The 144,179-nt window shown below is 46.3% G+C and overlaps 3 protein-coding genes across 3 annotated transcripts; 2 read left to right on the top strand and 1 right to left on the bottom strand.

The window, feature by feature from the left end:
- Nucleotides 1-21,141: 21,141 nt before the first annotated feature.
- On the top strand, nt 21,142-95,834 carry TTC24 (tetratricopeptide repeat domain 24). The gene is made up of 11 exons (XM_069727916.1): nt 21,142-21,873; nt 25,737-25,952; nt 26,196-26,324; nt 27,708-27,829; nt 58,256-58,375; nt 59,176-59,282; nt 59,733-59,848; nt 62,190-62,316; nt 62,642-62,712; nt 62,835-62,883; nt 95,591-95,834. The coding sequence occupies exons 1-11, from the start codon at nt 21,216-21,218 to the stop codon at nt 95,604-95,606; spliced, it is 1,731 nt and encodes a 576-aa protein (XP_069584017.1). The 5' UTR covers nt 21,142-21,215; the 3' UTR covers nt 95,607-95,834.
- A 7,681-nt stretch (nt 95,835-103,515) lies between these two features.
- NAXE (NAD(P)HX epimerase) lies at nt 103,516-109,581 on the top strand. Its single transcript, XM_069727940.1, has 6 exons — nt 103,516-103,728; nt 104,557-104,665; nt 105,655-105,765; nt 107,208-107,321; nt 107,497-107,644; nt 109,232-109,581. The coding sequence occupies exons 1-6, from the start codon at nt 103,568-103,570 to the stop codon at nt 109,432-109,434; spliced, it is 846 nt and encodes a 281-aa protein (XP_069584041.1). The 5' UTR covers nt 103,516-103,567; the 3' UTR covers nt 109,435-109,581.
- LOC138638544 (G patch domain-containing protein 4) lies at nt 109,582-125,432 on the bottom strand. The gene is made up of 8 exons (XM_069727927.1): nt 125,334-125,432; nt 113,365-113,467; nt 113,133-113,206; nt 112,809-112,901; nt 112,586-112,693; nt 112,121-112,230; nt 110,929-110,979; nt 109,582-110,753 (listed from the first exon to the last, which is right to left on the bottom strand). Exons 2-8 carry the CDS (start codon nt 113,441-113,443, stop codon nt 110,048-110,050), a joined length of 1,221 nt encoding a protein of 406 aa, XP_069584028.1. The 5' UTR covers nt 113,444-113,467; nt 125,334-125,432; the 3' UTR covers nt 109,582-110,047.
- Nucleotides 125,433-144,179: the final 18,747 nt, after the last annotated feature.

Genomic DNA, 144,179 nt, shown 5'->3' on the forward strand with positions numbered 1-144,179 from the left:
TCTTCTAGCTTAGGGAGACTTCGCTTCTCCCAGAAGGCACCTGGAATATGCAAATTAGCCTCCTGAAGCTTGAATCCCTGGTTTGGTGATGCTTTCGAAGCAGCTGGTCCCGGCTGTACCCAACGATCTTCTAGCTTAGGGAGACTTCGCTTCTCCCAGAAGGCACCTGGAATATGCAAATTAGCCTCCTGAAGCTTGAATCCCTGGTTTGGTGATGCTTTCGAAGCAGCTGGTCCCGGCTGTACCCAACGATCTTCTAGCTTAGGGAGACTTCGCTTCTCCCAGAAGGCACCTGGAATATGCAAATTAGCCTCCTGAAGCTTGAATCCCTGGTTTGGTGATGCTTTCGAAGCAGCTGGTCCCGGCTGTACCCAACGATCTTCTAGCTTAGGGAGACTTCGCTTCTCCCAGAAGGCACCTGGAATATGCAAATTAGCCTCCTGAAGCTTGAATCCCTGGTTTGGTGATGCTTTCGAAGCAGCTGGTCCCGGCTGTACCCAACGATCTTCTAGCTTAGGGAGACTTCGCTTCTCCCAGAAGGCACCTGGAATATGCAAATTAGCCTCCTGAAGCTTGAATCCCTGGTTTGGTGATGCTTTCGAAGCAGCTGGTCCCGGCTGTACCCAACGATCTTCTAGCTTAGGGAGACTTCGCTTCTCCCAGAAGGCACCTGGAATATGCAAATTAGCCTCCTGAAGCTTGAATCCCTGGTTTGGTGATGCTTTCGAAGCAGCTGGTCCCGGCTGTACCCAACGATCTTCTAGCTTAGGGAGACTTCGCTTCTCCCAGAAGGCACCTGGAATATGCAAATTAGCCTCCTGAAGCTTGAATCCCTGGTTTGGTGATGCTTTCGAAGCAGCTGGTCCCGGCTGTACCCAACGATCTTCTAGCTTAGGGAGACTTCGCTTCTCCCAGAAGGCACCTGGAATATGCAAATTAGCCTCCTGAAGCTTGAATCCCTGGTTTGGTGATGCTTTCGAAGCAGCTGGTCCCGGCTGTACCCAACGATCTTCTAGCTTAGGGAGACTTCGCTTCTCCCAGAAGGCACCTGGAATATGCAAATTAGCCTCCTGAAGCTTGAATCCCTGGTTTGGTGATGCTTTCGAAGCAGCTGGTCCCGGCTGTACCCAACGATCTTCTAGCTTAGGGAGACTTCGCTTCTCCCAGAAGGCACCTGGAATATGCAAATTAGCCTCCTGAAGCTTGAATCCCTGGTTTGGTGATGCTTTCGAAGCAGCTGGTCCCGGCTGTACCCAACGATCTTCTAGCTTAGGGAGACTTCGCTTCTCCCAGAAGGCACCTGGAATATGCAAATTAGCCTCCTGAAGCTTGAATCCCTGGTTTGGTGATGCTTTCGAAGCAGCTGGTCCCGGCTGTACCCAACGATCTTCTAGCTTAGGGAGACTTCGCTTCTCCCAGAAGGCACCTGGAATATGCAAATTAGCCTCCTGAAGCTTGAATCCCTGGTTTGGTGATGCTTTCGAAGCAGCTGGTCCCGGCTGTACCCAACGATCTTCTAGCTTAGGGAGACTTCGCTTCTCCCAGAAGGCACCTGGAATATGCAAATTAGCCTCCTGAAGCTTGAATCCCTGGTTTGGTGATGCTTTCGAAGCAGCTGGTCCCGGCTGTACCCAACGATCTTCTAGCTTAGGGAGACTTCGCTTCTCCCAGAAGGCACCTGGAATATGCAAATTAGCCTCCTGAAGCTTGAATCCCTGGTTTGGTGATGCTTTCGAAGCAGCTGGTCCCGGCTGTACCCAACGATCTTCTAGCTTAGGGAGACTTCGCTTCTCCCAGAAGGCACCTGGAATATGCAAATTAGCCTCCTGAAGCTTGAATCCCTGGTTTGGTGATGCTTTCGAAGCAGCTGGTCCCGGCTGTACCCAACGATCTTCTAGCTTAGGGAGACTTCGCTTCTCCCAGAAGGCACCTGGAATATGCAAATTAGCCTCCTGAAGCTTGAATCCCTGGTTTGGTGATGCTTTCGAAGCAGCTGGTCCCGGCTGTACCCAACGATCTTCTAGCTTAGGGAGACTTCGCTTCTCCCAGAAGGCACCTGGAATATGCAAATTAGCCTCCTGAAGCTTGAATCCCTGGTTTGGTGATGCTTTCGAAGCAGCTGGTCCCGGCTGTACCCAACGATCTTCTAGCTTAGGGAGACTTCGCTTCTCCCAGAAGGCACCTGGAATATGCAAATTAGCCTCCTGAAGCTTGAATCCCTGGTTTGGTGATGCTTTCGAAGCAGCTGGTCCCGGCTGTACCCAACGATCTTCTAGCTTAGGGAGACTTCGCTTCTCCCAGAAGGCACCTGGAATATGCAAATTAGCCTCCTGAAGCTTGAATCCCTGGTTTGGTGATGCTTTCGAAGCAGCTGGTCCCGGCTGTACCCAACGATCTTCTAGCTTAGGGAGACTTCGCTTCTCCCAGAAGGCACCTGGAATATGCAAATTAGCCTCCTGAAGCTTGAATCCCTGGTTTGGTGATGCTTTCGAAGCAGCTGGTCCCGGCTGTACCCAACGATCTTCTAGCTTAGGGAGACTTCGCTTCTCCCAGAAGGCACCTGGAATATGCAAATTAGCCTCCTGAAGCTTGAATCCCTGGTTTGGTGATGCTTTCGAAGCAGCTGGTCCCGGCTGTACCCAACGATCTTCTAGCTTAGGGAGACTTCGCTTCTCCCAGAAGGCACCTGGAATATGCAAATTAGCCTCCTGAAGCTTGAATCCCTGGTTTGGTGATGCTTTCGAAGCAGCTGGTCCCGGCTGTACCCAACGATCTTCTAGCTTAGGGAGACTTCGCTTCTCCCAGAAGGCACCTGGAATATGCAAATTAGCCTCCTGAAGCTTGAATCCCTGGTTTGGTGATGCTTTCGAAGCAGCTGGTCCCGGCTGTACCCAACGATCTTCTAGCTTAGGGAGACTTCGCTTCTCCCAGAAGGCACCTGGAATATGCAAATTAGCCTCCTGAAGCTTGAATCCCTGGTTTGGTGATGCTTTCGAAGCAGCTGGTCCCGGCTGTACCCAACGATCTTCTAGCTTAGGGAGACTTCGCTTCTCCCAGAAGGCACCTGGAATATGCAAATTAGCCTCCTGAAGCTTGAATCCCTGGTTTGGTGATGCTTTCGAAGCAGCTGGTCCCGGCTGTACCCAACGATCTTCTAGCTTAGGGAGACTTCGCTTCTCCCAGAAGGCACCTGGAATATGCAAATTAGCCTCCTGAAGCTTGAATCCCTGGTTTGGTGATGCTTTCGAAGCAGCTGGTCCCGGCTGTACCCAACGATCTTCTAGCTTAGGGAGACTTCGCTTCTCCCAGAAGGCACCTGGAATATGCAAATTAGCCTCCTGAAGCTTGAATCCCTGGTTTGGTGATGCTTTCGAAGCAGCTGGTCCCGGCTGTACCCAACGATCTTCTAGCTTAGGGAGACTTCGCTTCTCCCAGAAGGCACCTGGAATATGCAAATTAGCCTCCTGAAGCTTGAATCCCTGGTTTGGTGATGCTTTCGAAGCAGCTGGTCCCGGCTGTACCCAACGATCTTCTAGCTTAGGGAGACTTCGCTTCTCCCAGAAGGCACCTGGAATATGCAAATTAGCCTCCTGAAGCTTGAATCCCTGGTTTGGTGATGCTTTCGAAGCAGCTGGTCCCGGCTGTACCCAACGATCTTCTAGCTTAGGGAGACTTCGCTTCTCCCAGAAGGCACCTGGAATATGCAAATTAGCCTCCTGAAGCTTGAATCCCTGGTTTGGTGATGCTTTCGAAGCAGCTGGTCCCGGCTGTACCCAACGATCTTCTAGCTTAGGGAGACTTCGCTTCTCCCAGAAGGCACCTGGAATATGCAAATTAGCCTCCTGAAGCTTGAATCCCTGGTTTGGTGATGCTTTCGAAGCAGCTGGTCCCGGCTGTACCCAACGATCTTCTAGCTTAGGGAGACTTCGCTTCTCCCAGAAGGCACCTGGAATATGCAAATTAGCCTCCTGAAGCTTGAATCCCTGGTTTGGTGATGCTTTCGAAGCAGCTGGTCCCGGCTGTACCCAACGATCTTCTAGCTTAGGGAGACTTCGCTTCTCCCAGAAGGCACCTGGAATATGCAAATTAGCCTCCTGAAGCTTGAATCCCTGGTTTGGTGATGCTTTCGAAGCAGCTGGTCCCGGCTGTACCCAACGATCTTCTAGCTTAGGGAGACTTCGCTTCTCCCAGAAGGCACCTGGAATATGCAAATTAGCCTCCTGAAGCTTGAATCCCTGGTTTGGTGATGCTTTCGAAGCAGCTGGTCCCGGCTGTACCCAACGATCTTCTAGCTTAGGGAGACTTCGCTTCTCCCAGAAGGCACCTGGAATATGCAAATTAGCCTCCTGAAGCTTGAATCCCTGGTTTGGTGATGCTTTCGAAGCAGCTGGTCCCGGCTGTACCCAACGATCTTCTAGCTTAGGGAGACTTCGCTTCTCCCAGAAGGCACCTGGAATATGCAAATTAGCCTCCTGAAGCTTGAATCCCTGGTTTGGTGATGCTTTCGAAGCAGCTGGTCCCGGCTGTACCCAACGATCTTCTAGCTTAGGGAGACTTCGCTTCTCCCAGAAGGCACCTGGAATATGCAAATTAGCCTCCTGAAGCTTGAATCCCTGGTTTGGTGATGCTTTCGAAGCAGCTGGTCCCGGCTGTACCCAACGATCTTCTAGCTTAGGGAGACTTCGCTTCTCCCAGAAGGCACCTGGAATATGCAAATTAGCCTCCTGAAGCTTGAATCCCTGGTTTGGTGATGCTTTCGAAGCAGCTGGTCCCGGCTGTACCCAACGATCTTCTAGCTTAGGGAGACTTCGCTTCTCCCAGAAGGCACCTGGAATATGCAAATTAGCCTCCTGAAGCTTGAATCCCTGGTTTGGTGATGCTTTCGAAGCAGCTGGTCCCGGCTGTACCCAACGATCTTCTAGCTTAGGGAGACTTCGCTTCTCCCAGAAGGCACCTGGAATATGCAAATTAGCCTCCTGAAGCTTGAATCCCTGGTTTGGTGATGCTTTCGAAGCAGCTGGTCCCGGCTGTACCCAACGATCTTCTAGCTTAGGGAGACTTCGCTTCTCCCAGAAGGCACCTGGAATATGCAAATTAGCCTCCTGAAGCTTGAATCCCTGGTTTGGTGATGCTTTCGAAGCAGCTGGTCCCGGCTGTACCCAACGATCTTCTAGCTTAGGGAGACTTCGCTTCTCCCAGAAGGCACCTGGAATATGCAAATTAGCCTCCTGAAGCTTGAATCCCTGGTTTGGTGATGCTTTCGAAGCAGCTGGTCCCGGCTGTACCCAACGATCTTCTAGCTTAGGGAGACTTCGCTTCTCCCAGAAGGCACCTGGAATATGCAAATTAGCCTCCTGAAGCTTGAATCCCTGGTTTGGTGATGCTTTCGAAGCAGCTGGTCCCGGCTGTACCCAACGATCTTCTAGCTTAGGGAGACTTCGCTTCTCCCAGAAGGCACCTGGAATATGCAAATTAGCCTCCTGAAGCTTGAATCCCTGGTTTGGTGATGCTTTCGAAGCAGCTGGTCCCGGCTGTACCCAACGATCTTCTAGCTTAGGGAGACTTCGCTTCTCCCAGAAGGCACCTGGAATATGCAAATTAGCCTCCTGAAGCTTGAATCCCTGGTTTGGTGATGCTTTCGAAGCAGCTGGTCCCGGCTGTACCCAACGATCTTCTAGCTTAGGGAGACTTCGCTTCTCCCAGAAGGCACCTGGAATATGCAAATTAGCCTCCTGAAGCTTGAATCCCTGGTTTGGTGATGCTTTCGAAGCAGCTGGTCCCGGCTGTACCCAACGATCTTCTAGCTTAGGGAGACTTCGCTTCTCCCAGAAGGCACCTGGAATATGCAAATTAGCCTCCTGAAGCTTGAATCCCTGGTTTGGTGATGCTTTCGAAGCAGCTGGTCCCGGCTGTACCCAACGATCTTCTAGCTTAGGGAGACTTCGCTTCTCCCAGAAGGCACCTGGAATATGCAAATTAGCCTCCTGAAGCTTGAATCCCTGGTTTGGTGATGCTTTCGAAGCAGCTGGTCCCGGCTGTACCCAACGATCTTCTAGCTTAGGGAGACTTCGCTTCTCCCAGAAGGCACCTGGAATATGCAAATTAGCCTCCTGAAGCTTGAATCCCTGGTTTGGTGATGCTTTCGAAGCAGCTGGTCCCGGCTCGTACCCAACGATCTTCTAGCTTAGGGAGACTTCGCTTCTCCCAGAAGGCACCTGGAATATGCAAATTAGCCTCCTGAAGCTTGAATCCCTGGTTTGGTGATGCTTTCGAAGCAGCTGGTCCCGGCTGTACCCAACGATCTTCTAGCTTAGGGAGACTTCGCTTCTCCCAGAAGGCACCTGGAATATGCAAATTAGCCTCCTGAAGCTTGAATCCCTGGTTTGGTGATGCTTTCGAAGCAGCTGGTCCCGGCTGTACCCAACGATCTTCTAGCTTAGGGAGACTTCGCTTCTCCCAGAAGGCACCTGGAATATGCAAATTAGCCTCCTGAAGCTTTGAAGGCACCTGGAATATGCAAATTAGCCTCCTGAAGCTTGAATCCCTGGTTTGGTGATGCTTTCGAAGCAGCTGGTCCCGGCTGTACCCAACGATCTTCTAGCTTAGGGAGACTTCGCTTCTCCCAGAAGGCACCTGGAATATGCAAATTAGCCTCCTGAAGCTTGAATCCCTGGTTTGGTGATGCTTTCGAAGCAGCTGGTCCCGGCTGTACCCAACGATCTTCTAGCTTAGGGAGACTTCGCTTCTCCCTGAAGGCACCTGGAATATGCAAATTAGCCTCCTGAAGCTTGAATCCCTGGTTTGGTGATGCTATCGAAGCAGCTGGTCCCGGCTGTACCCAACGATCTTCTAGCTTAGGGAGACTTCGCTTCTCCCAGAAGGCACCTGGAATATGCAAATTAGCCTCCTGAAGCTTGAATCCCTGGTTTGGTGATGCTTTCGAAGCAGCTGGTCCCGGCTGTACCCAACGATCTTCTAGCTTAGGGAGACTTCGCTTCTCCCAGAAGGCACCTGGAATATGCAAATTAGCCTCCTGAAGCTTGAATCCCTGGTTTGGTGATGCTTTCGAAGCAGCTGGTCCCGGCTGTACCCAACGATCTTCTAGCTTAGGGAGACTTCGCTTCTCCCAGAAGGCACCTGGAATATGCAAATTAGCCTCCTGAAGCTTGAATCCCTGGTTCACAGACGTGTGACTGTGCAAAATGTTGTGGCTGTAGCTGCGACGGTGCAGATGCCAATCTCGGACATACACACATACACGCACACATTCAACTTTATATATTAGATAAATAGATGTAAAACAGTTGTAAATAGTATAGTAGTTGAAGTGCCCTAAGTGATTTTTTGGACATTTGGTGATTTATCACTGCCTCCTAATACAGATCCTCTCTTCCTTTGGGTCAATGACCTTGCCCTATCTTGGATCTCCTCATACCTTACCTACCGCACATTTAGGCTATGTGCACATGTCAGGATTTCTGGCAGAAATTTTCCTGACAAAAACCTGACATTTCTGCCAGAAATCCGCATGCGTTTTTTCGCGTTTTTGATGTTTTTTTTCGCGTTTTTGATGCGTTTTTTCTTGCGTTTTTTCCAAATGCATAGAATAGCGTGGAAAACGCGAAAAAAATGCGAAATTAATGAACATGCTGCTTTTTTTTACCACAATGCGTTTTTTTCGTGGAAAAAAACACATCATGTGCACAAAAATTGCAGAATGCATTCTAAATGATAGGATGCATATATCTGCAGTTTCTAATGCGGTTTTATCGCAAAAAAAGAAAAATGCAAAAAAAACTGAACGTGTGCGCATACCCTGAGGCTGCCGTCACACTAGCAGTATTTGGTCAGAATTTTACATCAGTATTTGTAGCCAAAACCAGGAGTGGAACAATTAGAGGAAAAGTATAATAGAAACATATGCACCACTTCTGCATTTATCACCCACTCCTGGTTTTGGCTACAAATACTGATGTAAAATACTGACCAAATACTGATAGTGTGACGGCAGCCTTAGAGTTTCCTACTCCCATACTACCTCTTCATCTTGCCCCCTCTCTGTTGGAGTCCCTCAAGGGACTGATGCAGTGCAGGTGCCCCCGAGGGAACGGTGCTTGCGCCCTTTCTTTTCACTCTGCATACTTCAGACTTTCAGTATAAATTTGATCTTTGCCACCTTCAAAAATTTTCGGATGACTCCGTGGTTGTGGGATGCATCAGGGGAGATCAGGGGGAAGAGGACTACAGAAGGGTGGTGTCGAATTTCGTGGATTGGTGCAATGGTAACTATCTACAACTAAATGTTAAGAAAACTAAGGAGTTGGTGGCCAACTATAGCAGGATAAAGATGGAATGCTTACCGATCACTATTGCTGGTCAGGAGGTAGAGCAGGTGGAAAGTTATAAATATTTGGGGGTCCATTTGGATAGCAAACTGGACTGGAGATGCCACTCAGAGTTTGTCTACAAGAAGGGGATGAGCAGACTGTATTTCCTAAGGAAACTGAGGTCTTTTAATGTGTGTAGCAAAATGTTAGAAATGTTCTACCAGTCTGTGGTGGCAAGTGCCATCTTTTTTGCAATCACGTGCTGGGGTAGTAGTGTGCGGGCCTCTGATGCTAATAAGCTGAATAAGATTATTAAGAAGGCAAGTTCTGCTGTCGGCTGCAATCTGGACTCTTTTGGGGAGGTAGTGGAGAAAAGAACTCTGAAAAAGTGTATGGCAATTATGAACAATAATGCACATCCATTATATGAGCTATTCATGAGACAGAAGAGCACCTTCAGTAACCGGCTAATACTTCTGAGGTGTAAGAAGGAAAAATATAGGAAATCGTTTGTGCCAACTGCCATGGGAATGTACAATAATAACATTAGGGTTAAACCACCAAGGTGAATGTCTACTTATTTCTCTACATTTCAGTTCACTCGTGTATGTCCTATTCTAATGTATCTAATATATAATTGCCTAGAATACTACTTCCTGCAATTTGTGCCAACTTTCGTGGCTTTGTCCGGAGCTAATGTCCGGAGCTAATGTCCGGAGCTAATGTCCGGAGATTAATTGCCTAGAATACTACTTCCTGCAATTTCTGCCAACTTCCGTGGCTTTGTCCGGAGCTAATGTCCGGAGCTAATGTGCGGAGATAATGTCCGGAGCTAATGTCCGGAGCTAATGTCCGGAGATAAGTGACGTCAACAGTGTCCAGTGTCTGATTGGTTGCCGCCTGCTGCGAGCGACCAATCAGAAACGTGCCGTACTGTGACACACTCCGCCCGCCATTTTGGTGTGATTTTTGAATTTTTACCTCACAGCAAGTTTCTACTGCGTGGAGGCGGGCCCAGTGACGTTGCTCTTCAAGCTCCTGCCGAATTTCAAAAAAATTATAATACCATTTACCAAAACTATATATATTTAGTTGTGAAGTGGTTCAGTGACATTTTCACACCAATTTTGAACTTTTGTTTGGTGTTTTCTCCATATACTGCCTATTATTTTTGTTCTTTCTTACTATTATTTATTAATTGTATTATTCTTACATTTGAATAAATAAAGTATATATGGATTCTAGACTCCCGATTCTTTAGAATCGGGCTGCCATCTAGTAATGTATAATGTTCTTCTGTCAACTCTACTGTCATGTCAACTATGTAATTCTTTTTATGATTTTATGATTTAAGTTGTGCTGCTGTGATACCATAATTTCCCACGGGATCAATAAAGTGTATCGTATCGTATCGTAAGGATCTGTCCTTGGGCCCTTACTCTTCTCAATCTATACACTCGACCTGGGACAACTCATAAGGTCCTATGGCTTCCAGTACCATCTATTTGCTGATGACACTCAGATTTACCTCTCTGGCCCAGATGTCACCTCTCTGCTCTCCAGAATCCCAGAGTGTCTATCAGCCATATCCTCCTTCTCCTCTCGCTTCCTCAAACTCAGTGTGGACAAATCTGAACTAATTATCTTTCCTCCATCTCGCATATCTTCCCTACCTGATCTATCTATCAAAATAAATGAAATCACACTTTCCCCTGTCCCCAAAATCCGCTGCCTTGGAGTAACCCTTGACTCTGCCCTGTCCTTCAAACCTGTCACCTCCAGCTCAAAAATATTTTCAGAATCTGTCCTTTCCTCAACCCTCAAAAACAAAATGCTCGTGCATGCCCTAATCATCCCCCGCCTCGACTACTGCAACATCCTCCTCTGCGGCCTACCTTCTAACACTCTCGCACCCCTCCAGTCCATCCTTAACTCTGCTGCCCGACTAATTAATCTCTCTCCTCGCTACACTCCTGCTTCCCCTCTTTGCAAATCCCTTCACTGGCTCCCAATTTCCCAGCGTATCCAGTTTACATTACTAACACTGACCTACAAAGCCATCCATAACCTTTCTCCTCCGTATATTTCCACACTAATCTCTCAATATCTTCCCTCACGTAATCTCCGGTCCTCCCAAGACCTCCTCCTCTTCTCCACGCTTATTCGCTCCTCACTCAATTGCCTCCAAGACTTCTCCCGAATATCACCCATCCTCTGGAATTCTGTGCCCAAACACATCCGGTTATCCACCACATTTGGATCCTTCAAAAGAAACCTGAAAACCTATCTCTTCAAAGAAGCTTACAGCCTGTAATGACCACACGGCCACCTCAACACCATCAGAGCTACTGCAACCCCCAACCTACTGTCTCCTTCCCCACCATCCTGTAGAAAGTAAGCCCACAAGGGCAGGGTCCTCTCCCCTCTGTATCAGTCCGTCATTGTTAGTTTTGTTTACTGTAAGTGATATCTGTATTTTGTTGTAACCCCTTCTCATGTACAGCACCATGGAATCAATGGTGCTATATAGATAAATAATAATAATGTACACTCACTAACTGCGTTACCTAGTCACGTACGCCCACTAGCTGCATTACCTAGTCATGTACGCTTACTAGCTGCGTTATCTAGTCATGTACGCTTACTAGCTGCATTACTTAGTCATGTACGCTTACTAGCTGCATTACCTTGTCATGTACGCCCACTAGCTGCATTCCCTAGACATGTATGCCCACTAGCTGCATTACCTAGTCATGTACTCTCACTAGCTGCATTACCTAGTCATGTACTCTCACTAGCTGTATTACCTAGTCATGTACTGTCACTAGCTGCATTACCTAGTCATGTACGCTTACTAGCTGCATTACCTTGTCATGTACGCCCACTAGCTGCATTGCCTAGTCATGTATGCCCACTAGCTGCATTACCTAGTCATGTACTCTCACTAGCTGCATTACCTAGTCATGTACTCTCACTAGCTGCATTACCTAGTCATGTACTCTCACTAGCTGCATTACCTAGTCATGTATGCTCACTAGCTGCATTATCTAGTCATGTACGCTCACTAGCTGCATTACCTAGTCATGTACTCTCACTAGCTGCATTACCTAGTCATGTACTCTCACTAGCTGCATTACCTAGTCATGTACTGTCACTAGCTGCATTACCTAGTCATGTATGCTCACTAGCTGCATTATCTAGTCATGTACGCTCACTAGCTGCATTACCTAGTCATGTACACTCACTAGCTGCATTACCTAGTCATGTACGCTCACTAGCTGCATTATCTAGTCATGTACGCTCAGTAGCTGCATTACCTAGTCATGTACGCTTACTAGCTGCATTACCTAGTCATGTACGCCCACTAGCTGCATTACCTAGTCATGTACGCTTACTAGCTGCGTTATCTAGTCATGTGCGCTTACTAGCTGCATTACCTAGTCATGTACACTTACTAGCTGCATTACCTAGTCATGTACGCTTACTAGCTGCATTACCTAGTCATGTACTGTCACTAGCTGCATTACCTAGTCATGTACGCTCACTAGCTGTATTACCTAGTCATGTACGCCCACTAGCTGTATTACCTAGTCATGTACACTCACTAGCTGCATTCCTAGTCATGTACGCTCACTATCTGCATTACCTACTCATGTACGCCCACTAGCTGTATTACCTAGTCATGTACACTCACTAGCTGCATTACCTAGTCATGTACGCCCACTAGCTGCATTACCTAGTCATGTATGCTTACTAGCTGTATTACCTAGTCATGTACGCTTACTAGCTGTATTACCTAGTCATGTACGCTTACTAGCTGTATTACCTAGTCATGTACGCTCACTAGCTGCATTACCTAGTCATGTACGCTTACTAGCTGCATTACCTAGTCATGTACGCTCACTTTCATCCCCTGCATTCCTTAGTCATGTACGCTCACTAGCTGCATTACCTAGTCATTATTACCTAGTCATGTACGCTTACTAGCTGCGTTACCTAGTCGTCTACGCTTAGTAGCTGCATTATCTAGTCATGTACGCTCAGTAGCTGCGTTATCTAGTCATGTACGCTTACTAGCTGCATTACCTAGTCATGTACGCTTACTAGCTGCATTACCTAGTCATGTGCGCTTACTAGTTGCATTACCTAGTCATGTACGCTTACTATCTGCATTACCTAGTCATGTACGCCCACTAGCTGCATTACCTTGTCATGTACGCCCACTAGCTGCATTACCTAGTCATGTACGCTTACTAGCTGCGTTATCTAGTCATGTGCGCTTACTAGCTGCATTACCTAGTCATGTACGCTTACTAGCTGCATTACCTTGTCATGTACGCTTACTAGCTGCATTACCTTGTCATGTACGCCCACTAGCTGCATTCCCTAGACATGTATGCCCACTAGCTGCATTACCTAGTCATGTACTCTCACTAGCTGCATTACCTAGTCATGTACTCTCACTAGCTGTATTACCTAGTCATGTACTGTCACTAGCTGCATTACCTAGTCATGTACGCTTACTAGCTGCATTACCTTGTCATGTACGCCCACTAGCTGCATTCCCTAGTCATGTATGCCCACTAGCTGCATTACCTAGTCATGTACTCTCACTAGCTGCATTACCTAGTCATGTACTCTCACTAGCTGCATTACCTAGTCATGTACTGTCACTAGCTGCATTACCTAGTCATGTATGCTCACTAGCTGCATTACCTAGTCATGTACGCTCACTAGCTGCATTACCTAGTCATGTACACTCACTAGCTGCATTACCTAGTCATGTACGCTCACTAGCTGCATTATCTAGTCATGTACGCTCAGTAGCTGCATTACCTAGTCATGTACGCTTACTAGCTGCATTACCTAGTCATGTACGCCCACTAGCTGCATTACCTAGTCATGTACGCTTACTAGCTGCGTTATCTAGTCATGTGCGCTTACTAGCTGCATTACCTAGTCATGTACACTTACTAGCTGCATTACCTAGTCATGTACGCTTACTAGCTGCATTACCTAGTCATGTACTGTCACTAGCTGCATTACCTAGTCATGTACGCCCACTAGCTGTATTACCTAGTCATGTACGCCCACTAGCTGTATTACCTAGTCATGTACACTCACTAGCTGCATTCCTAGTCATGTACGCTCACTATCTGCATTACCTAGTCATGTACGCCCACTAGCTGTATTACCTAGTCATGTACACTCACTAGCTGCATTACCTAGTCATGTACGCCCACTAGCTGCATTACCTAGTCATGTACGCTTACTAGCTGTATTACCTAGTCATGTACGCTTACTAGCTGTATTACCTAGTGATGTACGCTCACTAGCTGCATTACCTAGTCATGTACGCTTACTAGCTGCATTACCTAGTCATGTACGCTCACTTTCATCCCCTGCATTCCTTAGTCATGTACGCTCACTAGCTGCATTACCTAGTCATTATTACCTAGTCATGTACGCTTACTAGCTGCGTTACCTAGTCGTCTACGCTTAGTAGCTGCATTATCTAGTTATGTACGCTCAGTAGCTGCGTTATCTAGTCATGTACGCTTACTAGCTGCATTACCTAGTCATGTACGCTTATTAGCTGCATTACCTAGTCATGTGCGCTTACTAGCTGCATTACCTAGTCATGTACGCTTACTATCTGCATTACCTAGTCATGTACGCCCACTAGCTGCATTACCTAGTCATGTACGCCCACTAGCTGCATTACCGAGTCATGGACGCTTACTAGCTACGTTATCTAGTCATGTGCGCTTACTAGCTGCATTACCTAGTCATGTACACTTACTAGCTGCATTACCTAGTCATGTACGCTTACTAGCTGCATTACCTAGTCATGTACGCTCACTATCTGCATTACCTAGTCATGTACGCCCACTAGCTGTATTACCTAGTCATGTACACTCACTAGCTGTATTACCTAGTCATGTACGCCCACTAGCTGCATTACCTAGTCATGTACGCTTACTAGCTGTATTACCTAGTCATGTACGCTTACTAGCTGTATTACCTAGTCATGTACGCTCACTAGCTGCATTACCTAGTCATGTACGCTTACTAGCTGCATTACCTATTGATGTACGCTCACTACTTTCATCCCCTGCATTCCTTAGTCATGTACGCTCACTAGCTGCATTACCTAGTCATTATTACCTAGTCATGTACGCTTACTAGCTGCGTTACCTAGTCGTCTACGCTCACTAGCTGCATTATCTAGTCATGTACGCTCAGTAGCTGCGTTATCTAGTCATGTACGCTTACTAGCTGCATTACCTAGTCATGTACACTTACTAGCTGCATTACCTAGTCATGTGCGCTTACTAGCTGCATTACCTAGTCATGTACGCTTACTATCTGCATTACCTAGTCATGTACGCCCACTAGCTGCATTACCTTGTCATGTACGCCCACTAGCTGCATTACCTAGTCATGTACGCTTACTAGCTGCGTTATCTAGTCATGTGCGCTTACTAGCTGCATTACCTAGTCATGTACACTTACTAGCTGCATTACCTAGTCATGTACGCTTACTAGCTGCATTACCTAGTCATGTACGCTCACTATCTGCATTACCTAGTCATGTACGCCCACTAGCTGTATTACCTAGTCATGTACACTCACTAGCTGCATTACCTAGTCATGTACGCCCACTAGCTGTATTACCTAGTTATGTACGCTTACTAGCTGTATTACCTAGTCATGTACGCTCACTAGCTGCATTACCTAGTCATGTACGCTTACTAGCTGCATTACCTAGTCATGTACGCTCACTACTTTCATCCCCTGCATTCCTTAGTCATGTACGCTCACTAGCTGCATTACCTAGTCATTATTACCTAGTCATGTACGCTTACTAGCTGCGTTACCTAGTCGTCTACGCTCACTAGCTGCATTATCTAGTCATGTACGCTCAGTAGCTGCGTTATCTAGTCATGTACGCTTACTAGCTGCATTACCTAGTCATGTACGCTTACTAGCTGCATTACCTAGTCATGTGCGCTTACTAGCTGCATTACCTAGTCATATACGCTTACTATCTGCATTACCTAGTCATGTACGCCCACTAGCTGCATTACCTTGTCATGTACGCCCACTAGCTGCATTACCTAGTCATGTACGCTTACTAGCTGCGTTATCTAGTCATGTACGCTCACTAGCTGCATTACCTAGTCATGTACACTTACTAGCTGCATTACCTAGTCATGTACGCTTACTAGCTGCATTACCTAGTCATGTACGCCCACTAGCTGCATTACCTAGTCATGTACGCTCACTATCTGCATTACCTAGTCATGTACGCCCACTAGCTGTATTACCTAGTCATGTACGCTCACTATCTGCATTACCTAGTCATGTACGCTCACTATCTGCATTACCTAGTCATGTACGCTCACTAGCTGTATTACCTAGTCATGTACACTCACTAGCTGCATTACCTAGTCATGTACGCCCACTAGCTGCATTACCTAGTCATGTACGCTTACTAGCTGTATTACCTAGTCATGTACGCTTACTAGCTGTATTACCTAGTCATGTACGCTCACTACTTTCATCCCCTGCATTCCTTAGTCATGTACGCTCACTAGCTGCATTACCTAGTCATTATTACCTAGTCATGTACGCTTACTAGCTGCGTTACCTAGTCGTCTACGCTCACTAGCTGCATTATCTAGTTGTGTGCGCTCACTAGCTGTGTTATCTAGGCATGTACGCTCACTAGTTGCATCCCCTGCATTACCTAGCCATGTATGATCACTAGCTGTATTACCTAGTCATATACACTCAGTAGCTGCATTACCTAGTCATGTACTGTCACTAGCTGCATTACCTAGTCATGTACGCTCACTAGCTGCATTAGGCTGGTTTCACACTTGCGTTGGGCAGAGCTGCGGAGGGCTGTGTAGTTCCTCCTTTAAGCCCCGCCCACTGCCGCACCTCTTCCATTCAGCTCTGCCTACGTCGGCATGCGTCCTGCGTACCTGTCTTTAACATCGGGTACACAGGCCATGCGAATGTATGCGGATGCCTCCACATGCATCATTTTGACGCTGTGCTGAACTGCGTCGAACGCAACATGTTGCATTTTGTTGAGGTCGGCGCAGGATCAAAAAGACGCATGCGTAGGCATCCGCATACATTCGCATGGCCTGTGTACCCAATGTTAAAGACAGGTACGTAGGACGCATGCCGACGTAGGCGCAGCTGAAGAAAGAGGTGCGGCAGTGGGCGGGGCTTAACGGAGGACCTACGCAGCCCTCTGCAGCTCTGCCCAAAGCAAGTGGGAAACTAGCCTTACCTAGTCATGTATGCTCACTAGTTGCATTACCTAGTCATGTACGCTCACTAGCTGCATTACCTAGTCATGTATGCTCACTAGCTGCATTACCTAGTCATGTATGCTCACTAGCTGCATTACCTAGTCATGTATGCTCACTAGTTGCATTACCTAGTCATGTATGCTCACTAGCTGCATTATTCATCCTGAGCCACCTGTTTCATGAATAAAATACAAGCAGTGGTAACTGAAACGGATGCAACAAATGCATATACAGGTCCTTCTCAAAAAATTAGCATATAGTGTTAAATTTCATTATTTACCATAATGTAATGATTACAATTAAACTTTCATATATTATAGATTCATTATCCACCAACTGAAATTTGTCAGGTCTTTTATTGTTTTAATACTGATGATTTTGGCATACAACTCCTGATAACCCAAAAAACCTGTCTCAATAAATTAGCATATTTCACCCATCCAATCAAATAAAAGTGTTTTTTAATAACAAACAAAAAAACCAACAAATAATAATGTTCAGTTATGCACTCAATACTTGGTCGGGAATCCTTTGGCAGAAATGACTGCTTCAATGCGGCGTGGCATGGAGGCAATCAGCCTGTGACACTGCTGAGATGTTATGGAGGCCCAGGATGCTTCAATAGCGGCCTTAAGCTCATCCAGAGTGTTGGGTCTTGCGTCTCTCAACTTTCTCTTCACAATATCCCACAGATTCTCTATGGGGTTCAGGTCAGGAGAGTTGGCAGGCCAATTGAGCACAGTAATACCATGGTCAGTAAACCATTTACCAGTGGTTTTGGCACTGTGAGCAGGTGCCAGGTCGTGCTGAAAAATGAAATCTTCATCTCCATAAAGCATTTCAGCCGATGGAAGCATGAAGTGCTCCAAAATCTCCTGATAGCTAGCTGCATTGACCCTGCCCTTGATGAAACACAGTGGACCAACACCAGCAGCTGACATGGCACCCCACACCATCACTGACTGTGGGTACTTGACACTGGACTTCAGGCATTTTGGCATTTCCTTCTCCCCAGTCTTCCTCCAGACTCTGGCACCTTGATTTCCGAATGACATGCAAAATTTGCTTTCATCAGAAAAAAGTACTTGGGACCACTTAGCAACAGTCCAGTGCTGCTTCTCTGTAGCCCAGGTCAGGCGCCTCTGCCGCTGTTTATGGTTCAAAAGTGGCTTTACCTGGGGAATGCGGCACCTGTAGCCCATTTCCTGCACACGCCTGTGCACGGTGGCTCTGGATGTTTCCACACCAGACTCCGTCCACTGCTTCCTCAGGTTCCCCAAGGTCTGGAATCGGTCCTTCTCCACAATCTTCCTCAGGGTCCGGTCTCCTCTTCTCGTTGTACAGCGTTTTCTGCCACATTGTTTCCTTCCAACAGACTTACCATTGAGGTGCCTTGATACAGCACTCTGGGAACAGCCTATTTGTTGAGAAATTTCTTTCTGGGTCTTACCCTCTTGCTTGAGGGTGTCAATGATGGCCTTCTTGACATCTGTCAGGTCGCTAGTCTTACCCATGATGGGGGTTTTGAGTAATGAACCAGGCAGGGAGTTTATAAAAGCCTCAGGTATCTTTTGCATGTGTTTAGAGTTAATTAGTTGATTCAGAAGATTAGGGTAATAGGTCGTTTAGAGAACCTTTTCTTGATATGCTAATTTATTGAGACAGGTTTTTTGGGTTATCAGGAGTTGTATGCCAAAATCATCAGTATTAAAACAATAAAAGACCTGACAAATTTCAGTTGGTGGATAATGAATCTATAATATATGAAAGTTTAATTGTAATCATTACATTATGGTAAATAATGAAATTTAACACTATATGCTAATTTTTTGAGAAGGACCTGTATATAGCTGTTGGATCTGAACATTGGCTTATAAGCTGTGCACGATCTGTGGAAAGCTGGCACTAGTCATTTTTATGTTATTTTAGGGGGCTTCTCGAGGGGTCTTACATTCAGTAAAGGAGGCATTCCCCCCTTCCCGTGCAGTGCTGGTCACCGTGATGTGGCGGTGATGTGTCACTTATTTTAACCCTGAGGTTCCTGAAGAATGCCAGAAGTGCAGTGTGGACTGACACACACCAATGCAGGTAGTAAAACCAAAGCAGGGGAATAACAGATGCATCTGACACTTTGGGGAAAGGACAAGGTGGATGACAGTCCCTATGGCGGCAATTATTCAACTGTTTTACATCTATCTTTATTTTATTTTTTCATTATTTTTGTTGTTTATTTATGTTTATTTTTATTAATTTATTTTAATTTATTATAGTGACATATTTAACTTCTATTTTTGTTGTTTATTTTCTATTTTTTCATTTAATTATTTGTAGTTTTTTTTTTCATTTCTTTTGATTTATTATATTTACATATTTATTTTATTTATTTTTTAAACAATTTATTGATTATATTTTTCTTATTTTAGAAATTGCAAGAAAGGAAAGAGTTAAAGGGGTATTCCCCAGGCTGGTGAATGACTGGCATGAGGAGGAGGAGGAGGAGAGAGGCACTGCCATTGTTGATCCCGGTTACCATGGGAGGCACAGACAAAGCAAGATGATCTCCTCCAGGAAACTGAATAGGGCTCAGCCATAGAAGCCACCAGTCTGCGAGGCGGGGACCACGGCTACTCTTCCTGCCAGGACACTGGTATGTGGTGCCCAGACTCCTGATAATGCTCATCGTGCCGGGGGATCACTGCTATATGGGTGCATCCAAGTTGGAACTCCACAATTGGGGTCTCCATTTCTTCCTTCTATGACATGTTGCCCACTGTCACCCAGTGGCATTTCTTGGCACCAGCTTGGACAAAATATGGGCACTGTTTTGGGTGTGATTATAATTGGGCACTGTATGTCAGTATTATTCTTTTGGAACTATGACAGTTTTATTCTGTGAGTGCTATTATAATTGGGCTTTACATGGCAGTATTATTGTTTTGGAGCTGTCACAGTTGGGCACTAAATGGCGGTAGTATTTTTAGGTGCTATTCTAATTGGGATCTGTATGGCGGTATTATTCTTTTGGAGCTATCACAAATGAGGACTTTACAGCAGTAGTATTTTAGGTGCTATTATAATTGGATGCTGTATGTCAGTATTGTTCTGTTGGTGCTGTTTTAATTGGGCATTGTATGGTACTATAATTTTTTGGGTGCTATTGTAAATAAGCACTGTATAGCAGTATTATTCTTTCAATGCTGTTTTAATTGGGCACTACATGGCACCTATTCTGTGGGTGCTGTTATAATTAGGTATTACATGTCAGTATTATGGTTTTGGAGCTTTCACAATTAGACACTGATTAGCGGTAGCATTTTTTTAGGTGCTATTATAATGAGACACTGCATGGCAGTATTAGCCTTTTAGTGCTTTTTTATTGGGCACTATATGGCAGTTTTATTCTTTCGGTGCTATTATAATTGTGAACTATGGCCCTATTATTCCTTTGGAGCGATCACAATTGGGCACTGTATGGCGGTAGTATTTTTAAGTGCTGTTATAATTTGGCACAGTATTATTCTTTTGGTGCTATTTTAATTGGGCGCTGTATAGTGATATTATGCTGTTTTAATTGGGCACTGTGTATATATGGTTCTGTGGCTTGCTTGGTTTTCTTATTTAGGTGCTTTTATATTTGTACTCTGATTGGGGTGTAATGACAGTCTGTTAATTGGCCCTGCATTCTAATATTAAGGCATTAATATTTGGTCACTATTATGTCTACAATGGCACTATATCCTAGGATTTTATGTGATCTTTGTTGTATTTTTATTTGGAACTATATGGTGGTATTCTTCAACAGGGTCAATTATTAGTACATTTTTTATGTTGGCATCATATAGCAATGTTATGGGGGTTTTATACTCAGCACTATATGGTGGTGATATTTATTCAATATGTTTTGGACACTGTATAGCACTATTACTTGGACACTTATGTTGGAACAATATTCAAATGTTATGGGGCTATATATTTAACACTATATGGTGGTAATATTTAGCAAATGCATTTTGGGCTTTGTATAGCACTATTATTTGAACAATTTTATGTTGGTACCAAATAATAATGTTATTAGGCTTTTTATTCAGCACTATATTTATTAAATTTATTTTGTGAACTTTACAGAACCTTTATTTGGACATTTTTATGTTGGTAAGATATACTAATATAATGGAAGTTTTATATTGAGCACTAGATGGCGGTAATATTTATTAAATGTATTTTGGGCACTGTATAGCACTATTATTTGGCCACTTTTACTTTGGTGCCATATGGTAATGTTATTGTATTTAGGCATTGTATTTGGCACTATATGGTGATAATATTTATTATATTGTATTTTGGACACTGTATAGTACTATTATTTGGCCACTTTTATGGTGATATCATATACTAATGTTATGGGGGCTATCTGTTTCAGATATTAGACATGGCTTCTGAGGACTTGCAGAGCGAGCCACCAAACCCTGAAGACTCTGGGCCACCAAACCCTGAAGACTCTGGACCGCCATCGCAGCCTCGGCCCACCAAGAAGAAGAAGAAGGTAAATAAGGAGATGAAACCATCTGGAGAGGAAGGTGGGAGGAAAGATGAGGGCTCCTGCAATTCTCAGGCTGAGATTGAAGGTTTGACCAAGACTGGACACAAGGCTTTGATGGCCGGGGACCTCCCGGTGGCCATGTCCCATTTCAAGAAGGCTTTCCTACTGTCTATCAGCACCAAACAGAAGGCCGTGCAGCGGGCCTGTGCCTTTAACCTAGGGGCCGTGTATGTAGAGACTGGTAAACCAGAGAAGGGACTGGAGTTTCTCCTAAAGTCCCAACCAAGGGACGGAGAAGAAGAACCCAATGGAGATCTTTACTTCAACCTTGGCTTGGCCTACGAATCCTTACAAGACTTCCCCAGGGCACTTGAACATTTTAGGAAAGCGGTACTCCTCTACAAGCCCTCACAGCTTGGCCACGAGGCGGATGCCCACATGAAGATGGGCTACTGCTACCTGAGCATGAAAGAAAAGGCCCGGGCTGCTCAGTGCTTCCAAGAAGCAGCAGACTTCTACATGGAAGCCCAGAAGCTGGATATGACCGCTGTAGCACTCAACGAGGCCGCCAACTACATGCTGCAGAGTCACTGCTACGACTCGGGACACGTCCTACAGATCCTTAATGAGGCCAGAATGGTGTGCGAGCAGCTAACGAGGAAAGACCTGCTAGGTAGGATAAGTATATGTGGTAGAGAATACAGTGTCATGGTGTCCAGCTGGTATAACATAAGCATCTTCTATGTAGTCATATGGACCATGCTGGTATAACCGGAGTGTTTTTCTATATAATTATATATGCACAGTTGGTATAACCTGGGCATCTTCTGTATATAATTAAATATGTACAACTGGTATAACCTGGGCATCTCCTGTATATAATTATATATGTACAGCTGATATAACCTGGGCATCTCCTGTATACAATTATATACACTACCATTTAAAAGTTTAGGGTCACCCAGAAAATTTTGTGTTTTCAATGAAAACTCATACTTTTATTAATCAAATGAATTGAAAATCTAGTCCAGACATTAACAAGGTTCGAAAAAAACATTTTTATTTGAAATAATAATTTTCTCCTTGAAACTTTGCGTTCGTCAAAGAATGCTCCCATTGCAGCAATTCCAGCATTGCAGACCTTTGGATTCTAACAGTAATTTGTTGAGGTAATCTGGAGAAATTTCACCCCATGCTTCCAGAAGCCCCTCCCACAAGTTGGTTTGGCTTAATGGGCACTTTTTGAGTACCATACGGTCAAGCTGCTCCCACAACAGCTCAATGGGGTTGAGATCTGGTGACTGCGCTGGCCACTCCATTACAGATAGAATACCAGCTGCCTGCTTCTTCCCTAAATAGTTCTTGCATAATTTGGAGGTGTGCTTTGGGTCATTTTCTTGTTGTAGGATGAAATTGGCTCCTATCAAGCGCTGTCCACAGGGTATGGCATGGCGTTGCAAAATGGAGTGATAGCCTTCCTTATTCAATATCCCTTTTACCTTGTACAAATCTCCCACTTTACAGCACCAAAGCAACCCCAGACCATCATAATACCTCCACCATGCTTGACAGATGGCATCAGGCACTCTTCCAGCATCTTTTCAGTTGTTCTGCGTCTCACAAATGTGCTTCTGTGTGATCCAAACACCTCAAACTTGGATTTGTCTGTCCAATGTCTGTGTTCTTTTGCCCATATTAATCTTTTCATTTTATTAGCCAGTCTCAGATATGGCTTTTTCTTTACCACTGTGCCCTGAAGGCCAGCATCCCGGAGTCACCTCTTCACTGTAGACGTTGACACTGGCGTTTTGCGTGTACTATTTAATGAAGCTGTCAGTTGAGGACCTGTGAGGCGTCGATTTCTCAAACTACAGACTCTAATGTACTCGTTTTGTTGCTCAGTTGTGCAGCGGGGCCTCTCACTTCTATTTCTACTCTGGTTAGAGCTTGTTTGTGCTCTGCTCTGAAGGGAGTAGTACACATCGTTGTAGGAAATCTTCAGTTTCTTGGCAATTTCTCACATGGAATAGCCTTCATTTCTAAGAGCAAGAATAGACTGTCGAGTTTCACATGAAAGTTCTTTTTTCTGGCCTTTTTGAGAGTTTAATGGAACCATCAAATGTGATTCAGATTCTCAACTAGCTCAAAGGAAGGTCAGGTTTATAGGTTCTCTAATCAGCCAAACTGTTTTCAGCTGTGCTAACATACTTGCACAAGGGTATTCTAACTATCCATTAGCCTTCTTACACAGTTAGCAAACACAAAGTACAATAAGAACACTGGAGTGATGGTTGTTGGAAATGGGCCTCTATACACCCATGAAGATATTGCATTACAAACCAGACGTTTGCAGCTAGAATAGTCATTTACCACATTAACAATGTATAGAGTGTATTTCTGAATGATTTAATGTTAGCTTCATTGGGAAAAACTGTGCTTTTCTTTCAAAAATATGGAAATTTCTAAGGGACCCTAAACTTTTGAACGGTAGTGTATGTGCAGCTGGTATAACCTCGTCTTCTCCTGTATATAATTATATTATATATGTACAGCTGTTATAGCTTGGGTATCTCCTGTATAAGTATATATATATGTACAGCTGGTATAACCTGGGTACCTTCTGTATATAATTATATATGTACAGTTGGAGCAGGGCCGGCTCCAGGTTTTTGAGGGCCCCGGGCGAAAGAGTCTCAGTGGGCCCCCCCTTTAACACATACCCCGATTCATGATCGCATATAAACACAGCCATGTAGTATATAACACTGCCCACGTAGTATATAGCAGCCCATGTAGTATATAGCAGCCCACGTAGCATATAGCAGCCCACGTAGTATATAGCAGCGCAGCCCACATAGTATATAGCAGCGCCACTCACTCATGCACTGGTAGGACTAGGAGCTCCTCCTGAATCTGCCTCATAACTTCAGCAGCATGGCAGCCAGCCAGGGGCGGAGAGCAGAGCAGAGAACGTGCTCTCTCCCCCCACAAACAATGTCACGCTGGCTGCCTTCTCTTAACCCCTATGTGTGCCTGCCTGGCTGCACTCACTGAGTGATAAGATGCTTGTGTCAGAGCTGGCACATAGGGGTTAAGAGAATGCAGCCAGCAGTGACTTTGTAGGCGGAGAGATCATGTTATCTCCTGCTCTGCTCTCCCAGCTGTATCTATGACAGCATGAGTGGGCCCCCCTCTCTCCCCAGGGCCCCGGCATTTGCCCGCTGTGCCGGGTGCTGACGCCGGCCCTGAGTTGGAGTAACCTGGGCATCTCCTGTATATAATTATATATGCACAGCTGGTATAACCTGGGCATTTTTGTATATAATTATACAGCTCTAGCAAAAATTAATAGACCACTGCAAAATGTTCAGTTTGTCTGATATTTCTCTATATAGGTATATTTTTGAGTAAAATGTTAATTATTCTTTTATTCTATAAACTTTTGACAACATGTCTCCGAATTTCCAAGCAATTTTTTTTCTAAAAAGGAGAAATGATCAAAGTTAAAAAAAACATGGCTTTCAGACCTCAAATAATGCAAAGAAAACAAGTTCATAATCATTTAGAAACAACAATACTAATATTTTAACTCAGGAAGATTTCAGAAATCAATATTTTGTGGAATAACCATGATTTTTAATCACAGCGTTCATGCGTCTTGGCATGCTTTCCACCAGTCTTTCACACTGCTTCTGGTGCAAAAATGTAAGCAGTTCTTCTTTGTTTGATGGCTTGTGACTATCCATCATCCTCTTGATTACATTCCAGAGGTTTTCAATGGGGTTCAGGTCTGGAGATTGGGCTGCACATGACATGGATTTGATGTGGTGGTCTCTTAATTTTTGCCAGAGCTGTATTTGCACAGCTAGTATAACCTGGTAATTTCCTGTATTTAATTATATATGTACAGCTGGTATAACCTGGTAATTTCCTGTATTTAATTATATATGTACAGCTGGTATAACCTGGGTATTTCCTGTATATAATTATATATGTACAGCTGGTATAACCTGGGCATCTTCTGTATATAATTATATATGTACAGCTGGTATAACCTGGGCATCTTCTGTATATAATTATATATGTACAGCTGGTATAACCTGGTAATTTCCTGTATATAATTATATATGTACAGCTGGTATAACCTGGACATCTCCTGTATATAATTATATATGTACAGCTGGTATAACCTGGGAATCTCCTGTATATAATTATATATGTACAGCTGGTATAACCTGGACATCTCCTGCATATAATTATATATGTACAGCTGGTATAACCTGGGCATCTTCTGCATATAATTATATATGTACAGCTGGTATAACCTGGGCATCTTCTGTATATAATTATATATGTACAGCTGGTATAACCTGGTAATTTCCTGTATATAATTATATATGTACAGCTGGTATAACCTGGACATCTCCTGTATATAATTATATATGTACAGCTGGTGTAACCTGGGCATCTCCTGTAAATAGCTATGTATCGTACACATTGTACATCCTGATCCCGTCCCCTCTTGTTACCCCACAGCGAAGCTTTACAATGATATCGGCCTGAGTTATGCCCAGCTGAAGGTTTTCGCCCTGGCGGTAGACTGTTTCCAGATGGCACTGCCGCTGTGCCAGGAAGATGCTGCAGAGAGACACAAGGAGGCGGTGGTCCTACAGAACCTGGGGGCTGCGTACAACACGCTGGAGCAGTATGGCGAGGGGCTGGAGCACCACAAGAAAGCGTCAGCGTTACACAGTATGGCTGATTCTTCGTGTGTGGGGCAGTCACGTATTGGGTGGGACGGTGTGAATATTACACATTATATGGGACTTATACTCAGGGATGTAATGATGTGACCTGACCACCAGAGGGCACAGTATGACCTGTGTATGAAGGATATGGCAGCTTCTGGTCACAGTGACACTCTGCAGGGTATATAGTGTATATACTATATGTTACCTGGTGACAGTGGGTGAGCGCTCCTCTTGTGTGTTGCAGGCTTGCTTGGTAACCGCCGGGCACAGGGCCAGTGTTTTGGAAACTTGGCCTATGCTCAGAGTCAGCTTGGTGACCACGAGGCGGCCGGAGAGTATTATCTGCACTCACTGCAGGCATTCAGAGATTCAGGTATGAAGCATGTCTGCTAAACACTGCCTACCCAAGCGGGCGGGAGAGCAGTCATAATGAACATGCCCCCATGACAGCTACATACACTGCGCCCCCATGACAGCTACATACACAGCGCCCCCATAACAGTGATATAAACAGTGCCCCCACATCATAGTGAGAAACACAGTGCCCCCACATAACGGCGAGATCCACAGTGCCCCCCCATAACAACATAACAGCGAGAACCACAATGCCCCCAAATAACAGTGAGATCCACAGTGCCTCCACATAACGGCGAGAACCACAGTGACCCCACATAATGGCGAGAATCACAGTGCCTCCACATAACGGCGAGAACCACAGTGCCTCCACATAACGGCGAGAACCACAGTGACCCCACATAATGGCGAGAATCACAGTGCCTCCACATAACGGCGAGATCCACAGTGCCCCCACATAACAGTCAGAACCACAGTGCCCCCACATAACGGCGAGAATCACAGTGCCCCCACATAACAGTCAGAACCACAGTGCCCCCACATAACGGCGAGAACCACAGTGACCCCACATAACAGTCAGAACCACAGTGCCCCCACATAACGGCGAGATCCACAGTGCCCCCACATAACAGTCAGAACCACAGTGCCCCCACATAACGGCGAGAATCACAGTGCCCCCACATAACGGCGAGAACCACAGTGACCCCACATAACAGCGAGATCCACAGTGCCCCCACATAACAGTCAGAACCACAGTGCCCCCACATAACAGTCAGAACCACAGTGCCCGCATAACATTCAGAACCACAGTGCCCCCACATAACAGTGATATACACAGTGCCCCCACATAACAGCGAGAACCACAATGCCCCCACATAACGGCGAGAACCACAATGCCCCCCACATAACAGTGAGAACCACATTGCCCCCAAATAACAGTGAGATCAACAGTGCCCCCATGTAACAATGAGAACCACAGTGCCCCACATAACAGTGAGAACCACAGTGCCCCACATAACGGTAAGAACCACAGTGCCCCACATAACGGTGAGAACCACAGTGCCCCACATAACGGTGAGAACCACAGTGCCCCACATAACGGTGAGAACCACAGTGCCCCACATAACGGTGAGAACCACAGTGCCCCCACATAACGGTGAGAACCACAGTGCCCCCACATAACGGTGACAGGAGCCCTCCTCATGTAATGCTGACAACCAAAGTGCCGCCACCCAGTGCCCTAATATCAGTGCCATCCAGTACTGAACGCTGCCATTGTCCAGTCCCTAAATTCCACACACCAGTGTTACATGACACACATGAGCCCCATCCTGGGCCGGAAACTGTAGACATTTCCATGGAATATTCCGCTGACATCTGCCATGTCCTTCTTGTCCGCTAGATGATGTCCATGGCCAGTGGCAGGCATGTGAAGGACTTGGAGCTGCCAGATTCCGTCTGGGGGATGCGGAGAAGGCCGTTCTGTATTACAAGCAGGCGCTGGCCTTACTCTCCAAAGCCAAGGTCAGATCTCCCGTTACCCCGAGCTGAAGATCAGCAACTGCGAATCCTAAATGGAGGAAATGACTGTGATTGTATGTCCAAACTGTGCACATAGCCCTCTAAGACAATAGCTTGGAAGGGCAATTCCACATTAAGATAAAGGGATTTTCCTTTTAAGTATGATAGTTGGGGGTCCGACTTCTGTGACCCCCACCAATCCCAAATTCCTTGGCCCAATGAAGCGGTCTTGCCCTGCATTCACTTCTAACAAATAACTACAGGTCCTTCTCAAAAAATTAGCATATAGTGTTAAATTTCATTATTTACCATAATGTAATGATTACAATTAAACTTTCATATATTATAGATTCATTATCCACCAACTGAAATTTGTCAGGTCTTTTATTGTTTTAATACTGATGATTTTGGCATACAACTCCTGATAACCCAAAAAACCTGTCTCAATAAATTAGCATATCAAGAAAAGGTTCTCTAAACGACCTATTACCCTAATCTTCTGAATCAACTAATTAACTCTAAACACATGCAAAAGATACCTGAGGCTTTTATAAACTCCCTGCCTGGTTCATTACTCAAAACCCCCATCATGGGTAAGACTAGCGACCTGACAGATGTCAAGAAGGCCATCATTGACACCCTCAAGCAAGAGGGTAAAGGCCCCTTCACATTGAGCGACGCTGCAGCGATACCGACAACGATCCGGATCGCTGCAGCGTCGCTGTTTGGTCGCTGGAGAGCTGTCACACAGACCGCTCTCCAGCGACCAACGATGCCGGTAACCAGGGTAAACATCGGGTAACTAAGCGCAGGGCCGCGCTTAGTAACCCGATGTTTACCCTGGTTACCATGCTAAAAGTAAAAAAAAACAAACACTAGATACTTACCTACAGCCGTCTGTCCTCCAGCGCTGCGCTCTGCTTCTCTGCACTCCTCCTGTACTGTCTGGGAGCCGGAAAGCAGAGCGGTGACGTCACCGCTCTGCTTTCCGGCTCACAGCCAGTACAGGAGGAGTGCAGAGCGCAGCGCTGGAGGACAGACAGCGGTAGGTAAGTATCTAGTGTTTGGGTTTTTTTACTTTTAGCATGGTAACCAGGGTAAACATCGGGTTACTAAGCGCGGCCCTGCGCTTAGTTACCCGATGTTTACCCTGGTTACCAGTGAAGACATCGCTGGATCGGTGTCACACACGCCGATCCAGCGATGTCTTCAGGGAGTCCAGCGACGAAATAAAGTTCTGGACTTTATTCAGCGACCAACGATCTCCCAGCAGGGGCCTGATCGTTGGTCGCTGTCACACATAACGATTTCATTAACGATATCGTTGCTACGTCACAAATAGCAACGATATCGTTAACAATATCGTTATGTGTGAAGGTACCTTAAGACCCAGAAAGAAATTTCTCAACAAATAGGCTGTTCCCAGAGTGCTGTATCAAGGCACCTCAATGGTAAGTCTGTTGGAAGGAAACAATGTGGCAGAAAACGCTGTACAACGAGAAGAGGAGACCGGACCCTGTCGAAGATTGTGGAGAAGGACCGATTCCAGACCTTGGGGAACCTGAGGAAGCAGTGGACTGAGTCTGGTGTGGAAACATCCAGAGCCACCGTGCACAGGCGTGTGCAGGAAATGGGCTACAGGTGCCGCATTCCCCAGGTAAAGCCACTTTTGAGCTACAGAGAAGCAGCACTGGACTGTTGCTAAGTGGTCCCAAGTACTTTTTTCTGATGAAAGCAAATTTTGCATGTCATTCGGAAATCAAGGTGCCAGAGTCTGGAGGAAGACTGGGGAGAAGGAAATGCCAAAATGCCTGAAGTCCAGTGTCAAGTACCCACAGTCAGTGATGGTGTGGGGTGCCATGTCAGCTGCTGGTGTTGGTCCACTGTGTTTCATCAAGGGCAGGGTCAATGCAGCTAGCTATCAGGAGATTTTGGAGCACTTCATGCTTCCATCGGCTGAAATGCTTTATGGAGATGAAGATTTCATTTTTCAGCACGACCTGGCACCTGCTCACAGTGCCAAAACCACTGGTAAATGGTTTACTGACCATGGTATTACTGTGCTCAATTGGCCTGCCAACTCTCCTGACCTGAACCCCATAGAGAATCTGTGGGATATTGTGAAGAGAAAGTTGAGAGACGCAAGACCCAACACTCTGGATGAGCTTAAGGCCGCTATTGAAGCATCCTGGGCCTCCATAACATCTCAGCAGTGTCACAGGCTGATTGCCTCCATGCCACGCCGCATTGAAGCAGTCATTTCTGCCAAAGGATTCCCGACCAAGTATTGAGTGCATAACTGAACATTATTATTTGTTGTTTTTTTTGTTTGTTATTAAAAAACACTTTTATTTGATTGGATGGGTGAAATATGCTAATTTATTGAGACAGGTTTTTTGGGTTATCAGGAGTTGTATGCCAAAATCATCAGTATTAAAACAATAAAAGACCTGACAAATTTCAGTTGGTGGATAATGAATCTATAATATATGAAAGTTTAATTGTAATCATTACATTATGGTAAATAATGAAATTTAACACTATATGCTAATTTTTTGAGAAGGACCTGTATGTCTGCCCATCCCATAGAAGGGAAGTGGTGGTCACATGTGCGCTCTGCTGCTCCTTTCACACCGGGCATCCCAGGATCTATAGGGGTCTTTGCTGCCAGACATCCCCATCTACTATATAATTGTCTAAGGGTCACTTCCGTCTTTCTGTCTGTCCTTCTGTCTTTCTTTCTGTCACGGATATTCATTGGTCGCGGCCTCTGTCTGTCATGGAAATCCAAGTCCATCAGCGACAGGCACAGTCTGGCGGCAACATGGCAGCTCCTTCCTCCCCGCAGTCAGTGCCCGCTCCGTACTCCCCTCCAGTCAGCGCTCACATAGGGTTAATGGCAGCGTTGACCGTGGTGTAACGCACTCAGTTAATGCTGCTATTAACCCTGTGTGACCAACTTTTTTACTATTCATGCTGCCTATGCAGCATCAATAGTAAAAAGATCTAATGTTAAAAATAATTAAAAAAATAAAAAATCGTTATATACTCACCGTCCGTCGGCCCCCCGGATCAGGAACCGGCCTTTCCCGCTCCTCGCGACGCCCCGGTGACCGCTCCATTCATTGCGGTCTCGCAAGATGATGACGCAGTGAGTATATCACTATTTTTTATTTTAATTCTTTTTTTTTTAACAGGGATATGGTGCCCACATTGCTATTTACTGCGTGGGCTGTGCAATATATTACGTGGGCTGGACAATATGGACAATATACTACATGGGCTGGGCAATATACTACACTACGTGGGCTGGGCTATATACTGCGTGGGCTGGGCTATATACTGCGTGGGCTGTGCAGTATACGCTATGCAATATACTACGCGGGCTGTGCAATATACTACGCGGGCTGTGAAATATACTACGCGGGCTGTGTAATATAGTACGCGGGCTGTGCAATGTACTACGCGGGCTTGCAATTTACTGCGCGGGCTGTGCAATATACTACGCGGGTTGTGCAATATACTGCGTGGGCTGTGCTATATACTGCGTGGGCTGTGCTATATACTACGTGTCCTGTGTTATACACTACGTGGCCTGTGTTATATACTGCGTGCGTAGTACTGCGCGGACTGTGCAATATACTACACAGGCTGTGCAATATACTACGCGGACTGTGCAATATACTCCGTGGGCTGTGCTATATATTCCGTGGGCTGTGCTATATACTCCGTGGGCTGTGCTATATACTCCGTGGGCTGTGCTATATACTCCGTGGGCTGTGCTATATACTTCGTGGACTGTGCTATATACTTCGTGGGATGTGCTATTTACTCCATGGGCTGTGCTATATACTCTGTGGGCTGTGCTATATACTACGTGGCTGTGTTATATGCTGCGTGGCTGTGCTATATACTACGTGGCTGTGCTATATACTGTGTGGCTGTGCTATATACTACGTGGCCGGCCGCGAACAATCAGCGACAGGCGCAGTCCAGCCGGCCGAATCCTGTGTATCCAATGTATTATTATAAAATCTTCATAAATAAACTACATACATATTCTAGAATACCCTATGCGTTAGAATCGGGCTACATCTAGTGATCATATATTTATCTCCTATCCTCACCGGAGTTGTCAAAGGAGTATAAAGATTGTCATGTTGGTCCTTGCCCCTTACAGACCCTTTGAGTCTCTAATTATAAAGGTGTTTCCACCAATTCTTAAAGTATAGAATATCTTGTCACTGTCATATAAGGGGGACTGGAAAAGAAAATAGGGATTTTTGTGTTACTCACCAGAAAATCCTTTACGCTCATTGGGTTCACAGGACTGTGGGTGTATGCTACTGCCGCCAGGAGGCTGACACTAAGTAAACCTAAAAAAAAGTTTAGCTCCTCCTCCGACGTATACACCCTGACACTGGCCGAAGGCGAACACAGTTTGGTGTAAAAAGCAGTAGGAGAAGAACAAGAAAAAAAACAATAAATCAGCATTAATACAGAAACAACATGTCTAGAAACAAACACGTCGACAAATAGCTTCAAATAATAAAAAATGAAACAAAAAAGGAGCCTTCTGGCTAACAGGGAGAGAGCTGTGTTCCCCAGTGAGCGTCTCGGAGAAAAGGATTTTACGGTGAGTAACACAAAAATCCCTATTTCTCCTTCGCCTCATTGGGGGACACAGGAATGTGGGACGTCCTAAAGCAGTCCCTGGGTGGGAAATTTACTCACCGGAATAACATCCAGGCATCTGCCGCCTATAGGTGCACTACCTCTGCCTGAAGAACACTTCTACCCAGACTTGCATCTGCAGAAGCCTGAGTATGGATATTATAGTGTTTGGCAAAGGTATGCAAACTAGACCAGGTTGCTGCCTTGCAAACCTGTTCTGCCGAAGCCTGGTGCCGAAGCGCACAGGAAGCCCCCACTGCCCGAGTGGAGTGTGCTCTGATCCCGGCCGGAACGACCATGCCCTTGACGCGGTAAGCTTCCTGAATAGCCGATCGTATCCACCTGGCTATGGTCAATCTTGATGCAGCGAATCCCTTCCTGCGACCCTCAGGCAGGACGAACAGTGCATCCGTCTGCCGAAAAGGTGCCGTCCGTGAAATGCACCTTCTGAGCGCTCTCACTAGGTCTAGCGTATCGAGAGCTTTTTCCACACGGTGCGTTGGCTCCGGGCAAAAGGAAGGTAAAACAATGTCCTCATTAATGTGAAACGAGGAAACCACCTTTGGCAAAAAAGAGGGTGCTGGCCTGAGCACCACCTTATTCTGGTGGAACCATAAATACGGAGCCCGACAGGATAGAGCCGCCAGTTCCGAGATCCGATAAACATAATGCACCAGCCCATTTCCTTTAAACTGAGGATGGGCAACACTCCAAACTTAATATCAACATACTGACTGTAGAGTTATTAAACTATACGTTAGTCATGAAGTGTTTGTTAAATCGAAAAAAACTTTATTTACATATAAACAATCCACACAATTAAAATACCGTATATACTCGAGTATAAGCCGAGATTTTCAGCCCAAATTTTAGGGCTGAAAGTGCCCCCCTCGGCTTATACTCGAGTCACGGTAGCGGTGGGGTCGGCAGGTGAGGGGCTGAGGGCGCTGAGGTATACTTACCTAGTCCCAGCGATCCTCGCGCTGTCCCTGCCGTCCCACGGGCTTCCGCGCTGCAGCTTCTTCCTCTCTTCAGCGGTCACGTGGGACCGCTCATTACAGAAATGAATAAGCGGCTCCACCTCCCATAGGGGCGGAGCCGCTTATTCATTTCTCTAATCAGCGGTGCCGGTGACCGCTGATAGAGAAAGAAGCTGCAGCGCCGAAGACAGGAGGGGACAGCGCGAGGATCACCAGGACTAGGTGAGTATGTTATATTCACCTGTCCTCGTTCCAGCCGCCGGGCGCCGATCCATCTTCCCGGCCGGCGCCTCCATCTTCCCGGCGTCTGCGCTCTCTGACTGATCAGGCAGAGGGCGCGATGACGCATATAGTGTGCGCGGCGCCCTCTGCCTGATCAGTCAGAGCAGAGACGCCGGGAAGATGGAGGCGCCGGAACGAGACGCTGGGAGCTGCAATCAAGGGAGGTGAGTATGTGTTTTTTTTTTTATTGCAGCAGTAGCAGCGGCAGCACAGATTAATGTGGAGCATCTATGGGGCACAGTGAACGGTGCAGAGCACCGTATATGGGCACAGCTAGGGGGCACAATGAACGGTGCAGAGCACCGTATAAGGCACAGCTAGGGGGCACAATGAACGGTGCAGAGCACCGTATAAGGCACAGCTAGGGGGCACAATGAACGGTGCAGAGCACCGTATTAGGCACAGCTAGGGGGCACAGTGAACGGTGCAGAGCACCGTATAAGGCACAGCTAGGGGGCACAGTGAACGGTGCAGAGCACCGTATAAGGCACAGCTAGGGGGCACAGTGAACGGTGCAGAGCACCGTATATGGCACAGCTAGGGGGCACAATGAACGGTGCAGAGCACCGTATATGGCACAGCTATGGGGCACAGTGAACGGTGCAGAGCACCGTATAAGGCACAGCTAGGGGGCACAGTGAACGGTGCAGAGCACCGTATAAGGCACAGCTAGGGGGCACAGTGAACGGTGCAGAGCACCGTATAAGGCACAGCTAGGGGGCACAGTGAACGGTGCAGAGCACCGTATAAGGCACAGCTAGGGGGCACAGTGAACGGTGCAGAGCACCGTATAAGGCACAGCTAGGGGGCACAGTGAACGGTGCAGAGCACCGTATAAGGCACAGCTAGGGGGCACAATGAACGGTGCAGAGCACCGTATAAGGCACAGCTAGGGGGCACAATGAACGGTGCAGAGCACCGTATATGGGCACAGCTAGGGGGCACAATGAACGGTGCAGAGCACCGTATAAGGCACAGCTAGGGGGCACAATGAACGGTGCAGAGCACCGTATAAGGCACAGCTAGGGGGCACAGTGAACGGTGCAGAGCACCGTATATGGCACAGCTAGGGGGCACAATGAACGGTGCAGAGCACCGTATATGGCACAGCTATGGGGCACAGTGAACGGTGCAGAGCACTGTATATGGCACAGCTAGGGGGCACAGTGAACGGTGCAGAGCACTATATGGGGCACAGCTATGGGGAAATATGAATGGTGTAGAGCACTATATGGCACAGCTATGGGGAAATAATGATCTATTTTTATTTTTGAAATTCACCGGTAAATGCTGCATTTCCACCCTAGGCTTATACTCGAGTCAATAAGTTTTCCCAGTTTTTTGTGGCAAAATTAGGGGGGGTCGGCTTATACTCGGGTCGGCTTATACTCGAGTATATACGGTAAGTACCTCAAAACCAGAACAAAATATCGTAATAGAGGTCAGCAAAGAAGAACAACAGGTAACCAGGTAAGGTCAACCACTTTTTCTACTGAACACATGCTTGTGAATGTTCATGAAAAATTCCTTTAATCATAAGCAGTCTTTTCTTCTTTCTTTTTTGCAGTATATACCCCAAAATATCTAAAGTGACAGTGCAAAATAACTTAACAGGCCAAAACGGTGCAAATATATAGTATTTTTAAATAATCATTTTTTTTTATAATAGTACAAATATTTATTCCCAAAGAGAAGAAATGCCTTTCTACACTTATATAGGGCAATTGCCCACAACTAAGTATTCCAACAGAGGCCACCAGACATTATACACCTCTTCGCCCCATATATGCCCTGTGAACAGTATGCCGAAAGATTTTACCAACCTAATAGGTGTCATTGACACAGACAAAAAATCTCCAAAGCACAGGGTAAGGATACCACTACCAAATTGTAGCTCATGGGGCCATGAACTATTGCACCTCCCGTTAGCCTAATAAACATCACGTATAAGATACTGCATACAAACTGCTCGGTACATATTACCTGGATACACCTGCCGTTTACCTGCCAGTTCCGAGATCCGCCTAATGGAAGTTATGGCCACCAAGAACACGACTTTCCAGGAAAGGTAAGTTAAAGAGACATCCTGAAGAGGTTCGAGAGGAATTTCCTGCAAGGCACTCAAAACCAGGTTAAGGTCCCAAGCATCCAGGGGGGCCTTGTAAGGCGGTACCATGTGAGTGACTCCCTGTAAGAAAGTCTTCACCTGTAGATTGGTAGCGATCTTGCGCTGAAAAAGAATTGACAAGGCTGATATTTGTCTTCTGAGGGTACTTGGTCGGCCGGCTTGGAGAAAAGCTAGAATGTTAGGGATGGGGAAACGTAGCAGGGGAAGCTCACGCTTTCTGCACCATGAAAGGAAAACCTTCCAGGTGTGATGATAAATACATGCTGCGACGGATTTCCGGGCGCTGATCATGGCAGCTGCTACCTTTTGGGAAAACCCGGCCTGCGTCAGAATCCAAGATTCAATGGCCAGGCCGTCAAACACAGGGCCCCTAAGTTCTGGTGGAAGATCGAGCCCTGAGACAGTAGATCCAGGTGCTCTGGAAGCCACCAAGGAACCTCGGCGAGCAGCTGTACTAGGTCTGCGTACCATGACCGACGAGGCCAATCTGGGGCCACCAGGCTTGCTGGGACTCCCTCTGTCTTGACCTTCCTGACTACCTTTGGGAGCAGTGCCAGAGACGAAACTGGTTCCAAGGTAGAACTAACACGTCTACGGCGATCGCCTGTGGATCTCGATACCAGGCAACAAACCTGGGTACTTTGGCATTCATCCCGGAAGCCATCAGGTCCACGTCCGGGGTTCCCCAGCGCTGGCATATTTGCTGAAAAACTTCGGGAAGGAGAGACCACTCCCCGTATACAAGGCCCTGACGACTGAGAAAATCCGCAGCCCAGTTTTCCTCGCCCGGGATGTGGACTGCCGAAATCACAGAGTGATTCTTCTCGGCCCAGTAGAGGGCCCGTTTTACATCGTGCAAGACCGCCCTGCTGCGGGTACCCTCTTGGTGATTTATGTATGCCACCGCTGTGGCATTGTCCGATTGAATCCGGACAGAGCGGCCTGCCAGAAGATGATGAAAATGCTGCAGAGCCAGCCGAACCGCCCAAAAGATTGATAGGGAGGGTTGACTCCCACGATAACCAGCGTCCCTGGGATATGTGGTGGCAAAACACTGCTCCCCAGCTGAGAAGACTGGCGTCTGTCATGACTACCAGCCAATGGGTTGGGGAAAAGGCTTCCCCTGTCATAGAGAAGGACTCGTTGACCACCATGCGAGAGCCTGTCTGACCTGGGGAGACAGACGGCACTTGAGGTAGAGAGAGCACGTATTTTCGTCCCATGCTGCCAAAAGAGCATGTTGGAGAGGACGAAGATGGAGTTGCGCAAATGGCACTGCCTCTATTACCGCCACCATCCTTCCCAAGACCCTCATGCAGAACCAGATTTTATAGTAGATTGTCAAACCTTGTGAGGTGTCGAAGATCATCCCTAAAAAAGAGATTTTCCGAGCTGGTACGAGGGATGATTTCTTTAGATTCACCAGCCACCCTAGGCGAGAAAGAGTATCCAGAGTAATGCTGACATTTTCCTCGCAGGCCTGAGAAGACGGCCCCTTGATAAGGAGGTCATCTATATATGGCAAGACGAGTATGCCCCGGGAATGCATGATGGACACCACTGTCGCCATGACCTTTGTAAACACTCTGGGTGCGGTGGCCAGCCCGAAAGGTAAGGCTGTGAACTGGAAATGTAGGCTGCCTATGGCAAAACGTAGAAATTTTTGATGCGAAGGAAATATGGGAATGTGAAGATAGGCATCTTGAATATCTATTGAAGCTAAGAATTCTCCCTTTTCCATTGCCGCAATGACTGACTGGAGGGATTCCATTCGAAAGTGACGAATGTTGACGAACCTGTTTAAACATTTCAGGTCCAAAATGGGCCTTACAGTTCTGTCGTCTTTTTTTGGGAACTATAAACAGGTTGAAATAGAACCCCTGAAATCTCTCTTCCTTTCGAGCTGGTGTGAATACCCTGCGGAGTCGAAGGGATTCTACAGTTTTGAACAGGGCCTGTATCCGGGATTCTAAACTGGGAAGGCGGGAGGGAAAGAACCGGCAAGGGGGATGGCTGACAAACTCTATCTTGTACCCTGAGGACACCAGTTCTCTTACTCATCTGTCGTGAACCACCGTGAGCCAGGACTGATAAAACAAGAGAAGACTCCAGTCATTTGGCCGAAAACCTATGGGAGCTAGATCCCCTTGATCTTGGCAGCTGGGACCGCATTCTTCCCAACGGGTTGGCCCTGTAGGAGATCTGATGATCTCTGTCCTGATTAGGTCGACCTGGGCCAACTGTGTTTGACGCTGGGGGCCACCTGGTATTACGAAAGGACTTGAGACGAGCCTGGAACTGGCGACGAAAAGGCTGTTTAATCTTATGCTGTGGGAGAAATTGCCTCCTGTTGTATCAGAAATGAGCTGATCCAATTTTTCTCCAAATAATCGGACCCCTGATATGGGAGAGTTGTAAGGGATTTTTTCGAGGTAGAATCCGCCCGCCATGTTCTCAACCACAGGGCCCTTCTAATGGCAATTGCATTTGCGGCCGCCAATGCCACATAGTTTGCAACATCTAAAGACGCATTGATCAGGTAATAATAATAATAATAATTTTATTTATGTAGCACCAACATATTCCGCAGCGCTTTGCAAATTATAGAGGGGACTTGTACAGACAATAGACATTACAGCATAACAGAAATTACAGTTCAAAATAGATACTAAGAGGAATGAGGGCCCTGCTCGCAAGCTTACAAACTATGAGGAAAAGGGGAGACACGAGAGGTGGATGGTAACAATTGCTTTAGTTATTCGGACCAGCCATAGTGTAAGGCTCGGGTGTTCATGTAAAGCTGCTTGAACCAGTTAACTGCCTAAGTATGTAGCAGTACAGACACAGAGGGCTATTAACTGTATAAAGTGTATGAGAACATGATGCGAGGAACCTGATTATGGTTTAAGTTTTTTTTTTTGTGTGTTTTTTAATGGGCCACACAGGGATAGTTAGGTCAATGCGTTAAGGCGGTAGGCCAATCTGAACAGTTTTTAGGGCACGCTTAAAACTGTGGGGATTGGGGATTAATCGTATTAACCTGGGTAGTGCATTCCAAAGAATCAGCGCAGAACGTGTAAAGTCTTGGAGACGGGAGTGGGAGGTTCTGATTATTGAGGATGTTAACCTGAGGTCATTAGCGGAGCGGAGGGCACGCGTAGGGTGGTAGACTGAGACCAGAGAGGAGATGTAGAGTGGTGCTGAGCCATGGAGTGCTTTGTGAATGAGGGTAGTAGTTTTGTACTGGATGGGTAGCCAGTGTAATGACTGGCACAAGGTAGAGGCATCGGTGTACCGGTTGGTGAGGAATATGATACTGGCAGCAGCATTCAGGACAGATTGGAGCGGGGAGAGTTTGTTAAGAGGGAGGCCGATTAGTAGAGAGTTACAATAGTCCAGACAAGAATGAATAAGTGAAACAGTAAGAGTTTTTGCAGAGTCGAAAGTAAGAAAAGGGCGAATTCTAGAAATGTTTTTGAGATGCAGATAAGAAGAGCGAGCCAGTGATCGGATGTGGGGGGGGGGGGTGAATGAAAGCTCGGAATCAAGTATGACCCCAAGGCAGCGGGCATGTTGCTTTGGAGTAATGGTGGAACCGCACACGGAGATGGCAATGTCAGGCAAAGGTAGATTAGTAAAGGGAGAAAACATGATGAGTTCAGTTTTTTACAGGTTCAGTTTCAGATAGAGGGAGGACATGATGTTAGAGACAGCGGTAAGACCATCACTGGTGTGTTCTAAAAAGGTCGGCGTGATATCAGGAGAAGTGTATAATTGGGTGTCGTCAGCATAGAGATGGTACTGGAAACCAAATCTACTGATTGATTGTCCAATAGGGGCAATATACAAAGAGAAGAGGAAGGGGCCTAGGACTGATCCTTGAGGAACCCCAATAGTAAGGGGAAGGTGAGAGGAGGAGGAACCAGCAAAAGATACTGTGAAGGATCGGTCAGAGAGATAGGAGGAGAACCAGGAGAGAACGGTGTCCTTGAGGCCGATGGAGCAGACCATAGTGAGGAGGAGCTGATGAACCACAGTGTCGAATGCTGCGGAGAGATCCAAGAGAATTAGCATGGAGTAGTGACCATTAGATTTAGGTGTTAGTAGGTCATTAGAGACTTTAGTGAGGGCAGTTTCAGTAGAGTGTAAAGAGCGGAAACCAGATTGAAGAGGGTCGAGAAGAGAGTTATCTGAGAGATAGCGGGTAAGACGGAAGTGGACCAGGCGTTCGAGGAGTTTAGAGATGAAAGGAAGGTTAGAGACAGGTCTATAATTAGCGGCACAGTTTTGATTGAGGGATGGTTTGTTTAAGTAATAGATGTATGACGGCATGCTTAAATGAGGAGGGAAAAATACCGGAAGTGAGAGAAAGGTTGAATATTTTTGTTAGGTGAGAGGTGACAGTTGGGGAAAGGGACTGGAGGAAATGTGACGGAATGGGGTCACTGGTGCAAGTGGTTGGGCGAGAAGATGCAAGGAGCCTGATTACTTCATCTTCTGTAACTGGTTCAAAGTCAGAGAGTGAACTAGATACAGTGGGGGAGGGAGGACAGTGCATGGTATGAAGGGATTGGGAGCTAATTTCCTGTCGAATGTGGTTAATTTTTTTCTTTGAAGTAATTGGCCAGATCGTCAACACGGAGATCCGTGGTTGGGGCCTGCACTCTTGGGTTGAGTAGGGACTGGAAAGTGTCAAAGAGATGTTTAGGGTTATTGGACAGCGAGGTGATGAGGGTGTTGAAATAGGTTTGTTTGGAGAGGTGAAGGGCAGACTTGTATGTTTTTAGCATGAACTTATAATGGATGAAATCTTCGGGTAGATTAGATTTTCTCCACAGACGTTCAGCGCACCTGGAGCACCGCTGCAGGAAACGTGTTTGCAGCGTGTGCCACGGTTGTCGCCGTCTGTGCCGAGTTGTTCTATGTATAGGAGGTGCAGCTTCATCCAGTGCACTTTGCAGGGTTTCATTGTAATGCTTCAGAGCAGCATCAGGACATGAGATGGAGGAGATTGGGGCCAATGTGGACTGCAAGTTCTTCTTAAGTTTCTGGGTGTTAATGGCCTGTAAGTTTCTATAAGTGTGGAAAGTGGGGGTGATCTGAGCGGGATGGCAGTTCTTGATAGAGAATGAAAGAAGGTTGTGGTCAGAGAGCGGGAGAGGGGAGTTTGTGACATCACCCACTGAGCAAAGCCAGCAGAAGACCAAGTCGAGGGAGTTTCCATCTTCATGCGTTGGAGAGTTAAGGTACCTTCACACTAAACAACTTCACAACGATATCGCTAGCGATCCGTGACGTTGCAGCGTCCTGGCTAGCGATATCGTTGTGTTTGACAGGCAGCAGCGATCAGGATCCTGCTGTGATGTCGTTGGTCGGAGCTAGAAGGCCAGAACTTTCTTTCGTCGCTGGACTCCCTGCAGACATCGCTGAATCGGCGTGTGTGACACCGATTCAGCGATGTCTTCATTGGTAACCAGGGTAAACATCGGGTTACTAAGGGCAGGGCCGCGCTTAGTAACCCGATGTTTACCCTGGTTACCATCGTAAAAGTAAAAAAAACAAACACTACATACTTACCTTCTGCTGTCTGTCCCCGACGCTCTGCTTCTCTGCACTCCTCCTGCATCCTGTGTCAGCCCGGTCAGCCGGAAAGCAGAGCGGTGATGTCACCACTCTGCTTTCCGGCCGCTGTCCTCACAGTCAGTGCAAGAGGAGTGCAGAGAAGCAGAGCGCCGGGGACAGACAGCTGAAGGTAAGTATGTAGTGTTTGTTTTTTTTACTTTTACGATGGTAACCAGGGTAAACATCGGGTTACTAAGCGCGGCCCTGCGCTTAGTAACCCGATGTTTACCCTGGTTACCGGGGACCTCGGGATCGTTGGTCGCTGGAGAGCTGTCTGTGTGACAGCTCTCCAGCGACCAAACAGCGACGCTGCAGCGATCGACATCGTTGTCGGTATCGCTGCAGCATCGCTTAGTGTGAAGGTACCTTAAGTATGCTGCGAGAGGCCGAAAGAGGAGGTTAGAGATAAACCAGCCAGAGCTATCTGATTTGACATTTCTGTCAACTCTGCTGGTAGATCCCTCTCCTGTAGAACCTTAGTCAAAGATTCTGACCAAGATATCATGGCCTTAGCTACCCAAGTCGCCTCAAAAGAGGGCGAGAGGGATGAACCTGAAGCCTCAAAGACTGAACGAGCCAAACTTTCTATGAGCCGATCAGTTGGATCCCTAATAGAGGAGCCGTTAGGAAGGGATAACAGCATGTTAGAGGCCAAGCGAGAAACCGGTGGATCTACCGAAGGGGATTCTGCCCACTTCTTACGCAACTCAGGGGCGAAAGGGTATCTGGCATTTAGGGCCTTTTGTCCCGAGAAACGCCTGTCCGGACGCTCCCTGTGACGTTGCACCAAGTCCTCAAACTCAGGATGAGTGGAGAACACCCTATGAGGCTGCTTGATCCTCTTAAATGATACCTTATGACCAGAGGCCAAGGTGGATTCGTCCTCTATTCCCAGGGTTTAGTTGACGGCCTCAATTAGACTGTCTACTGACTCCTGGTAATCAGGTACCTCTAAATTGAGGGACCCCTCGGAATCGTAGTCCGAACCGTGTTCACTACTCTCCACTGGAGAGGGTGAACAAGAGGCGGAACTCCAGGATGCAGATGCACCTGATGGACCGGGAGACACTGTGTGGGTTCGTTTCCCCCACTTCTGCCTAGTGTGAGTGCGGCCCCTGCAGGCTGAAGGCTCTTGTGAGTCGAAGGACCTCTCTAAAGCAGATGAACCGCTGTCCCTGGCCCCTGCCGGGATCTCAAGGGACTCACTCGCTTTTGTTAGGGATGCCATAGATTGTGACAAGGACGTGACGAATTCCGGGGGAGAAACTACAGTTTCTGCCTGAGTCGTAGGGGGGAATCCTGAGCGCATTCGGAATCGCAGGCCTCACAGAGACGATTACTCTGGGCATGCGGAAAAGCGGACCAACAGGCTACAAATGCGGTATATAAAACGGTATGAGATTTGGTCCTTCTAGACATGGTGCCCCGCAAATGCTATATTCAGAGCTTCTAGATAGGCTGCAGAAAAAAAAATATTGCAGCTGTCAGGCTGGGGAGAGTAGCACTTACCCCTGTCCTGTTTCCCCGTCCGTCCTGTGGAATCTGTCACAGGGCGACGCGTCAGCGCTGACCTTCTTAAAAAGAGCGCTCCATTGGAGGGCGGTACCGCCAGAAATGACGGAGTTGCGACCTATAGGAGGCCGAAGCCAGGGCCTAAATTTCTTCCCCAGCATTCGGCGAGGATGAGGGGGCGGACCCACCGGAAGATGACACGGCCGGAAGGGGCTTCCGTCCGCGGCCTAGCCTGTCAGAAGCCGGAGACTAGATTATCCAGCGCCCGTCCGGACCAAAAGTTGACGCTGGGATCTCCGGCGCGGTGCCGCCAGCAGCCGGAAAGCCGCAGTGCTGCCAGCAGTAGAAAGACCACGGCGCCGCCAGCAACAGAAAGGCCACGGCGCCAGCTGCTCTCCAGACGCTCTTCTATGATGTGCGCTGCCACAGGAGCCCCCCGGCCTCCCCCACGCGAGGGATCTTAAGGTTAGAGGGGGGCTGTATAAAGGACGGTGCAGGCACCCTAACTCCATTGTCCCTTCAGGGGATGAGGAGAGGGACCGTCCGCCTCTTCCATCACCGCTGTCTGAGCATTGGTGATGCAGTGGGGGCCGCACGGACAGTCCACATGCACCTGTACAGCCTAGGGTTTTGTTACCTTAGGGTGGTCAAGGGTAAGTCTGGAAAGTGGTCCCTCGTTGCGGGAAACGATACGTGGAGATGACACTCACACGTCCTCGCCTGTTGATAGTTTGGGGAGATCATACCCCTTCGAAAGGGTCCGTCGCCCCTGTCTCACTTCCAAGGTGAAGAGGAAAAATATGGGAGGTATGGAAACCAGACCTGTGCCTCCTTTAGACACTAAGCATGAACTGGCCTTCAGCCAGTGTCAGGTTGTATACGTCGGAGGAGGAGCTAAACTTTTTTTTATGTTTACTTAGTGTCAGCCTCCTGGCAGCAGTAGCATACACCCACAGTCCTGTGTCCCCCAATGAGGCGAAGGAGAAAAGGTGGAGGTGCTCACCTCAGCAGCCACAAACTTACTCTCTGCCTTAAACTTGCTCTTTATCTCCTGCCTGGTCACTGCCTCCCACTTGCTCTCTATGTGCTGACAGGTCACAGCCTCCAGCTTGCGGTCTGGTTTCAAATTGCTCTCAGCCTCCTGCTTGCTCTCAGTCTTCCGCTTACATACTCTCTGCCTTCTGGCTTGCACTTCACCTTTCGCTTGCTTTCAGCCTCCTGCTTACTCACAGCCTCCTGCTTGCTCTCACTTTTCCGCTTTCTCTCTGCATTCTGGCTTGCTCTTAGCTTCCTGCTTGCTCTCCTCCTTTCGCTTGCTCTCAGGCTCCTGCTTGCTCTCCTCCATTCTCTTGCTCTCAGCCTCCTGCCTGCTCTCAGCCTCCTGCTTGCTCTCAGCCTCCTGCTTGCTCTCAGTCGTCCGCTTACATACTCTCTGCCTTCTGGCTTGCTCTCCACCTTTCACTTGCTTTCAGCCTCCTGCTTGCCCACAGCCTCCTGCTTGCTCTCACTTTTCCGCTAACTCTCTGCCTTATGGCTTGCTCTCAGCCTCCTGCTTGCTCTCCTCCTTTCGCTTGCTCTCAGGCCCCTGCTTGCTCTCCTCCATTCTCTTGCTCTCAGCCTCCTGCCTGCTCTCAGCCTCCTGCTTGCTCTCAGTCTCCTGCTTGCTCTCAGTCTTCTGGCTTGCTCTGAGCCTCCTGCTTGCTCTCCTTATTTCACTTTCTCTCAGCCTCCTGCTTGCTCTCAGTCTACTGCCTGCTCTCAGCCTTCTGCCTGCTTTCAGTTTTCCACTTGCTCTCAGCCTCCTGCTTTCTCTCCTTCTTTTGCTTGCTCTCAGCCTCCTGCTTTCTCACAGTTTTCCACTTGCTCTCAGTCGCCTGCATGCTCTCCTCCTTTTGCTTCTTCTCCGCCTCCTGCTTGCTCTTCTTCTTTTGTTTGATCTCTGCCTCCTGCTTGCTCTCCTCCTTTAGCTTGCTGTCAGCCTCCTGCCTGCTCTCAGCCTCCTGCCTGCTCTCAGCCTCCTGCCTTCATCAGCCTCCAGCCTGCTCTTAGCCACCTGCTTGCTGTCAGTCTTCCACTTGCTTTCAGTTTTCTGCTTGCTCTCAGCCTCCTGCTTGCTCTCAGCCTCCTCCGTGCGCTACTTCTTTTGCTTGCTCTCAGTCTCCTGCTTACTCTTTGCCTCCCTCTTGCTCTTTGACTCTTGCTTGCTCTCCTTCTTTCGCTTGCTTTCTGCCCCCTGCCTGCTCTCAGCCTCCTGCTTGCTCTCAGTCTTCCACTTGCTCTCTGCCTCCTGCTTGTTCTCCTTCTTTCACCTGCTCTCAGTCTGCTGGTTACACTTTGCCTCCTGCTTCCTCTCTGCCTACCATTCTTGCTTGAATCGCATATCTACAGTAACACTGCATGCACAAAGAGTGATGCCCAATGCTATTCTATAGAGTTACCAAATAAATTCACTATTTTTATATAAACAAATGATCAATTAAATAACATAGAGCCACCTTATGTGTAGGAAATTAAGTGGAAACCACTTATATAGTGAAACTATTCTGTGCTCCAAACAGGATAAGGGTATGTGCACACTTTGCGGATTCTCTGTGGATCCGCTGCATTTTTTGAGGTGCAGAAACGCTGCAGATCCGCAATTGATTTACAGTACAATGTAAATCAATGAGAAAAAAAAATGTTGTGCACACTTTGCGGAAAATCCACTGCAGAAACGCTGCGGTTTAAAAGAAATAGCATGTCACTTCTTTTTTGTTAATCTGCAGCGTTTTTGTACCCATTCCATTATAGAAAACCGCAGGGGTAAAAACCGCAGCAAATCCGCAAAAAAAACGCAGCAAAAACGCACAAAAAACGCTGCAGAACCGCAGGTGCGTTTTCTGCCAGGAGAGGCAGAATCCGCACCAGAAATTCCTAAGCCTAATCCGCAACGTGGGCACATAGCCTAAAAGCCAAAAACCACCAAAGCAGAGAATGTACAATAAAATAAAAGATATTATTATTATTATTATTTATTGTTATAGCGCCATTTATTCCATGGCGCTTTACATGTGAGGAGGGGTATACATAATAAAAACAAGTAGAATAATCTTAAACAATACAAGTCATAACTGGTACAGGAGGAATGAGGACCCTGCCCGCGAAGGCTCACAATCTACAAGGGATGGGTGAGAATACAGTAGGTGAGGGTAGAGCTGGTCATGCAGCGGTTTGGTCGATCGGTGGTTACTGCAGGTTGTAGGCTTGTCTGAAGAGGTGGGTCTTCAGGTTCTTTTTGAAGGTTTCGATGGTAGGCGAGAGTCTGATGTGTTGTGGTAGAGGGTTCCAGAGTAGGGGTGATACGCGAGAGAAATCTTGTATACGATTGTGAGAAGAAGAGATAAGAGGGGAGTAGAGAAGGAGATCTTGTGAGGATCGGAGGTTGCGGGTAGGTAAGTATCGGGAGACGAGGTCACAGATGTATGGAGGACACAGGTTGTGGATGGCTTTGTACGTCATGGTAAGGGTTTTGTAGTGGAGTCTCTGGGCAATGGGGAGCCAGTGAAGGGATTGACAGAGGGGAGAGGCCGGGGAATAGCGGGGGGACAGGTGGATTAGTCGGGCAGCAGAGTTTAGAATAGATTGGAGGGGTGCGAGAGTGTTAGAGGGGAGGCCACAGAGCAGGAGGTTGCAGTAGTCAAGGCGAGAGATGATGAGGGCATGGACTAGGGTTTTTGCAGATTCATGGTTGAGGAATGAACGGATTCGTGAAATATTTTTGAGTTGAAAGCGGCAGGAAGTGGAAAGGGCTTGGATATGTGGTTTGAAGGAGAGATCAGCGTCAAGGATTACCCCGAGGCAGCGAGCTTGTGGGACTGGGGAGAGTGGGCAGCCATTTACTGTAATGGATAGGTTCGTTGGGGGGGTCGCGTGAGATGGGGGAAAGATGATGAATTCTGTTTTGTCCATGTTAAGTTTTAGAAATCTAGTGGAGAAGAAGGATGAAATAGCAGACAGACATTGAGGGATTCTGGTTAGAAGGGAGGTGATATCTGGTCCAGAGATGTAGATCTGTGTGTCGTCAGCGTAGAGGTGATACTGAAAACCATGAGATTCTATGAGCTGTCCCAGGCCAAAGGTGTAAATGGAGAAGAGCAAGGGCCCAAGAACTGAACCTTGTGGGACTCCGACAGATAAGGGGCGAGGTGAGGAGGTGGTGAGTGAGTAGGAGACGCTGAATGTCCTGTCTGTTAGGTATGATGAGATCCAGGATAGGGCCAAGTCTGTGATGCCAAGGGATGAGAGGGTTTGTAATAATAGAGAATGGTCCACTTTGTCAAAGGCAGCCGACAGGTCGAGGAGGAGGAGGATAGAGTAGTGTCGCTTGCTCTTGGCGGTTAAGAGGTCATTGGTGACTTTAGTTAGGGCAGTTTCGGTGGAATGGTGTGACCGGAAGCCAGATTGTAGGCGGTCAAAGAGGGAGCAAGAAGAGAGATGGGAGGACAGTTCACGGTAAATGTGTTGTTCCAGTAGTTTGGAGGCATAGGGGAGAAGTGATATAGGGCGATAGCTAGATACAGAGGATGGGTCAAGAGAGGGCTTTTTGAGGATAGGTGTGATGGAGGCATGTTTAAAGCTTGAGGGGAAAACACCAGTTGTTAGTGATAGGTTGAAGAGATGGGTTAGGGTTGGGATGAAGACTGTGGTGAGGTTTGGGATGAGGTGGGATGGGAGTGGGTCAAGTGCACAGGTGGTGAGATGCGATCTTGAGAGTAGAGTGGAGAGTCGATCTTCTGTAATGGTGGAGAAGTTGGTTTTGGAGGTGGAGGGCTGGGAAATCGGGAGGAAGGGCTCTGGGGGTTGTTGACCAAAACTGTCTCTAATGCCATCAATCTTCTGCTTGAAAAATGAGGCAAAGTCTTCAGCGGAGATAATTGGGGAGGGAGGAGGTGCTGGGGGACGGAGGAGAGATACATCTGTATTTAGACGGAGACGGAGAGATATATCTGTATTTAGAATTATTTAGACAATAGAACAACATATAGATAATGTGCACATATCAAGATATGCATAAAAATACAAAAAAAAATAAAAATATTAAAAATAAATTTCTGTATATAGAACAGACCAATTTTACATATAGCGGATAAGGTAAACATTTATTTGAATATGTATCTCTTTAATATAATATTTCCCCTAGGAATAGAAGCACCACTAATAAGAAATGAAAAAAGATTTATGTAAAAAATTATATATGTACAGTACAGACCAAAAGTTTTGACACACCTCATTTAAAGATTTTTCTGTATTTTCATGACTATGAAAATTGTACATTCACACTGAAGGCATCAAAACTATGAATTAACACATGTGGAATTATATACTTAACAAGAAAGTGTGAAACAACTGAAATTATGTCTTATATTCCAGGTTCTTCAAAGTAGCGACCTTTTGCTTTGATGACTGCTTTGCACACTCTTGGCATTCTCTTGATGAGCTTCAAGAGGTAGTCACTGGGAATGGTTTTCACTTCACAGGTGTGCCCTGTCAGGTTTAATAACTGAGATTTCTTGCCTTATAAATGGTGTTGGGACCATCAGTTGTGTTGTGCAGAAGTCTGGTGGATGCACAGCTGATAGTCCTACTGAATATACTGTTAGAATTTGTATTATGGAAAGAAAAAAGCAGCTAAGTAAAGAAAAACGAGTGGCCATTGTTACTTTAAGAAATGAAGGTCAATCAGTCCGAAAAATTGAGAAAACTTTGAAAGTGTCCCCAAGTGCAGTGGCAAAAACCATCAAGCACTACAAAGAAACTGGCTCACATGAGGACCGCCCCAGGAAAGGAAGACCAAGAGTCACCTCTGCTTCTGAGGATAAGTTTATCCGAGTCACCAGCCTCAGAAATCGCAGGTTAACAGCAGCTCAGATTAGAGACCAGGTCAATGCCACTCAGAGTTCTAGCAGCAGACACATCTCTACAACTGTTAAGAGGAGACTTTGTGCATTAGGCCTTCATGGTAAAATAGCTGCTAGGAAACCACTGCTAAGAACAGGCAACAAGCAGTTAAAGAACACAAGGAATGGACATTAGACCAGTGGAAATCTGTGCTTTGGTCTGATGAGTCTAAATTTGAGATCTTTGGTTCCAACCACCGTGTTGACGCAAAAAAGATGAACGGATGGACTCTACATGCCTGGTTCCCACCGTGAAGCATGGAGGAGGAGGTGTGATGGTGTGGGGGTGCTTTGCTGGTGACACTGTTGGAGATTTATTCAAAATTGAAGGCATACTGAACCAGCATGGCTACCACAGCATCTTGCAGCGGCATGCTATTCCATCCGGTTTGCGTTTAGTTGGACCATCATTTATTTTTCAACAGGACAATGACCCCAAACACACCTCCAGGCTGTGTAAGGGCTACTTGACCAAGAAGGAGAGTGATGGGGTGCTACGCCAGATGACCTGGTCTCCACAGTCACCAGACCTGAACCCAATCGAGATGGTTTGGGGTGAGCTGGATCGCAGAGTGAAGGCAAAAGGGCCAACAAGTGCTAAGCATCTCTGGGAACTCCTTCAAGATTGTTGGAAGACCATTCCTGGTGAATACCTCTTGAAGCTCATTAAGAGAATGCCAAGAGTGTGCAAAGCAGTCATCAAAGCAAAAGGTGACTACTTTGAAGAACCTAGAATATTTTTCAGTTGTTTCACACTTTTTTGTTAAGTATATAATTCCACGTGTTAATTCATAGTTTTGATGCCTTCAGTGTGAATGTACAATTTTCATAGTCATGAAAATACAGAAAAATCTTTAAATGAGGTGTGTCCAAACTTTTGGTCTGTACTGTATATGTGTATATATGTGTGTATATATATATATATATATATCTATATATATAATTGTCTAAGGGTTTTTCCGTCTGTCTGTCTTTCTGTCTGTCTGTCTGTCCTGGAAATCCCACGTCTCTGATTGGTCGAGGCCGCCAGGCCTCGACCAATCAGAGACCGGCACAGCATCGAAGTAGAAATCCCGCGTCTCTGATTGGTCGAGTCCGCCAGGCCTCGACCAATCAGCGACGGGCACAGCGACGATGTCATAAAGGACGTAGACATCCCGCGCCTGATTGGTCGCTGCCGCCAGGCCTCGACCAATCAGCAACGGGCACAGTATCGACGTAGATGTCATAATGGTTGCCATGGCGACAATGATGTCATAAAGGTTGCCTCGACCAATCAGCGACGGGCACAGTCTGCCTCGAATTCTGGAATCATCATTGTCCATATACTATGGGGACATGCATATTCTAGAATACCCGATGCGTTAGAATCGGGCCACAATCTAGTATATATATATATATATATATATATATATATATATATATATATATATATATATATATATATATATATATATATATATATATATATATATATATATATATATATATATATATATATACTAGCTGAAGAGCCCGGCGTTGCCTGGGCATAGTAAATATCTGTGGTTAGTTATAGCACCTCACTTCTCTTATTTTCCCATCACACCTCTCATTTTCCCAATCACATCTTTCATTTTCCCCCTCACATCTCTCATTTTCTCCCTCACACCTCTCATTTTCTCCCTCACTCCTCTCATTCCCCCCTAACACTTGTCATTTCGACCTCACATCTGTCATTTTCCGATCACTCCACTATTTTCCCTCACTCCTCTCATTTTGCAATCACACCTTTTCATTTTCACCTCACACCTCTCATTTTCACCTCAGTATATACATGTTTGTCATCTCCCTTATATATAGTATACACCTGTATGTCATCTCCTGTATATAGTATATACCTGTATGTCATCTCCCCTGTATATAGTATATGCCTGCTGTGTGTCATCTCCCCTGTATATAGTATATACCTGTATGTCATCTCCTCCTATATATAATATATACCTGTATGTCATCTCCTCCTGTATATAGTATATACCTGTGTGTCATCTCCCCTGTATATAGTATATATATCTGTGTGTCATTTCCTCCTGTATATAGTATATACCTGTATGTCATCTTCTATATATAGCATATACCTGTAGGTCATCTCCTCCTGTATATAGTATATACCTGTAGGTCATCTGCTCCTGTATATAGTATATACCTGTGTGTCATCTCCTCCTGTATATAGTATATACCTGTATGTCATCTCCTCCTGTATATAGTATGTACCTGTATGTAATCTCCTCCTCTATATAGTATATACCTGTGTGTCATCTCTCCTGTATATAGTATATATCTGTGCGTCATCTCCCCTGTATATAGTATATACCTGTGTGTCATCTCCTCCTGTATTAGACCTCGTTCACACGTTATTTGCTCAGTATTTTTACCTCAGTATTTGTAAGCTAAATTGGCAGCCTGATATATCCTCAGCCAACAGGAAGCCCTCCCCCTGGCAGTATATATTACCTCACACATACACATAATAGACAGGTCATGTGACTGACAGCTGCCGTATTTCCTATATGGTACATTTGTTGCTCTTGTAGTTTGTCTGCTTATTAATCAGATTTTTATTTTTGAAAGATAATACCAGACTTGTGTGTGTTTTAGGGCGAGTTTCGTTTGTCAAGTTGTGTGTGTTGAGTTGCGTGTGGCGACATGCATGTAGCGACTTTTGTGAGATGAGTTTTGTGTGGCAACATGCGTGTAGCAACTTTTTGTGTGTCGAGTTGCATGTGACAGGTTAGTGTAGCAAGTTGTGTGCAGCAAGTTTTGCGCATGGCGAGTTTTGCGCGTGGCGAGTTTTATGTGTGGTGCCTTTTGAGTATGTGCATGTTTTGTGTGAGGCAACTTTTGCATGTGTTGGAACTTTTGTGCATGTGGCAATTTTTCCGCGTGTGCAAGTTTTGCACATGGCGAGTTTTCCATGAGGTGAGTTTTGCACTTGTGGCGAGTTTTGCGTGAGCCTAGTTTTTGCATGTGGCGAGTTTTGCGCGTGGCAAATTTTGAGCAGCGACTTTTGTTTTTCGACTTTTATGTGGCGAGGTTGGTGTATGTGTGGTGAAATGTGTCCTGAGGGTGGTATATGTGTTCAAGCACGTGGTAGTTTGTGGCGCATTTTGTGTGTGTGTTCATATCCCCGTGTGTGGTGAGTATCCCATGTCGGGGCCCCACCTTAGCAACTGTACGGTATATACCCTTTGGCGCCATCGCTCTCATTCTTTAAGTCCCCCTTGTTCACATCTGGCAGCTGTCAATTTGCCTCCAACACTATTCCTTTCACTTTTCCCCATTATGTAGATAGGGGCAAAATTGTTTGGTGAATTGGAAAGCGCAGGGTTAAAATTTCAACTCACAACATAGCTTATGACGCTCTCGGGGTCCAGACGTGTGACTGTGCAAAATTTTGTGGCTGTAGCTGCGACGCCTCCAACACTTGTCCTTTCACTTTTTCCCTATTATGTAGATAGGGGCAAAATTGTTTGGTGAATTGGAACGTGCGGGGTTAAAATTTCGCCTCACAACATAGCCTATGATGCTCTCGGGGTCCAGATGTGAGACTGTACAAAATTTTGTGGCTGTAGCTGCGACGGTGCAGATGCCAATCCCGGACATACATACACACACACATACATACATACATACACACATTCAGCTTTATATATTATATATATATATATATATATATATATATATATATATATATATATATTTGCCTAAGGGTTTTTCCGTCTGTCTGTCTTTCTGTCTGTCTGTCCTGGAAATCCCACGTCTCTGATTGGTCGAGGCCGCCAGGCCTCGACCAATCAGCGACGGGCACAGTATCGACGTAGAAATCCCGCGTCTCTGATTGGTCAAGGCCGCCAGGCCTCGACCAATCAGCAACGGGCACAGCAACGATGATGTCATAATGGTTGCCATGGCGACGATGATGTCATAAAGGTTGCTGTATACATATCTAGTCTATATATATAATTGTCTAAGGGTTTTTCCGTCTGTCTGTCTGTCTGTCCTGGAAATCCCGCGTCTCTGATTGGTCAAGGCCGCCAGGCCTCGACCAATCAGCAACGGGCACAGCAACGATGATGTCATAATGGTTGCCATGGCGACGATGATGTCATAAAGGTTGCCTCGACCAATCAGCGACGGGCACAGTCTGCCGCGAACTCTGGAATCATCATTGTCCATATACTACGGGGACATGCATATTCTAGAATACCCGATGCATTAGAATCGGGCCACAATCTAGTCTATATATATAATTGTCTAAGGGTTTTTCCGTCTGTCTGTCTGTCTTTCTGTCTGTCTGTCCTGGAAATCCCACGTCCCTGATTATTCGATGCCGCCAGGCCTCGGCCAATCAGCGACGGGCACAGTATCGACGTAGAAATCCCGCGTCTCTGATTGGTCAAGCCGCCAGGCCTCGACCAATCAGCGACGGGCACAGCGACGATGATGTCATAAAGGTCGTAGAAATCCCGCGTCTCTGATTGGTCGAGGCCTGGCGGCCTCGACCAATCAGCAACGGGCACAGCGACAATGATGTCATAATGGTTGCCATGGCAACGATTATGTCGTAAATGTTGCCTCGACCAATCAGCGACGGGCACAGCGACGATGATGTCATAATGGTTGCTATGGCGACGATGATGTCATAAAGGTTGCCTCGACCAATCAGCGACGGGCACAGCGACGATGATGTCATAATGGTTGCCATGGCGACGATGATGTCATAAATCAGCGACGGGCACAGCGACGATGATGTCATAAAGGACGTAGACATCCCGCGTCTCTGATTGGTCGAGGCCGCCAGGCCTCGACCAATCAGCAACGGGCACAGCGACAATGATGTCATAATGGTTGCCTCGACCAATCAGCGACGATGATGTCATAATGGTTGCTATGGCGACGATGATGTCATAAAGGTTGCCTCGACCAATCAGCAATGGGCACAGCAACGATGATGTCATAATGGTTGCCATGGCGACGATGATGTCATAAAGGTTGCCTCGACCAATCAGCGACGGGCACAGTCTGCCGCGAATTCTGGAATCATCATTGTCCATATACTACGGGGACATGCATATTCTAGAATACCCGATGCGTTAGAATCGGGCCACAATCTAGTCTATATATATAATTGCCTAAGGGTTTTGTCTGTCCTGGAAATCCCGCGTCTCTGATTGGTCGATGCCGCCAGGCCTTGACCAATCAGCGACCGGCACAGCGACGATGATGTCATAAAGGACGTAGACATCCCGCGTTTCTGATTCAGCGACGGGCACAGTATCGACGTAGATGTCATATTCTAGAATACCCGATGCGTTAGAATCGGGCCACAATCTAGTCTATATATATAATTGCCTAAGGGTTTTGTCTGTCCTGGAAATCCCGCGTCTCTGATTGGATGATGCCGCCAGGCCTTGACCAATCAGCGACCGGCACAGTGACGATGATGTCATAATGGTTGCTATGGCGACGATGATGTCATAAAGGTTGCCTCGACCAATCAGCAATGGGCACAGCAACGATGATGTCATAATGGTTGCCATGGCGACGATGATGTCATAAAGGTTGCCTCGACCAATCAGCAATGGGCACAGCAACGATGATGTCATAATGGTTGCCATGGCGACGATGATGTCATAAAGGTTGCCTCGACCAATCAGCGACGGGCACAGTCTGCCGCGAATTCTGGAATCATCATTGTCCATATACTACGGGGACATGTCTATATATATAATTGCCTAAGGGTTTTGCCAGGCCTCGACCAATCAGCAACGGGCACAGCGACGATGATGTCATAAAGGACATAGAAATCCCACGTTTCTGATTCAGCGACGGGCACAGTATCGACGTAGATGTCATAATGGTTCCCATGGCGACGATGATGTCATAAAGGTTGCCTCGACCAATCAGTCCATATTGTCCATATACTACAGGGACATGCATATTCTAGAATACCCGATGCAAGACCCGCCAGGCCTCGACCAATCAGCGACGGGCACAGCATGGCGACGATGATGCCATAAAGGTTGCCTCGACCAATCAGCGACGGGCAGTCTGCCGCGAATTCGCCTCGACCAATCAGCGACGGGCACAGCATGGCGACGATGATGCCATAAAGGTTGCCTCGACCAATCAGCGACGGGCAGTCTGCCGCGAATTCGCCTCGACCAATCAGCGACGGGCACAGTATCGACGTAGATGTCATAATGGTTGCCATGGCGATGATGATGTCATAAAGGTTGCCTCGACCAATCAGCGACGGGCACAGTCTGCCGCGAATTCTGGAATCATCATTGTCCATATACTACGGGGACATGCATATTCTAGAATACCCGATCAGCGGGTTCCACGAATTCTGGAATCATCATTGTTCTCCACTGCTGTCTAGTGCCGCCAATCAGCCAATCAGCGATATTAGTGCGGGATTTAAACACCACTGACAGCGCAACATACATACATACATATTCTAGAGTACCCGATGCTTTTGAATCGGGCCAACATCTAGTATATATATACTCGACCAATCAGAGACGCGGGATTTCCAGGACAGACAGACAGAAAAACCCTTAGACAATTATATATATAGATATACTAGATGTTGGCCCGATTCAAAAGCATCGGGTACTCTAGAATATGTATGTATGTATGTATGTATGTTGCACTGTCAGTGGTGTTTAAATCCCGCACTAATATCGCTGATTGGCTGATATCCGAGACAGACAGACAATTAGACCCTTAGACAACAAAATGGCGGCACTTGACAGCAGTGGAGAACAATGATGATTCCAGAATTCGTGGAACCCGCTGATCGGGTATTCTAGAATATGCATGTCCCCGTAGTATATGGACAATGATGATTCCAGAATTCGCGGCAGACTGTGCCCGTCGCTGATTGGTCGAGGCAACCTTTATGACATCATCATCGCCATGGCAACCATTATGACATCTACGTCGATACTGTGCCCGTCGCTGATTGGTCGAGGCGAATTCGCGGCAGACTGCCCGTCGCTGATTGGTCGAGGCAACCTTTATGGCATCATCGTCGCCATGCTGTGCCCGTCGCTGATTGGTCGAGGCCTGGCGGGTCTCGCATCGGGTATTCTAGAATATGCATTGCCCAGCTACGTAGTATATTGCTCAACCACGTAGTATATTGCCCAGCCACGTAGTATATTGCCCAGCGACGTAGTATATTGTCCAGTCATGTAGTATATTGCCCAGCGACGTAGTATATTGTCCAGTCACGTAGTATATTGCCCAGTCGCGTAGTATATTGCCCAGCTGCGTAGTATATTGCCCAGCTGCGTAGTATATTGCCCAGTGACGCAGTATATTGCCCAGCCACATAGTATATAGCAGAGCCACGTAATATATTGCCCAGTCACGTAGTATATTGCCCAGTCACGTAGTATATTGCACAGCGACGGAGTATATTGCCCAGTCACGTAGTATATTGCCCAGGCACGTAGTATATTGCACAGCCCACGTAGTATATTGCCCAGCGACGTAGTATATTGCACAGCCCACGTAGTATATTGCCCAGGCACGTAGTATATTGCACAGCCCACGTAGTATATTGCCCAGCGACGTAGTATATTGCCCAGCGACGTAGTATATTGTCCAGTCACGTAGTATATTGCCCAGTCGCGTAGTATATTGCCCAGCTGCGTAGTATATTGCCCAGCTGCGTAGTATATTGCCCAGTGACGCAGTATATTGCCCAGCCACATAGTATATAGCAGAGCCACGTAATATATTGCCCAGTCACGTAGTATATTGCCCAGTCACGTAGTATATTGCACAGCGACGGAGTATATTGCTCAGCTACGTAGTATATTGCCCAGCCACGTAGTATATTGCCCAGCCACGTAGTATATTGCCTATATTGCACAGCGACGGAGTATACAGCACAGAGCCACGTAGTATAGAGACTTAATAAAAAAATAAACATATACTCACGTTCCGAAGGCCCGTTGAAGTCCTGCTATGCTCACCATCCGCCGCCTTTCCCGCTCCTCGCAATGCTCCCGGGACCGCTCCATTGCAAGCGTCAGCTTCCGGTCCCAGGGCTGGTATGAGCAGGACCTGTGATGACGTCGCAGTCACATGACCGGGATGTCACGGAAGGTCCTTGTCGCACACCAGCCCTGGGACCGGAAGCTGCCGCCTGCAATGGAGCGGTCTCGGGAGCGTCGCGAGGAGCGGGAAAGGCGGCGGATGGTGAGTATAGCAGGTTTTTTTTTTTGTTTGTTTTTTTTTAATTATTTTTAACATGACATATTTTTACTATTGATGCTGCATAGGCAGCATCAATAGTAAATAGTTGGGGACACACAGGGATAATAGCAGCGGTAACGGAGTGCGTTACACCACGGGCCGTTACCGCTGCCATTAACCCTGTGTGAGCGCTGACCGGAGGGGACTATGCGGACGCCGGGCACTGACTGCGGGGAGGAAGGAGCGGCCATTTTCTTCCGGACTGTGCCCGTCGCTGATTGGTCACAGCAGCTATGACAGGCAGCTGCCGCGACCAATCAGCGAATGAATAACCGTGACAGACAGAAGGACAGACAGACGGAAGTGACCCTTAGACAATTTTATAGTAGATAAGAAGGTAAAAAAGGGGGAATTTAAAATTTTGCAAATATTTATATAATCACCCCAGTAAAAATTGGAAAAAACAACACATCAACGCAAATCATAAAAAAGTGTATAATATACAAAATTTACAAAGGAATCAATATATCCACACAGTGCAAATGAACTGAAAAATCTATAAGTATGTACACACGTAGGTTTAAAAAAATATATATAAATTGTGCATACTGTGTACTGCAATGAGCGTTATATATAAGAGGCACAGAAGATAAAGTGCAAGTGCAATAATCCAAAACAGTATATATATTAAAGTGGCATGTGCATGGTGCTCAAAATTCATCAAGAAGCAAAATGGGAGACTGTACCTCTAAATACCGTGCACCCCGGTAAAATTGCAAAATTTTAAATTCCCCCGCTAAATATCCGCTATATGTAAAATTGATCTGTTCTATATACAAAAATGTATTTTTATTTTTGCATTTTTGATACATGCACATTATATGTTGCTCTATTGTCAATACAATTCTAAAAAAAGATATATCTTTTATTTTATTGTACATTCTCTGCTTTTGTGGTTTTTGGCTTTTATCCTGTTTGGAGCACAGAATAGTTATGCTTTATATGCAGTATTACGGTACTCTGTCGTTCTTGTCTATTACAGGAGGACTCGTGCAATGCTCAGGAACGTTTAGTGAACAAGCTGACTGATGCTCTCCAGTACAAGCTGTCCGTAAACCGTCATCTCAACCACGGGGGAAGGCTACCCCCGGCCGCACCTCTGGTAAGTGCATCCCTATCTGCACCGTGTGCGGTTTTCAGAAAAACCTTCCTGATTATCTATCACATTCCTGCGGCCGACCCTGATGAGTTCACAGTACGACCTTGAAACCACAATCTGCGAGAACAGCAGCTGATTAAAATTAGTGCACATAACTGCAGGGTCCTGGTTCTGATAAAACCGCCCCAAATAGGTCCTAAATGTAGAAACGGGGGGTGTTAAAGGGACGGTTCCCCAGGTCAATAGTGGTCAGTTTTTGTTCTTATTTTATTCCCGCTGCCCCCCTGAATTTTCCAGCTTTTTTTTTTTTTAATCTACAGGCTTCTAGGGATATGAGCCTTTTTATTTAGTGCTGATTTGTGGGTTCTTTGTGGACGTGTCTACATAATTACCCTGTGACCACTGCCCCCAAAATAAAGACAATAAAAACTAGCACTAAATAAAGAGGCTCATATCTTTAAAAACCATATGGCGGATTAAAAAAAGTGCACTCACGAGAGCAGCGGGAATAAAAGAAGACCAAAAACTTCTCCCTGTTGACTTGGCAACAGGTTCTCCTTAAAGGGATGTTCCAACTGTTTAGCTTGTTGTAAGGATGAAACCTAAGGGAAGAAGTCAGCTACTTCCTTTCTAACAAAAAAAGCTGCCTCACCCCAAATCTCTTGATTTATTCCAACCTTCCCCTTTGTACTCCCATCATCCTATGTCAGTGCCCTATATACCTTACTGTGCTAAGTATGTAATTTTCAGGGAGAGGACAAAGTGAAATCTGTTTCTGATTCACCATTTAACCATTTTTCTAGAGAGGATTCGCTGGGAAAATCCCCGGGACAAAGCTCACAAGACACCCTTCAAGCATGAACTCGGGGTATGCCTCATTGATGCACATGTCTCCTCCGGATGCCCAAGAGTGAGTACAAATCTGCATTTTCTTCTACGTGTCAATACTAAAGAGAGTAGTATACAACCAGTGGCAAAACTGCAATGCCTGGATAGCCGTTGATTTCCTTGGCACGCTGGAAGTTGTAGTTTTGCCACAGGTTGGACACCACTGCCAAGCACCATAGATGATAGCTATTCCTCCAATCCAGCTACTTTGAAACCACAACCATATGTCAGGGCACAACAGCTGGAGGGCTTCAGGTTACCGATACCTGCAGTAGGTCGACAAGGGTCTTACTTAGGGAAGTCGTATTGATGCCAACAGTACAGGAAAAAGAGAAGGTCATACTGATGAGGATTTTTTTTGTCGAGCCCAGAAACACCGGCCCGGATGTATTGGCCCAAAAGTGTGAACCGGGGCTTCCAAGTTTAGGGGCCAGGACCATTCTCTTCATTTACAATCTTATCCATTTCTCAGATCCCGAAGAACGTCCCAAAGAATAAGCCGCCCACCACCACCTGAAGAGATGTACGCAACTATAAAAACCAGGATGACCACCACAGCCAATGGGCAGCCGGCCTCAGAAAATGGAGGTAGGTCATCTGCATCTAATATGGAAAAACCTGATTACTGTTACGATCGATCCTACAACACTACTACTAACTCTTTCCTACCATGCTTTTCAAGTCCCCATAAAGATACATCTCCAAAAAGATTGGGTATTGTTGATAAGATTTGTTAAGAAATTACAGAAATTATGCAATACCTCATTTCTCCTGTGGGGGCACTGGAGAAAAATAAACCACCTGTTGCCAGATTCAATCCTATACTGATATATCTCGCCCTATTATATTGTTTTTTTGTGCCATCATAATGAAATACCTCCAAAAGGAAGAACAACAGATTGCTGCAATCCCTCATTTTCCCTGCTGGGGCTCTGCAGAATAATTGAACACATGCAGCTAGATTCTATCTTATGATACTACATTTTCCCTATTCTTCTTTTTATCTCAAGACCTCATATATCTCCAAAAAGATTGGGTACGATCACTCAGATTTGTTAAGAAATTATGGACAGTTTCTTGCAATACCTAATTTTTCCTACAGAGGTGCTGCAGAAAAGTGAAGCGCCTGCTGCCAGGTTCCATCCTATACTGATAAATCTCCCCTATTATGTTTATCTTATGCCTTCATAATGAAATATCTCCAACAAGATCAGGTTAAGAAATAATTGTCAGATTGTTGCAATACCTCATTTTTCCTGTAGGTGCACTGCAGTAAAATTAGCAAAAAAAAATGTCCAGCTGATTGCAATGGATGCTACTATACTAGTAATAAATCTTCCCTATTATGTTTCTCTTGAGACCTCATAATGAAACATCCCCATACAGAACAAGTACAATTGATTAGGATCATTAAGAAATGATTTACTGTTTATTGCAATCTGTTATTTTTCCTGTGGGGGCACTGCAGAAAAATGAAACACCTGCTGCCAGATTCCATCTGATTGCCATGGATTCTACAATACTAGAAATATGTCTCTCCTATTATCTTTTTGTTGAGCCCTCGTAATGAAACATCCCAAAACAGATCAGGCACAATCAGAGTCCTTGTCACAGGTTTGTAGCCACAGAGATGGGCCAGAAGACCAACCATGAATAAGGCTCATCGGAGCTGAAACGCGTTGGTTGTATCCACTGTGACCAGAACCACACTTATGTTTTTATGGATGTGATTTATTTCTTCAATAAAACTGGACATTTTACTTACCTGCTTACACACTGGGTTTTTACTCTTCCTTAAATAAAGGGGTCTTATTCTTGGATGTCTGCTTTGGCCAATCCTATTTTATTTAAAAGGTTTCCTGATCATAAGATATCCCACTTTTACAATCCAGGACAAACAGCTGGAATCTGGCAGCTGGTGTTTCATTTTATCTGCAGCTCCCCCGCAGGAAAAATTAGGCTTTACAGTCAACTGTTAATAATGTCTTAAAGGGGTTCACACTGGAAAACCCTACTTAATAAATTCAGGGCTCTAATTAAAATAAAAACAATGGATACTCTCCTCCCACAGCAGTGATACTATATTGCTGTGGGTACCAATCAGTGATCAGCTGCAGGAATTGAGTATTCCGTCAGAACAGATGTTGATTGGATGCTACATTGGGAGTGGGTTAGTGAAGTGATTAATCAGGAGTTGTCCAGTAATGGACTAATTTAAGAACTTTATTGACAGTTTGTTGCAATACCTCACTATCCCTGCGGAGGAGCTGTAGAAAAATGATACACTTGCCAAATTTCAACTGATTGATGTGGATCTTAAAAGTGGGATATCTCATGATCTCCTTATAATTGGGAGACCTTTTTAATAAAAAGGGGGATGGCAAAATAAGACTCAAGTTCTCAAACGACCTGAGGTGTTCGCAGGTGTAAAAGTAAGAAACCAAGCACACAACAAAGATATGCATAGCAATAAATGATATTAATCAATCGAATAATCCAAATAAAAATGCCATGCCAGAAGGACTAATGCATAGATAAGTGTAAGTCGCTATCAAAAATAGAACAAGAGAAATATGGGTCAATACAGACCCAGAAAAACGACCAAGAGACCCAAATAAAGACATATAAAAATCTTTTTTATATGTCTTTATTTGGGTCTCTTGGTCGTTTTTCTGGGTCTGTATTGACCCATATTTCTCTCGCAGGTGTAAAAGTGTAGAGAAAAATACAGGAAGTTTCAGTCTTCTTGCAAATTACTTTAAGTGTCTGTACTGTTGCATCCTCTGTAGCACCAGTTTCTGCTCCACCTGCATCAGATTTGTCTTTGAACCTGCAGATCTGCGTGATTTTACTGTCGCCTCTGGTAAGAGCAATCATCCCTCCTCCACAAAAAGAGTGCAGCTGTGGAATCCAATGCTTTATTTTTCAGATGCACCTGGAGAAGAGAACAACTCTGACACCCTCACGGTGGTAACTAATACATACTCTGAGGACTGCGAAGAGACCGCCACCGCCGCCGCCGCCGATTGTTCTAGAAATTACCCTCAAGCCAACAGGTAAGAGATCTTCTGGTCAGCCAAGATGACTCACTTAAAGACCCTTAGGAGTAAGAAAAAAACATTTTCTACCAAAAATCAGCGCCACCTTGTCTGCAGGTTGTGTGTGGTATTGCAAGCTTTGCACTATTAATTTCAATGGCGCTGAGCTGCAATGCTCAACACAATCTGTAGAAAGGGGTGGCGCTGTTTTTGGAAAACAGCCCTGATGGCTTACTACACAGCAACGGATCCATGTGGGCACCAGGACCAGCTGCACCCATGCAATATAGGATGTCCCATGATCCACAAGGCATCGTTACTTATCTGCAGCTCTTTCTTGCAGCAATCTGAATAATACGTATCTGCATCCAGAACCGTTCTACCAGAACTGCTCCCTGCAGAACACCCAAAAAAGTAAGTGTCAGTGTAACTACAAGTTCCAGCATTAATTTTGGTGCAAATATGTAACATTGATGACATGGAAGGAGATGGCATTATAAGAGAAATTTTGTAACATGTTCTTCTATACATATCAGGCAATCACGACTACGAAACGCTAAAGATGAAGACATTGGAAGCGGAGAGGTAAGACTATAATTCCTTTACTTTTCCCACAATTTCAGACTCCAGAGCTGCACTCACTATTCTGCTGGTGCAGTCACTGTGTACATGCATTAAATTACTGATCCTGTACTGATCCTGAGTTACATCCTGTATTATACTCCAGAGCTGCACTCACTATTCTGCTGTTGCAGTCACTGTGTACATACATTACATTACTGATCCTGAGTTACATCCTGTATTATACTCCAGAGCAGCACTCACTATTCTGCTGGTGGAGTCACTGTGTACATACATTACATTGCTGATCCTGTATTATACTCCAGAGCTGCACTCACTATTCTGCTGGTGCAGTCAGTGTGTACATGCATTAAATTACTGATCCTGTACTAATCCGGAGTTACATCCTGTATTATACTCCAGAGCTGCACTCACTATTCTACTGGTGCAGTCACTGTGTGCATACATTACATTACTGATCCTGAGTTACATCCTGTATTATACCCCAGAGCTGCACTCACTATTCTGCTGGTGCAGTCACTGTGTTCCTACATTACAATACTGATCCTGAGTTACATCCTGTATTATACCCCAGAGCTGCACTCACTATTCTGCTGGTGCAGTCACTGTGTACATGCATTAAATTACTGATCCTGTACTGATCCTGAGTTACATCGTGTATTATACTCCAGAGCAGCACTCACTATTCTGCTGGTGGAGTCACTGTGTACATACATTACATTGCTGATCCTGTATTATACTCCAGAGCTGCACTCACTATTCTGCTGGTGCAGTCAGTGTGTACATGCATTAAATTACTGATCCTGTACTAATCCGGAGTTACATCCTGTATTATACTCCAGAGCTGCACTCACTATTCTACTGGTGCAGTCACTGTGTGCATACATTACATTACTGATCCTGAGTTACATCCTGTATTATACCCCAGAGCTGCACTCACTATTCTGCTGGTGCAGTCACTGTGTTCCTACATTACAATACTGATCCTGAGTTACATCCTGTATTATACCCCAGAGCTGCACTCACTATTCTGCTGGTGCAGTCACTGTGTACATGCATTAAATTACTGATCCTGTACTGATCCTGAGTTACATCGTGTATTATACTCCAGAGCTGCACTCACTATTCTGCTGTTGCAGTCACTGTGTACATACATTACTGATCCTGAGTTACATCCTGTATTATACTCCAGAGCTGAACTCACTATTCTGCTGGTGCAGTCACTGTGTTCCTACATTACATTACTGATCCTGAGTTACATCCTGTATTATACCCCAGAGCTGCACTCACTATTCTGCTGGTGCAGTCACTGTGTGCATACATTACATTACTGATCCTGAGTTACATCCTGTATTATACCCCAGAGCTGAACTCACTATTCTGCTGGTGCAGTCACTGTGTTCCTACATTACATTACTGATCCTGAGTTACATCCTGTATTATACCCCAGAGCTGCACTCACTATTCTGCTGGTGCAGTCACTGTGTACATACATTACATTACTGATCCTGAGTTACATCCTGTAGCTCTTTTATTATAAAAATAAAAAAACAGACCAATAATAATAACAGAAACATGACAAAAATTTTCAGCCAGAAAAATAATCAGTAATGAACACTAGTCCAGCCGCTCATGCTATCCTCTCACACATATTGTACATATATACAGAATAATAACTAATATTAAGTACTTACACCTTCTGGGTCCAGTCACCAAACAAAATAATAACAAACAAATACAATAAACAATAGCAATTCACTATATACACAAACTTTTTAAAAAATAGAGAATATATATATATATATATATATATATATATATATATATATATATATATATATATATATATATATATATATATATATATATATACATACTCGAGTCATACCCAGGGGTCGGCAAGGGAGGGGGAGCGGGGACTGTCTAATTATACTCGCCAGCTCCTAGTGCGGTCCCTGCACGTCTTTTCTCCGGCGCTGACAGCTTCTTCCTGTACTGAGCGGTCACACATTACCGCTCATTACAGTATTGAATATGCGGCTCCACCTCCCATGGTGGAGCCACATATTCATTACTGTAATGAGCTGTAACGGTGACCTCTCAGTACAGGAAGAAGCTGCTGGCGCCAGGGAACAGACGTGCAGGGACCGCACTAGAAACAGGTGAATATAACGGGGAGGGGAGCGCTGCGCGATATTCACTTGCTCCTCGTTCCAGCCGCCACTCCGTCTTCAGCAGTGACGCTCAGGTCATAAGGCGCGGTGACGTGGTTAGTGCGTGCCCTCTGCCTGAACGTCAGTGCAGGAGACGCTGAAGATGGAGTGACGCTGGAACGAGGAGCAGGTGAATATTGAAAGTGCCGGGGGCCTGAGCGATGGAGAGGTGAGAATGTGATTTTTTTATCGCAGCAACAGCAAATGGGGCAAGTGTCTGCATGGAGCATCTATGGGGCCATAACGTTTGTGCAGCACTATATGGGGCCCTAACGTTTTTGCAGCACTGTATGGGGCCATAACGTTTGTGCAGCACTATATGGGGCAAGTGTCTGTATGGGGCAAGTGTCTGTATGGGGCCATGATCAACGTTTGTGCAGCACTATATGGGGCAAATATCTTTATGGAGCATCTTATGGGGCCATAATCAACATTTGTGCAGCATTATATTGGGCAAATGTGTCTATGGAGCAACTTATGGGGCCATTATTAACCTTTATGCCGGATTATATGGGGCATATTTTAATATGGAGCATCTTATGGGGCCCATCATAAACTTTATGGAGCATTATATGGGGCTCCTGATTCAATATGGATATTCAAAAACACTTAACCTACTGATGTCTCAATTAATTTTACTTTTATTGGTATCTATTTTTACTTTTGACATTACCGGTAGCTGCTGCATTTCCACCCTAGGCTTATACTCGAGTCATTAAGTTTTCCCAGTTTTTTGTGTCAAAATTAGGGGGAGTCGGCTAATACTCGGGTCGGCTTATACTCAAGTGTATATATATATATATATATATATATATATATATATATATATATATATACACTTTTGCTTTGATGACTGCTTTGCACACCCTTGGCATTCTCTTGATGAGCTTCAAAAGGTAGTCACCGGGAGTGGTCTTCCAACAATTTTGAAGGAGTTCCCGGAGATGCTTAGCACTTGTTGGCTCTTTTGCCTTCACTCTGCGGTCCAGCTCACCCCAAACCATCTCGATTGGGTTCAGGTCTGGCGTAGCACCCCATCACTCTCCTTCTTGGTCAAATAGCCCTTACACAGCCTGGAGGTGTGTTTGGGGTCAATGTCCTGTTGAAAAATAAATGATGGTCCAACTAAACGCAAACCGGATGGAATAGAATACCGCTGCAAGATGCTGTGGTAGCCATGCTGGTTCAGTAAGCCTTCAATTTTGAATAAATCTCCAACAGTGTCACCAGCAAAGCACCATCACACCTCCTCCTCCATGCTTCACGGAGGGAACCAGGCACGTAGAGTCCATCCATTCACCTTTTCTGCGTCGCACAAAGACACGGTGGTTGGAACTAAAGATCTCAAATTTGGACTCATCAGACCAAAGCACAGATTTCCACTGGTCTGATGTACATTCCTTGTGTTCTTTAGCCCAAACAAGTCTCTTCTGCTTGTTTCCTGTCCTTAGCAGTGGTTTCCTAGCAGCTATTTTACCATGAAGGCCTGCTGCACAAAGTCTCCTCTTAACAGTTGTTGTAGAGATGTGTCTGCTGCTAGAACTCTGTGTGGCATTGACCTGGTCTCTAATCTGAGCTGCTGTTAACCTGCGAATTCTGAGGCTGGTAACTCAGATAAACTTATCCTCAGAAGCAGAGGTGACTCTTGGTCTTCCTTTCCTGGGGTGGTCCTCATGTGAGCCAGTTTCTTTGTAGCGCTTGATCATTTTTGCCACTGCATTTGGGGACACTTTCAAAGTTTTCCCAATTTTTCGGACTGACTTACCTTCATTTCTTAAAGTAAGGATGGCCACTCGTTTTTCTTTACTTAGCTGTTTTTTTCTTGCCATAATACAAATTCTAACTGTCTATTCAGAAGGACTATCAGCTGTGTATCCACCAGACTTCTGCACAACACAACTGATGGTCCCAACCCCATTTATAAGGCAAGAAATCCCACTTATTAAACCTGACAGGACACACCTGTGAAGTGAAAACCATTCCCGGTGGCTACCTCTTGAAGCTCATCAAGAGAATGCCAAGAGTATGCACAGCAGTCATCAAAGCAAAAGGTGGCCACTTTGAAGAACCTAGAATATGAGACATAATTTCAGTTGTTTCACACTTTTTTGTTAAGTATATAATGCCACATGTGTTAATTCATAGTTTTGATGCCTTCAGTGTGAATTTACAATTTTCATAGTCAGGAAAATACAGAAAAATCTTTAAATGAGAAGGTGTGTCCAAACTTTTGGTCTGTACTATGTATGTGTGTATGTATATATATATATATATATATATATATATATATATATATATATATATATATATATATATATATATATATATACACAGTACAGACCAAAAGTCACATGACCTGTCTATTATGTGTATGTGTGAGCTAATGCCTGGGGGGAGGGCTTCCTGTTGGCTAGAGATTTATCAGGCTGCCAATTTAGCTTACAAATACTGAGGTAAAAATACTGAGTAAATAACGTGTGAACGAGGTCTAATACAGGAGGAGATGACATACAGATATATACTATTTACAGGGGAGATGACACACAGATATATACTATGTACAGGAGAGATGACATACAGGTATCTATATATATAATTGTCTAAGGATTTTTCAGTCCGTCTGTCTGTCTGTCTGTCTTGGAAATCCCGCGTCTCTGATTGGTCGAGGCCGCCAGGCCTCGACCAATCAGCGACGGGCACAGCGACGATGATGTCATAAAGGACGTAGAAATCCCACGTTTCTGATTCAGCGACGGGCACAGTATCGACATAGATGTTATAATGGTTGCCATGGCGACGATGATGTCATAAAGTTTGCGTCGACCAATCAGCGACGGGCACAGTCTGCCGCGAATTCTGGAATCTACTACGGGGACATGCATATTCTAGAATACCCGATGCGTTAGAATCGGGCCACAATCTAGTATACTATAAACAGGAGGAAATGACACACGTATATACAGGAGGAGATGACACACAGGTATCTTCTAAGGGTTTTTCCGTCTGTCTGTCCTGGAAATCCCGCGTTTCTGATTGATCGACGTAGAAACCTTCGTTTCTGATTGGTCGAGGCCGCTAGGCCTCGACCAATCAGCGACGGGCACAGCGACGATGATGTCATAAAGGACGTAGACATCTCACGTTTCTGATTCAGCGACGGGCACAATATCGACGTAGATGTCATAATGGTTGCCATGGCGATGATGATGTCATAAAGGTTGCCTCGACCAATCAGCGACGGTCAAAGTCTGCCGCGAATTCTGGAATCATCATTGTCCATATACTACGCGGACATGCATATTCTAGAATACCCGATGCGTTAGAATCGGGCCACAATCTAGTATACTATATACAGGAGGAGATGACATACACATATATACTATATACAGGAGGAGATGACATACAGGTATATACTATATACAGGAGGAGATGACACACTGGTATATACTATATACAGGGGAGATGACATACAGGTACATACTATATACAGGAGAGATGACACACAGGTATATACTATATACAGGGGAGATGACACAGGTATATACTATATACAGGGGAGATGACACGTATATACAGGAGGAGATGACACACAGGTATATACTATATACAGGAGGAGATGACATACAGGTATATACTATATACAGGAGGAGATGACATACAGGTATATACTATATACAGGAGGAGATGACACACAGGTATATACTATATACAGGGGAGATGACACACGTATATACTATATACAGAAGGAGATGACACACGTATATACTATATACAGGAGGAGATGACACACTGGTATATACTATATAAAGGGGAGATGACACACAGGTATATACTATATACAGAAGGAGATGACACACGTATATACTATATACAGGAGGAGATGACACACTGGTATATACTATTTACAGGGGAGATGACATACAGGTACATACTATATACATTGGAGTTGACACACAGGTATATACTATATACAGGGGAGATGACACACAGGTATATACTATATACAGGGGAGATGACACAGGTATATACTATATACAGGGGAGATGACATAGGTATATACTATATACAGGAGGAGATGACACAGATATATACTATATGCAGAAGGAGATGACACACACATATATACTATATACAGGGGAGATGACACACAGGTATATACTATATACAGGGGAGATGACACACGTATATACTATATACAGGGGAGATGACACACAGGTATATACTATATACAGGAGGAGATGACATACAGGTACATAGTATATACAGGAGGAGATGACACACAGATATATACTATATGCAGGAGGAGATGACACACAGGTATATACTATATACAGAAGGAGATGACACACAGGTATATACTATATACAGAAGGAGATGACACACACATATATACTATATACAGGGGAGATGACACAGGTATATACTATATACAGGAGGAGATGACATACAGGTACATGCTATATACAGGAGGAGATGACACAGGTATATACTATATACAGGAGCAGATGACATACAGGTACATGCTATATACAGGAGGAGATAACACAGGTATATACTATATACAAGAGGAGATGACTTACAGGTATATACTATATACAGGAGGAGATGAAACACGTATATACTATATACAGGAGGAGATGACATACAGTTATATACTATATAAAAGAGGAGATGACACATAGGTATATAGAGGAGGAGATGACATACAGCAGCTATAAACTATATACAGGGGAGATGACATACAGGTATATACTATATACAGGAGATGACATACAGGTATATACTATATATAGGAGGAGATTACATACCGGTATATAGTATATACAGAAGAGATGACACACAGGTATATACTATATACAGGAGGAGATGACACAGATATATAGAGGAGGAGAGGACATACAGCAGGTATATACTATTTACAGGGGAGATGACATACAGGTATATACTATATACAGGAGATGACATACAGGTGTATACTATATATAAGGGAGATGACAAACATGTATATACTGAGGGGAAAATGAGAGGTGTGAGGTGAAAATGAGGGGTGTGAGGTGAAAATGAAAAGGTGTGAGTGCAAAATGAGAGAAGTGAGGGAAAGTAGTGGAGTGATCGGAAAATGACAGATGTAAGGTCAAAATGACAAGTGTTAGGGGGGAATGAGAGGAGTGAGGTGGAAAATGAGAGGTGTAAGGGAGAAAATGAGAGATGTGAGGGGGAAAATGAGAGGCGTGATGGGAAAATAAGAGAAGTGAGCTGCTATAACTAACCACAGATATTTACTATGCCCAGGCAACGCTGGGCTCTTCAGCTAGTACTATATACAGGAGAAGATGACACAGGTATATACTTTATACAGGAGGAGATGACTTACAGGTATATACTATATACAGGAGGAGATGACACGTGTATATATATACAGGAGGAGATGACATACAGGTATATACTATATACAGGAGGAGATGACTTACAGGTATATACTATGTACAGGAGGAGATGACACACAGGTATATACTATATATAGGAGGAAATGACATACAGGTATATACTATATACAGGGGAGATGACACAGGTATATATACTATATACAGGAGAGATGACACACGTATATATACTATATACAGGAGAGATGACACACAGGTACATACTATATACAGGAGCAGATGACACACAGGTATATATTATATACAGGACCAGATGACACACAGGTATATACTATACACAGGAGGAGATGAGACACGTATATACTATACACAGGAGGAGATGACACAGGTATATAGAGGAGGAGGAGGATGACATACAGCAAGTATATACTATATACAGGGGAGATGACATACAGGTATATACTATATACAGGAGATGACATACAGGTATATACTATATACAGAAGAGATGACACAGGTATATACTATATACAGGAGGAGATGACTTACAGATATATACTATATACAGGGGAGACGACACACAGGTATATACTATATACAGGAGCAGATGACACATGTATATACTATATACAGGAGCAGATGACACACAGGTATATACTATACACAGGAGGAGATGACAGACAGGTATATACTATACACAGGAGGAGATGACATGCAGGTATATACTATATGCAGGAGGAGATGACACAGGTATATAGAGAAGGAGATGACATACAGCAGGTATATACTATATACAGGGGAGATGACATACAGGTATATACTATATACAGAAGAGATGACACATAGGTATATACAATATATAGGAGGAGATGATATACAGGTATGTACTATATATAGGAGGAGATGACATACAGGTATATACTATATACAGAAGAGATGACACATAGGTATATACAATATATAGGAGAAGATGACATACAGCAGGTATATACTATTTACAGCGGAGATGACATGCAGGTATATACTATATACAGGGGAGATGACATACAGATATATACTATACCCAGGGGAGATGACATACAGGTATATATTATACCAAGGGGAGATGACATACGGGTATATACTATATACAGGAGATGACATACAGGTGTATACTATATATAAGGGAGATAACAAATGTATATACTGAGGGGAAAATGTGAGGCGAAAATGAGAGGTGTGAGGTGAAAATGAAAAGGTGTCAGTGCAAAATGAGAGGAGTGAGGGAAAATAGTGGAGTGACCAGAAAATGACAGATGTGAGGTCGAAATGACAAGGGTTAGGGGGAATGAAAGGAGTGAGGGGGAATAAGAGGAGTGAAGGGGAAAATAAGAGGAGTGATGGGGAAAATGAAAGATGTGAGGGGGAAATAAGAGAAGTGATGTGCTATAACTAACCACAGATATTTACTACTAGATGGTGGCCCGATTCTACCGCATATGGTATTCTAGAATATCTATGTATGTATGTCAGTCTCCAAGAAACGCAGTAGCCCGCACCACCTCCTAATTGCACAGCTGAGCTCTTACGCCTGCAACAGAGATGTGACCGCCGGACCTCGGGTGCTTCTGCCGACAACACATGCCAATAAATCCGATCAAGATAAAGAAAGGCAGCACTCACCGATCCTTCCAAGACAGGTATCTTTATTGTTACAGATTAAAAGTCTTCACGGCCGGGGGTACAGGTATAAAGGTCAGGCTTGCCGCACTCTTTATACCTGTACCCCCGGCCGTGAAGACTTTTAATCTGTAACAATAAAGATACCTGTCTTGGAAGGATCGGTGAGTGCTGCCTTTCTTTATCTTGATCGGATCTATGTATGTATGTATGTATGTATATAGCAGCCACATAGTATATAGCACAGGCCATGTAGTATATAGCAGACAAATACTACGTGGCCTGTGCTGTATACTATGCGGCTGCTATATACATACATACATATTGTAGAATACCTGATGCGTTAATACAGGCCACGCAGAATATAACTGTGGCCACGCAGTATATAACACAGCCCACACAGTATATAACACAGCCCATGCAGTATATAGCAGTCACGCAGTATATAACACAGGTGACGTAGTATATAACACAGGCCAAACAGTATATAACACAGGCCAAACAGTATATAGCACAGCCCAAAGAGTATATAACACTGGCCACGTAATATATAGCACAGCCCATGCAGTATATAACATTGGCCACGTAATATATAGCACAGCCCACGCAGTATATAACACTGGCCACATAATATATAGCACAGCCCACGCAGTATATAACACTGGCCACGTAGTATATAGCAGTGTGGGCACCATATCCCTGTTAAAAAAAATATTTTAAATAAAAAATAGTTATATACTCACCCGTCGGGATCCAGCGAAGCTGTGCCGATGCGCGTGCGGCTGCCGCCATCTTCCGTTCCCAGGATGCATTGCGAAATTACCCAGATGACTTAGCGGTCTGTTGTGAATTCCGTTCTGGAGCTCCCTCATGTGGTTGCTAATGGTATTTTTGTGAGTTCTGCCCTTGGGCTCCCTCTGGTGGTTTCGAGTGGAACTGCTGCTCCTTTAGGTAGCTGTAGCAGCTGCCTTCACTAATCGCCTTGCCTGGGTTTGCTATTTAAACCTGCTCTGGGCTTTAGTCCTTGCCTGCTGTCAATGTTCTTGGTTGGATTTGGTTCTCTCCTTGGAATTGTCATATGGCCAGTCCTTGTCTGCAAAAAATAAGTTTTTGCTAGTTTTTGTTTGTCCATTTGTTTGGACTCTATTGCTTTGCAATTATGTCTCTTTTTGTCCAGCTTGTCACTATGTCTTATTCAGGCTAGCTGGAAGCTCTGGGAAAGCAGATTTGCCCCTCCACACCGTGAGTCGGTGTGGAGTTCATTTTTGTAAACTCTGCGTGGATTTTGTAGTTTTTTATACTGACCGCACAGTATCCTTTTCTCTCTGTCTATCTAGTTTAGTATTGGCCTCCTTTGCTGAATTCTGATTTCATTTCTGTGTACGTCATTTCCCTCTCCATTCACTGTCAATATTTGTGCGGGGCTATCTTTCCTTTTGGGGGTTTTCTCTGAGGCAAGATAGCTTTCTATTTCCTTCTTTAGGGGTAGTTATTTCTTAGGCTGTGAAGAGGTGTCTAGGGAGAGTCAGGAACATCCCACGGCTATTTCTAGTGTTGTTGTTAGGATTAGGGACTGCGGTCAGTAGAGATACCACCTTCTCAGAGCTCGCTCCATGTTGCGTTTTAGCCACCAGGTCATATCAGTGTGGCCTCTTAACCACCAGGTCATAACAGTACAGCAGGCCCGAAATGAATTAAATGCATCTCAAAAGAAGGAAAAGAAAGTTCTGAGCCATTTTTTTTTTCTGTGCTCTGTTCTGTCTTTTTTTCCTCTTGATATCTGGGTGGTGCTTGGATATATGCTCTGGTATGGAGGTTCAGAGTTTGTTTTTTCGTGTGGATCAACTTGCTGCAAGAGTCCAGAGTATCCAAGATTATATTGTCCAGACTCCGGCTCTAGAGCCTAGAATTCCTACTCCTGATTTGTTTTTTGGGGACACATCCAAGTTTTTGAACTTTAAAAATAGCTGCAAATTGTTTTTTGCTTTGAAACCCCGTTCTTCTGGTGATCCCATTCAGCAGGTAAAAATCATCATAGTCTTACTGCGTGGTGATCCTCAAGACTGGGCTTTTGCTCTTGAAACAGGGGATCCGGCATTGTTGAGTGTGGATGCATTTTTTCAAGCGCTCGGATTGTTGTATGACGAACCTAACTCAGTAGAGCATGCTGAGAAAACACTGTTGGCCCTGTGTCAGGGTCAAGAAGCGGCAGAGTTATACTGCCAGAAATTTAGAAAATGGTCTGTGCTCACTAAGTGGAATGAAGAGGCTCTGGCTGCTATTTTCAGAAAAGGTCTTTATGAAACCCTTAAAGATGTTATGGTGGGCTTTCCTACGCCTACCGGTTTGAGCGAATCTATGTCTCTAACCATTCAGATTGATCGGCGCTTGCGTGAGTGCAAGGTGGTGCACCATATGGCAGTATCCTCTGAGCAAAGTCCTGACTGTATGCAATGTGATAGGATTTTGACTAGAGCAGAAAGACAGAAATTCAGACGTTAGAATGGCCTGTGTTTTTACTGTGGTGATTCTGCTCATGCTATTTCTGATTGCCCTAAGCGTACTAGGGGGGTTCCTGGGTCTGTTACCATTAGTACTGTACAGCCTAAATTTCTCTTGTCTGTTACCCTGATTTGCTCATTGTCGTCCTTCTCTGTTATGGCATTTGTGGATTCTGGCGCTGCCCTGAACTTAATGGACTTAGAATTTGCCAAGCGCTGTGGTTTTTCCTTGGAGCCTTTGCAGAGTCCTATTCCCTTAAGGGGGATTGATGCTACGGCATTGGCCAAGAGTAAACCTCAGTATTGGACTCAGTTAACCATGTACATGGCTCCAGCACATCAGGAAAATATTCGCTTTTTGGTGTTGCATAATTTGCATGATGTTGTTGTGCTGGGTTTTCCATGGTTACAGGTACATAACCCAGTGCTGGATTGGAGATCTATGTCTGTGACTGGTTGGGGTTGTCAGGGGATACATAGTGATATTCCTTTGATGTCCATTTCCTCGTCCCCTTCTTCTGAAGTTCCTGAGTTTTTGTCGGATTTCCAGGATGTATTTGATGAGCCCAAGTCCAGTTCTCTGCCTCCTCATAGGGACTGCAATTGTGCCATTAATTTGATTCCTGGCTGTAAGTTCCCTAAGGGCCGACTTTGCAATCTGTCTGTGCCAGAGCATGCCGCTATGCGGAGTTATGTAAAGGAGTCCTTGGAGAAGGGGCATATTCGCCCGTCTTCGTCACCGTTGGGAGCGGGATTTTTTTTTGTTGCCAAGAAGGATGGCTCCTTGAGACCCTGTATAGATTATCGCCTTCTCAATAAGATCACTGTCAAATTCCAGTACCCTTTACCTTTACTTTCTGATTTGTTTGCTCGGATTAAGGGTGCCAGTTGGTTTACTAAAATCGACCTTCGAGGGGCGTATAATCTCGTGCGTATTAAACAAGGTGATGAATGGAAAACAGCATTTAATACGCCCGAAGGCCATTTTGAATATCTTGTGATGCCATTCGGGCTCTCTAATGCTCCATCGGTATTTCAGTCCTTTATGCATGATATCTTCCGGAATTATCTGGATAAATTCATGATTGTGTATTTGGATGATATTTTGGTTTTCTCCGATGATTGGGAGTCTCATGTAAAGCAGGTTAGGATGGTATTTCAGGTCCTTCGTGCTAATGCGTTGTTTGTGAAGGGGTCTAAGTGCCTCTTTGGAGTTCAGAAGGTTTCTTTTTTGGGTTTCATTTTTTCACCCTCGGCTATTGAAATGGACCCTGTTAAAGTCCAGGCCATTCATGATTGGACTCAACCTACATCTGTAAAGAGCCTTCAGAATTTTTTGGGCTTTGCCAATTTTTATTGCCGCTTTATTGCTAATTTTTCTTGTGTGGTGAAGCCTCTGACCGATTTGACGAGGAAGGGCGCTGATGTGGTGAATTGGTCCTCTGCGGCTGTTGAGGCCTTTCAGGAGCTTAAACGTCGTTTTACTTCTGCCCCTGTGTTGTGTCAGCCAGATGTTTCTCTCCCTTTTCAGGTTGAGTTTGATGCTTCTGAGATTGGGGCAGGGGCCGTTTTGTCTCAGAGAAATTCTGATGGCTCTTTGATGAAACCGTGTGCTTTCTTCTCCAGAAAGTTTTCGCCTGCTGAGCGTAATTATGATGTCGGCAATCGGGAGCTGTTGGCTATGAAGTGGGCATTTGAGGAGTGGCGACATTGGCTTGAGGGAGCCAAGCATCGCGTGGTGGTCTTGACTGATCACAAGAATCTGATTTACCTCGAGTCTGCTAAGCAGTTGAATCCTAGACAGGCTCGGTGGTCTCTGTTTTTCTCACGTTTTGATTTTGTGGTCTCGTATATTCCAGGTTCTAAGAATGTGAAGGCTGATGCCCTTTCTAGGAGTTTTGTGCCTGATTCTCCGGAAGTTCTTGAGCCGCCTGGGGTCCTCAAGGAGGGGGTGATTCTTTCTGCCATCTCCCCTGATTTGCGGCGGGTACTTCAGGAGTTTCAGGCTGATAAACCTGACCGCTGTCCTGTGGAGAAATTGTTTGTTCCTGATAGATGGACTAGTAGGGTAATTTCTGAGGTTCATTGTTCGGTGTTGGCTGGTCACCCTGGGATTTTCGGTACCAGAGATTTGGTGGCTAGGTCCTTTTGGTGGCCTTCCTTGTCGCGGGATGTGCATTCGTTTGTGCAGTCCTGTGGGACCTGTGCTCGGGCTAAGCCTTGCTGTTCCCGTGCCAGCGGGTTGCTTTTGCCTTTGCCTATTCCTGAGAGGCCCTGGATGCATATTTCCATGGATTTTATTTCTGATCTTCCTGTCTCTCAGAAGATGTCTGTCATCTGGGTGGTTTGTGACCGGTTTTCTAAGATGGTCCATTTGGTGCCGTTGCCTAAGTTGCCTTCCTCCTCTGATTTGGTTCCATTATTTTTTCAGCATGTGGTTCGTTTGCATGGTATTCCGGAGAATATTGTGTCTGACAGAGGTTCCCAGTTCGTTTCTAGGTTTTGGCGGTCCTTTTGTGCTAGAATGGGCATTGATTTGTCTTTTTCTTCAGCATTCCATCCTCAGACAAATGGCCAAACGGAGCGAACCAATCAGACCTTGGAAACCTATTTGAGATGCTTCGTGTCTGCTGATCAGGATGATTGGGTGACCTTTTTGCCGTTGGCCGAGTTTGCCCTTAATAATCGGGCTAGTTCTGCTACCTTGGTTTCGCCTATCTTTTGTAACTTTGGTTTTCATCCTCGTTTTTCTTCAGGGCAGCTTGAGCCTTCTGACTGTCCTGATGTGGATTCCGTGGTGGACAGGTTGCAGCAAATTTGGACTCATGTGGTGGACAATTTGACGTTGTCTCAGGAAAAGGCTCAGCGTTTTGCTAACCGTCGTCGGTTTGTTGGTCCCCGGCTTCGTGTTGGTGATTTGGTCTGGTTGTCTTCTCGTCATGTTCCTATGAAGGTTTCTTCCCCTAAGTTCAAGCCTCGCTTTATTGGGCCTTATAAGATTTATGAAATTATCAATCCAGTGTCTTTTCGTTTGGCCCTTCCAGCTTCCTTTTCCATTCATAATGTGTTCCATAGATCCTTGCTGCGGAGATATGTGGTACCTATGGTTCCCTCCGTTGATCCTCCTGCTCCGGTGCTGGTTGAGGGGGAATTGGAATATGTGGTGGAGAAGATTTTGGATTCTCGTTTTTCGAGGCGGAAGCTTCAGTATCTGGTCAAGTGGAAGGGTTATGGCCAGCAGGATAATTCTTGGGTTGTTGCCTCCGATGTTCATGCTGCCGATTTGGTTCGTGCTTTCCATTTGGCTCGTCCTGATCGGCCTGGGAGCTCTGGTGAGGGTTCGGTGACCCCTCCTCAAGGGGAAGGTACTGTTGTGAATTCCGTTCTGGAGCTCCCTCCTGTGGTTGCTAATGATATTTTTCTGAGTTCTGGCCTTGGGCTCCCTCTGGTGGTTTCGAGTGGAACTGCTGCTCCTTTAGGTAGCTGTAGCAGCTGCCTTCACTAATCGCCTTGCCTGGGTTTGCTATTTAAACCTGCTCTGGGCTTTAGTCCATGCCTGCTGTCAATGTTCTTGGTTAGATTTGGTTCTCTCCTTGGAATTTTCATATGGCCAGTCCTTGTCTGCAAAAGATAAGTTTTTGCTAGTTTTTGTTTGTCCATTTGTTTGGACTCTATTGCTTTGCAATTATGTGTCTTTTTGTCCAGCTTGTCACTATGTCCTATTCAGGCTAGCTGGAAGCTCTGGGAAAGCAGATTTGCCCCTCCACACCGTGAGTCGGTGTGGAGTTCATTTTTGTAAACTCTGCGTGGATTTTGTAGTTTTCTATACTGACCGCACAGTATCCTTTTCTCTCTGTCTATCTAGTTTAGTATTGGCCTCCTTTGCTGAATTCTGATTTAATTTCTGTGTACGTCATTTCCCTCTCCATTCACAGTCAATATTTGTGGGGGGCTATCTTTCCTTTTGGGGGTTTTCTCTGAGGCAAGATAGCTTTCTATTTCCTTCTTTAGGGGTAGTTATTTCTTAGGCTGTGAAGAGGTGTCTAGGGAGAGTCAGGAACATCCCACAGCTATTTCTAGTGTTGTTGTTAGGATTAGGGACTGCGGTCAGTAGAGATACCACCTTCTCAGAGCTCGCTCCATGTTGCGTTTTAGCCACCAGGTCATATCAGTGTGGCCTCTTAACCACCAGGTCGTAACAGCGGTCTCACGAACGGCATCTCTGGGAACGGAAGCTGGCGGCAGCCGCGCGCGCCTGGGCGGACTACGGAAGGTGAGAATAGCAGGTTGTTGTTTTTTATTATTTTTAACATTAGATCTTTTTACTATTGATGCTGCGTAGGCAACATCAATAATAAAAAGTTGGGGACACACAGGGTTAATAGCAGCGTTAACGGAGTGCGTTACCTGCGGTATAAAGCGGTCCGTTAACGGTGGCATTAACCCTGTGTGAGCGGTGACTGGACGAGAGTATGGAGCGGGCGCCGGGCACTGACTGGACTGAAGTAGGGAGGGACTAATCAGACTGTGCCTGTTGTTGATTGGTCGCGGCAGCCAGGACAGGCAGCTGGCGAGACCAATCAGCGACGCGGGATTTCCGGGACAGACAGACGGAAGTACCCCCTAGAAAATTATATAGCAGATGCACAGGCAACGCCGGGCTCTTCAGCTAATACATATATATATATATATATATATATATATATAATAATAACCACAAGCTATACAAATATATACAAGACTTTAAGCTCACCACCACTCCACACTCAAGTCCGCCATTCCTATCCCCCGCTATGACCTGAGAGCTGGTCCTGCGTCTCATGCCTCAGTTCATGTCCAACGTCCATAGGCCAGATCAGTCAGTTTTTCCACCAAACACCCCAGTGTCCCATAGTCCCACAATTTGACCCCACCTCCCCCCTTTTCCCACCGCCCAACCTAACACCTACACCCAAATCTATATCCCTATCTACTATATAAAGCTGAATGTGTGTGTGTGTGTGTGTGTGTGTGTGTGTGCGTGTGTGTGTGTATGTATGTATGTATGTATGTATGTATGTCTGGACCCCGAGAGCGTCATAGGCTATATTGTGAGGCGAAATTTTAACCCCGCGTGTTCCAATTCACCAAACAATTTTGCCCCTATCTACATAATGGGGAAAAAAGTGAAAGGAAAAGTGTTGGAGGCGTCGCAGCTACAGCCACAAAATTTTGCACAGTCACACGTCTGGACCCTGAGGAAAGGAAAAGTGTTGGAGGCAAATTGACAGCTGCCAGATGTGAACAAGGGGGACTTAAAGAGTGAGAGTGATGGCGCCAAAGAGTATATACCATACAGTTGCTAAGGTGGGGCCTCGACATGGGATGCTCACCACACACGGGGATATGAACACACACACACAAAAGGCGCCACAAACTACCACGTGCTTGAACACATATACCACCCTCAGCACACATTTCACCACACATACACCAACCTCGTCACATAAAAGTCGAAATACAAAAGTCGCCATTCAAAACTCGCCACGCGCAAAACTCGCCACATGCAAAACTAGGCTCACGCAAAACTCGCCACACGTGCAAAACTCACCTCATGGAAAACTCGCCACACGCAAAACTTGCACACGCGGAAAAATTGCCACATGCACAAAAGTTGCAACACATGCAAAGGTTGCCTCACACAAAACTTGCACATACTCAAAACGCACCACACATAAAACTCGCCACGGGCAAAACTCGCCATGTGCAAAACTTGCTGCACACAACTTGCTACACTAACCTGTCACATGCAACTCGACACACAAAAAGTTGCTACACGCATGTCGCCACACAAAACTCATCTCACAAAAGTCGCTACATGCATGTCGCCACATGCAACTCAACACACACAACTTGACACATGAAACTCGCCCTAAAACACACACAAGTCTGGTATTATCCTTCAAAAATAAAAATCTGATTAATAAGCAGACAAACTACAAGAGCAACAAATGTGCCATATAGGATATACGGCAGCTGTCAGTCACATGACCTGTCTATTATGTGTATGTGTGAGCTAATATATACTGCCAGGGGGAGGGCTTCCCGTTGGCGGGGGATTTATCAGGCTGCCAATTTAGCTTACAAATACTGAGGTAAAAATACTGACCAAATAACGTGTGAACGCGGTCTAATACAGGAGGAGATGACACACAGATATATACTATATACAGGAGAGATGACACACAGGTATATACTATATACAGGGGGAGATGACACACAGGTATATACTATATACAGGAGATGACACAGGTATATACTATATACAGGAGCAGATGACACACAGGTATATACTATATACAGGAGGAGATGACACACAGGTATATACTATATACAGGAGGAGATGACTTACAGGTATATACTATATACAGGAGGAGATGACTTACAGGTATATACTATATACAGGAGGAGCTGACACAGGTATATACTATATACAGGAGGAGATGACACACAGGTATATACTATATACAGGAGGAGATGACATACAGGTATATACTATTTACAGGAGGAGATGACAACCTGGTATATACTATATACAGGGGAGATGACATACAGGTACATACTATATACAGGGGCGATGACACAGGTATATACTATATACAGTGGAGATGACACAGGTATATACTATATACAGGAGGAGATGACATACATGTATATACTATATACTGGAGGAGATGACACACAGGTATATACTATATACAGGAGCAGATGATACACAGGTATATACTATATACAGGAGGAGATGACTTACAGGTACAAACTATATACAGGAGATGACACACGTATATACTATATACAGGAGGAGATGACACATAGGTATATAGAGGAGGAGTTGACATACAGCAGGTATATACTATATACAGAAGAGATGACATACAGGTTATATACTATATATAGGAGGAGATGACATACAGGTATATAGTATATACAGAAGAGATGACATACAGGTATATAATATATACAGGAGGAGATGACACATGGGTATATACAATATACAGGAGGAGATGACATACAGCAGGTATATAACATTTACAGGGGAGATGACATACAGGTATATACTATATACAAGAGAAGACATACAGGTGTATACTATATATAAGGGAGATGACAAACATGTATATACTGAGGTGAAATGACAAGTGTTAGGGGGGAATGAGAGGAGTGAGGGGGAAAATAAGGAGTGAGGGGGAAAATGAGGTGTAAGGGAGAAAATGAGAGGTGTAAGGGAGAAAATGAGAGGCATGATGGGAAAATAAGAGACGTGAGGTGCTATAACTACTATACAATATATACAGCAGCACACAATACAATAACCACAAATCACGAAGCCCAAGTTTAGCACCTGCAGCCCATCATCACTGTATAATGATCAAACAAAACAAAAATCTACAGTGTCAGCAGCAGCCCACCACCAGGAAAGGAGATGACCAGACTAGGGCACACTAAAAGAAAAGCCCCTTATACTCAAAACAGCATTATGGCAACATTCTGGACAAATCATTTAATGGTTATTGAGTGAATCCGACTCATGTCTTGCTGTTTTACTTGACTGGTTTACTATTTTTGCTTTTCCTTGTTCTTGCATGGATACTTTTTACTTTTTGTATGTTATATATGAAAATATTCAATAAAAAATAGTTTAAGAGACTAAAAGAAAAGCCCCTCCAAAGGAGAGCGGCCCTACGTATGCCCAGTCTCTCATACTCAAGAGAGCGCACCTTCCCCAGGTCACCGAGAATGGTCCTAAACACATCGTCCACTGGGAGGATTTTCTGTTGATACTAAGCACCGTGTGTTCCACGTGTGATACCTAACCACTGCATTAACTAAAAATAAGGTGCAGCGGTCCCTCTCGACCACCAAGGTCTCCGAATGCTCCATAGGCCTATTCCGCATAAGAGAGACGGGCCAGGCGAGACCAGCCAATGGAGTTGCCCACCCTACTGAACACCTCTATGTTAAAGGGAAAATGAAGCAGGAAGTGGTCCATGCTTTCCAGCATGGTACTACAATGCTCCCAAGGATAGTTCCTGTCCTCTGAGCTCCTACACTTCAGATTGTCCCACACACACAGTTTCCCATGGAAGCAGCGCCAAGCCAAGTCCCAAAACTTTGAGGGAATCCTGTTAGAATTCAAAAGATGCAAACCCACCCCAAGATCCCAACTTGGGCAATTTCTGAGTGCCAGAGGCCTCTGGAAATGGGTCAACAGAACCCTATTGTCAAGGAGTTTCCTTGGCAGAGTCCTGATCTCCTACATTCCGAGACCCCACCGGCAAATTACATTCAGAACCAATGTGGCGTAAGCCAGAAGATGTCCATGTGGTGTGCGAAGATCCTTCACTTGCCCTCCTGTCTCCCATTCCTGGAAGAAAGGCTGAAACCATCCTCTACAGGAGAATACCCACGGAGGAGCCCTCTCTTTCCAGAGGTTTGCAATGTTGATCTTAATGAAGGTATCCACAAGGAATACCACAGGGTTGACCAAACCCAAACCTCCCTCTTGACCAGGTACAGTCTATTCCTCCATAACAGTTGGAAGAACAAACTGTAGACCTGAGTCCAGAGAGGCTCCGGCAAGATGCACACACTGCCCAGATAAATCAGTAAAGGAAGCAGGTAAATTTTGATCAGGTTTACCCTTTCCCTTAGGGTCAAAGACCAACCCTTCCATTGGTTCACCTTCTGAGTGGCAATCGCCAGCCTGCTGTCCCAATTTTGTTTGGGGTAAACACCCTGGCCAAATTCGATGCCAAGGACTTTTGTAGAGACTTTGGATCCTGGAAGGGTGTCCGTGAGATCAAAACCAGGATCTCCTCCTCCCAGCCAGAGACACACTTATCGCAGGGGATCTTGGACCCGGATGCTTCCGAGTAGCAATCTACCTCTGAGATCAGCCACCCTGCCTCCTTGTAAGACTCTTAGAGTGGCTTCTGGTGCTGCCTGGTCCATCCCGATTCCAGCCAAGGGTCCACGCTCCACCCTCCTATGAAGCGGGTCAATCAAAAACATGTACAGCAGCATGCTCAAGGGACAACCCTGGCGAACACCAGACCCAACTTCAAAAGAGCTGCCAATCCAACCGTTCACAAGCGGGAAACTCTCTGCCCCACCCTACAAGGTCTTAAGCCAATCAACAAACCCCCCGGCAGGCCATATCACAGAAGAACAGACCAGAGGTACTCATGATTAACCCGATCAAATGCATTTGCCTGGTCCAATGACAGCATGTACTCCTTCCAGTGACCAGCCCTACCCTGCTCCACTGCCTCTCGGACACCGAGCAACACACTAAATGTGCTGTGGCCTGGAACAGAGCAATGCTGGGCCTCCGAAAGGAGTTGGGGTGCAAATTTCACCAGCTGATTAAACAGCACCTTTGCCAGAACCTTCCTGTCTGCATTGAGAAGCGCTATGGGACGCCGATTCTCAATGCAAGATGGGTCCTTTACCCTTTGACAAGATGATCAGGGAAAACCTCCTCATTGACTTCAGTAAGAGTGCCCAACGATAGACACTCAATGAATACCTCAGTCAAGAGGGGAACCGAAGCGTCCTCAAAGCCATCTGGACCAGGCAATTTTTTTTTTTGTGGGGGGGGGGCAAACCTTTCAGTCGCCAAGTTAGCTTCCTCTTTCCTGATCATCTCTGTCAAAATGTCAAGAGAGGGGTCTACCCCAGGTTCAGGGACAGCTTCAGCCAGGAAAGCCGACATCTCATCCCAATCAAGATCCCTCTTCCCCAAGAGGTGCGAGAAGAAGGATCTGACAACCTCCAGGATCCCTGATCTGGATCACCTCAGGGACTCCGTAGTGTCGACCAGTCCTGTAACAACTTTACTATTCACTGACAACTTGCAGTTTCTGTAAGGGTCCGGAGAGCAGTACTTCCCGTAATCCTTCTCAAAAACCAAAGTTTGGTATGTGGGCAACTGTACCACCTGTGCGCTTAAGTTTCACCATAAATGTGAATACCCCCGACAACATACCAAACTCATCACGGTTTTTCTTTGGCATCTCCACCACCTCTCCATACCGGCCAAGCCACATCATGATGTCATAACAAGAAAGCGACTCATTAAAAGTCATCACGGTCACTTTCTTGACTTGGTTTTGGCGAGATACCGCCTAAATGGCAAAGTCTTGCCAGCCGGGCTCATTTTTTGCCAACTTATAATTTGACCAGAAGAGCTCAAAACCCTCTAGCTGAACAAAGCTGACATCAAACTCAGGCGTGGAATAGGGATGTATCAAGGCATAGATGTCAGTCGCCTTGAAGCCCATCTTCAGCAGGAGCTTCACAACCTTAGCCCTTGGAGGACACGCATCACTGCCCCTCCACCGAAGACGAACCCATTCCTATGCACACTACTCAGCCCGACTGTTCGGAGGGACAACACTGCATCCCCAACCGGACCAGTGATCAGATCAACACCAACAGTATCACTATTATCCACCTCCATAACCCCTCACCCTCCAGCAACCACACCACTAGACAAAGAATTTTCCTCATTCATACCCACCACCACATTCACTCCTGCTGGTCCAGTGACAACAGGGGGTGACAGTTTGACCTCCGTATCATTAGGCATAAGAAGTTTAGTCTCCTCCACAGAACTGGAGGCGACCTCACCCCTGGTCTTATGTGTGCCCTCCGCATCATCAGTTGGTAATTTCCGCTGTTTCACGGTTGATACTAGACACCGCTGATCTTTTGCTGCTTTGAGGTGCCATTGATCCTTTATATCAGTATCTTGTTGACCAGCGGCGCCAACACAGAATAAGACTTTGGGAGGACCGGAACTCCCAGCCCCAGCAACCCCCTCAAACTGCCGCCGCTGCTCAACTAAGTGATCAGCGGCAACAGCATTCAGGGGCGCCGAGGCTACCCCTGACACCGGACCTCCCCCCCTCCCACTGAGGAGCGCACCACAGTATCGTGGCCTCACCGATCGCCCGCCGCCGGGCGGCACTCACTGTCCAGCCTCTCGGCTGATGCACCTCCTGCTACGTCGCTGTTACTACAAGCAGAGACAGAGTTCTACACCTCACTACCATGCTCTGTAATCTCCCTGCACCTTTGCACCGGATCCACAGCAGAACCCGGAATGGGCTGACCCTGCTGCCGACTCAGGGGGTACAGGGAGGGGGGCATACACATAGCTTACCGCTTCCTGCAACTTTGGCTTGGTGGTCTTCTTTGCCTTTTTCTTCTGGCTCCCAGGTGTCTCCTCTGGTAAATCATCACCAAGATGGAAGTTCTGAAGGCACACTGGGGACTCCAGGAGCTTAATCTCCGCCATTACTGCCCCTCCCTGGCCACTGTTATCACTGTTCTCCCCAGAGCCAGCAGAATTGCGCCCACATGTTAATGTTGCCTGTCCTGCAAGGAGCTCGCTGCACGTGGCTTGCGGGTGACTTTGCAGGCTGCCAGATGGGGCTTTTTTGCTGGTCATCATCCTCATGATTGTTATCATCCACTTGGCTCTCAGGCTGCAGCCCCATCTGCCTTTGCTCTCTGTTATCAGCCATTTCTCTTAATCTGTCCTCATTCATTAGTTTTTCCTTGAAGGGACCACTCTTCTCTTTGATGAATGCTTTCCTCACTTCAAGCTCATTAAGTTCATGTTTCAGTCTCCTTACCTCCACCTTGAGTTGCGTCTTCCTCGGTTTGGAGGAACCTACAGCTTTGGCGCTTGTGCAGCGCAGCTCTTCCTGGAGCCTTCTGATGGTCTTGCTCGCTTCTTCATACTCACGGAGGTGGCTCATGACCCAGGAGCCATAAGTGGACACAGACTCCCGGGATCTCTGCTGCCCCCAACCTTCTTCAGTGAGGTTGGCCTCACCTCCGTGAGCACTCAGCTTTCCTCCAGGAGGACCGCCAACTTGCACGCTAGCAGGCTTCTCATCCATATTGGAAGCCTTGCGCCTTCTCTGGGTCATTGCCTGGGACTTGGCTCCATTTCTCATCCCAGGAAATCCACTCCCTCCCAGGGTAGGAGAGAGAGCAGGTCCCCAGGTGAAGAGGTGGTGGTTCTCTGGAGCTCAGGAGCACACAGCAGGATCATTGGCGACCACACCCACAATTACCTGAGTGAGCAACAGCTGAACAGAGCTGCACTTACTATTCTGCTGGTGCAGTCACTGTGTACATACATTACTGATCCTGTACTGATCCTGAGTTACATCCTGTAGATCTTTTATTATGAAAATGAAAAACATAACATTAATAATAGCAGAAAACATAACAAAAATATTAGCCAGAAAATAATCAGTATACTGAACACTGGTCCAGCCGCTCATTCTCTCCTCTCACACATATTATACAGTATATACAGAATAACTACTTTGACTCTGGTCCGGTCACCAAACAAAATAATAATAACAAATAAAATAAACAATGGCAAACAAAAACTATATACATGAACTTTTTTATTTTTTTATTATTTTTTTTTTGTTTTAAATAAAATAACTATAAATTAAACAAATATATACTATACTAAACTATCCTTCATTCCCAACCCCCCGCACTGACCTGAGAGCTGGCCCTGCGTCTCATGCCTCAGTCCATGTCCAACGTCCATAGGCCAGATCAGGCAGTGCTAGTTTTCCCCCAAACAACCCAGTGTCCCATAGTCCCACAAGATAATCCCACCTCCCCCCTTTTCCCACCACCCAACCTAACACCTACACCCAAATCTATATCCCTATATACAATGTATACATTATATACAGCAGCACACACCACAATAATTACACATCACGAAGCCCAAGTTCGGCGCCTGCAGCCCTACATCACTGTATAATGATCAAACAAAACAAAAATCTACAGTGTCAGCAGCAGCCCACCACCAGGAAAAGAGATGACCCATACTCCAGACAGCGCACCTTCACCAGGTCACCGAGTATGGTCCTAAACACATCTTCCACTGGGAGGATTTTTCGTTGCGTCGATACTAAGCACCGTGCGTTCCACGTGTGATACCTAACCACTGCGCTAACTAGAAATAAGGTGCAGCGGTCCCGACCACCAAGGTCTCCGAATGCTCCATAGGCCCATTCCGCATAGGAGAGACCGGCCAGCCGAGACCAGCCAATGAAGGCGCCCACCCTGTTGTACACCTCTGTGTTGAAGGGACAATGAAGCAGGAAGTGGTCCATGCTTTCCAGCAAGGTACCACAATGCTCCCGAGGACAATTCCTGTCCTCAGAGCTCCTACACTTCAGATTGTCCCTCACACACAGTTTCCCATGGAAGCAGCGCCAAGCCAAGTCCCAAAACTTCGAGGGGATCCTGATAGAATTCAAAAGATGCAAACCCACCCCAAGATCCCGACTTGGGCAGTCCCTGAGCGCCAGAGGCCTCTGGAAATGGGTCAACAGAACCCTATTGTCAAGGAGTTTCCTTGGCAGAGTCCTGATCTCCCACATTCCCAGACCCCACCGACGAATTACCTTCAGAACCAAGGTAGCGTAAGCCGGAAAATGTCCATGCGGTGTGCGAAGATCCTTCACTTGCCCTCCTGTCTCCCATTCCTGGAAGAAAGGCTGAAACCATCCCCTACGGGAGAATACCCACGGAGGAGCCCTCTCTTTCCAGAGGTTTGCAATATTGATCTTAATGAAGGTATCCACAAGGAATACCACAGGGTTGACCATACCCAACCCTCATAGTCTCCTCGTATGGTAAGTAACCTCCCTCTTGACCAGGTTCAGTCTATTCCCCCATAACAGTTGGAAGAACAAACTGTAGACCCGAGTCCAGAGAGATTCCGGCAAGATGCACACACTGCCCAGATAAATCAGTAAAGGGAGCAGGTAAGTTTTGATCAGGTTTACCCTTTCCCTTAGGGTCAAAGACCAACCCTTCCATTGGTTCACCTTCTGAGTGGCGATCTCTAGCCTGCTGTCCCAATTTTGTTTGGGGTAAACCCCCTGGCCAAATTCGATGCCAAGGACTTTTGCAGAGACTTTGGGTCCTGGAAGAGTGTCCGGGAGATCAAAACCAGGATCTCCTCCTCCCAGCCAGAGACTCTCACACTTATCCCGGTTGATCTTGGACCCGGATGCCTCAGAGTAGCGATGTACCTCTGACATCAGCCACCCTGCCTCCTCATGAGAGGAAATAAACACAGTGACATCATCGGCATACGCCACCACCCTCAGAGTGGCTTCCAGTGCTGCCTGGTCCATCCCGATCCCAGCCAACGGTCCACGCTCCACCCTCCTAAGAAGAGGGTCAATCGCAAACACGTACAGCAGCGGGCTCAAGGGACAACCCTGGCGAACACCGGACCCAACCTCAAAAGAGCTGCCAATCGAACCATTCACAAGTGGGAAACTCTCTGCCCCACTGTACAAGGTCTTAAGCCAATCAACAAACCCCCCGGGCAGGCCATATCTCAGAAGGACGGAGCAGAGGTACTCATGATTAACCCGATCAAACGCTTTTGCTGGTCCAGTGACAGCATGTACCCCTTCCAGTGACCAGCCCTACCCTGCTCCACTGCCTCTCGGACACAGAGCACAGCACTAAATGTGCTGCGGCCTGGAACAGAGCAATGCTGGGTCTCCGAAAGGAGTCGGGGTGCAAATTTCACCAGCCGATTAAACAGCACCTTTGCCAGAACCTTCCTGTCTGCATTGAGAAGCGCTATGGGACGCCGATTCTCAATGCAAGACGGGTCCTTACCCTTTGACAAGATGATCAGAGCAGACCTCCTCATTGACTTCAGCAGAGTGCCCGAGGAAAGACACTCATTGAATACCTCAGTCAAGAGGGGAACCAAAACGTCCTTAAAGGTCTTATAGAATTCAGATGTTAAGCCATCTGGACCAGGCGATTTTTGGGGGGCAAGCCCTTCAATCGCCAACTGAACTTCCTCTTCCCTGATCATTTCTGTCAAAACGTCAAGAGAGGGGTCTACCCCTGGTTCGGGGACAGCTTCAGCCAGGAAAGCCGACATCTCATCCCAATCAAGATCCCTCTTCCCCAAGAGGTGCGAGTAGAAGGATCTGACAACCTCCAGGATCCCTGATTTGGATCGCCTCAGGAACCCCGTAGTGTCGACCAGTCCTATAACCGCTTTACTATTCACTGACATTTTGCAGTTTCTGTAAGGGTCGGGCGAGCGGTACTTCCCGTAATCCCTCTCAAAAACCAAAGATGCGTGTCTATCGTACTGACACCTCTTAAGCAAAGATTTCACTCTGGAGATCTCCTCGCGGCTACCTCCAGTTGAGACAAGATGCTCGAGTTTCCTCCTCAGACCCTGATACAGGCGGTACCTGCTCAGACTCCTGAGGCTCGAGAGCTGGCGGAAGAATCTCGCCACCCTTTCCTTGAACATCTCCCACCACTCTGACTTACTACTACAAAGATCCAGTAATGGTACCTGGCTCTGAAGAAATTCCTCAAAGGACTGTCTTATCTCCGCTTCTTCCAAAAGAGACGAATTGAGCCTCCAAAAGCCTCTTCCCATCCGGAGGGTCTCTGTAGCATTCAGAGAAAACAAAATTAAACAGTGGTCGGAGAACTCCACCTCAACAACAGACACTGCTGAAGAGACAGCTTCCTCCTTTAAATAAAACCTATCTATTCTGGACCTACAGTTACCTCTATGATAGGTGAACCCCTCGTGGCCTGGGGTGTGCCGAATGTGGACATCCACCAGGCGAGCCTCACTAGCTATACTATTAAGGGCGACACTCAGGGCCGGCTCCAGGTTTTTGAGGGCCCCGGGCGAAAGAGTCTCAGTGGCCCCCCCCCTCCCCCTTTAACACATACCACGATTCATGATGCCCAGATACAGCAGAGAAATATAGGTATAGTCCAATGCCATAATTCACTTCTTACATGAGTGATAGCTATTGTAAATTCTGCAGTGTATATATACAGGACAGGAGGAGTGGTACTGTGCGGTGTATATATACAGGGGAGAGGTACTGTGCGCAGTATATATAGAGGGGAGTGGTACTGTGCAGTGTATATATACAGGGGAGAGGTACTGTGCAGTGTATATATACAGGACAGGAGGAGTGGTACTGTGCGGAGTATATATAGAGGGGAGTGGTACTGTGCAGTGTATATATACAGGGGAGAGGTACTGTGCGATGTATATATACAGGGGAGAGGTACTGTGCAGTGTATATATACAGGGGAGAGGTACTGTGCAGTGTATATATACAGGGGAGTGGTACTGTGCAGTGTATATATACAGGGGAGAGGTACTGTGCAGAGTATACAGTGTGGCAAAAAAGTATTTAGTCAGTCAGCAATAGTGCAAGTTCCACCACTTAAAAAGATGAGAGGCGTCTATAATTTACATCATAGGTAGACCTCAACTATGGGAGACAAACTGAGAAAAAAAAATCCAGAAAATCACATTGTCTGTTTTTTTAACAATTTATTTGCATATTATGGTGGAAAATAAGTATTTGGTCAGAAACAAAATTTCATCTCAATACTTTGTAATATATCCTTTGTTGGCAATGACAGAGGTCAAACGTTTTCTGTAAGTCTTCACAAGGTTGCCACACACTGTTGTTGGTATGTTGGCCCATTCCTCCATGCAGATCTCCTCTAGAGCAGTGATGTTTTTGGCTTTTCGCTTGGCAACACGGACTTTCAACTCCCTCCAAAGGTTTTCTATAGGGTTGAGATCTGGAGACTGGCTAGGCCACTCCAGGACCTTGAAATGCTTCTTACGAAGCCACTCCTTCGTTGCCCTGGCGGTGTGCTTTGGATCATTGTCATGTTGAAAGACCCAGCCACGTTTCATCTTCAATGCCCTTGCTGATGGAAGGAGGTTTGCACTCAAAATCTCACGATACATGACCCCATTCATTCTTTCATTTACCCGGATCAGTCGTCCTGGCCCCTTTGCAGAGAAACAGCCCCAAAGCATGATGTTTCCACCACCATACTTTACAGTAGGTATGGTGTTTGATGGATGCAACTCAGTATTCTTTTTCCTCCAAACACGACAAGTTGTGTTTCTACCAAACAGTTCCAGTTTGGTTTCATCAGACCATAGGACATTCTCCCAAAACTCCTCTGGATCATCCAAATGCTCTCTAGCAAACTTCAGACGGGCCCGGACATGTACTGCCTTAAGCAGTGGGACACGTCTGGCACTGCAGGATCTGAGTCCATGGTGGCGTAGTGTGTTACTTATGGTAGGCCTTGTTACATTGGTCCCAGCTCTCTGCAGTTCATTCACTAGGTCCCCCCGTGTGGTTCTGGGATTTTTGCTCACCGTTCTTGTGATCATTCTGACCCCACGGGGTGGGATTTTGCATGGAGCCCCAGATCGAGGGAGATTATCATTGGTCTTGTATGTCTTCCATTTTCTAGTTATTGCTCCCACTGTTGATTTGTTCACTCCAAGCTGGTTGGCTATTGCAGATTCAGTCTTCCCAGCCTGGTGCAGGGCTACAATTTTGTTTCTGGTGTCCTTTGACAGCTCTTTGGTCTTCACCATAGTGGAGTTTGGAGTCAGACTGTTTGAGGGTGTGCACAGGTGTCTTTTTATACTGATAACAAGTTTAAACAGGTGCCATTACTACAGGTAATGAGTGGAGGAAAGAGGAGACTCTTAAAGAAGAAGTTACAGGTCTGTGAGAGCCAGAAATCTTGATTGTTTGTTTCTGACCAAATACTTATTTTCCACCATAATATGCAAATAAAATGTTAAAAAAACAGACAATGTGATTTTCTGGATTTTTTTTTCTCAGTTTGTCTCCCATAGTTGAGGTCCACCTATGATGTAAATTACAGACGCCTCTCATCTTTTTAAGTGGTGGAACTTGCACTATTGCTGACTGACTAAATACTTTTTTGCCCCACTGTATATTATATACACTGTATCTATACAGGCTGTGCTGGGGGCCTGGGCTGGGCGGCTGCTCTAGTATATATATATATATATATATATATATATATATATATATATATATATATATATATATATATATATATATGTCAGCTGCAGCCGCCCAGCCCATGGCCGCCCCCCCAGGTCACCCAGACTGTCAGAATATACAGCAATATAGCATGGCACTCACTCAGGTGCCAGTAGCAGCTCCTCCAGTCCGGAATCTGCCTGTGCCTGATTAGTTCAGCACTGCACACAGCCAGGAGAGCAGAGCAGGAGAACTCTCCGCCCACAATGTCACGCTGGCTGTGTCCTTAACCCCTATGTGCCTGGCCCTGCACTGACTGAGAAGATGCTTGTGCCAGGCAGGGCAAATTGAAAGGGTAGAAAGGGTTAAAGCGGCCAGATGGATGTATGACTGCGTGAGTGGACCCCCCTGTCTTGTCAGGGCCCCGGCACTTGCCCGGGTGCGCCGGGTGCTGACGCCGGCCCTGGCGACGCTATCATAAGTCAGCTTGTCTCTGGAACCTCCTCTATCTCGGGGCCTCGTGACAGCATTGAAGTCCCCTCCAAAGACAACCTGCCGACTTGTAAAAAGGTAGGGCTTGATCCTCATAAAGAGACACTTCCGGTCTCACTTAGATTGGGGACCATAAATGTTGATGAGCCGGAGCTATTGTCCCTTCATGAGGACATCTAAGATCAGGTACCTCCCCATTTCTAACTCAATAACCCGTCGGCATTCCACCGCTGCGGTAAAAAGGACCGCCACTCCGCTATACGGCTCGGCCGCAAAAGACCAATAGGAGGGCCCGAGTCTCCACTCCCTCTTAGCTTTAAACACATCTGCCATGTTTGGCAGCCTGGTCTCTTGCAAAAAGAAAATGTCAGCTTCAACCCGGCTGAGAAAATCAAAGGCCGAGATGCGAACTTGGCTTCAGGAAAATGGCCGTCGAGATCGCCATCTGCGCACGCGCGGCATCCTGCGGCCATTTTCCTGAAGCCCCGGGAAGCCGAGAAGAACCATCTTTGCACGCGCGGCCTCACAAAGATGGCCGCGCCCATCGATAAACGGCTGAATAGCGCAGATCGCGCTATTTTCCTTGAAGCTGCGCAGTGGATTTGCCACTTGGACACGCGCACACCACTACGCCACCAACGGAGAACTGGGGGAGAAACAGCGCTGTCACCACGCCCATATGACTTGACCAGCGTGAGTGACAGCCCAAAACGGCGACTTTACAAAGGTATTTCGGCAGCATAGGTGGGGAATAAAGGCTCCAAAAATACACTAATGTAAAGCCCAGCTCTGCCCCTATTTAACGCTATTTTTAGCTTTTCTTGAAAAAACGGGGTGACAGGTTCCCTTTAACTTATACTGAATTTATTGTCTGTACATGTCCCCGCTTAATTGTAAAGTGCTGCGGAATATGTTGGCGCTATATAAATAAAAATTATTATTATTATTATTATAGGTACCTTGGTCAGAGCGGGAGAAGATTTTTTATCTCCCTTCTTTCTCTTCTTTTTGGTGCTGAGCTTACGCTTGTCCTCTAGCCACATAGTAAGTAAATAACTTGGCACTCAACTTGGTGGATAGTGATAATAAAGAAAACAATTTTTATTACTTGAGTAGCAGTCCAGCAAAATAAACGTTTCGGTCAAACATTCAGACCTTCTTCAGTAAAACTGCATAAATATATAACAGAACATGACAATTATAATGTCGAAAAATATTAACAAAAAAAGGTAAATCTCATAATGTGGATATGTGATGGATGGGAAGGAAGGAAAGAGAGGTGGGAAAGAGGTAACATTTTTACATGCCCATCCTCAGCAGGAGCTCCACAACTTTAGACCTTGAAGGACACGCATCACTGCCCCGCCACTGAAGACGGACCACATTCCTACGCACACTACCCGGCCCGGCTGTTGGGAGGGACCACACTGTATCCCCCCCTCTTTGCTCTCGGAAGGCCCCGAGGCCATGCCTCTCTATCCAGAAGAATAGATCAACCTCTCGACCCTCTACTATTAGTGATCTCTCCCCCCTCTTTAGAGCCTCCAGGAGACGCCGTTGCAACATGCCGTCCCCAGAGCCCGGAGACGAGGAGGATGCCCTATTTCCCCCGGAGGTGACAGCGGCATAACTCCTGACAGATGCTGCCGCCACTGGGGGGGAAACAACCGGACCAGTGACCACATCCACACCAACAGCATCACCATTACCCACCTCCATAACCCCCTCACCCTCTACCAAACCAGCAACCACACCACTAGACAAAGAGTTTTCTGCATCCATACCCACCACATTCACTCCTGCTGGACCAGTGACAACAGGGGGTGACACTTTGGCCTCCGCATCATCAGGCACAAGGGGCTGATTCTCCTCCACAGAACTGGAGGTGACCTCACCCCTGGTTTTATGTGTGCCCTCCGCATCATCAGTTGATATTTTCCGCTGCTTCATGGTTGCTACCAGGCGTCGTTGATCTTTAGTTGCTGTGAGGCACCGCTGATCCTTAGCATCAGGATCTTGTTGACCATCGGCACCAACACAAAATAGGACTTTGGGAAGACCGGAACTCCCAGCCCCGGTAACCCCCTCACACTGCCGCCGCCCCTCACCTAAGTGATCAGCAGCAACAGTATTCAGGGGCACCGAGGCTATCGAAGCTGCCCCCCGACAGAGGGCCGCTCCCCCCTCCCACTGAGGAGCGGACCACAGTATCGTGGCCTGATCGTATGCCTGCCGCCGGGCCGCCCTCACTGTCCAGCCTCTCGGCTGATGCACCTGCTGCTACATCCCCGCTACTACAAGCAGAGACGGAGATCTGCGCCTCATTACGTTGCTTTGTAATCTCCCCGCGCCTTTGCACCGGATCCACAGCAGAACCCGGGCTGGGCAGGGCAACAGGGCTTATACAGCGAGCTGACCCTGCAGCCGACTCGGGGTACAGGGAGGTGGGCATATACATAGCTTACCGCTTCCTGCAGCTTAGGTTTGATCTTCTTTGACTTTTTTCTTCTGGCCCCCAGGTGCCTCCTCTGGTAAATCATCACCAAGATGGAAGTTCTGAAGGCACACTGGGGACTCCAGGAGCTTGATCTCTGCAATTAGCGCCCCTCCCTGGCCGATGTCACTGTCCTCCCCAGAGCCAGCAGAACTGCGACAAGATGTCATTGTCGCCTGTCCTGCAGGGACCTCGCTGCACGTGGCCTGTGAGTGACTAAGCAGGCTGCCAGGTGGAGCTTTCTGCTGGTCATCCTCATCATCATCATCATCATCCACCTGGCTCTTAGGCTGCAGCCCCATCTGCCTTTGCGCTCTGTTATCAGCCATTTCTCTGAATCGGTCTTCATTGATAAGTTCTTCTTTAAATGGTCCACTTTTTTCTCGAATAAATGCTTTTCTTACCTCCAGGTCATTAATTTCAAGCTTCAGAATCTTTACCTCCGCCTGGAATTGCGTCTTCCTGGGTCTAGAGGCGCCTGCAGCTTTAGCGCTTGTGCAGCGCAGCTCCTCCCGGAGCCTTCTCAAGGTCTTACTAGCATCTTCATACTCACGGAGGTGGCTCATGACCCGGGAGGCATAGGTGGACACAGACTCCCGGGGTCTCTGCAGCGCCCAACCCTCCTCAGTGAGGTCGGCCTCACCTCCGTGAGCACTCAGCTTTCCTCCGGAAGGACCGCTATCTTGCACGCTAGCAGGCTTCCCCTCCATGGAAGCCTTGCGGCTTCTCTGGGTCTCTGCAGACCTGGGGGGGGAGTAGGAGCCACATTGCTGCGACTCCTGGTGGAGCGTCTCACCCCCGAATCTTCTGATGTGCAGGCTGGTTGCTGGTTCCTTCTGCCCCCCGCCAGCCTGGTCCGGAAAGCAGAAGCCTGGGACTTGGCTCCCTCACTCTTCCCAGGAAACCCACTCCCTGGGTAAGAGAGAGAGCAGGTCCCCGGGTGGAGAGGTGGTGGTTCCCAGGAGCTCAGGAGCACACAGCAGGTTCAGCAGCCGCACCCACAATCAGCACAATGAGCAGCAGCTGAGCAGAGCTGCACCCACTATTGGGTGAAATCCCAAGAAACAATGAAAACCCTATATTAAGGGTCACCAATCTAACCCAAGAAGAGGTGCGAAACCGGCTAAATAAGATTAAAATAGATAAATCTCCGGGTCCGGATGGCATACACCCACGAGTACTAAGAGAACTAAGTAATGTAATAGATAAACCATTATTTCTTATTTTTAGGGACTCTATAGCGACAGGGTCTGTTCCGCAGGATTGGCGCATAGCAAATGTGGTGCCAATATTCAAAAAGGGCTCTAAAAGTGAACCTGGAAATTATAGGCCAGTAAGTCTAACCTCTATTGTTGGTAAAATATTTGAAGGGTTTCTGAGGGATGTTATTCTGGATTATCTCAATGAGAATAACTGTTTAACTCCATATCAGCATGGGTTTATGAGAAATCGCTCCTGTCAAACCAATCTAATCAGTTTTTATGAAGAGGTAAGCTATAGGCTGGACCACGGTGAGTCATTGGACGTGGTATATCTCGATTTTTCCAAAGCGTTTGATACCGTGCCGCACAAGAGGTTGGTACACAAAATGAGAATGCTTGGTCTTGGGGAAATTGTGTGTAAATGGGTTAGTAACTGGCTTAGTGATAGAAAGCAGAGGGTGGTTATAAATGGTATAGTCTCTAACTGGGTCGCTGTGACCAGTGGGGTACCGCAGGGGTCAGTATTGGGACCTGTTCTCTTCAACATATTCATTAATGATCTGGTAGAAGGTTTACACAGTAAAATATCGATATTTGCAGATGATACAAAACTATGTAAAGCAGTTAATACAAGAGAAGATAGTATTCTGCTACAGATGGATCTGGATAAGTTGGAAACTTGGGCTGAAAGGTGGCAGATGAGGTTTAACAATGATAAATGTAAGGTTATACACATGGGAAGAAGGAATCAATGTCACCATTACACACTGAATGGGAAACCACTGGGTAAATCTGACAGGGAGAAGGACTTGGGGATCCTAGTTAATGATAAACTTACCTGGAGCAGCCAGTGCCAGGCAGCAGCTGCCAAGGCAAACAGGATCATGGGGTGCATTAAAAGAGGTCTGGATACACATGATGAGAGCATTATACTGCCTCTGTACAAATCCCTAGTTAGACCGCACATGGAGTACTGTGTCCAGTTTTGGGCACCGGTGCTCAGGAAGGATATAATGGAACTAGAGAGAGTACAAAGGAGGGCAACAAAATTAATAAAGGGGATGGGAGAACTACAATACCCAGATAGATTAGCGAAATTAGGATTATTTAGTCTAGAAAAAAGACGACTGAGAGGCGATCTAATAACCATGTATAAGTATATAAGGGGACAATACAAATATCTCGCTGAGGATCTGTTTATACCAAGGAAGGTGACGGGCACAAGGGGGCATTCTTTGCGTCTGGAGGAGAGAAGGTTTTTCCACCAACATAGAAGAGGATTCTTTACTGTTAGGGCAGTGAGAATCTGGAATTGCTTGCCTGAGGAGGTGGTGATGGCGAACTCAGTCGAGGGGTTCAAGAGAGGCCTGGATGTCTTCCTGGAGCAGAACAATATTGTATCATACAATTAGGTTCTGTAGAAGGACGTAGATCTGGGGATTTATTATGATGGAATATAGGCTGAACTGGATGGACAAATGTCTTTTTTCGGCCTTACTAACTATGTTACTATGTTACTATCCTGCTGGTGGAGTCACTGTGTACATACATTACATTACTGATCCTGAGTTACATCCTGTATTATACTCCAGAGCTGCTCTCACTATTCTGCTGGTGCAGTTACTGTGTACATACATTACATTACTGACCCTGTACTGATCCTGAGTTACCTCCTGTATTATACTCCAGAGCTGCACTCATTCTGCTGGTGCAGCCACTGTGTACATACATTACTGTACTGATCCTGAGTTACATCCTGTATTATACTCCAGAGCTGCACTCACTATTCTGCTGGTGGAGTCACCATGTACATATCTATTTCAGGAGGGATTGCGAGTCCTCGAATTGTCTTCATGTTCCCAGACCAGAACCTCTTGAGAAGTCAAGAAGATCCAAACTACAGTCCCGGATGTGTAGCGTCATGTGATTCCCCGGTTACCAGGACTATCACATCAGCACAACAAAATTATTGTAATTTTGCGGCCAAAGAAAGCACCAGCATCTACGAAGGACTAGAAATGTCCGCCATGTCCATGTCCGCCGTGGAACATAAACTTCTACCTCTTTTTCTGAAATCTCGTGTAAATAGGAGGTGGTTTATAGAGGGATAAGAAGTGAAAATGACCAGCACCCTGTGGTTGTGAATACTACCTTTATGGGGGCACTGTGGGTGTTATTGTTATGGGGACACAGAATGTTTCTGTTTCGGGGGCACTATGGATGTTATTGTTATGGGGGCACTGTGGATATTTCTGTTTCGGGGGCATTGTGGATGTTTCTGTTTTGAGGAAAATGTGGATATTATTGTTATGGGGGCACTGTGGGTGTTATTGTGATGGGGCACTGTGGATGTTTCTGTTTTGGGGGCACTGTGGTTGTATTTGTTATGGGGTAACTGTGGATGTTTCTGTTTCAGGGGCACTGTATGTGTTATTGTTATGTGGCACTGTGGATCTTTCTGTTTCAGGGGCACTGTGGGTATTATTGTTATGGGGGCAGGAGGCACTGTAGTTATTGTTATGTTGGCACTGTGGATGTTTCTGTTTCAGGAGCACTGTGGATGTTATTGTTATGGGGGCACTGTAGGTGTTATTGGTCTGTGGGCACTGTGGGTGTTATTATGTGGGCACTGTGGATGTTTCTGTTTTGGGGCACTGTGGGTGCTATTGTTATGTGGGCACTGTGGATGTTTCTGTTTAGGGGGCACTCTGGGTGTTTCTGTTTCGGGGACACTGTGGGTGTTATTGTTATGGGGCACTGTGGGTGTTATTGTTATGGGGGTACTGCGTTTGCCACTTTCATAGAGGCTGTAGTGATGTTACTAAGCAATACATCGTTGTCTTCCACAATGGCTGCCGCCATGTAACGTACAGGACAGGCCTGTCAACCATGGGTGCCCAAAGAAATTACAACAGAAAATCACAGTGGGATCAAAGTCTTTGTCCATCCACCTCCACCCCAATAAATCTGAGATCTGGGGGCCATTGCATCCTCGGTGCCCTCAGTTTCTGGGATAAATGTATACTGTCCTAGTTCAGCTGAGGAAGCTTTCAGCCATTTTATTATTGCCTGCCGTGACTGAAGGATGGCCACCCTTTCCCCAGGATGATAAGTCTGCTTTGAAAATAAGAGTGATTTCCTCAGCATTCATTTTGTCAACCAAGTAGATGATTGCTGTGGTATTAATGCAGGTAGACACTAGACAAGATGGCCACTGCTGGTGAGGTGAATTCTGAGGAGAGTGGTTATTGATGACTAGATGGTGGCCCGATTCTAACGCATCGGGTATTTTAGAATATGTATGTAGTTTATTTTTGAAGTTTTCAGAATAATGCAATTTATACAAAGGATTCGGCCGGCCGCGACCAATTAGCGAAGCGTGGTTCAAATTCCGCACCAATTCGCGGGCGGACTGCGACTGTCGCTGATTGTTCGCGGCCGGACGTGACCAATCAGTGAAGTCAGGGTCGGCTCCAGGTTTTTGAGGGCACCGGGCGAAAGAGTCTCAGTGGGCCCCCCTCTTTAACACATACCACGATTCATGATGAACAGATACAGCAGAGAAATATAGCACAGCCAAGTAGCGTATAACACAGCCCACGTAGTATATAACACAGCCCACGTAGTATATAGCACAGCCACATAGTATATAACACAGCCCACATAGTATATAGCACAGCCCACGTAGTAAATAGCACAGACACGTAGTAAATAGCACAGACACGTAGTAAATAGCACAGACACGTAGTATATTGCCCAGCCACGTAGTATATAGCCCAGCCACGTAGTATATTGCCCAGCCACGTAGTATATTGCCCAGCCACGTAGTATATTGCCCAGCCACGTAGTATATTGCCCAGCCATGTAGTATATTGCCCAGCCACATAGTATATAGCACAGCCATGTAGTATATTGCCCAGCCACGTAGTATATTGTCCAGTCACGTAGTATATTGCCCAGCCACGTAGTATATAGCACAGTCACACGTAGTATATAGCACAGACACGTAGTATATAGCCCAGCCACATAGTATATTGCACAGTCACGTAGTATATTGCACAGACACGTAGTACATAGCACAGACACGTAGTATATAACACTGCCCATGCAGTATATAACCCAGGCCACGTAGTATAGAGCACAGCAATGTAGTATATTGCCCAGCCACATAATATATACCACAGCCACGTATTATATAGCACAGCCCACATAGTATATAGTACACAGATGTAGTATATAACACAGCCCATGCAGTATATAGCAATGTGGGCACCATATCCCTGTTAAAAAAAAATTAAAATTAAAAATAGTTATATACTTATCTTCTGTCAGCCCCCGGATCCAGCCCAGGCGTTTACCGATGCTCCTTGCGACGCTCCGGTCCCAAGAGTGCATTGCGGTCTCGTGAGATGATGACGTAGTGGTCTCGCGAGACCGCTACGTCATCATCTCGCGAGACAGCAATGCATGGACTGGACCGTCGCGAGGAGCGGGAAAGGCCTGGGCTGGATCTGGGGGTCAACAGAAGGTGAGTATATAATGATTTTTTATTTTTTTTTAATAGGCAGCATCAATAGTAAAAAGTTGCTCACACAGGGTTAATAGCAGCATTAACGGAATGCGTTACACCGCGGCATAACGCGGTCTGTTAACGCTGCCATTAACCCTGTGTGAGCACTGACTGGAGGGTAGTATGGAGGGGGCACTGACGGCAGGGGAGTAGAAAGCGACCATTTCGCGGATGCACTGTGCCCGTCGCTGATTGGGTGTAGCCGTTTGACCATGACCAATCAGCGATTTGGGATTTCCGTGACAGACAGACAGACAGATGAAAGTGACCTTTAGGCCCCTTTCACACTTCCGTTGTTTGGCCAACGTCGCAATGCGTTGTTTTGGAGAAAAAACGCATCCTGCAAAGTTGCCCGCAGGATGCGTTTTTTCTCCATAGACTTGCATTAGCGACGCATTGCGACGTATGGCCACACGTCGCATCCGTCGTGCAACGGATGCGTCATGATTTTGCAGACCCGTCATGACGAAGAAACGTTCAATATAACGTTTTTCGTCTGTCGGAACCGCCATTTCCGACCGTGCATGTGTGGCCGGAACTCTGCCCCCTCCTCCCCGGAACTCATAATGGGCAGCGGATACGTCTGAAAACTGCATCCGCTGCCCACGTTGTTCACTATTTGCACAACGTCCGTCAGTATGTCGGGCCGACGGAAATGTGAAAGAGGCCTTAGACAATTATATAGTAGATTGCAGACTCTTATTTCAATCAGAGCTCCCGTATAATGTTCTCCAGTGAAGTCACCCGTTATGGCGGCGACCTGTCCTATTTATTCCCTTCATGACTTCTCACCGAGTACAGGGCTCAACCAAGTGATCGATGAGATAAAAAACACATCCAACATGTCTATCGGAGTGACTACATATAGCAGCGATTACGGGGCATATTTATATAGAAATCTATGTGTGACCCTTTGATCAAAAGATCCTGGGTGCAAGTGATTACTTTCCCTACAGTGCCTCCAGGGGACAAATGAGGTATTACACCATTGTCATAGAAATCAATGGGTTGTGTGTGCCACACGGACATGTCGGGTCCTCCGGAGCCTGTTTTAAGTGAATTTAGGACACCCTCTTCCTCTTTACATTACAATTTCCTAAGTGTATTGAAAAATGTATAAAAAAATGGAAAGAAAAAGAATTTTCGTTTTCTTCCCGGCGCCATGGACACTAGAGAGAAAGTGAAAATAAATAAAAAATGGCGGTGCCCTGATGGCGAAAAAAAGGGCTGAATCACTAGTGGGTTAACCCTTTCCTAGTCAATTACGTAATTATGCGGCATAGAGAGTAATTATGCGGCATAGAGAGTGTGAGAGTGTTTGAAGCACCCAGGGTAGGTGGCGGCCCTGTTACACAGTTGGCACCTGCTTCAAACAACAATGCCCGCCTTTTAACCACTTAAACGCTGCTATTGATCTCTGAAAACAGCATTTTAGTGACGTTATCCCAGTGCTTGTCCAATCCAGCTTCACCTCACTCCCTTCTTTACCGCTATGCGATCAGGAGTTGCCATGGCAATCCAGTTGGCATGAAGAAGACCGCCATTTTGGCACTTCCATGAAACAGTCACAGAATTTTTAAATATGAAATAAATAATACAAGTTTGGTATCGCCGTATTCGTACTGACCCATAGAATTATATTTCAGGGTCACCTTTGGACATGATGGACAGCGTAAAACAAAACACCCAAAATAATGACAGAAATGCGTTTTTTGTTGTTTTTTTTATCATTTCACCCAACTGGAATTTATTTCCCCATTTTTCAGCACATTGTAAGGTAAAATAAGCAAAATAAACAATCCCTATAAGATGATGGGGAGGGAAAAATAAAAAATAAAAAAAGGAAAAAACAAAAACGCAAAAATGAAAATTGTCCGCTATAAATTCAATCATGTGACCAGGACTATTTTATCCCATAAGGTCATGTGACTCTATATATATTATTAGCACTTTGCATTATTCTCAATGTGGTCTCTAACTTGGCAGAAGCTTTATATATATAGTTTACATTGTATTTAAATGTGATTTCCATAAAGAAATCTACATTTTGATTGTATATTAAATAAAATTATATTTTGTGATATTGATTCTTACTGTTTTTAACGCTTTAATTCACAAAAAAACACAGCGCGCATGCGCAGAATAAATTACTACTTTGTAATGCGCCTGCGCTACAGTCAAACCCGGAAGAAGCGATCGCTGGAGCTGAAGGAGGTGTGGCTTGTGTTGGATGTACGGAATCCGGGCACTGTTCGGCCTCGGCCTCCTGGTTGGGGGTGCTCGCCTTGGAGTGAGGGCGGATACCTGTTTGCGGACGGTGGGAGACGGGAAAGTTCAGTGCAGGCAGTACCGAGCCAGTGCTACAATGGAGGGAGGGCTCAAATACCTCAGGTGAGGTGGAAAGGCTTTTTTTTTATTTTTTCTATGCACCCCCTAATGACGGCTGCTAGTGGTACATTCTGGAAGTGTTGCCATTTGCAAACAATCGCATTTCAGGTTTCATTTCTCTCTGTCAGATTAGAGGATAATAAGTGTGATCTGATTGGCTGCCGTGGGAAACATGTCTTGATAATTCCCTGTACTCAATTTTAAAATGTAGTCACACTGGTTTCCTGTAAATAAGCAAATCAGACTCACTTCTATCAATAAAGACGCAAGATTTTCTGATTCTTTTCATGGCAGTTGGATTCGGAGACACATTATAGACGAAGACCCTCGAAGTATGACCTCAATTTTTTTTGTGCTATTGGAATGAATAATAAGTAGACTATGTGCACACGTTGCGGATCTGCAGCGGATTTTGCTGCGGATTCGCAGCAGTTTTCCATGCGTTGTACAGTACCATGTAAACCTATGGAAAACAAAATCCGCAGTGCACATGCTGTAGAAAATACAGCGCGGAAATGCTGCATTGTTTATTCTGCAGCATGTCAATTCTTTGTGCGGATTCCGCAGCGGTTTACACCTGCTCCATAATAGGAATCCACAGATGTAAAACAGGTGAAATCTGCACAAAAACCCCACGATAATTCCACAGGAAATCCACAGGAAATCCACAGTGCGGTTTACCTGCAGACTTACCAAAATCAGTCTGGAAAAATCTGCAGAGTAATCCGCAGCGTGTGCACATAGCCTCACTGTTATTACAGACACCCTTACCCACAGGTATCCATTATCTCATCAATGCTGTAATGGTATCCTTGTTTTCCCATCTGTTAGTCAGGCGGAGGCGCAGGCGGTGGACGAGGAGCTCTTTAATGAGTACAAGTTCAGTGTGGATCAGTTGATGGAGCTGGCCGGGCTCAGCTGTGCCACCGCCATTGCCAAGGTGGGGGGAGACGCCAGGGTCATGAGGGGGGGGGGAGACGTCTGGGCCGGGGTCAAGAGGGTGGGGGGGAAACATTTGGGCCAGGGTCAAGAGGGTGGGGGGGGGGGGGAAACGTCTGGGCCAGGGTCAAGAGGGTGGGGGTGAGGGTGGGGGTGGGGGTGGGGGTGGGGGGGGGGGGAAACGTCTGGGCCAGGGTCAAGAGGGTGGGGGGGGGGGGGAAACGTCTGGGCTAGGGTCAAGAGGGTGGGGGGGGGGGAGACATCTGGGCCAGGGTCAAGAGGGGGGGGGGGGGAACGTCTGGGCCAGGGTCATGGGGGGGGGGGGGAGACGTCTGGGCCAGGGTCAAGAGGGTGGGGGGGAAATGTCTGGGCCAGGGTCAAGAGGGTGGGGGGGGGGAAACGTCTGGGCCAGGGTCAAGAGGGTGGTGGTGGGGGGGGGGAAACGTCTGGGCCAGGGTCTAGAGGGTGGGGGGGGGGAAACGTCTGGGCCAGGGTCAAGAGGGTGGTGGTGGTGGGGGGGAAACGTCTGGGCCAGGGTCTAGAGGGTGGGGGGGGAAACGTCTGGGCCAGGGTCAAGAGGGTGGTGGGGGGGGGGGAAACGTCTGGGCCAGGGTCAAGAGGGTGGGGGGGGGAAACGTCTGGGCCAGGGTCAAGAGGGTGGGGGGGGAAACATCTGGGCCAGGGTCAAAAGGGTGTGGGGGGGGGGGGGGAACGTCTGGGCCAGGGTCATGAGGGTGGGGGGGGGGGTTGACGTCTGGGCCAGGGTCATGAGGGTGTGGGGGGGGGGGGAGACGTGTGGGCCAGGGGTGAGGGGGAAGACGTATGGGCCAGGGTCCTCCCGGGGGGGGGGGGGGGAAAGAGAGGAGGGATGTCTACACCAGGGTCCTACTAATTTATGCTGTCCCCAAACGTGTTGTATACATGGGGTTTAGCCATTGTCAGGACCTCTGCTTGCTGTTGAGCGATGCATTTGTTTGTCTGGTATTGCAGGCTTACCCAGTGAGCTCCTTCACGGCTGGTCTGCCCACCGTACTGGTTGTTTGTGGCCCCGGGAACAATGGCGGTGACGGACTGGTGTGCGCCCGGCACCTGAAGCTCTTTGTAAGTTTTGGATTATGACTTTCCATTTCAGGAGTATCTCCTCAGATAGATCAGACCTGTAATGATTGATGGGTCGCCAGAGACAAAAACCAGGCGCCCCTCCACCGCCACACAGATTTTCCCCATTCCAGTGATGTGTTACTCCCTGTGAGGCTGCCGTCACACTATCAGTATTTGGTCAGTATTTTACATCAGTATTTGTAGCCAAAACCAGGAGTGGAACAATTAGAAGAAAAGTATAATAGAACCATATGCTCCACTTCTGTATTTATCACCCACTCCTGGTTTTGGCTTACAAATACTGATGTAAAATACTGACCACAAACTGCTAGTGTGAAGGCAGCCTGACCCTGTTCTCTCTCGGGGAAGATGAGATTATCCATCACTTCCACCATCCACGCTCACAGCAAATGTAGGACGTTGTGGTTAAAGTTTACTGCTTTACAAGGACACGTCACATGAGTGCAGCCACCCCCGGGAAAGTCACAGCGAGCGAGAAGCGCGGAGAAAATATAGACTAGCATGAATATTACAGTGCTCCGTTTCGGTGGTCTGTTACCTAGTCGGAAGAAATGTTCAGTATGTGAGACCACAAAAGAGGAATCAATAAGAAAATACCGCCATATGTCAGAATGTTAGTCTTCGGTACTCTGAGTTATATTCGTTATCCATTACATTACTTATCCTGTGCTGATCCTGAGTTACATGTATTATACTCCAGAGCTGCAGTCGCTGTGTACATACATTACTGATCCTGAGAAACATCTTGTACGAGGCTACATGCACACGCTGCGGATTTTGCTGCGGATCCGCAGCAGTTTCCCATGCGTTTACAGTACAATGTAAACCTATGGGAAACGCAATCCGCAGTGCACATGCTGCGGAAAAAAACGTGTGGAAACGCAGCGGTTTACATTCCGCAGCATGTCAATTTGTGCGGAATCCGCAGCAGCTTTACACCTGCTCCATAATAGAAAACTGCAGGTGTAAAACCACAGTGGAATCCGCACAAAAACCGCAGTATATCCGCTGGAAAAACGCAGTGTTTTTGCCCTGCGGATTTATCAAATTCACTGCGGAAAAATCCGCAGTGGACCATCCTACGTGTGCACACAGCCTTATACTCCAGAGCTGCACTCACTAATCTGGTGCAGTCACTATGTACATACATACATTACTGATCCTGAGTTACATCCTGTATTATACTCCAGAGCTGCACTCACTATTCTGCTGGTGCAGTCACTGTGTACATACATTACTGATCCTGTACTGATCCTGAGTTACATCCTGTATTATGCTCCAGAGCTGCACTCACTATTCTGCTGGTGCAGTCACTGTGTACATACATTACATTACTGATCCTGAGTTACATCCTGTATTATACTCCAGAGCTGCACTCACTATTCATACAGAGCTCACATATTCCTCCTCTCTCCCCACAGGGTTATTTACCGGCTGTTTATTACCCCAAGCGTCCAAACAAGACCCTGTTTGAGAATTTAACCACACAGTGTCAAAAAATGGACATCCCCCTGCTGTCGGAGTTTCCAGAAGAGGTATCATTTTTATCACGTAACCATATAATAGACCCGAGCTGGGTGGAGCTTGTTCCTGCGCTGTCGCCCCCCCCCCACCCCCTACCCATGCACATGGGGGTGATATTTTTTGGGGGGCCATTTTATTTATTGTGGCATTTATATGCTGGAAATTCTCTTGTATTTTGTCCTCCAGGCCGAGGTTATCGATGGAGCCTATAACTTGGTCATTGATGCCATTTTTGGATTCAGCTTTAAGGGCACAGTGCGGGAACCCTTTGGCAGCATCCTGAATACTCTGAAGCGAATCACCATACCCATCGCCAGTGTTGATGTCCCATCGGGTAAGGCTGTATCTACACCAAACCTCTATAAAAGTGATTATATTCCAGAGCTGTACTCACGATTCTGCTGGCTTTAGAGATGGGAGTCTGAGGAGCCGCTATACAGTGTCTGAACTGAACCCATTTTTGTAATTTGCATTAAAGGAAAGTGTTGACTAGAAATGCAGTGCTGAAATCCAGCATCCTCTGAAGATGTTTTTTGCAAGACCTGCAGAATAGTGAGTGCAGCTCTGGGGTATAATACAGGATGTAACTCAGGATCAGTAATGTATGTACACAGTGACTGCACCAGCAGAATAGTGAGTGCAGCTCTAGGGTATAATGCAGGATGTAACTCAGGATCAGTAACGTATGTACACAGTGACTGCACCAGCAGAATAGTAAGTGCAGCTCTGGAGTATAATGCAGGATGTAACTCAGGATCAATACAGGTTCAGTAATGTATGTACCAAGTGACTGCACCAGCAGAATAGTGAGTGCAGCTCTGGAGTATAATACAGGATGTAACTCAGGATCAGTAATGTAATGCATGTATACAGTGACTGCACCAGCAGAATAGTGAGTGCAGCTCAGAGGTATAATACAGGATATAACTCAGGATCAGTAATGTATGTACACAGTGCACCAGCCGAATAGTGAGTGCAGCTCTGGAGCATAATACAGGCTGTATCCTGGTATGATTGGCACCATCCTGCTCCTGGTGTGATTGGTCCCATCCTTTTTCTTTTATAATTGGCCCCCCATCCCGTTCCTGGTATGCATGGCCCCATCGGGAAAGATTTTAAAAAAAGCACACACTACACTTACCTTCCTCGGCTCCCTGCTCCGATGCCAGCAGCTGCTTAGCGCTTGTAAGCAGCACATGGCAGGGACGTCCTGCGCTACTCACAAGCAGAGCCCAGCTGCCAGATTACTCACCGGGATCGTTCATCGGAGATCGCGGTGAAAATCCATTCCTCTTCAGTAGCGCGCAGTGTCAGCCGGTGGCTTCCTGCTGCTGCCGGCACTCGCGTGTGCTGATACTACGTATCTGCACATGTGACCGCCGCAGCAACAGGAAGCCACTGGCTGACACTGCGCGCTACTGAAGAATGGATACTCACCGCGATCTCCGATGAACGGTCCCGGTGAGTAATCTGGCAGCTGGGCTCTGCTTGTGAGTAGCGCAGGACGTCCCTGCCATGTGCTGCTTACAAGCGCTAAGCAGCTGCTGGCATCGGAGCAGAGAGCCGAGGAAGGTAAGTGTAATTTTTTTTAAATATTTTCTGATGGGGCCAAACATACCATCAACAGGATGGGCCAATCGATCATAAAAGGATATCAGAAAGTGAATTCATTAACCTCCACGCCCATGGGCATGGAATGCACTGCATATTCATTTCTCTTTAGCAGCGGGCACAGGAGTTAGCCGGAGCCGCCAGCTCCAGCCTGCTGTGACCCAATGCTCTGCTGAAACCGCTCCCCCACCACAGCCAGGGCCCATACATCCGGACTACAAGACGCACCCCCCATTTTCCTCCACATTTTGGGAGGAAAAAAGTGCGTCTCAAAGTCCGAAAAATACGGTAATTTAATATTCATTTATAGGGTGGGACGTGGAGAAAGGAAATCCTGATGGCTTGCAGCCAGACATGCTCATCTCCTTGACGGCCCCCAAGCAGTCGGCCGTTCACTTCTCCGGACGCTACCACTACCTGGGTGGGCGTTTTGTCCCCGTGGCCTTACAGAAGAAGTACAACCTCACCCTCCCAGACTACCCCGATACAGACTGTGTCCGCAGACTGCTCTGAAGATGCCGCAGAATGATAGCACTGACCGAGAGACAACTGGAGCCGCACAGGGAGCAGCGGGCAATCGCGGAGCTTCACTTTCATAAAGAATTGGATTAAAATCGAATCTGAGCACTTTGTATAGAACCAATAAATACTTTAAAAATATGAATATAAAGATGTGCATTTATTAAAAAAAAGCATTCCGAATTGTGCAGTACCCCCAGCCTCCGACTTTCTAATCCTCCTACTGACAATAAGTTGCTTTTCTTCTCACCAGGCATTAGAAAGCAAGTACAAGACAAGCTCCGTGCTAAAGTTCTGTACCCCAAGACGCTCCAGCTACATGATGGAGGTCACTCCTGATTTCGCTGCATTATTTTTTTTATCTCACTTGTTAAAAATATCCCTGAGGATGTAATTATGTCCTGATCTACCACGTCTTGTGTAGCATTACACCTCCTGGCCTCTTCACCTTCAGAGATTTTACTTCCTAAACACTAGAAAACAAGACACAAGGCTCTGGTGGTGGACATCAAAGATCTGACCACTTATGGACCGATTAAAAAAAATTAAATCCCAATAGCGCCACAACAAAGGTGGCATATCGTCACCTCCGGCTCCCGGACACTGCTCAATTCATGCTTTTTGACATCTTCCTCTTGGCTTTGGTGTATTCTTCATGGTCTTCATTGTCCGCCAGTTTCTTCTTTTCCTGCTTTGATATTCCTTCTCCCACATTCGGATCATGTTCTTCCCCGCCATCCACTTTCCACTTCTTATTTTTGGATTTTTTTGATGGCTCCTCTTTCGCCTTGACCAACTCTTCGTGGTCTTCTGTTTTCTTTTTCTTGGACTTTTGTGCCTTCTCATCTGTAATCAACAGCTGAGCATCACCTGAGTGACCATAGCTCATGGACTCTTCACTGTTGGTTGTTTTCCTTTTCTTCTTTGGTCTGCGATGAACATTTTTGTTGTTACGAATGACCTCTGCTTCTTCAACCAGCTCCGTCTTCTTTGATGTCCTTCTATCCTCCTCCATACAAGGAACATGAACATGACCGTTAAGCACCTCTTCCACCGAATCTTCACAGATTTCCTTTCTATGCTTCTTTTTCTTCTTCTTCTTCAATATTTCAGAGAGATTATCCTGTTCTTCATCATCAAACTTTACTTCCCTCCGTTTTTTCTTCTTCTCGTCCTCACAGTCTTTAGACTTTACTCCAGACTTGGACGGTTGTAGCTTAGTTTCCTTCTTCCCATACTTTTCCATAAATGCTTTTTCCTGCTCCTCAATTCTTAAGAGTTTGGCGCTCATGGTCAGTCCATGTCTAGCCCCTCTGTGGAGACAGGAAGCAAAACTTTACTTTGGTGGTGTTTTCTTTGCCCACCTAAGTTCTCAGTAAGACTCGACCATTTTTAAGACCATCTTTCATGTGTACTGCCATCACTCAAGATAGCACCTAAACTTTCTAAGTCACCTCCTCTTTCATAGAAGAACTAAACTGAACCTACTTGTGCGCTGTTCGACCACCGCAGATCTTCACAAGGTCCTCATCTGACAACCTACGGGAAGCAGACATTACTGGTGAACATATTGTAGGATTTTATGGAGGTCACATTTAAGCTGGAGCCTCATCAAAGTGATCCTCTTATGGGCAGATGGGTGCAGTCATTGTACAGGAGGGGGAGGAGGTGAGTTGTGATAACACCTATAGTGAATGGTGGATCCTGTGTTAGTCATTGTACAGGAGGAGGCGAGCTTTGACATCTATTGTGAATGGTGGATTCCATGTTATCGACTGTATATAGGTGTTATCAGTCATTGTACAGGAGTAGGAGGTGAGCTGTGACATCACCTATTGTGAATGGTGGATCCTGTGTTATCTACTGTATATAAAGGTGTTATCAGACATACAGGAGGGGGAGGAGGTGAGCTGTGACATCACCTAATGTGAATGGTGGCTTCTGTCTTATCAGTCATTGCACAGGAAGAGGAGGTGAGCTGTACTATCACCTAATGTGAATAGTGGATCTTATCTACTGTATATATGTGTTATCAGACATTATACAGGAGGAGGCGAGTTGTGACATCACCTATTGTGAATTGTGGATCCTGTGTTATCTACTGTATATAGAGGTGTTATCAGTCATTGTACAGGAGGAGGAGGTGAGCTGTGACATCGCCTATTGTGAATGGTGGATCCTGTGTTATCTACTGTATATAGAGCTGTTATCAGACATACAGGAGGGGGAGGAGGTGAGCTGTGACATCACCTAATGTGAATGGTGGCTTCTGTCTTATCAGTCATTGTACAGGAGGAGGAGGTGAGCTGTGATATCACCTAATGCGAATAGTGGATCTTATCTACTGTATATATGTGTTATCAGACATTATACAGGAGGCGGCGAGTTGTGACATCACCTATTGTAAATGGTGGATCCTGTGTTATCTACTGTAAATTAAGGCGTTTAGTTATGGTAAAAGACAAAAACTACGTTGGCTGAAGCGATGGCTTCCGGAAGTGATGATACATTGACTACTGCTTGCACTAGGCATACTAATAGGATACTTGGTAAAAACAAAGATTTGGGGAATTTTTTTTAAATCTAGATAATAAGGTAAATACAGGAAATGCTTAAGAAAGAAAACCACAACAAGACGCCGATGTTACATTAGGACGTAATACAGAAGGTCATAACATACTTAGTCGCCGACGATAAATCAAGTTTCGAATCCTCATCTTCACTTCCTTCTGAAGATGATGACGACAACTCATCCACTGGCTTCTCCCCCCCTGACATCAGCGTAGCCGACTGCAAATGCAATGGGACAGAAAACTACAATTAAAGCGAAACTCCACCATTGCATATTCAGGTAGATCATTGCTGCAGATACTTGCTTCACTTTAGCTTATACATACTGCATTCACATCCAAAGCTACCTTCTTAAGGGTTGGGGACTTTTTTTTTTACTGAAATGTATGTATTTGGGGCCAAAAATCATTATTAAAAATGTTCCGTGAATGCCTGCTGTAGCCTCTGTATTGCTAGCTGCAGAATGAGTGAACTGAGAATCTATCAGTGAGCCGGCTCTGACAGTGCGCAGAACTGTGTTACTCTTTTACTGACGCCCTCATTATATTTGGTGCGCTGAGATATGGCATTGTACCTTAATGAAGCGTCCGTACAGCATGTTACTGTTGAGCATGGCCTTCCGAGGCTTCTTACTGGACACGGCGCCGTCATCTCCTGAGACCTTCTTCACCGTAACACCGTCCTGAAAAGAGAACGAGGTGGTGAGATGATGCGGCCCTGGCTACTACCCCTCGTTTGTTACCCCTCCCCTAAACAAGGCCGCTGAGGACCGTGTGAGCAGAAGATCCTGCGCCCACCTCGTCCTTCTCCACCGAGATGCTGGAAGCCGTCTTATTGAACACATGATCCCACCAGTGGAAGGTGAACTGCTCGGCGGAGTTATGTCCCACCTACAGGGCGAGATGACATGTTATAAGGGGTCCATATTCAACACAGCAGGCAGTGTAGGCTATCAGTCTCAATTTTTGGGAAATCATAAAAATGTAACAACGCTAGGGGTCTCACTGATGGCAGAGAACAAAGCGTATGGGGACCCCCTAAAATAAAGGCTCAAAGCTTATGTGGAATGGTTTTCAGGGTCCTTGTGGAGACCCCCAGAAGCAGGAATATGAGCTCCTTACCCCGGCAGTGTCACACTTCACTTTCACTTTAATGGCTTTGGAAATTCCATCCTCGCGTTTCCCAAGTCCTTTACCTGAAGAGAAGCAGAACACGGCAGGTAAAGCACATCGACCTCTACCTGGAAAGGGAGGACCCCCCGCATTACAATGTATGACACTGCCCCCTACTGCGAGTGGGAGAAACACCAAGCAATGAGGACACAGACCAGCGCATCTCTGCTACATCACTCACCTTCCGTCCAGCCGTGCCGCTGCATCTGTTGCTCTGCAAACTTCAGGCCCGCACTCCTCATATTGGACGGGACATCCATGTTATATACGGACGGGCAGCTCCTCTGGGGACAGAAGCACAAGCCCAGGTTATATGAGTAATATGAGGAGTACATGGAAGCGGTCAGCAGGCAGGAGCAACCATAATAATGTGATATATACAGAGTGTCAGCAGGCAGAAGCAACAATAACATGAATGGAGGGTGTCAGCAGGCAGGAGCAAAAATAATCTGATATACACATGGAGAGTGTCACCAAGGAGGAACAACAAAAACATGCATGGAGAGTGTCAGCAGGGAGGAGCAACAATAACATGCATGGAGAGTGTCAGCAGGGAGGAGCAATAGTAACATGCATGGAAAGTGTCAGCAGGGAGGAGCAACAATAACATGCATGAAGAGTGTCAGCAGGGAGGAGCAATAGTAACATGCATGGAAAGTGTCAGCAGGGAGGAGCAACAATAACATGCATGGAAAGTGTCAGCAGGGAGGAGCAATAGTAACATGCATGGAAAGTGTCAGCAGGGAGGAGCAACAATAACATGCATGAAGAGTGTCAGCAGGGAGGAGCAACAATAACATGCATGGAAAGTGTCAGCAGGGAGGAGCAACAGTAACATGCATGGAAAGTGTCAGCAGGGAGGAGCAATAGTAACATGCATGGAAAGTGTCAGCAGGGAGGAGCAACAATAGCATGCATAGAGAGTGTCACCAAGGAGGAACAACAAAAACATGCATGGAGAGTGTCAGCAGGGAGGAGCAATAATAACATGAATGGAGAGTGGCAGCAGGGAGGAGCAACAATAACATGCATGGAAAGTGCAGCAGGGAGGGGCAACAATAACATGCATGGAGAGTGTCAGCAGGGAGGGGCAACAATAACATGCATGGAGAGTGTCAGCATGGAGGGGCAATTATAACATGCATGGAGAGTGTCAGCAGGGAGGGGCAACAATAACATGCATGGAGACTGTCAGCAGGGAGGGGCAACAATAACATGCATGGAGAGTGTCAGCAGGGAGGAGCAACAGTAACATGCATGGAGAGTGTCAGCAGGGAGAAGCAACAGTAACATTCATGTAGAGTGGCAGCAAGCAGGAACAACATGCATGGAGAGTGTCAGCAGGCAGGAGCAACAATAGCATGCATGGAGAGTCAGCAGGCAGGAGCAAGAATAACATGCAGGGAGAGTGGCAGCAGGGAGGAGCAACAATAACATGCATGGAGAGTGGCAGCAGGGAGGAGCAACAATAACATGCAGGGAGAGTGTCAGCAGGGAGGAGCAACAATAACATGCATGGAGAGTGTCAGCAGGGAGGAGCAACAATAACATGCATGGAGAGTGTCAGCAGGGAGGAACAACAATAACATGCATGGAGAGTATCGGAGAAGCAACAACAACATGCATGGAGTGTGTCAGCAGGGAGGAGCAACAATAATATGCATGGAGAGTGTCTGCAAGGAGAAGCAACAATAACATGCATGGAGAGTGTCAGCAGGCAGGAGCAACAAAAACATGCAGGGAGAAGCAACAGCAACATGCATGGAGAGTGGCAGCAAGCAGGAACAACAACATGCATGGAGAGTGTCAGCAGGCAGGAGCAACAATAACATGCATGGAGAGTCAGCAGGGAGAAGCAACAATAAAATGCATGGAGAGTCAGCAGTGAGGAGCAACAATAACAAGCATGGAGAGTGTCAGCAGGTTGGAGCAACAATCACATGCATGGAGAGTGTTAGCAGGGAGTAGCAACAATCACATGCACGGAGAGTGTCAGCAGGGAGGAGCAACAATAACATGCCTGGAGAGTGTCAGCAGGAGAAGCAACAATAACATGCCTGGAGAGTGTCAGCAGGGAGGAGCAACAATAACATGCCTGGAGAGTGTCAGCAGGAGAAGCAACAATAACATGCCTGGAGAGTGTCAGCAGGGAGGAGCAACAATAACATGCATGGAGAGTGTCAGCAGGGAGGAGCAACAATAACATGCATGGAAAGTGTCAGCAGGGAGGAGCAACAGTAACATGCATGGAAAGTGTCAGCAGGGAGGAGCAATAGTAACATGCATGGAAAGTGTCAGCAGGGAGGAGCAACAATAACATGCATAGAGAGTGTCACCAAGGAGGAACAACAAAAACATGCATGGAGAGTGTCAGCAGGGAGGAGCAATAATAACATGAATGGAGAGTGGCAGCAGGGAGGAGCAACAATAACATGCATGGAGAGTGTCAGCAGGGAGGAGCAACAATAACATGCATGGAGAGTGTCAGCAGGGAGGAGCAACAATAACATGCATGGAGAGTGTCAGCAGGCAGAAGCAATAATAACATGAATGGAGGGTGTCAGCAGGCAGGAGCAAAAATAATGTGATATACACATGGAGAGTGTCAGCAGGGAGGGGCAACAATAACATGCATGGAGAGTGTCAGCAGGGAGGAGCAACAATAACATGCATGGAGAGTGTCAGCAGAGAGGAGCAACAATAACATGCATGGAAAGTGCAGCAGGGAGGGGCAACAATAACATGCATGGAGGGTGTCAGCAGGGAGGAGCAACAATAACATGCATGGAGAGTGTCAGCAGGGAGGGGCAACAATAACATGCATGGAGAGTGTCAGCAGGGAGGGGCAACAATAACATGCATGGAGAGTGTCAGCAGGGAGAAGCAACAGTAACATGCATGTAGAGTGGCAGCAAGCAGGAACAACATGCATGGAGAGTGTCAGCAGGCAGGAACAACAATAGCATGCATGGAGAGTCAGCAGGCAGGAGCAACAATAACATGCATAGAGAGTGTCAGCAAGGAGGAGCAACAATAACATACAATGAGTGTCAGCAGGGAGAAGCAACAATAACATGCAGGGAGAGTGTCAGCAGGGAGGAGCAACAATAACATGCATTGAGAGTGGCAGCAGGGAGGAGCAACAATAACATGCAGGGAGAGTGTCAGCAGGGAGGAGCAACAATAACATGCATGGAGAGTGTCAGCAGGGAGGGGCAACAATAACATGCATGGAGAGTGTCAGCAGGGAGGAGCAACAATAACATGCATGGAAAGTGCAGCAGGGAGGAGCAACAATAACATGCATGGAAAGTGCAGCAGGGAGGAGCAACAGTAACATGCATGGAGAGTGTCAGCAGGGAGAAGCAACAATAACATGCATAGAGAGTGTCACCAAGGAGGAACAACAAAAACATGCATGGAGAGTGTCAGCAGGGAGGAGCAACAATAACATGCATGGAGTGTGTCAGCAGGGAGGAGCAACAATTAAATGAATGGAGAGTGGCAGCAAGCAGGAACAACAACATGCATGGAGAGTGTCAGCAGGGAGAAGCAACAATAAAATGCATGGAGAGTGTCAGCAGTGAGGAGCAACAATAACAAGCATGGAGAGTGTCAGCAGGGAGGAGCAACAATAACATGCATGGAGAGTGTCAGCAATAACATGCGCGGAGAGTGTCAGCAGGGAGGAGCAACAATAACATGCCTGGAGAGTGTCAGCAGGCAGGAGCAATAATAACATGCATGGAGAGTCAGCAGAGAGGAGCAATAATAACATGCATGGAGTGTGTCAGCAGGGAGAAGCAACAATAACATGCATGGAGAGTGTCAGCAGGGAGGAGCAACAATAATATGCATGGAGAGTGTCTGCAAGGAGAAGCAACAATAACATGCATGGAGAGTGTCAGCAGGCAGGAGCAATAATAACATGCATGGAGAGTCAGCAGGGAGGAGCAACAATAACATGCATGGAAAGTGTCAGCAGGGAGAAGCAACAAAAACATGCAGGGAGAAGCAACATGCATGGAGAGTGGCAGCAAGCAGGAACAACAACATGCATGGAGAGTCAGCAGGGAGGAGCAACAATTAAATGAATGGAGAGTGACAGCAAGCAGGAACAACAACATGCATGGAGAGTGTCAGCAGGGAGAAGCAACAATAAAATGCATGGAGAGTGTCAGCAGGGAGGAGCAACAATAACAGGCATGGAGAGTGTCAGCAGGGAGGAGCAACAATAACATGCATGGAGATTGGCAGCAGGTTGGAGCAACAATAACATGCATGGAGAGTGTCAGCAGGGAGTAGCAACAATAACATGCGCGGAGAGTGGCAGGAACAACAACATGCATGGAGAGTATCGGAGAAGCAACAACAACATGCATGGAGTGTGTCAGCAGGGAGGAGCAACAATAATATGCATGGAGAGTGTCTGCAAGGAGAAGCAACAATAACATGCATGGAGAGTGTCAGCAGGCAGGAGCAATAACAACATGCATGGAAAGTGTCAGCAGGGAGAAGCAACAAAAACATGCAGGGAGAAGCAACAAAAACATGCAGGGAGAAGCAACAGCAACATGCATGGAGAGTGTCAGCAGGCAGGAGCAACAATAACATGCATGGAGAGTCAGCAGGGAGGAGCAACAATAACAAGCATGGAGAGTGTCAGCAGGTTGGAGCAACAATAACATGCATGGAGAGTGTTAGCAGGGAGTAGCAACAATCACATGCACGGAGAGTGTCAGCAGGGAGGAGCAACAATAACATGCCTGGAGAGTGTCAGCAGGAGAAGCAACAATAACATGCCTGGAGAGTGTCAGCAGGGAGGAGCAACAATAACATGCCTGGAGAGTGTCAGCAGGAGAAGCAACAATAACATGCCTGGAGAGTGTCAGCAGGGAGGAGCAACAATAACATGCATAGAGAGTGTCACCAAGGAGGAACAACAAAAACATGCATGGAGAGTGTCAGCAGGGAGGAGCAATAATAACATGAATGGAGAGTGGCAGCAGGGAGGAGCAACAATAACATGCATGGAGAGTGTCAGCAGGGAGGAGCAACAATAACATGCATGGAGAGTGTCAGCAGGGAGGAGCAACAATAACATGCATGGAAAGTGTCAGCAGGGAGGAGCAACAGTAACATGCATGGAAAGTGTCAGCAGGGAGGAGCAATAGTAACATGCATGGAAAGTGTCAGCAGGGAGGAGCAACAATAACATGCATAGAGAGTGTCACCAAGGAGGAACAACAAAAACATGCATGGAGAGTGTCAGCAGGGAGGAGCAATAATAACATGAATGGAGAGTGGCAGCAGGGAGGAGCAACAATAACATGCATGGAGAGTGTCAGCAGGGAGGAGCAACAATAACATGCATGGAAAGTGCAGCAGGGAGGGGCAACAATAACATGCATGGAGAGTGTCAGCAGGGAGGAGCAACAATAACATGCATGGAGAGTGTCAGCAGGCAGAAGCAATAATAACATGAATGGAGGGTGTCAGCAGGCAGGAGCAAAAATAATGTGATATACACATGGAGAGTGTCAGCAGGGAGGGGCAACAATAACATGCATGGAGAGTGTCAGCAGGGAGGAGCAACAATAACATGCATGGAGAGTGTCAGCAGAGAGGAGCAACAATAACATGCATGGAAAGTGCAGCAGGAGAAGCAACAATAACATGCCTGGAGAGTGTCAGCAGGGAGGAGCAACAATAACATGCATAGAGTATCACCAAGGAGGAACAACAAAAACATGCATGGAGAGTGTCAGCAGGGAGGAGCAATTATAACATGCATGGAGATTGGCAGCAGGTTGGAGCAACAATAACATGCATGGAGAGTGTCAGCAGGGAGTAGCAACAATAACATGCGCGGAGAGTGGCAGGAACAACAACATGCATGGAGAGTATCGGAGAAGCAACAACAACATGCATGGAGTGTCAGCAGGGAGGAGCAACAATAATATGCATGGAGAGTGTCTGCAAGGAGAAGCAACAATAACATGCATGGAGAGTGTCAGCAGGCAGGAGCAATAACAACATGCATGGAAAGTGTCAGCAGGGAGAAGCAACAAAAACATGCAGGGAGAAGCAACAGCAACATGCATGGAGAGTGGCAGCAAGCAGGAACAACAACATGCATGGAGAGTGTCAGCAGGCAGGAGCAACAATAACATGCATGGAGAGTCAGCAGGGAGGAGCAACAATTAAATGAATGGAGAGTGGCAGCAAGCAGGAACAACAACATGCATGGAGAGTGTCAGCAGGGAGAAGCAACAATAAAATGCATGGAGAGTGTCAGCAGTGAGGAGCAACAATAACATGCATGGAGAGTGTCAGCAGGGAGGAGCAACAATAACATGCATGGAAAGTGCAGCAGGGAGGAGCAACAGTAACATGCATGGAGAGTGTCAGCAGGGAGGAGCAACAATAACATGCATTGAGAGTGTCAGCAGGGAGGAGCAACAATAACATGCAGGGAGAGTGTCAGCAGGGAGGAGCAACAATAACATGCAGGGAGAGTGTCAGCAGGGAGGAGCAACAATAACATGCAGGGAGAGTGGCAGGAACAACAACATGCATGGAGAGTATCGGAGAAGCAACAACAACATGCATGGAGTGTGTCAGCAGGGAGAAGCAACAATAACATGCATGGAGTGTGTCAGCAGGGAGGAGCAACAATTAAATGAATGGAGAGTGGCAGCAAGCAGGAACAACAACATGCATGGAGAGTGTCAGCAGGGAGAAGCAACAATAAAATGCATGGAGAGTGTCAGCAGTGAGGAGCAACAATAACAAGCATGGAGAGTGTCAGCAGGGAGGAGCAACAATAACATGCATGGAGAGTGTCAGCAGGGAGTAGCAACAACAACATGCGCGGAGAGTGTCAGCAGGGAGGAGCAACAATAACATGCATGGAGAGTGTCAGCAGGGAGGGGCAACAATAACATGCATGGAGAGTGTCAGCATGGAGGGGCAATTATAACATGCATGGAGAGTATCAGCAGGGAGGGGCAACAATAACATGCATGGAGAGTGTCAGCAGGGAGGGGCAACAATAACATGCATGGAGAGTGTCAGCAGGGAGGAGCAACAATAACATGCATGGAAAGTGCAGCAGGGAGGAGCAACAGTAACATGCATGGAGAGTGTCAGCAGGGAGAAGCAACAGTAACATGCATGTAGAGTGGCAGCAAGCAGGAACAACATGCATGGAGAGTGTCAGCAGGCAGGAGCAACAATAGCATGCATGGAGAGTCAGCAGGCAGGAGCAACAATAACATGCATGGAGATCCAGCAGGCAGGAGCAACAATAACATGCAGGGATAATGTCAGCAAGGAGGAGCAACAATAACATACAATGAGATTGTCAGCAGGGAGAAGCAACAATAACATGCAGGGAGAGTGTCAGCAGGGAGGAGCAACAATAACATGCATTGAGAGTGTCAGCAGGGAGGAGCAACAATAACATGCAGGGAGAGTGTCAGCAGGGAGGAGCAACAATAACATGCATTGAGAGTGGCAGCAGGGAGGAGCAACAATAACATGCAGGGAGAGTGTCAGCAGGGAGGAGCAACAATAACATGCATGGAGAGTGTCAGCAGGGAGGGGCAACAATAACATGCATGGAGAGTGTCAGCAGGGAGGAGCAGCAATAACATGCATGGAAAGTGCAGCAGGGAGGAGCAACAATAACATGCATGGAAAGTGCAGCAGGGAGGAGCAACAGTAACATGCATGGAGAGTGTCAGCAGGGAGGAGCAACAATAACATGCATGGAAAGTGCAGCAGGGAGGAGCAACAGTAACATGCATGGAGAGTGTCAGCAGGGAGGAGCAACAATAACATGCATTGAGAGTGTCAGCAGGGAGGAGCAACAATAACATGCAGGGAGAGTGTCAGCAGGGAGGAGCAACAATAACATGCAGGGAGAGTGTCAGCAGGGAGGAGCAACAATAACATGCAGGGAGAGTGGCAGGAACAACAACATGCATGGAGAGTATCGGAGAAGCAACAACAACATGCATGGAGTGTGTCAGCAGGGAGAAGCAACAATAACATGCATGGAGTGTGTCAGCAGGGAGGAGCAACAATTAAATGAATGGAGAGTGGCAGCAAGCAGGAACAACAACATGCATGGAGAGTGTCAGCAGGGAGAAGCAACAATAAAATGCATGGAGAGTGTCAGCAGTGAGGAGCAACAATAACAAGCATGGAGAGTGTCAGCAGGGAGGAGCAACAATAACATGCATGGAGAGTGTCAGCAGGGAGTAGCAACAACAACATGCGCGGAGAGTGTCAGCAGGGAGGAGCAACAATAACATGCATGGAGAGTGTCAGCAGGGAGGGGCAACAATAACATGCATGGAGAGTGTCAGCATGGAGGGGCAATTATAACATGCATGGAGAGTATCAGCAGGGAGGGGCAACAATAACATGCATGGAGAGTGTCAGCAGGGAGGGGCAACAATAACATGCATGGAGAGTGTCAGCAGGGAGGAGCAACAATAACATGCATGGAAAGTGCAGCAGGGAGGAGCAACAGTAACATGCATGTAGAGTGGCAGCAAGCAGGAACAACATGCATGGAGAGTGTCAGCAGGCAGGAGCAACAATAGCATGCATGGAGAGTCAGCAGGCAGGAGCAACAATAACATGCATGGAGATCCAGCAGGCAGGAGCAACAATAACATGCAGGGATAATGTCAGCAAGGAGGAGCAACAATAACATACAATGAGATTGTCAGCAGGGAGAAGCAACAATAACATGCAGGGAGAGTGTCAGCAGGGAGGAGCAACAATAACATGCATTGAGAGTGTCAGCAGGGAGGAGCAACAATAACATGCAGGGAGAGTGTCAGCAGGGAGGAGCAACAATAACATGCATTGAGAGTGGCAGCAGGGAGGAGCAACAATAACATGCAGGGAGAGTGTCAGCAGGGAGGAGCAACAATAACATGCATGGAGAGTGTCAGCAGGGAGGGGCAACAATAACATGCATGGAGAGTGTCAGCAGGGAGGAGCAGCAATAACATGCATGGAAAGTGCAGCAGGGAGGAGCAACAATAACATGCATGGAAAGTGCAGCAGGGAGGAGCAACAGTAACATGCATGGAGAGTGTCAGCAGGGAGAAGCAACAGTAACATGCATGTAGAGTGGCAGCAAGCAGGAACAACATGCATGGAGAGTGTCAGCAGGCAGGAGCAACAATAGCATGCATGGAGAGTCAGCAGGCAGGAGCAACAATAACATGAATGGAGAGCCAACAGGCAGGAGCAACAATAACATGCAGGGAGAGTGTCAGCAAGGAAGAGCAACAATAACATACAATGAGATTGTCAGCAGGAAGAAGCAACAATAACATGCAGGGAGAGTGTCAGCAGGGAGGAGCAACAATAACATGCATTGAGAGTGTCAGCAGGGAGGAGCAACAATAACATGCAGGGAGAGTGTCAGCAGGGAGGAGCAACAATAACATGCAGGGAGAGTGTCAGCAGGGAGGAGCAACAATAACATGCATGGAGAGTGGCAGGAACAACAACATGCATGGAGAGTATCGGAGAAGCAACAACAACATGCATGCAGTGTGTCAGCAGGGAGAAGCAACAATAACATGCATGGAGTGTGTCAGCAGGGAGGAGCAACAATTAAATGAATGGAGAGTGGCAGCAAGCAGGAACAACAACATGCATGGAGAGTGTCAGCAGGGAGGAGCAACAATAACATGCATGGAGAGTGTCAGCAAGGAGTAGCAACAATAACATGCGCGGAGAGTCAGCAGGGAGGAGCAACAATAACATGCCTGGAGAGTGTCAGCAGGAGAAGCAACAATAACATGCCTGGAGAGTGTCAGCAGGCAGGAGCAATAATAACATGCATGGAGAGTCAGCAGAGAGGAGCAACAATAACATTCACGGAGAGTGTCAGCAGGGAGGAGCAACAATAATATGCACGGAGAGTGTCAGCAGGGAGGACCAACAAAAACATGCATAGAGTCTCAGCAGGAAGGAGCAATAATAACATGCATGGAGAGTGGCAGGAACAACAACATGCATGGAGAGTATCGGAGAAGCAACAACAACATGCATGGAGTGTGTCAGCAGGGAGAAGCAACAATAATATGCATGGAGAGTGTCAGCAGGGAGGAGCAACAATAATATGCATGGAGAGTGTCTGCAAGGAGAAGCAACAATAACATGCATGGAGAGTGTCAGCAGGCAGGAGCAATAATAACATGCATGGAGAGTCAGCAGGGAGGAGCAACAATAACATGCATGGAAAGTGTCAGCAGGGAGAAGCAACAAAAACATGCAGGGAGAAGCAACAGCAACATGCATGGAGAGTGGCAGCAAGCAGGAACAACAACATGCATGGAGAGTGTCAGCAGGCAGGAGCAACAATAACATGCATGGAGAGTCAGCAGGGAGGAGCAACAATAACATGCATGGAGAGTGTCAGCAGGGAGGAGCAACAATAACAGGCATGGAGAGTGTCAGCAGGGAGGAGCAACAATAACATGCATGGAGAGTGTCAGCAGGGAGTAGCAACAATAACATGCGTGGAGAGTGTCAGCAGGGAGGAGCAACAATAACATGCAGGGAGAGTGTCAGCAGGGAGGAGCAACAATAACATGCATGGAGAGTGTCAGCAGGGAGGAGCAACAATAACATGCATGGAGAGTGGCAGTTACAACAACATGCATGGAGAGTGTCAGCAGGGAGAAGCAACAATAACATGCATGGAGAGTGTCAGCAGGGAGGAGCAACAATAACAGGCATGGAGAGTGTCAGCAGGGAGGAGCAACAATAACATGCATGGAGAGTGTCAGCAGGGAGTAGCAACAATAACATGCGTGGAGAGTGTCAGCAGGGAGGAGCAACAATAACATGCAGGGAGAGTGTCAGCAGGGAGGAGCAACAATAACATGCATGGAGAGTGTCAGCAGGGAGGAGCAACAATAACATGCATGGAGAGTGGCAGTTACAACAACATGCATGGAGAGTGTCAGCAGGGAGAAGCAACAATAACATGCATGGAGAGTGGCAGGAACAACAACATGCATGGAGAGTATCGGAGAAGCAACAACAACATGCATGGAGTGTGTCAGCAGGGAGAAGCAACAATAATATGCATGGAGTGTGTCAGCAGGGAGGAGCAACAATTAAATGAATGGAGAGTGGCAGCAAGCAGGAACAACAACATGCATGGAGAGTGTCAGCAAGGAGAAGCAACAATAAAATGCATGGAGAGTGTCAGCAGTGAGGAGCAACAATAACAAGCATGGAGAGTGTCAGCAGGGAGGAGCAACAATAACATGCATGGAGAGTGTCAGCAGGGAGTAGCAACAATAACATGCGCGGAGAGTGTCAGCAGGGAGGAGCAACAATAACATGCCTGGAGAGTGTCAGCAGGCAGGAGCAATAATAACATGCATGGAGAGTCAGCAGAGAGGAGCAACAATAACATTCACGGAGAGTGTCAGCAGAGAGGAGCAACAATAATATGCACGGAGAGTGTCAGCAGGGAGGACCAACAAAAACATGCATAGAGTCTCAGCTGGAAGGAGCAACAATAACATGCATGGAGAGTGTCAGCAGGCAGGAGCAACAATAACATGAATGGAGAGTCAGGAGGGAGGAGCAACAATAACATGCATGGAGAGTGTCAACAAGGATAAGCAACAATAACATGCATGGAGAGTGTCAGCAGGGAGGAGCAACAATAACATGAATGGAGAGTCAGGAGGGAGGAGCAACAGTAACATGCATGGAGAGTGTCAGCAGGGAGGAGCAACAATAACATGCATGGAGAGTGTCAGCAGGGAGGAGCAACAATAACATGCATGGAGAATGTCAGCAGGCAGGAGCAACAATAACATGAATGGAGAGTCAGGAGGGAGGAGCAACAATAACATGCATCGAGAGTCAGCAGGGAGGAGCAACAATAACATGAATGGAGAGTCAGCAGGGAGGAGCAACAATAACATGAATGGAGACTGTCAGCAGGGAGGAGCAACAATAACATGAATGGAGAGTCAGCAGGCAGGAGCAATGATAATGTATACACAGGTGTCAGCAGCACACCAGTACTAATCTAGGCATAGAAGGCGTCGTCAGGCACTAGCATATGACGTCATACCCCAGGGCACTTACCTCACACTTTGGGGTTCCCGTTCTGCTATAATCCCCGCACTCAGCAGCAGAGCAACACCGGCGTGGAGCGCAGCATGGGCGCCGCCATCTTCCGGAAGTGACGTCACTCTGCCACAGCGCAGCCTCTAGTTCCGGCGGGAGGCCACAGCAGTGTCCAGTGTATACTGCTCACTGTGACGTCAGTACACCAGCCATACATACACCGCACCTACAGCTTCATAATCTATTCTAAACAAACTAGGGGGCGCCAGAGCTTCCTGTCTGATAGGACATTGTGATGTGTAGGAATTCCCACCAGACCCAGATACAGCTATGGCTCATCTCCAGTACTGACTTACCCACTGTTATGGGGGATCTGTGGATAATGCACTGTTATGGGGGATCTGTGGATGAGACACTTATGGGGGGTATGTGGATGACACACTGTTATGGGGGATATGTGGATGATGCGCTGTTATTGGGGATCTGTGGATAACACTGTTATTGGGGATCTGTGGATAATGCACTGTTATGGGGGGATCTGTGGATAATGCACTGTTATGGGGGATCTGTGGATGATGCACTATTATGAGGGATCTGTGGATGATGCACTGTTATGGGGAATCTGGATCACACACTGTTATGGGGATCTCTGGGTGGCACACTGTTATGGGAGATCTGTGGATAATGCACTGTTATGGGGAATCTGTGGATAATGCACTGTTATGGGGGATCTGTGGATGATGCACTGTTATGGGGAATCTGGATCACACACTGTTATGGGGATCTCTGGGTGGCACACTGTTATGGGGGATCTGTGGATAATGCATTGTTATTGGGGATTTGTGGATGACACACTGTTATGCGGGATCTGTGGATGGCACACTGTTATGGGGATCTGTGGCTAATGCACTGTTATGGGGGATCTCTGGGTGGCACACTGTTATGGGAGATCTGTGGATAATGCATTGTTATTGAGGATCTGTGGATGACGCACTGTTATTGGGGATTTGTGGATGACGCACTGTTATGGGGGATCTGTGGATGGCACACTGTTATGGGGACCTGTGACTAATGCACTGTTATGGGGGATCTGTGGATGACACACTGTTATGGGGGGTCTGTAAATGATGCACTGTTAGGAGGGTATGTGGATGACACTGTTATGGGGGATCTGTGGGTGGCATACTGTTATTGGGATCTGTGGATAATGCACTGTTATGGGGGATCTGTGGATGATGCACTGTTATTGGGGATTTGTGGATGACACACTTATGGGGGATCTGTGGGTGGCACACTTATGGGTGATCTGTGGATAATGCACTGTTATGGGGGATCTGTGGATAATGCAATGGGGATCTGTGGATGACACACTGTTATGGGGGATCTGTGGATGACGAACTGTTATGGGGATCTGTGGATAACGCACTGTTATGGGGGATCTGTGGATGACACACTATTATGGGAGATCTGTGGATGACGCTCTGTTATGGGGATCTGTGGATGACGCACTGTTATGGGGATCTGTGGATAACGCACTGTTATGGAGATCTGTGAATGACGCACTGTTATGGGGGATCTGTGGATAATGCACTGTTATTGGGGATCTGGTAGATGCACTGTTATGGGGGATCTGTGGATAATGCACTGTTATTGGTGATCTGTGGATGACACGGTTATGGGGATTTGTGGATGACACACTGTTATGGGGGATCTGTGGATAATGCACTGTTATGGGGATCTGTGGATGACGCACTGTGTGGGGGATCTGTGGATGACACACTGTTATGGGGATCTGTGGATAATGCACTGTTATGTGGATCTGTGGATAATGCACTGTTATGGGGATCTGTGGATGACACACTGTTATGGGGATCTGTGGATAATGCACTGTTATGGGGATCTGTGGATGACGCACTGTTATGGGGATCTGTGGATAATGCACTGTTATTGGGGATCTGTGGATGACACACTGTTATGGGGATCTGTGGATAATGCACTGTTATGGGGATCTGTGGATGACGCACTGTTATGGGGATCTGTGGATAATGCACTGTTATTGGGGATCTGGTTGATGCATTGTTATGGGGATCTGTGGATGACTCACTGTTATGTGGATCTGTGGATGGCACACTTATGGGGGATCTGTGGATGACACATTGTTATGGGGGATCTGTGGATGACGCACTGTTATGGGGGATCTGTGGATGACGCACTGTTATGGGGGATCTACGGATGACACACTTATGGGGATCTGTGGATGACGCACTGCTATGGGGGATCTACGGATGACACACTTATGGGGATCTGTGGATGACGCACTGCTATGGGGGATCTGTGGATGAAACACTTATGGGGATCTGTGGATGACCCTTATGGGGAATCTGGATGACAGACTTATGGGGAATGTGTGAATGACGCACTGTTATGGGGGATCTACAGATGACACTGTTATGGGGATCACACTTATGGGGCATCTACGGATAACACACTGTTATGGGGGATCTGTGGATGACACACTGTTATGGGGAATCTGTGATGCAGATCTGATACAGCACTGTAGACCTCAGCGGATCAGCATTTCCCCTGCTTGTAGACCACCTCCCGCCTGAGCTTACAGCTCCATTGCCAGCTATTATGGGAGAACGCTGGTGGTCGATTCAGAAGAAATGGACTTGACATTCAGCGCAGGTGTAATTACCACGTCCTCTCGCTTTGTTCTGCAACTTTGATGTCGTTTATAAAAGGAATAGTTATGGGGAGTTGCAATTTCTACTTTGATGTCGAGTCCAGTGATTGACATCACACCGAGCCTGAATCAGTGAAATTACTGACTACTTAACATGGATTCACCCTAATTCTTCAGAAATTCACCTGTATGTAAAGTCGATGTAACATAATGTCAGGTTGTCATAAAATGTACAAGGCACTGGCAGAAAACAGTATTATACTCCAGAGCTGCATTCACTATTCTGCTGGTGCAGTCACTGTGTACATACATTACATTACTGATCCTGAGTTACATCCTGTATTATACTCCAGAGCTGCACTCACTATTCTGCTGGTGTAGTCACTGTACATACATTACATTACTGATCCTGTACTGATCCTGAGTTACATCCTGTATTATAGCCCAGAGCTGCACTCACTATTCTGCTGGTGCAGTCACTGTGTACATACATTACATTACTGATCTTGTACTGATCCTAAGTTACATCCTGTATTATACCCCAGAGCTGCACTCACTATTCTGCTGGTGCAGTCACTGTGTACATACATTACATTACTGATCCTGTACGGATCCTGAGTTACATCCTGTATTATACCCCAGAGCTGCACTCACTATTCTGCTGGTCCAGTCACTGTGTACATACATTACATTACTGATCCTGTACTGATCCTGAGTTACATCCTGTATTATACCCCAGAGCTGCACTCACTATTCTCCTGGTGCAGTCACTGTGTACATACATTAAATTACTGATCCTGAGTTACATCCTGTATTATACTCCGGAGCTGCACTCACTATTCTCCTGGTGCAGTCACTGTGTACATACATTACATTACTGATCCTGTACTGATCCTGAGTTACATCCTGTATTATACCCCAGAGGTGCACTCACTATTCTGCTGGTGCAGTCACTGTGTACATACATTACATTACTGATCCTGTACTGATCCTGAGTTACATCCTGTATTATACCCCAGAGCTGCACTCACTATTCTGCTGGTGCAGTCACTGTGTACATACATTACATTACTGATCCTGTACTGATCCTGAGTTACATCCTGTATTATACTCCAGAGGTGCACTCACTATTCTGCTGGTGCAGTCACTGTGTACATACATTACATTACTGATCCTGTACTGATCCTGAGTTACATCCTGTATTATACCCCAGAGCTGCACTCACTATTCTGCTGGTCCAGTCACTGTGTACATAGCGTACATTACATTACTGATCCTGTACTGATCCTGAGTTACATCCTGTATTATACTCCAGAGGTGCACTCACTATTCTGCTGGTGCAGTCACTGTGTACATACATTACATTACTGATCCTGTACTGATCCTGAGTTACATCCTGTATTATACTCCAGAGGTGCACTCACTATTCTGCTGGTGCAGTCACTGTGTACATACATTACATTACTGATCCTGTACGGATCCTGAGTTACATCCTGTATTATACCCCAGAGCTGCACTCACTATTCTGCTGGTGCAGTCACTGTGTACATACATTACATTACTGATCCTGTACTGATCCTGAGTTACATCCTGTATTATACTCCAGAGCTGCACTCACTATTCTGCTGGTGCAGTCACTGTGTACATACATTACATTACTGATCCTGTACTGATCCTGAGTTACATCCTGTATTATACCCCAGAGCTGCACTCACTATTCTGCTGGTCCAGTCACTGTGTACATACCGTACATTACATTACTGATCCTGTACTGATCCTGAGTTACATCCTGTATTATACTCCAGAGCTGCACTCACTATTCTGCTGGTGCAGTCACTGTGTACATACATTACATTACTGATCCTGTACGGATCCTGAGTTACATCCTGTATTATACCCCAGAGCTGCACTCACTATTCTGCTGGTGCAGTCACTGTGTACATACATTACATTACTGATAATGTACTGATCCTGAGTTACATCCTGTATTATACCCCAGAGCTGCACTCACTATTCTGCTGGTGCAGTCACTGTGTACATACATTACATTACTGATCCTGTACTGATCCTGAGTTACATCCTGTATTATACCCCAGAGCTGCACTCACTATTCTGCTGGTGCAGTCACTGTGTACATACATTACATTACTGATTCTGTACGGATCCTGAGTTACATCCTGTATTATACCCCAGAGCTGCACTCACTACTCTGCTGGTGCAGTCATTGTGTACATACATTACATTACTGATCCTGTACGGATCCTGAGTTACATCCTGTATTATACCCCAGAGCTGCACTCACTACTCTGCTGGTGCAGTCATTGTGTACATACATTACATTACTGATCCTGTACTGATCCTGAGTTACATCCTGTATTATACCCCAGAGCTGCACTCACTATTCTGCTGGTGCAGTCACTGTGTACATACATTACATTACTGATTCTGTACGGATCCTGAGTTACATCCTGTATTATACCCCAGAGCTGCACTCACTACTCTGCTGGTGCAGTCATTGTGTACATACATTACATTACTGATCCTGTACGGATCCTGAGTTACATCCTGTATTATACTCCAGAGCTGCACTCACTACTCTGCTGGTGCAGTCATTGTGTACATACATTACATTACTGATCCTGTACTGATCCTGAGTTACATCCTGTAAGACTCATGGCTGTACTAGCTCAAAAGGGTGCTTCTACTCAGTACTGAGCAAAGGGTCTGAATATTTATGACTATGTGATATTTCAGTTTTTCTTTTCTACTAAATTTACAAAAATTTCTACATTTCTGTTTTTTTCAGTCACGATAGGGTTCAGAGTGTACATTAATGAGAAAAAAATAACTTTTTTGAATTTACCAAATGGCTGCAATGAAACAAAGAGTGACAAATTTAAAGGGGTCTGAATACTTTCAGTACCGACTGTAACATCAGCTGAAATACTGGACTCTTTGAAAACTAGCCATGTGGCTTTTTCAAGATGCACAATAAGGAAGCACTTGAACAAAAATGGGCTGCATGGTCGAGTTGCCAGTAGAAAGCCATTACTGCACAAATGCCACAAAGTATCTCGCCTACAATACGCAAAACAGCACAGAGACAAGCCTCAAAACTTCTGGAACAAGGTAATTTGGAGTGATGAGACCAAAATTGAACTTTTTGGCCACAACCATATACGTTACATTGAACAAGGTCTATGATGAAAGGAACACTATTCCTACGGTAAAGCGCGGAGGTGGATCGGTGATGTTTTGGGGATGTGTGAGCTACAAAGGCACAGAAAGCTTGGTCAGGGTTGAGGAAAGATGAATGCAGCACATTATCAGCAAATATTGGAGATACATTTGCACTCATCAGCCCGGAAACTGCTCATGGGACGTAAAGTACTTTGAAGGTTTAAACATGACAATGATCCAAAACACAAGGCCAAGTCGACCTGTCATTGGCTACAACAGAACAAAGTGAAGGTTCTGGAGTGGCCGTCTCACTCTCCTGACCTCAATATCATTGAACCACTCTGGGGAGATCTCAAGGGCGCAGTTCATGCTACACAGTCCAGGAATTTTTAGGAACTGGAGGCTTTTTGCCAAGAAGAATGGGCAGCTTTTCCATCTGAGAAAATAAAGAACCTCATCCACAACTACCACAAAAGACTTCAAGCTGTCATTGATGTTAGAGGGGGCAATGCACAGTATTAAGAAATGGGGTATGTGAACTTTTGATCGGGGTCATTTGTATGTTTTGGGTTGTCATTATGATTTTAAAAGAGAAAACACAGTAGTTTGACAATAAATGGCTTCACCCAACCACTAACCATGAGTGGAGAAAAAGGTTTGGTGTTATTATTTGTTATTATTATTATTATTATTATTTATATAGCACCACGGATTCCATGATGCTGTACATGAGAAGGGGTTACATACAAATTACAGATAACACAGTAAGCAAACTAACAATTACAGATGGGCGAGGACCCTGCCCTTGCGGGCTTACATTCTACAGGATGGTGGGGAGGGAGACAATAGGTTGAGGGTCGTAGGAGCTCTGGCGTTGATGAGGCGGTAGCTTCAGTAGTGGTTAGGAGGCAGCAAGGTCAGTGCAGGCTGTAGGCTTTCCTGAATAGGTGGGTTTCCAGGTTCCGTCTGAAGGATCCAAATGTGGTTGATAGTCGGATATGTTGGGGCAGAGAATTCCAGAGGATGGGGGATATTCTGGAGAAGTCTTGGAGGAGGTTGGGTGAGGAGCGGATGAGTCTGGAGGAGAGAAGGAGGTCTTGAGAGGATCGGAGATTATGTGAGGGAAGTTATCATTCATATTCTCTGAAAAAAGGCCAAGAAAGCAAAAATTCTGTTGGTGTATGTAAACGTTTGAGCATAACTGTATATACATGACTAAACTAACCATAACCCCACACTCAACCCTGCCATTCCCAAACCCCGCACTGACCTGAAAGCTGGTCCGGTGTCTCGTGTGTCAGTCCATGTCCAATGTCCATAGGCCAGATCAGGTAGTGCCAGTCTTTCACAGAACACCAAAGTGTCCCACAAGATGACCCCACCTCCCCCCTTTTCCCACCACCCAACCTAACACCTACACCCAAATCATTAGCCCTATATACAATATATACATTATATACAGAAGCAAACACTACAATAGCTGCAAACAAAGCCCAAGTTCGGTGCCTGCAGCCCTACATCACTGCATAATGATTAAACAATCAAATCTACAGTGTCAACAGCAGCCCACCACCAGGAAAGGAGATGAGCAGACTAGGGCACACTAAAAGAAAAGCCCCTCCTGAGGAGAGCGGCCCTATGTGTACCCAGTTACTCACTCTCCAGAGAGCGCACCTTCACCAGGTCACTGAGTATGGTCCTAAGCACATCGTTCACTGGGAGGATTTTCTGTTGCGTCGATACTAAGCACCATGCGTTCCACATGTAATACCTAACCACTGTGCTAACTAGAAATAAGGTGCAGTGGTCCCGACCACGCAGGTCTCCGAATGCTCCATAGGCTCATTCCGCATAAGAGAGATCGGCCAGCTGAGACCAGCCAATGGAGGCACCCACCCTGTTGTACACCTCTGTGTTGAAGGGACAATGAAGTAGGAAGTGGTCCATGCTCTCCAGCATGGTACCACAATGTTCCCGAGGACAGTTCCTGTCCTCAGAGCTCCTACACTTCAGATTGTCCCTCACACACATTTTCAATGGAATCAGCGCCAAGCTAAGTTCCAAAACTTCGAGGGGACACTGATAGAATTCAGAAGATGCAAACCCACCCCAAGATCCTGAGGCCTCTGGAAATGGGTCATCAGAACCCTATTGTCAAGGAGTTTCCTTTGCAGAATTCTGATCTTCCACATTCCCAGACCCCACTGGTGAATTACCTTCAGTACCAAGGTAGCGTAAGCCAAATATATCCATATGGTATGTGACGATGCTTCACTTGCCCTCCTGTTTCCCATTCCTGGAAGAAAAGCTGAAACCATCCCCTACAGGAGAATACCCATGGAGGAGCCCTCTTTCCAGAAGTTTGCAATGTTGATCTTAATGAAGGTATCCACACGGAATACCACAGGGTTCACCATACCCAACCCTCCTAGTCTCCTCGTACAGTAAGTAACCCCCCCTTGACCAGGTTCAGTCTATTCCCCTATAACAGTTGAAAGAACAACCTGTAGACCCGAGTCCAGAGAGGCTCTGGCAAGATGCACACACTGCCCAGATAAATCAGTAAAGGGAGAAGGCAAGCTTTGATCAGGTTTACCCTTTCCCTTAGGGTCAAAGACCAACCCTTCCATTGATTCACCTGAATGGTGATCTCTAGCCTGCTGTCCCAGTTTTGTTTGGGGTAATCCCCCTGGCCCAATTTGATGCCAAGGACTTTTGCAGAGACTTTGGATGTCCAGGAGATCAAAACCAGGATCTCCTCCTCCCAGCCAGAGACTTTCACACTTAGCGCAGTTGATCTTGGACCTGGATGCATTCAAGTAGAGATCTATCTCTTACAACAGCCACCCTGCCTCCTCGTGAGAGGAAACAAAGACAGTGACGTCATCGGCATACGCCACCACCCTCAGAGTGGCTTCCGTTGCTGCCCGGTCCATCGCAATCCCGGCCAAGGGTCCACGTTCCACCCTCCTAAGAAGTGGGTGAATCGCAAACACATACTGCAGTGGGCCCAAGGGACAACCCTGGCGAACACCAGACCCAACCTCAAAAGAGCTGCCAATCCAACCGTTCACAAGCAGGAAACTCTCTGCTCCACTGTACAAGGTCTTAAGCCAATCAACAAATCCTCTTAAGGCCATATCTCAGAAGGACAGACCAGAAGTACTCATGATTAACCAGATCAAACGCTTTTGACTGGTCAAGTGACAGCATGTACCCCTTCCAGTGACCAGCCCTACCCTGCTCCACTGCCTCTCGAACACAGAGCACAGCACTAAATGTGCTGTGGCCTGGAACAGAGCAATGCTGGGCCTCCAAAAGGAGTCAGGGTGCAAATTTCACTTACTGATTAAAGAGCACCTTTGCCAGTACCTTCCTGTCTCCACTGAAAAGTGCTATGGGACGCCAATTCTCAACACAAGATCGGTCCTTACCCTTTGACAAGATGATCAGGGCAAACCTTCTCATTGACTTCGGCAGCGTGCCTGAGGAAAGACAGTCATTGAACTCCTCATTCAAGAAGGGAACCAAGGCAAGAAGCAAAAGAAGGCTGACAGCACTCACTGGTTGGGGCGCCCGTTCCAAATCCAGGGAACCTTCCTGGATAATGCAGCAACCAAAATAGTAGAAGAACAGCGCTCCATCCAGGCTTGAAATCCCTCCCGTAATCCCTTTCAAAAACTAAAGATGCGTGTCTATTGTACAGACAACTCATAAGGAAAGGACTATCTTATCTCCACTTCTTCAGGGAGAGACGAATTGAGCCTCCAAAAACCTCTTACCATGGGGGGGTGGGGGGGGGCCTCTAGCATTCAGAGAAAACAAAATTGGACATTGGTAGGAGAGCTCCAACTCAACAACAGACACTGTTGAAGAGACGGCTTCCTTTTTTGAATAAAACCTGTCTATTCTGGACCTACAGTTACCTCTATGATAGTTGAACACCTCGTGGCCTGGGGTGTGCCGAATGTGAACATCCACCAAGCTAGCCTCCCTAGCTATACTATTAAAGGTGACACTATCATAAGTCAAATGGTCTTTGGAACCTCCTTTATCTTGGGGCCTTGTGACAATGTTGAAGTCCCCTCCAAAGACAACCTGCCGACTTGTAAAAAGGTAGGGCTTGATCCTCATAAAGAGACACTTCCGTTCCCAATTAGATAGGGGATCATAGATATTAATGAGCTCTTTTCCCTTCATGATGCCATCTAATATCAGACACCTCCCCATTTCTAACTCAATAAGTCGTCGGCATTCCACCGGTGCATTAAAAGAGACCGCCAAGCCGCTATACGGATGAGCCGCAAGAGACCAATAGGAGGAGCAGAGACTCCACTTCCTCTTAGCTTTAAACACATCAGCCATGTTTGGCGGCCTGGTCTCTTGCAAAAAGAAAATGTCAGCTTCATCTCGGCTGAGAAAATCAAAGGCAGCAAATCTGGCGACATTAATGGACTCCAGTGTCAACAGAGTGGGTACCGCCATCATTGATGACTGAGTTAGATGGCTTTCTTCTTCCCACTCCCTTTATCCTCTGCCTCAGAGGAGGAATCTTTCCCCCTCTTTAATGACATAGACCTCTGTGTCCATTCCAATGTGTTTATTCTTTTTATCGTCCTCGTCTCCAAACTCTGGGCCAGTCCCTCCTTCCAATGACTTTACATCTCCAAAAGAACGAGACTCGGCACCCCCTGTAAGCCCCTCCGAAACCGGAACCTAACCCTCAGCTTCCTCTTCAGAGGAAGAGATGTTCTCAAGGGTTTAGAACCCGTTAGAAAGACCAACCAGAGGGGAGTCAGTTTTTCCTTCCTTAGGTACCTTGGTCAGAGCGGTAAAAGATATTTTATCTCCCTTCTTTCTCTTCTTTTTGGTGCCGAGCTTACGCTTGTCCTCTAGCCACTGCCTATTATCCTCATCCATACTTTCATAATGGGAAGGATTCTGAGGAAGTGACACTTTGCTCTCTGTGGATCCTCCTCATGCAACTCATCATCCCTCGGGGCCTTAGCAGCAAGATTGGTGTCCAGGACAAAGGCAGCCCCAGTAGCCCGGGGCTCGCCCAACTCCCTCTCCTGTCTTCGCATGTGTAGACACCTCAGCTGGGCAGGCGTCTTTTTTTATGCTTTTCCTCCTTGACCCCTCAGCTCCCTTACCCCAGCTAGTCCTTTCCCAAGCAGAATCGGCATCACTCCTTTTCCCACGGGGTCATGACTGCATTAGCAAAGTAGTGAGGACAACGGCTGAATGGGTGACCTAACTCACCACACAGGTGGCACCTAGTCTCCACACAAGATGCACAGATGCAACAAGATGTCCCATATCCCCACACAATGCACATTTCTGCACAGTGCAGTTTGCAATGAAGTGTGCCGGGTCACCGCACCTGTGTCAAAGCTTCGGTTCCCCCTGGTAGACCAGGATACAATCCCTACCCAGGAAGGCAGATGACGGAATGAGGGCAACCGTACCACCTGAATGCTTGTTTTACCAAAAATGTCCTGGCCCCTGACCAGATACCAAACTCGTCACAGTTTTTCTTTGGCATCTTCAGCATCTCTCCATATCAGCCAAGCCACGTCACGTCATATATATATATATATATATATATATATATATACAGGTCCTTCTCAAAAAATTAGCATATAGTGCTAAATTTCATTATTTACCATAATGTAATGATTACAATTAAACTTTCATATATTATAGATTCATTATCCACCAACTGAAATTTGTCAGGTCTTTTATTGTTTTAATACTGATGATTTTGGCATACAACTCCTGATAACCCAAAAAAACCTGTCTCAATAAATTAGCATATTTCACCCATCCAATCAAATAAAAGTGTTTTTTTAATAACAAACAAAAAAAAAAAAAAATAATAATGTTCAGTTATGCACTCAATACTTGGTCGGGAATCCTTTGGCAGAAATGACTGCTTCAATGCGGCGTGGCATGGAGGCAATCAGCCTGTGACACTGCTGAGATGTTATGGAGGCCCAGGATGCTTCAATAGCGGCCTTAAGCTCATCCAGAGTGTTGGGTCTTGCGTCTCTCAACTTTCTCTTCACAATATCCCACAGATTCTCTATGGGGTTCAGGTCAGGAGAGTTGGCAGGCCAATTGAGCACAGTAATACCATGGTCAGTAAACCATTTACCAGTGGTTTTGGCACTGTGAGCAGGTGCCAGGTCGTGCTGAAAAATGAAATCTTCATCTCCATAAAGCATTTCAGCCGATGGAAGCATGAAGTGCTCCAAAATCTCCTGATAGCTAGCTGCATTGACCCTGCCCTTGATGAAACACAGTGGACCAACACCAGCAGCTGACATGGCACCCCACACCATCACTGACTGTGGGTACTTGACACTGGACTTCAGGCATTTTGGCATTTCCTTCTCCCGAGTCTTCCTCCAGACTCTGGCACCTTGATTTCCGAATGACATGCAAAATTTGCTTTCATCAGAAAAAAGTACTTGGGACCACTTAGCAACAGTCCAGTGCTGCTTCTCTGTAGCCCAGGTCAGGCGCCTCTGCCGCTGTTTATGGTTCAAAAGTGGCTTTACCTGGGGAATGCGGCACCTGTAGCCCATTTCCTGCACACGCCTGTGCACGGTGGCTCTGGATGTTTCCACACCAGACTCAGTCCACTGCTTCCTCAGGTTCCCCAAGGTCTGGAATCGGTCCTTCTCCACAATCTTCCTCAGGGTCCGGTCTCCTCTTCTCGTTGTACAGCGTTTTCTGCCACATTGTTTCCTTCCAACAGACTTACCATTGAGGTGCCTTGATACAGCACTCTGGGAACAGCCTATTTGTTGAGAAATTTCTTTCTAGGTCTTACCCTCTTGCTTGAGGGTGTCAATGATGGCCTTCTTGACATCTGTCAGGTCGCTAGTCTTACCCATGATGGGGGTTTTGAGTAATGAACCAGGCAGGGAGTTTATAAAAGCCTCAGGTATCTTTTGCATGTGTTTAGAGTTAATTAGTTGATTCAGAAGATTAGGGTAATAGGTCGTTTAGAGAACCTTTTCTTGATATGCTAATTTATTGAGACAGGTTTTTTGGGTTATCAGGAGTTGTATGCCAAAATCATCAGTATTAAAACAATAAAAGACCTGACAAATTTCAGTTGGTGGATAATGAATCTATAATATATGAAAGTTTAATTGTAATCATTACATTATGGTAAATAATGAAATTTAGCACTATATGCTAATTTTTTGAGAAGGACCTGTATAACTCGCTGAAGAGCCCGGCGTTGCCTGGGCATAGTAAATATCTGTGGTTAGTTATAGCACCTCACTTCTCCTATTTTCCCATCATGCCTCTCATTTTCCCCCTCACATCTCTCATTTTCTCCCTTACACCTCTCATTTTCCCCCTCACTCCTCTCATTCCCCCCTAACACTTGTCATTTCGACCTCACATCTGTCATTTTCCGATCACTCCACTATTTTCTCTCACTCCTCTCATTTTGCACTCACACCCCTCATTTTCACCTCACACCTCTCATTTTCCCCTCAGTATATACATGTTTGTCATCTCCCTTATATATAGTATACACCTGTATGTCATCTCCTGTATATAGTATATACCTGTATGTCATCTCCCCTGTAAATAGTATGTACCTGCTGTATGTCATCTCCTCCTGTATATTGTATATACCTATGTGTCATCTCTTCCTGTATATAGTATATGCCTGTATGTCATCTCTTCTGTATATACTATATACCTGTATGTCATCTACTCCTATATATAGTATATACCTGTATGTCATCTCCTGTATATAGTATATACCTGTATGTCATCTCCCCTGTATATAGTATATACCTGCTGTATGTCATCTCCTCCTCTATATACCTATGTGTCATCTCCTCTTTTATATAGTATATACCTGTAAGTCATCTCCTCCTGTATATAGTATATACGTGTCATCTCCTCCTGTATATAGTATGTAACTGTAAGTAATCTCCTCCTGTATATAGTATATACCTGTGTGTCATCTGCTCCTGTATATAGTATGTACCTGTATGTCATCTCCTGTATATAGTATGTACCTGTATGTCATCTCCTCCTGTATATAGTATATACCTGTGTGTCATCTGCTCCTGTATATAGTATGTACCTGTATGTCATCTCCTGTATATAGTATGTACCTGTATGTCATCTCCTGCATATAGTATATACCTATGTGTCATCTGCTCCTGTATATAGTATATACCTCTGTGTCATCTGCTCCTGTATATAGTATATATCTGTGTGTCATCTCCTGTATATAGTATATACGTGTCATCTCCCCTGTATATAGTATATACCTGTGTGTCATATCCTCCTGTATATAATATATACCTGTCATCTCCTCCTGTATATAGTATATATCTGTGTGTCATCTCCTCCTGTATATAGTATGTACCTGTATGTTATCTCCTCCTGTATATAGTATATACCTGTGTGTCATCTCCCCTGTATATAGTATACGAGTTACAGTATATGTGTGTGTCATCTCCCCTGTATATAGTATATACCTGTGTGTCATCTCCTCTTGTATATAGTATATACCTGTGTGTCATCTCCTCCTGTATATAGTATATACCTGTGTGTCATCTCCTCCTGTATATAGTATATACCTGTGTGTCATGTCCCCTGTATATATATGTATACCTGTGTGTCATCTCCTCCTGTATATAGTATATACCCCTGTATATAGTATATACCTGTGTGTCATCTCCCCTGTATATATATGTATACCTGTGTGTCATCTCCTCCTGTATATAGTATATACCTGTGTGTCATCTCCCCTGTATATAGTATATATGTATGTGTCATCTCCTCCTGTATATAGTATATACCTGTGTGTCATCTCCTCCTGTATATAGTATATACCTGTGTGTCATCTCCCCTGTATATAGTATATATTTATATGTCATCTCCTCCTGTATTAGACCGCGTTCACACGTTATTTGATCAGTATTTTTACCTCAGTATTTGTAAGCTAAATTGGCAGCCTGATAAATCCCCAGCCAACAGGAAGCCCTCCTGTTGTGAATTCTGTTATCGAGCTCCCTCCTGTGGTCATGAATGGTACTTCGGTGAGTTCTGTCCATGGACTCCCTCTGGTGGCTGTGAGTGGAGTTGCTGGTTCTGAGGTTCCTTCCACAGGTGACCTAGGTTATTCTTAGGCTGGCTTCTCTATTTAACTCCACTCAGATCGTTACTCCATGCCAGCTGTCAATGTTCCTGTACTGGTTCAGTTCGCTCTTGGATCTTTCTGGTGACCTGTCTCTTCCTGCAAGAAGCTAAGTCCCCGATTGTTATTTTCTGTTCATTGTTCTCTTGTTCAGCTTGCTTTCATGACTTTGCTTTGCTAGCTGGAAGCTCTGGGATGCAGAGTGGTACCTCCGCACCGTGAGTCGGTGCGGGGGTCTTTTTGCACACTCTGCGTGGTCTTTTGTAGTTTTTTGTGCTGACCGCAAAGATACCTTTCCTATCCTCGGTCTGTTTAGTTAGTCTGGCCTCCCTTTGCTAAAACCTGTTTCATTTCTGTGTTTGTGACTTTCATCTTAACTCACAGTTAATATTTGTGGGGGGCTGCCTTTTCCTTTGGGGAAATTTCTCTGAGGCAAGGTAGGCTTTATTTTCTATCTCTAGGGCTAGCTAGTTCTTAGGCTGTGTCGAGGCGTCTAGGCCATGTCAGGTACGCTCCACGGCTATTTCTAGTTGTGTGATAGGATTAGGGATTGCGGTCAGCAGAGTTCCCACTTCCCAGAGCTTGTCCTGTATCGGTTTAACCATCAGGTCATTTCGGGTGCTCCTAACCACCAGGTCCATAACACCCTCCCCCCTGGCAGTATATATTAGCTCACACATACACATAGTAGACAGGTCATGTGACTGACAGCTGCCGTATTTCCTATATGGTACATTTGTTGCTCTTGTAGTTTGCGACTTTTGTGTTTCGCCTTTTATGTGGCGAGGTTGGTGTATGTGTGGTGAAATGTGTGCTGAGGGTGGTATATGTGTTCAAGCACATGGTAGTGTGTGGCGCATTTTGTGTGTGTGTTCATATCCCCGTGTTGGTGAGTATCCCATGTCGGGGCCCCCCCTTAGCAACTGTACGGTATATACTCTTTGGCGCCATCGCTCTCACTCTTTAAGTCCCCCTTGTTCACATCTGGCAGCTGTCAATTTTGGCAAAATTGTTTGGTGAATTGGAACGCGCGGGGTTAAAATTTTGCCTCACAACATAGCCTATGACGCTCTCTGGGTCCAGACGTGTGACTTTGCAACATGGGCAGTGTTATATACTACATGGCTGCTATATACTACGTGGGCAATACTACATGGGCAATGTTATATACTGCGTGGGCTGTGTTATATACTGTTTGGTACGTGGCCTGTGCTATATACTGTACTATGTGGCTGCTATATACATACATACATACATATTCTAGAATACCCAATGCGTTAGAATCGGGCCACCATCTAGTGATTTCATAACAAGAAAACGACTCATTACAAGTCATCATGGTCACGTTCTTGACTTGGTTTTGGCGAGACACTGCCTGAATGGCAACGTCTTTCCAGCCTGGCTCATTTTTTTGCTAACTCATAATTCGACCAGAAGAGCTCAAGCCCCTCTGGCAGAACAAAGCTGACATCAAACTCAGGTGTGGAATAGGGATATATCAAGGCGAAGATGTCAATCGCCTTAATGCCCATCCTCAGCAGGAGCTCTACAACCTTAGACCTTGGAGGACACGCATCACTGCCCCTCCATTGAAGACCAACAACATTCCTATGCACCCTGCCCAGGCTGGCTGTTGGGAGGGATCACATTGTATCCCCCCTTGTTTTTTGCTCTCAGAAGGCCCCGAGGCCATGCCTCTCTATCCAGAAAAGTAGACCAACCTGGATCCTCTACCATTAGTGATCTCTCCCCCTTCTTTGGAGCCTCCCGGAGACGCCACTGTAACATGCGGTTCCCAGAGCACGGAGACGAGGAGGACGCCCTATTTCTCCCGAGGTGGCAGCTGCATAACTCCTGACGGGCTCTACCACAACCAGGGGAGGGTAACCGGACCAGTGACCACATTAACTTCCACAGTAACACTATTACCCACCTCCATAATCTCCGCACTAGCCACCAAACTAGCAACCACATCAATAGACAAATAATTTTTTTCATTCACACCCACCAACCCATTCACTCCTGCTGGACCGGTACAACAGGGGGTGACATTTTGACCTCCGCATCATGAGGCATAAGGCGCTCTGTCTCCTCCACAAAACTGGAGGCGACCTCACCCCTGGTCTTACATGTGCCCTCCACATCATCAGTTGATATTTTCCGCTACTTCACAGTTGCTATTAGGTGCCGCTTATCCTTTGCTGCTGTGAGGCACTGATGATCTTTAATATCAGGATCTTGCTGACCAGCGGTGTCAACACAGAATAGGACTTTAGTGGGAGGACTGGAACTCCCAGCCCCGGCAACCCCCTTACACTGCTGCCGCTTCTCAACTAAGTGATCAGTGGCAACAGCATTCAGGGGCGCCGAGACTACCGGAGCTGCCCCCGACAATGGGCCACTCTCCCCTCCAACTAAGGAGTGCACCACAGTATCGTGGCCTGACCATTCGGCCGCCGCACTCACTGTCCAGCCTCATGGGTGATGCACCTGCTGCTATGTCCCCGCTACTACAAGCAGAGATGGAGCTCTGCGTCTCACTACAATGCTCTGTAATCTCCCTGCGCCATTGCAGCGGATCCACAGCAGAACCCGGGCTGGGCAACGGGGCTTATACAGCGAGCTGACCCTGCAGCCGACTCAGGGGGTACAGGGAGGGGGGCATATACATAGCTTACCGCTTCCTAATGCTTTGGCTTGGTAGTCTTCCTTCCTTTTTATTCTGGCTCCCAGGTGCCTCCTCCGGTAAATCATCACCAAGATGGAAGTTCTAAAGGCACACTGGGGACTCCAGGAGCTTGATCTCCACCATTAGCGCCCCTCCCTGGCCGCTGTTGTCACTGTCCTCCCCAGAGCCAGCAGAACTGCGCCCAGATGTTAATGTCACTTGTCTTGCAGATGACTTTGCAGGCTGCCAGGTGGGGCTTTCTGCTGGTCATCATCACTCCCATCATCCACCTGGCTCTCTGGCTGCAGCCCTATCTGCCTTTGCTCTCAATTATCAGCCATATCTCTGAATCGGTCTTCATTCATTAATTTTTCCTTAAAAGGACCACTCTTCTCTCTTATGAATTGTCTTACATTCAGCTAATATATTTCATGTTTCAGTCTCTTTACCTCCTCTGCATGGAGTTGGATCTTCCTCGGTTTGGAGGAATCTGCAGCGCATCTCCTCCCGTAGCCTCCTGATAGTCTTACTCGCATCTTCATACTCAGAGCCGGACTGGCCATCTGGCAATTCCGGCAAATGCCAGAAGGGCCTGTCTGCTACGTTGTTAACAGAATCGGTGTTCTCAAGATACCCATACTGTTAAGAGTTGTGATGGAGCACAAAGTTGCTGACTCCGTCACTTACCCCAGCAGGCCACGGATATCATTAGAAATATGAAATCTTCCTTTCCTCCATACAGGGTAATATTAGTAATATATCCCATTTGGTTCATGGGGATGGGGACAACATGGGCCTGTGTGATTTCAAATTCCAGGTCTGAATTTCAGCCCAAGTCCGTACATACTCATGGAGGTGGCTCATGACCCAGGAGCCATAGGTGGACACAGACTCTCTGGGTCTCTGCAGCCCCCAACCTTCCTCAGTGAGGTCGGCCTCACTCAGATTTCCTCCGGAAGGACCGCCATCTTGCATGCTTGCAGGCTTATCCTCCATATTGGAAGCCTTGCGGCTTCTCTGGGTCTCTGCAGACCTGGGGGAGTAGGAGCCACATTGCTGCGACTCCTGATGGAGCATCTCACTCCTGAGTCCTCTGATGCGCAGGTCATATGCTGGTTTCTTCTGCTCCCCCGCCGGCCTGGCCCG

Source organism: Ranitomeya imitator, chromosome 1 (genome assembly GCF_032444005.1).
Source record: "Ranitomeya imitator isolate aRanImi1 chromosome 1, aRanImi1.pri, whole genome shotgun sequence".
NCBI classification, from domain to species: domain Eukaryota; kingdom Metazoa; phylum Chordata; class Amphibia; order Anura; family Dendrobatidae; genus Ranitomeya; species Ranitomeya imitator.

Bases quoted from the DNA above. Each gene is read 5' to 3' on its own strand.
- TTC24 (XM_069727916.1), top strand. From the start codon at position 21,216: ATGAAACCATCTGGAGAGGAAGGTGGGAGGAAAGATGAGGGCTCCTGC. The intron at 59,283-59,732 runs GTGAGTACAAAT...TCCATTTCTCAG, and splicing joins TCTCCTCCGGATGCCCAAGA to ATCCCGAAGAACGTCCCAAA. The intron at 62,317-62,641 runs GTAAGAGATCTT...TCTTTCTTGCAG, and splicing joins AATTACCCTCAAGCCAACAG to CAATCTGAATAATACGTATC.
- NAXE (XM_069727940.1), top strand. From the start codon at position 103,568: ATGTACGGAATCCGGGCACTGTTCGGCCTCGGCCTCCTGGTTGGGGGT. The intron at 105,766-107,207 runs GTAAGTTTTGGA...CTCTCCCCACAG, and splicing joins CCCGGCACCTGAAGCTCTTT to GGTTATTTACCGGCTGTTTA. The intron at 107,322-107,496 runs GTATCATTTTTA...TTTGTCCTCCAG, and splicing joins TGTCGGAGTTTCCAGAAGAG to GCCGAGGTTATCGATGGAGC.
- LOC138638544 (XM_069727927.1), bottom strand. From the start codon at position 113,443: ATGGATGTCCCGTCCAATATGAGGAGTGCGGGCCTGAAGTTTGCAGAG. The intron at 112,231-112,585 runs GTACAATGCCAT...TTGCATTTGCAG, and splicing joins TGTACGGACGCTTCATTAAG to TCGGCTACGCTGATGTCAGG. The intron at 110,980-112,120 runs GTATGTTATGAC...TGCTTCCCGTAG, and splicing joins GATTTATCGTCGGCGACTAA to GTTGTCAGATGAGGACCTTG.